Source organism: Cornus florida, unplaced genomic scaffold (assembly GCF_030987335.1).
Source record: "Cornus florida cultivar Cherokee Brave unplaced genomic scaffold, ASM3098733v1 CherokeeBrave_3.0.0_Hap2_Chr05, whole genome shotgun sequence".
NCBI lineage: Eukaryota > Viridiplantae > Streptophyta > Magnoliopsida > Cornales > Cornaceae > Cornus > Cornus florida.
In genome coordinates, this window is record NW_026775575.1 from 14,876,968 (window position 1) to 15,021,146 (window position 144,179).

Genomic DNA, 144,179 nt, shown 5'->3' on the forward strand with positions numbered 1-144,179 from the left:
CACTTTTCTTTCGGTGGGGATTTGAGATTTTCATCTCAAATTGAGGTAGGGGTTGTTATAGTTTATATTCTTGCTATATTACATGCTATGGATGCTTATATAACTCAATTGCATGCTCGGATATCAAATCTAGAATTTTTAACTATTTAATTTCTTTATGAGATTTGATTTTCCTGGTGGATTATAGCATGTTTTGAACTTGTGGCATGACATTATATTACACCATGATATGTTGAGTGACATATATTAAATTTAGAGCATTTGGATAAGCAACGAAGATTTTATTTAATATTTATCTTGAATAAAAGATTAATTCATATGGCCTTAACTAGCTTGAAATCAACATGTGTTAGTATATTATATTAGGCCTTAGCATGCTCTTCAACATAGGTGAATTTGAGAGTAATCGGAGACGTTTTGAAATCGAGTAATATTTAATTAATTAATTTATTCCGAGTGCACTATTCACTCCATTGGATTTCCAACTTGATATTCTTGATGTGCATGCCATGTACTTTCACATATATTTAATCTAGAATATTTGATTAGGTTTTGAAATCCTTTGTTTAATTAATTTCTTTGTTTGAGATTTAATCCTCATGATGATATACAACTTGGAATTAAAGTGTGGCATGCTAGTAATTTAGGCCTTAGTATACTTGTTAACATATATTAAATTGGAATCATTTGAATAAGAATTGTAAATTTTATTTAATATTTTTCTTTTGTGAAAGTTTAATTCACATGGTTGTAACTTGAATGAAATAAACTTGTGATGTAATATTATAATAGGCCTTGGCATGTTCCCTAACATATGTTAATTTGAGAACATTTGGATGAGTTTGAAAATGTAGAGATTTTAATTAAAAGGATTAATTAAAATCTATCTAATGGTTCCCTTGGCTTAATTAAGTTTTTAACTTGATATTTGTAATGACCATGACTTGTTTACTAGCATATATTAATTTGGGATTATTTGAAGTTGTTTTGGAACTTTAGAATTTAAATTAGCATGATTTAATTAAAATTCTACTTTATTGTTCCAACAACCTAATTGAGTTTTAGAATGGATATAGGTGATGACCATGTGATGTCCTTTAATGTGTATTAATTTGAGGTTATTTGGAATTGAATTGGAATCTTGAGAATTTAATTGTGTTTATTTGATTAAATTCTATCTAATTGCTCCACGGAATTTAATTGTGTTTTGGAAGTTGTTTCTATGTTTAAATCATGGACTGGGAGTTGTTGTATATCCACTTGGTTATATTTGAGTAATTGATAATATTGTTGTTATATTTAAATTCATGAGCTTATGTTTTCAATATTGAAAGATATTGTTATAGCGTGTAACGAATCGGACACTGAAGATTCGACATTTATCATGCCGTAGTGGTTGATTGTGGACTTAGAGCATGTATTGTATGTGTTTCCAAATTTGGTTGTGCATGGTAGATAGCTGATTATCTTATATATAAATGTTGATATATACGTTGTTGCACAACTTGTTGATTTTAGAAACTTGGGGACATCGTTGTTTAACTACGGCTAGGACATGGTTCTAGTATGGGGGATTGTCCCTCTACAGTCTAGTTCGCACATAGGGAGGTTACCCATGGGCTAGTAACCCTAAAGTAACTTTGGTGTCGGTTTTATCCGGCATGATGTCCGAGTATCCACTTTGTTTGATTTCGTGTTTCATTTCAAGTTGATAACTAGATGATATCATAACTTGTTGTTCCTTATATGATTTCCCATTTTGAGTTTCAAGATGTTTACTTTAATAGGGCATTTTGGAGTTTTCCTTGCATAATATGAATTTAGGGCATTCTGGGATTTTTCTTCGGGAAATAAATTCCGGTCTTTACATAGTGACTTAGAAAATGTGATTTTAGGGGGGGGGGGGGTTTCTTCTTCGTGTTTTTCCAGAAAATGTTGTCTTGGTGCCGGAAATCTATCGCAAAATTCAGCTTTTTGTTTTTCATTTAGCAGCTTTTTGAGTCATCTTGTTCAAATTTCTTAGAGGGGCAATTTGGAAATTTTACAGTGAGTTTTTTCCTTTTCCGTTCGCAATGTCGGGTAGAAAACTCGATTTTAGGGGGGGTTTCTATTTCGTGTTTTTCCAGAGAAACTTGTTTCGTCCTCCGTTTCAAGCCTCAGTTCTGGAGACTCATTTCTTTTTCTTGCTGTCAACTTGTGCATGCCATTGGGCGCCGGCATGGGCGCCAGTGGGCTCGTGCATGGGCGCCGTGTGTGTCATGGCCTTCGTAGGGCCGTCACGACGTCTTAACTTCAATCCCTCATTTCTCCCTCGCTCGGACTCCAAATCGAGTGAACTTTTTTTTGAACTTGACTAATTTTTTGCTGTCTTTCCAACAGTGTGCTCGGTTGCACCCTGATATTCCTGGATAATTACCAGTTTACCCTTTTAGCCTTAAGTGCTCTTTTTTCTTCGTTATGCCGTTTCGCCTTCGTCCTTACTCCGAATCATGCGATTCTTGAGTCCACATTGACTAGTTTTTCGTTGTCTTTCCAGCGGTGTGCTCGGTGGCACCCGATTCCATAGTTTTTAGAAATGACTATTTTGCCCCTAGGGGCTTATTTGTCATATTTTCGATCTTTTGCTTTCGAGACAGTTCTCATTGAGTTCCACGACCTCATGGAGGATCACTTTGAATTCTTAGAGTCTTGTTTTTTGTTTTTGCTTTCGGATCTGGATCCGTTATCGGGTCAATCTTTGATTCATCACAGGACACCCTGGCCTAAAAACCAGGGTCACCACACTTGTTTATGAGATGGAATCATGTAAAATGATGTAATTATCTCATGTGAATTAATGTAAATTGATGTATACCGATGCACGATGATGTTTATAATTCATGTTCATGAGTTGCATCAGGGCTAGGATGGTCAAAACGACTAATTTCGATCACGTGGAAGTAAACCATTCGGGAATAAAGGTGTTCGACCGATCACATAAGAGGGTGCGATCGATCGACAAAGCGCCAATTTGGGTAGAAGTTGGGTGCGATCGATCGCATGTTAGGATGTGATTGATCAACAGAGAGCCATTTTGGGTTGAAGTTGAATACGATCGATCGCATGTAGATCGATTGTTCTTTTGTATGGCTTGTTCAAACGAAGTCGGACCTCAATGCATTTCCTCCATTGACGTTATTAGTAATTAAAGAGCCATACTAAACCTACAAATTGATATTATGATGAATAATGACCATGGTACCCTTAGATGTCCTCGGGTTCGAGTAAGGACCCGATTAGTGATTTGGACCTCCGGATTTGGGTTTTACCATTGTAAAAGGGTTTGAGCATGTTTAATGGGCTAGCTAGGTGAAGGACAAGTTAAAAATGTTACTTCTGTAGTTAAGAGGTTACATTTCTCTTGTTGTGCCCATCCTGTAAATTGCTTTTGATGGAACAAGCTAATTAGGTTGAATGTGCATGCTAATTAATCCTTCTTGTCTGCCAGTTAGAGGATTAAATAATCTCTCTTTTTTAAATAAAAAAATTTGAGTTCCAGATAGGGTATATGGAATATCTTTGGTTGAACTCACAGGTTGCGTTGTATGAGTGAATTGGAATGTATGGTTTATATGGGGGTGGTTCTCTAAATGCTTCAAGATTTTTACCCCAAGGGGCTTTATGTGTGCGGCTATTTCTTGCAAAATCTGTGTGTCATTAGACAAGTGAATATTTTTCTAAAAATATGGTAGTTCCTACTCTCCATTTATTTGTCACTAGTAAACTGTTTTTGAATAATTTATTTGATCAACTTTTTAACGTCCAAAAATTATAAAAAAAATTCAGTTTTATAATTTCTTGTACCTACTTTGTGATGACCCAAATTTTAGGATTTTAATTTAATTTATTTTATGATTTATAATTATCAAGATTGGATTTTTGTTTTAAGAGAGAAGAAAGTGAATTTGGTGATATGATGATGGGTCCCACTTGAATGGTATTTAAGGAGTTAGAATTTGGTTTGTTACATATATATATATATATATATATATATATATATATTGTGTGTATGTTGTTAGGTGATGTGGAGTGAAGATGAGAAAAGAAAAAGAGAAATTAATGGAAGGAAAGTGTTCCAGCCGAAAGTGGGTTTTGATGTGGAGTGTTTGTCTGATGGAAATGAAGGAGAGAGAAAGTGATGAGTTAGAATTGTTGACTGTGGTTGCATTTATATATATATATATGCTGAAGAGAAAGAAAGAAAGATTGATAGAATAATGTAGGCTGCCGAAAAAGAAAAGAGAAAAGGGAAATTGTAATGTAATGGGCGGGACTCACTTAGAGATTTTGTGGCCAAAAAGCTTTTGGCCTTAAATTGTGCATGTGGGATATTTAGATAGAGAAAGATATGGTTTGGTTTGTGTGTGTAAAAAAAAAAGAAAAAAAAAAAAATCTGAAGATAAAGAAGAAAAGGAAAAGGTAAGGAGTACGAAGAGATAAGGTAAAAATGTGGTGGGACCCATTAGGTGACATTTGGAGTAAAGTGTTTGGTTTTGTCTAATGGAGGGGTGATGGGTGAGCAGTTGTATTATGTCGGTAGAAGCCATTATAAATTAAAGGTGTTGTGCACTAAGTGAATACAAAGAACAGAAAGAAAAATTTAGAGGAATACAGAAAGAGATAGAGAGTTTGAGAACACAGAGAGAGTTTGAGAAAAGAGAGGAGCCGAGAGTTTACAGAGGAGGCCGGGAGCTTGAAGCTTTGATGATCTAGTGAGGAAAATTCTTTTTCAAGGTAGGGGTTTCTAAGCTACAATTTCTTTGCCCTTTGTGAATTTTCATTATATAAATTGTTGATTTGTTCACTAAATTATGAATATTATTATGGTTATTTGAAATCTATGAGTAAAGGAAGCATGATGAGGTTTTTTTTTTTATGTGTTGTATGTGATAAGTTGTATGTTTAAATGAATTGTGATGACGTATAAATGTTTTGTTGAATTATCTTTATGCTCCATTTATTTATAAAGTTATATTTGATAAAAATGAGAACATGACTTGGTATGAGAATTTATTATAAACTTGCGAGCATGATGTTAATGAAATGCGTATTATTATATATTCACATTGGATAACATATGACATTTCATGCATTTATCATTGGGCATGAAATGAAATATATACATATATATATATATATATATATATATTATTAAGCAATGGAAAATGATTTTGGGAAATGATTTTGAAATTAAATGATTTTGTGAAAAACCCGGACACCAACGGGGTACCGAGGGTCCGTGGGGTTAATGTAGCCCAGAGGGAACTAGGGAGATCGCCTTAGCGTGGTTGAGCTATCTAGGCCCCAAATGAAGCCGCGGGGGTTCCAAGGGTCAATGATAGTAGCCAATCCTTCTCTCGTGTCGCTGGGGGCTACCGAGGGACGGGTTACATTAACGGTTTGAAAAGTGAGGAAATGGAAGAGAGTTTGAAAATGGGGAGTAACATTGCATGACATTACATCTCATTGCATAGCATGGTTTATTACGACTTATCCGTGGTTGTTATAATTTCATTACTAAGTTCTCCCTGGCATGGCATGACCTCGTTTCCCTTGTTCCTACTCATTGTTTGGATTTACGGGGTCATAAGAGGTGTGTATTAGGCGCTTCTTACTGAGCTTTATGCTTACTCCATTATTTTAATATTTTTTTTTAGGAAACGGAAAGGAAGTGGTGGACAACACTCCTCCACAAATTTTGATAGGTTAGTGGACTGTTTTGACATATTTTGTAGCTATAATATTATTATTATTTTAAACCCTAGGATGACATGTATATTATGGATTGACATAGAAAAAGACGATAGTGTCCTTAGTTAACCTCGGATTCGGGTAAGGACCCGATTAGCGATTTGGACCCTCAGGTCCGGGTCGTTACATACTTTCTAACTTGAAATTTATTACTACTCTACATTTTCAAAAAGACCAAAGTTACTTTAAATGCCTAATTTCAGCATACTTGGACAAGCAATATTTATTTAATATATTGATTTAATTGGAAAGTATTCCATTTCTAAGAATGACACTCTCTTGTGAAGTGCCCTAGTTTCATAGGAATTTTAGTTCGTGTCATTTTTGACACTGTCAATTCGGTAGTCTGACCCTTTTTTTCCCGGGACCGTCGAGCAAGAAAAAGGTAGCCCAAGTCCCATAAGAAATGTCCATTACATTCCAGTACCATTACTTATCCAACCCAAACTTCCTTAGATATGAACTGGGGGGTTGCATACCCAAGTATTGTTCAGCAACATATATTTGTGTGTATCAGTTTAGAACTATTAGTTTTATGAAAAATATATATATATAGAATATTTGGTTAGTTATTCCTCAAAACAAATTAAAATAAATTTTAAATAATAATAATAATAATAGTTCTATACTTCTATTATGCTCTCTTCAAAAGATGGCTGCTTCCAAGTCCACCTTCGGAAACTTTCATGATAGCATATGAATTAGGAAAAAAAAAAAAAAAAAAAAAACCAAAGCATCCGCAACATAATCCAGCATACAATACATTCATTATCATCTACTAGTAGTAGAAAAATGTTTTCAAGCAAGTCTACCAAAGGTATGATATGAAACTAGTAAACATACTACAGCAGCTAGGGCTTAGCCAGAAACACAACCCTCTCGTGCTGGAGGGGTGTTCCAACTAAAAGCTAATTCCCATAAGGGCATACCTCCAGCAAAAGCCAAAGATGATATTCTCATTATGAACAGCAAGACAAGTCAACATCGTCTACCCCTTCTAAATATATCAACATAGGTTACTGAAGCTAAAAACCAGCAAAAAGTATTTATATACTACATATATGTACAACACCTCCTTTAGATCCTTTCCTATTTCTTCACTCCACAGTGTCCATCACCACGCCCTTCTCTTCATACTTCACTGCCACCAAGTACCTTATGCTAACCTATTTAATCAACAAGAAAAGAAAGTAATAATATTAATGTTAAAGAGTTTTGAAATTTGATAGTGTCAGATTCAGACTAAATCCGACTGTATTTATGTGAGTGGGATGAGGACACATTTTCCTTAATGTAATGATCAAGAAAGTTCAATGTCAACTGAAATAATGCATGGAAAATCCACAACATTAATAGTTGTACATATCTGTTTTGGATCATAGACACCATACTCGTACTCTAGAATGCTGTCTTTAACGTCTGACGGGACTAAATGATCACACGGTGTTGGTGACCGCGCCACGATAGCTGATTAAGTGGCGCCACCTTTGTAACATAAGCACAACTGGCCGGTGCTTACCTGGCGTGCCCACGGTGGATTAGGTATTCTTGAGCTACCGATCCAATAACTGAACTCACTGGCTGAGGAAGGGGTCGCTACCCTTCCTCTATTATGGACGCGCCCCGCTCCAGTTGGATGGGCTCCTCCCCCCCCCCCCCCCTCCTGGCTCGCTCGAGGGTGCTCTCTGAAAGAGCGACCTCGACTGACCTGTTTAACGCATTTCCACTCCAGTCGGTGGACTGATCTCTTGTATGCTTGACATATGTGAAACGCTCCTCCCCAGTGGAGTCGTACTTCCCCGGAACTAGGATTATCTATCCTGATGCTTTTGTCAAGGCCCATAACGCGCTGTCAAACAGAATGGAGCAGCTTGAGGGCACCCAGAGGGAGGTAGTGACCTTGTTGTGAGAGATTGCTGACCGAGGAGTACTTTGGCGAGGTATAAGTCCAAACAATAACCTCTTTGATGAGCTCACTAGGGAGCAAGCAATCCCGGGCAATCCGGCGCGATAGATGTTTTCGTCATCAGCCGAGGCAAGGCGAGCCATTAGTCAACACAGGCGATCTCGAGATACACTGCCGCGAGCTCACTAAACCCTTTTCAGTACTCCTCTCACGGCACCCGCACGGCTGAGTATGCCAAGTACCAGTCGGAGGGAGGCTCATCATAGAGACACGGGCTCAGAGGGGTTTGGATATCAACAAGACCTTGCACAGTGATCACCGTATGTGACTATGGCGGACCTATAAACGCTGCTGCAAAACGAAAAGAATATGCTCATGCAGGAAGTAGCCCCCGAACCGCCCTACGCACAATCCATCGCGCTCCCTTACCCTCCGGGGTATCTGACCCCTAAGTTCAGCAAGTTTGATGGAAAGAAAGGGAACCCACGAGAGCATGTGGTGCGGTTTATTAAGGCCTTGGGGCCCTTCGTAAATGATCATACTCTGCGACTTAGAGAGTTTTCAAACACACTTACGGATAGAGCCTATAAATGGTATGTGAATTTAGAATCCGGGTCGCTCACTACTTGGAACCAATTAGCCACGATCCTCCAATTGAAGTTCTTTCCGGCAGAAGAAAGGGTGACTACCCTCTCCTTGACTAAAGAGACTCAAGGCCCTGGGGAGGACTTACTTACCTATGTCCATAGGTTTCATAACCGAGCTATGGAATGTTACGAAACTCATAAAGAAGAGGCGCTGGTTAAGGTTTCATAGGTAAGATTTGCAGGGGTCTTACCGAATTCATCTCATTAACCTCAAGCTCCTCACTTTCGCCGACCTGATAGAGGCATCTCGGAATTTGGCAAGTAACCTCGCTATTTATACACAAGCCGCCACACAAGGAGAGTACCGACGTAGACCTCAAGTTTCAGCTGCGGATGAGCCTCCTAGTAAGAGGGGCACGAGGCCAGCCCATGCTTCCGGCCCGAAGAATCTGAACGAGGCCCCTCTGCCGTTTAGATGCACTCCGGAAGAAGTGGAGACCATTCTTAAGAAATGGATTCAACATGGAGACATCAGGCTGCCCGAGGTGCCCGCGAGCCCACCCCAGAGGAGATAGCTAATCCAAAGTATTGCTTATATCATCGGCATACTCGCCACCCTACCTATAACTGTTGGGCATTGCGAAATACTTTCCACAGGCGGATTGCTAGTGGCGAGCTTATTCTTCCCCCCAGGGATGTGAGGGAGGAGTCTTTCCCCACGCATGATCGAGGTGTGGCGATAATGGTATCTAGAATGGCAATTGGTAATGAAGGGGTCGAGAAGGATGCTAACCAGGTCACGCTGGTGGAAGAACATAACCTCGATGCATTTCATTTGTTTAGAACAGCCCTTGTCAAGAATATTCTCCAAAAGATGGATTTTTCTCCTTTTGCTTAGAAGGAAGTAGCAAAATTTCTGTGGCTAGTGGCGAAGGAGGGTGTCAAAGAGGTGGCATCGATTGCATCACCCCCTATATCACAAAGGTCAGCTGGGTCAGCTATAGTCTTTACAGAGGAAGACAAATATGTCCCTACTCCGCACAACAAGCCATTGTATGTCACAGCTTCGCTCAATGGGGTCGAGCTTAAGCAGGCATTTCTGGATAACGGTTCATCCCTCAATATCATACCCCTGGAAGTCTTTCACCGCAGCGGTCTCCAGGATGAGAAACTTTTCCGAAGGCTAGCTGAGATTGCCGGGTTTGGAAGTGATATCCGGAGAACTGAGGGGTACGTGACGGCCGAGCTGGCATTAGAAAGTTTAAAACTTCAGTGAAGTTTCACGTCATTGATTCAGATACCTCTTACCATTTGCTCATAGGTCAAGGTTGGATGCACAAATTCGGGATTGTCCCGTCCTCGTATCACCAATGCATGCAAGGGTTTTAGAACGGGAAACAAGTAATGGTCCGTTGCTCCAATCTACCATTTGCTAAAAGGGAGTCTCATATGGTGGAGGCTAGATTCTTTAACGAGTTAGAAGATACAGAGGAACCCCAGCCGTTAAAGGCCTTTCCTCTACCAAAATGGGAGGAGATTGACCAAGAAGGGGAGGAGAAAATGCCAAGAGTGGTCGCTAACCAAAAAAGGCCAGCTGTCTACAAAAAGATTCGTTTGTTCGACGGAAGAATAGCATACCGCCTATGACGGTGTTGGGGGGCACGATCTTGGGTGAGATCTCGCCCCCGAGTGGAATCATGTCAAACAGAATCTCCTAACTCCGAGGAGTAAGCTTAAATGGAGTTAGGCAAATCCGCTCGGCTCAGTCAAGAAGAAATGGAGGAAGTCAACCTAGCCAATGACGGCCATTCCCAGGTAGTCTATGTGTATAAGAAGTTGGAAGGAAATGAGAAAGTGGCACTGATAGCCCTGCTCAAAGAATTCGAAGATGTCTTTGCCTGGACATACGAAGAAATGCCTGGACTAGATCCTCAGGTAGTGGCTTACCATCTTAATGTGCAACCGGATGCATGCCCGGTTAAGCAAGCGCAAAGGAGTTTTCGGCCAGAGCTCGAATTGCAAATAAAGGAGGAGGTACAGAAGATCTTGCGAGCTAGCTTTATCAAACCAATTCAACATCCTACGTGGTTGGCGAATATAGTTCCAGTGAAGAAGAAGAATGGAAAAATCAGAGTTTGTGTTGATTTTAGAGATCTGAACAAAGCATGTCCTAAAGATGATTTCCCGCTGCCTATAATTGACAACTTGGTAGACTCAACCTCGGGGCATGAAATGTTCTCATTCATGGATGGGTACAGCAGATACAATCAAATGAGAATGGCGCAGTATGATGTAGAGAAAATAGCATTCCGCACCCCCATGGGGAATTTCTATTTCACAGTCATGCCCTTCGGCTTGAAGAATGCAGGGGCCACTTACCAGCGGGCCATGACGGCTATTTTTCATGACATGTTGTACAGGCAAATGGAGGACTATGTGGATGATCTGGTGGTGAAATCCCAAGTTCGGGGTGAACATTTGGCTGATCTAAGAAATGTTTTTGAAAGATGTCGAAAGTACAAGCTAAGGATGAATCCGCTAAAATGCACCTTTAGGGTCGAGGCTGGCTATTTCTTAGGCTTTATAGTGCATCGTCAAGGTGTTGACATCGAGCAAAGCAAGGCCTGAGCTATCATAGAGATGCCCCCACCACAATCCCTCAAGCAATTGAAGAGCTTAGTAGGACGGGTCTCGTATTTACGACGCTTCATACTGGCGCTCGTCGAGGTGACACATGCTTTTGGTGCTCTGATGAAAGAAAAATTCGAGTTCAGATGGAGTGAGGAACACTAACAAGCTCTTAACCATCTCAGGAGACTGCTCTCCTCGCCAACCACCATGATAGCCCCTCAGATAGGGATTCCCCTTAGACTTTATATTACCTCGACAGAGTGCTTCATTGGGGCGCTCCTCACCCAGGAAAAAGATGGCCAAGAGCGCCCCGTGTATTACATCAGTTGAGTTATGTAGGGTGCCAAGGCACGCTATTCTCCAATAGAGCACCATTGCCTATCCCTCGCATTTGCATCCAAGAAATTCCGCTAATATTTCTTAGCCCATACCATTCATCTCATCACCAAATGTGACCCGTTAAGGTACCTGTTCTCACGACCAATCATTTCAGTACGAGTGGCGCAATGGCTTTTGATGTTGGCCGAGTTCGATATCCAATGCCTAGCACCTCGTGCCATTCTAAGTCAGGCCATGGCAGATCTGATAGCCCAATTTCCTTCTGGAAATTTCGAGCTGGTGCACGATGACCTTCCCCTCGACGAGTTCGAGTCAATTTGTTGTGCAGATGAAAACATGATTTGGACTTTGTCATTTGATGGGTCATCGAATATTACAGGAGGCGGCGCAGGAGTAGTATTGACCCCTGAGGAGGGGAAAGCCCGAAATCTTTCATACAAGCTCACTTTCGGATGTTCCAATAACACAGTAGAGTATGAAGCTCTGGTGCTGGGTCTTCTGGCAGCCCGAGAAGCTAAAATCAAATGGTTGCACGTGCAAGGAGATTCAAACTTGGTGGTAAAACAAATGGATGGCTCTTACGCTATCAAGGAGCCTGTTTTAGTGGCATATAGAACCATTATCCAGAAGCTCAGTAATCATTTTAGTGAACTCCGAATAACCCACGCGCCGAGGACTGCTAATCGGCATCTGGACGCCCTGGCCACTTTGGCATCAAAAGTTGAGATTACAGGAGAATCAGTAAACATCTGCATTCACAAGAAGAATGAGTCATGTCTATATGACACACAACTTACAGACTCTGAGGATAAGGATTGGCGAGACCCTTACGAGTCACAGCTGAAGGGTGGCGTGGGTGAGATCCGTTTGATAGAACTTAAAAATTTTACAGTGTATCTGGGAATATTATACTTCAAAGCACCTGGCAGGACTCTAACAAGGTGCGTTGGAAGACAGGAGGCCAGTAAAGTATAAAGCAAAATTCACGAACACACATGTGGCGACAATTCATTAAGCTTGTACCGGAGAATACAAAGGCAGGGATATTATTAGCCGTCGATGGCAAAGGAGGCAGTGGCCATTTAGAAAGCATGCCCCAATTGCTGAGCGCTGTTCTAGGAGAACCGATTTGTGGACAATGTCGAGGAAGATTGGAGACACAACTATGTGGAGTATCTCGAAAATCGGTCACCCTCGCAGGACCCTGAAGAAGCTGCTCTACTCAGGAGGGAGGCAAGCCGATTCTTTATATGTAGTGGCAAGCTAATGAGGCGAGGCTTTGATGGCAAGGCTAAGCGATGCATCAATTTGGCCGAAGCTCGGGAAGTTCTGAAGCAGGCTCACGATGATGAACACCAAGGGTGAAGAAATTGTACAATCGTATTATACAATTGAGTTATTATTGGCCCACGATGCAAGCTGACAACAAAGATTAAGCCCGAAAGTGTCGAGAATGCCAACTCCACAATAATGCCATCCACACGTTAGCCGTGGAGCTGCACCCCATGGACGCGCCTTGGCCATTCCACACCTGGGCTTTGGATTTGATAGGTCCGATTTCACCCAAGTCCAAAAAAATGAAATGGATATTAGTAGCGATAGAGGTTTACACTAAGTGGGTCGAGGATAGCCCTATCAACAACAACCCAGAAAGTAGTGGCAAACTTCATCAAAGAAAATATTATATGCCATTTCGGTGTACCTCGGGTCATTGTATCAGACAATGGAACACCCTTCATCAACAGTAGGGTCCGTGCGTTTCTTCAAAGATACCAGGTGGCTCACCGTAAATCAACGCCCTACTATCTGAAAGGCAATGGGCAAGCAGAGGCCACCAATAAAATACTGATTCAAATCTTGAGTAGAACATTGAAGGAGTAGCATGACAAGTGGGTCGAGCAGTTGCCACTCGTACTTCGGGCATACCGTACCACCAAAAGAGGAGCTACTGACGCCACGCCCTTCTCCTTGGTGTATAGTACAGAAGTGGTACTCCCAGTTGAAATAGTGGTTCCTTCTGGAAGTCTAGCCGAGGGGAGCCAGCTATAATTCAACCACCGGATCGGGGAGCTCGAGGGGCTTCAGGAGCAGAGGAACCAAGCGAAGAGCAAAATGGTGGTTTACCAGAGGAGGGTGGCTCAGGCTTACAACGCCACCATTCGGCCTCGAGCGTTTGAAGAAGGCGACCTGGTTTTGAAGTTCGCGACGCATGTGATATGGAACTTGTCTACACCAAAGTTTACCCCAAAGTGGGAGGGTCCCTACGAGGTAAGGGCTGCCAGCTCGAGTGGGTATTACGATATTGGAAGAATTGGAAGCAAAAAGATACTGGGCACGTTCAATGCCAAGTAGTTGAAGAAATATTATTCTTAATTTGAAAGCCTTATTCGAGGTCTTGTGACTGTAATGTAAGAATTCATGTAAGATGTTAAGAAAAACTCGAGGGGCTCTGCGCCTCCCTCTCATTTTCTAATACCTGGCATGTATTTTTTGTCTTTACTTCCTGAATCAAAAAAAAAAAAAAATTCCTGGTTAACCCCATCTCTGGTAGAGGTCATGCAAAGAAAAAAAAAAAAAAAACACTCTGATCATTTGTAAGAACCTTTAGTCTACCTTGACTCTGGAAGAGGTCACTTATAGTAACCATGGTATCACCTGGCCTCGGATAAAAAACCATTTATGATTTCTGGTTCATCTAACAACATGTAAAGGTCACCTGTAATAATTTCTATAACATTGCTAAAAAAAGAGGAAAAATGGACAACGATAAAAAGAGAAGCTGTTCCATTAATAAAAGACTAATATATTTTCAAAGTCTACAAATTGCATAAATTTGCCCCCCCCAGTACAAGGCATTACAACATCAGGGTAAATCGCCTAAAACTAAAACAGCAGGCCAAGTTGAGATGACCTGCGCTCGATCTCATTCTTTAAGGAAGTGATATGTTGTTCTCTTGAGTCCACCTACTCCTGCAGCTCGGCCAAACAGATGTTTTCATTGTAAAGCACTCCTTCCTCTTCAATGACATGGTCACGAAGGTCTTTGATTTCTTCTACCATCCTCTTGTGTTCCCCGAAAGCCTTAATTCGCAAAAGGATGTCAGGGGCCCAGCCTACGTTGATCTGCGCTCGGCCCAAATTGGTGAGGAGACGATTGAGGGAATTAAAATCTTTCTTGACCAAGGTACGATCTCGAGCTTCTCGAAGGCCGATCACCAACTCGCATGTAGTTTTATACACAAAGTCCAGGAACAAAGGCAGCATCCCTTCAAGATCCCCAAAGGTCTTGGGGTATTTAGCTTGAACCTCGTCCAAAATCTTAGCCTCGGTGGCGGAGACAGTGATTCCACCCCATAGCATGGGTGAGGGGTCACCCGTCCCTTGATCTAGCTCTGTAAGATTCTCGGTCTGACCTCTTGTTGGTAAGTTAACCTCTCTCTTGGTTGTATCCTCATTGGATGCCGGCCGAATCGAACCGTTACCCTCAGCTTGGTTGATGTCATGCCTTGAATTGTTCGATTCTGAAGTTTCACCATGAGATGAATTGCCACTAGTATTTGAGCTCTCCATTTCATCCAAATCGTCATCCTCAGGAACTGGAAGAGGTCAGATGGCGGATTCTACCATCTGCTGTAACTCGGCAATAGGTTCTCGAGATAGCACATGAACAACCGCGACCTGTGAACTGGTATCCATGTCCTCGCCCCTGCGATCAGGGAAATGACCCTCTGAACCAGCAGCAGCCTCAGCTGCATCAGACGTTGGTAAAAAAAAAAAAAAAAAAAAAAAAAAAAAAAAAAAAAAAAAGGGGGGGGGGGGGGGGGAGAGGAAAGGATAGTACATCCATGGGATGGCGAACGACTTGGGCTTCGCTCGATGTTAAAGATTCCCATAACAGGATCTGTTGAGGTATTAACCTCCCCTGTCTCCTCGTCCGACCTACCCAAGCCGCGCGCTAGAAGGATCAACTCTTTGCCCACCCAGTGCTGCAAGGGAGGAGGAGGGTTCAAGTCAGAGGACAGTATTTCCCTATCCACGCGCTCAGGGTCCTCGAGAACGCTTGCCAAAGTGTGAAGAGGATCAGAGGGAATAGCTAAACTGGTATCCGCCTTGAGAGCACGAAGAGCACCGCTAGTGGGCACAGTCGTTGCAGGAGTTCTTTTTGGGCGGCTAGTACGAGACCTTGTTCTTATAGAAACCCCAGCTCGGGCTGGCGAATGAGGGACCTCAGAGGAAATAGGATCCTTTGTAGTAGCGGGAGCCTTTGGAACATCCTAATATATAAAAAAATGAACTAGTCAGCATGAAGTCGATAAGAAAGCAGAGGTAGAATATGTTTTTTTACCTTAGCTCGCTTCGAAGAAGCGACTGTAGGTATGAAGGTACAAACGTCTTGATCAGCCTTATGTTTGTCCCGGCGCGCCTTAGTAGCACGGAGGGCTATCACGGGCGCGGTTGCAGTTGGTAAGAGTAGAGGAAGTAAACCCGTGGTACTGCAAGGTTTACCCTTCGCGGATATAGATGTATTCTTGAAAGTGCGAAATGAGGCATCACCTTTTAGCAGGGCTCGAGCAGGGACAGGGATAGGAGTGCTACTTATAAACTTCTTAAAAGAGAGAATTATCTCTTTCCAATATGCCCTTGTCTTTACAGCCGATCTCCCAACCCTGAGAGTGGAGGGCACATGAAGAATTTGGTGATCCCCGAGGAGATCTGCCTCTTCAGAATCGAGGAAGCGTGAAAAGCCTAGAGCATAGGTGCTGTGATCCTGTCACGCCCCATAGCCATAATCCCTCAGAAGCCCCTGATCTAACCCGAATTGTCGAGCCACCCTGTGAGGGTTGTAAACCTTACCTACGCCCGAATGAGGGGGAAGAAGCACGGGAAGATAGCAAGGCAGGGTCATGGCTATGATGGTTAAGGCTAGAGTATGCCTCAAAGACTTGCCTGAAATTACCATGCTGTCCCCCGACGCGCAACACTCAACACGAGGTCCATGGGTGTATGGGCGAGCTACGAAGCAACTCTCCCTGTCAATAAACTCGGATAATTTCTTTTTCGTGCCAAGTTTGTGCCACTGAAAAGACCCCTTCAAGCCACTGTCACGAGGCAGCGTGATTGGACGAGGGCCGTAATTTGGAAAATGCTCATACAAGAACATCTGAAGAAAAATTGCATTGATGGGAGAAACCATGGTTATGCGACCAACGGAGCGCTCCATATGGGCATGCGCCAAGTCGAGCTCATGGTAAAGAGTACCCAAGAACAGAGCGGCTAAAGGCAGGCTTTTACCATAAGATAGCCTGACGGCCAAGGGAATAAGGTCAGGACAAGGCCCGTCATCAGGAGGCCCCGGGAAAACAAACCTGGATAGCCACGACAAGATATAAGCGGCAAGGCAAGCTGAGTCCTTGCACTTCAGGCCACTAAAAGATTCCTCCCCTTTTTGACCTTGGGGGGGGGGGGGGGGGGGAAGTCTCGAAAATAATAGCGTAAGAACGATACAAACGTGCACTTCTTGCCCATCTCCAGGAATTCCTCAAGAAGTCCAGTATCTTGATAGCGCGAGGCTATCTTTCCTGCCGAGGTGACACCTTTGCGAAGCTTGGAGGCAAGCTTGACCTCGTCTTCAGGGATGGACTAAGAGCTGGGGTCATGTTCACCAAAAACATTCAAGCACATAAGCTGCACCAATTCTTCCAAAGTAGGGGTAAATTCTCCCCAAGAAATGATAAAGGTATGGGTATCTCGGCTTCACCGAGACAATAGGAGGGCGAGATCATGGACATCCCGAGGTATGGTTAACTCTTGGGTGTTTCGGACAGCGTCCGTAATTTTTGAAGCCTACAAAATCCCTGAGAACTCAACGCCAGATAGAATTACGTCTGTCTATAACTCCCACCTTAGTCCATGACCGGTCTGACTCGTAAAGGCAACGCTGGAGTGAGGAAAGTCAACGCGCTCTACCCTGAATCGTAAAACTGAGTTAGGCTAAATGGGCGCCCCTGTAAGCGCGTAAGGCTCTCCCTTGAACAAGAGTGTGCTTTCCTGGGCCTCATCTACCTCACTTAATGCATCGCTATTGACCCAGAAGGTATCGCTCGGGCCAAAGTATGGGGCCACTCGCTATTCATTCAAAGAAGGGACATCAGGGACATTATCATGAACTGCCATTGTCTTTTGCTTTGAACAAGAAGCCTTTTTGCGAGGGGCGAGTAAGGATGAGTGTTGTTGGTGCCTTTTTTTTTTTTTTTTAAAAAAAAAAATGCTATAAATATGGAGGCTCGGCATCCCAAGTATTGCGCCTCCAGCTAATGAAAGGACGCGACTCAAGACCCGAAGCGTCTTAGTCTGACACACCAATAAAGAGGCGACACGTGGATTGAGAAGCCAAAGCGACACGACCCCTAAAGTGATATGACTGTTTGATACTTAAATGACATAACCCTTCGGTGGAAATAATGACAAAATTAAATTTAGTGGTTTGCTCGAGCGCCCCTCCTAACGACCTCGAGCAGGGGGGTAAAATGTTGATGACCGCGCCACGATAGATGATTAAGTGGCGCCACCTCTATAACATAGGCACAACTGGCCAGTGCTTACCTGGCGTGCCCACGGTGGATTAGGTATTCTCGAGCTACCTATCCAATAACTGAACTTACTAGCCGAAAAAGGGGTCGCTACCCTTCCTTTACTGTGGATGCGCCCCGCTCCAGTCGGATGGGCTCCTTACCCCCCTGGCTCGCTCGAGGGTGCTCTCTGAAAGAGTGACCTCGACTGACCTGTTTTACGCGTTTCCCTTCTCGGCAAAGAAGACCTTGGGATAAAGTTGGGATAAGACCCTGCGAGGTCATGAAGGCAGGACCTTGAAAGGAACCTATTCTCCCCCCCCCCCCCCCCCCCCCCGTGAAGCACGGGAATCTGAGGATATGTAGATAGGTGGTTGAGATCCAAGGGCTCGCCTCAGCCCGAGGCCAACACAAGGGGGAAAGGATACTCGGTACCTAAGCTCGAGAAAGGAAAGATAAGGAATGCATTAATTGCGAAAGACGTTTGATAAGACCCGTATTAATTAGGGAGTGCCGTTACCTCTTTTCACGGGGGGGCAAAGCGTCGCGGCCCTTCCATCAATGTCTCATCCGTCTGAAGAAGAGTTCCTCAAACCTTTGGGTAAGAGTGGACTCAGCCAAAGGACTAAAAGACATTGACCGAGGAGGTAAACACTATAAAAAGGGGTGTTAATCAAGGGTGTTAAGGAGCCTTTAAGACAACAACCACCGCATTAATAGCTATCCTCTGATAAGCTCGAGCTCACATGGTACCGAGGTCAGCCTTCCATTTCTTAATCTCCATACCTAGAAAATCCATTGTGTTGCTTGGATCTCCACTTGGATACTGATCTCAGATTTCTTGGCTTACGTGGAGTGATTTCCTCATCTTACTCATGAACCATCATCAACACATGGCACCTTGATGTTGTCTTTCCAGATAAAGTGTTCTGATTCATCCGTTTTTTTCTCCCCAACCCCTTCACTCCCATCTTCTTCTCTTCCAACCATTTCGTGTCCTGGTTCAATGAATTGGATTTTGAGGTTAAAATTATAAGAACAGACTACATCTTCAGATTTGGAAAAAATAAAAAATAAAAAAAATAAAATAAAATAAAATAAAAACACCAACCAATTCACATATATACCTCAGGTGGGCTCCTGAACTCTATAACTTGCTGCCCCAAAGAAGCAACAGCCAAAAGCAAGAACCCCTCTGGCCTGTTGACTCCAGTAAAGCTGTATCTAGCAACCTCTGCTGCAGCATCCGAGCAAACGATAGCCTTGTGAAACTATAACAAAAAAATGTGCAATATTAGCAAGCATAATCACCCAAACTGGAAAATTTTAGTTTTTGCAATATGTTATCATATATCCAGGAACAGGAAGGGAACATATGGCGGGCAGAAAACCTTTATGCAAATGTCTTAACAAATTTGAACTCTGAGTACCTAAACAACAATAAGAGAAGAAATTATGGGGTAAGAGAGCTAAATAAATAAGAACCACATGCTGCTGCATACCACACCATAGGAGGGCTTTGTTTGGTAACTTCTTGATTTCATCATAGGAAGGGCAAGCACTTGGTTCGACTGCATAAACTTTGTCAACCGACACTCCATAGCCCTAAAATATAGCATTCGACAATGAGAAGATATTCCCTAACAACATGTGAAAATAATTCAACCATATATATGCATGCATACAACGTAGGGAGACAAGTCTTACAAACTTTGACTGGTTCATATGTTTTCTCCAAATAGTTCAGGATCATCTTGTAATCTTTAGAATTCTTCTCAAGAGCAGAAACCGAGCAGCCCAATTTCTGGTATCGATTATAAAGAGGGTCATCAATGGTAGGACATGTCATGTCTCCTATAAGATCGATGAGAAGCCACTGTTATGTCTCGGATAGTCTCTAGTGCAGTCGCAGCCTACAGACGAACCAAAATTCAATGTTACATTCGTTATGAAGCATCCTATGTATGAAGAGTGAAAAAGGATCTTACATTGTCTGCAATATCTTGATAGTCACGGAAAATGAAAGGCCTAGCTAGTAGAGTGCACGAGTGTAAACCATCTCTGGCTGTAATCTGTCCTCACAGCCCTAGCCTTGACCCTCGTCACTTTAAAAATTTCACTCTCTCAACAAATTCAAGCAGAATATCCGCACCTGAACATGTGGGTAGTGATCTCATTAGTCTCATGTTTTGATTCATTCAAAAACCAGTGCATGAAAGAGAGATTGGAGATCTTACTGATCGGTTGATCAACTATACATCAACCTTCGCAATAGCACGAATCATTGTAAAATAGGGCTATTGGTCGGGTAAGTCGAACCACAGGGACTGCGCTAGTCTTACAGCAACCTTAGTGTCTAGAATCTTTCTAGAATGATGAAGGGTTTATAAAGGTTTTGTTATTTGTCACTTAAGCTAAGAATATTGAAATTGCATAAATTAGAAACTTGCAAGAATTAAAAAGAAACGAAATACAAATAGAGAAAAACTAGGGAAATGAATCCGCTCCAACCCTATACAAATTCTAGATTGAGATTAAATTGGGAAAATCAACATAAATGATGGTCATGACACATAACAACCCTTGGTTGCTATACTATCCTCAAGAGGTTCATTAAATCAAAAACAAGAATAATCCATCAAAGATTCACATGCTTGAACTACCTAAACTAGGGTGTAGTCTTCAACATGCTCCCTAAGCCAAAGATTATCAAGCCCTTAATTAAATGATGAGAGCACACAAAGTTAAGAATCAAGTATAAACCATCAAAGGGCATCCTAAGCAATGATTTATCAAAGTTCTCAAACTCCATGCCATTAAAACCATTCTATGATCTAACTTCCATTGTCACTATGGAAATGCAAGCAATATGATTAGGAAGAGAAACCATCTAAGACAAGATGAATAGCTCAAAATAATCATGTATAGACATTAGAATTCATTACAACACATATGATGCTCTAGATCATAAAATCACCAACAATAATACATTGAAATCCCAAAAGTAAAATCTACACTAGAACATGCTTACAAGGGAGGGGCTTCATCACCTCCCTAGAGAAGATTTAGTTACCCATAGGAGCAATGGAAGAAGGAAGAAGCTTGAAGACCTCCTCCATTTTCGTGCTCCCTTCTTCAAGCTTGAAGAACTCTATCTCCTTGCTCTCTTCTCTCTCTTCTAATCTTGTAGAATATGGGATAATGATATGTGTGGCCTTCCTTGCCTTATCTACCACCAAAAGGTCACCAACCAACATCTCCAACCACTTCATTAAAGAGGAAAGCAAAGTGAAGAAACCAAGGTGCAAGTGGGCTGAAATGAGCCATTTCCGAAGGGCATTCTGCCCAAAATTCGAGCACTCTAAGCAAGGCCTCGAGCACTCGAATTTAGTGTAAAAATGCCCATGCTTCACTTGCTCCGCCCAGACCTACTTTGGTTAAACAGCCATAACTTTGTACTCCGAACTCCGAATGATGAACCGTTTGAAGATTTAGAAAGCTAATTCAGAGCTATAAATATTTCATGTTTTGGTGGAGATCCAATTCTCAAGGATGGTTGGTCGAAAATGAAGATCAAGGTAGAATTTCATTGCTGCCAGGCAGTTCTGCGCGCCTCTGGTAACAAGGCCATAACTCTCTGCTCCGAGCTCCGAATGACAAACCGTTTGAAGATTTGGAAAGCTGATTCAGAGCTATAAATCTTTCATGTTATGAGGGAAGTCCAGTTCTCGATTTTGGAAGGTCAAAATGGCGAGGAAAGCCCAGGTTCTACTGCTGCCAGAATTCAGCATTGGCACCTTTTGTTGCTCAAGATTCCACAAGGCCTTATTCTTGTTCCATTTTGGCCAATGAACCTGAAAATGCATAAAAACATAGAAATGAAGATAATCTACATAAATTAACATACAACGGACTTTACTAATGCAATTTAGGGCGCTTGAATATATAATATTTGGCGCTTATCACACCCCCGAACTTACATTTTGCTAGTCCCTTAGCAAAACTACAATGAAAAATTTAATGAAAAGACAACCATGGGCTTGCTACTGCAAAAATATCATCCATGGTAAAATAAGATATATACATTGCTCAAAAATAACTTGAAATAGAAAAAGAGCTGGAGATGGGGTCATTGGTAAGACTACCTTGCATATATGAAGCATTGATACAAAAAATGGCTAAATACATTTCCACATACATGCATCAACATCAAAGTCTATATAAATAACTCAATTATCATCTCTTGAATGGAAATCAACTCTAGCTTCAGTGAAAGTGAATTGGATTCTCAACATGCAGCTTTTACTTTCTTTTCCAATTCCAAAGCACAAGTTTTCAAATAATTGAATTCCCCTTTAAATGAGGTTCCTAAGGCATGATTTTATTTACAAGACAACTTTTATTGCTTGTTGACAATTTATTGTAACTCATAAGCGAAACATAGAATGGTTGTGCAATGCTGAAGTCCCTTAAGCTTTCTAACCAACTTATGTAGCAAGCGTTAGGCCAACAACTCCCAAACCAGATGGCTTTAGGGTGTTAAGTGTAGAGACACTCCAAAAGGCTTAATAGCTCAAGTTGGAAAGGCTACGAACTCTAGCAAACCATGTTTATTACCAGTTTATTTTTTGAATGACCGTACAATGTTTAAGTCCCTTAAGCTTTCTAACCAACCCTTGTAGCAAGCGTTAGGCCAACAACTCCCAAACCAGACGGCTTTAGGGTGCTAAGTGTAGAGACACTCCTAGGGCTTAATAGCTCGAGTTGGAAAGGCTACGAACGTCAACTGGTCATTATTTTCTTTCCTTCTCAGTTTTTTTTTTTTTTTTTTTTTTTTTTTTTTGTTAGATTCATGCCAAAAGTATTCATCCATTAGGTTCATCAAATCAGATTAACTAGGCCAAGATCAAGGTCAATCAAGTTGCATGCCTCACAGTTAAGTTTCCAATGTGCATCTGTGCATTGTGAAGCTTAAAAGAGTGTCAAATCCGGCGAGAATCTAATTGAGACATTTATATAGACTAATTTGAATCTACATGATCATTTCAACTCAAATTTTTCTTTATTTTCAAAAATGTCACAATTGCTTCTATACACAAGGTCTTAAACATATGCTTCATCTCCAACAGGTTTCAAATTACAATATCATTGCTTAGCAAAAATGCAAAACCAAAAATGCATAAATGCACCCCCAAACTTGAATGTCACATTGTCCTCAATGTGAGAAGACAAGTAAATGAAAATAAGAACAGAGAGGGTTAAAGAACAATAATACCAAGTGGAGTGAGGAAGGCAAAGGTTTCCATCTATGTGAATGTGCAAGTGTTTCCCCCAAACTTGGACATGAAGACCTAGCAAAACACAACTAATATACAAATGTAAAAGCATAGGCTCTTAAGGAAAATCAAAACAGAATTAAAAACACTAACCTGAATTGTAGTGCAAGATAAAAATCCAAACAAAACATAAATGCAGACATTAGCCACAAGTGTAAAATGGATAGCAAAAGAATGCCAAAAGTGTGCCATTTTTTTTTTGAATGGCATGCATGAGGGTGTTGTGGAGGAATTGAGGATGGGGTTGATTGAGTGCGAAGGGTGGTGGGTGGTTAGGGAGTGAAGGTGCCGATAGAGAGATGGTGGCATGTATGGTGGGGTGAGGTGAGGAAGTTTGGTGAGGTTGGTTGGATGGTTGGGAAAAAAAAGGATGCCGAGAGGGGCATGCATGGGGGTTGCATGGTGTTGGTGTGTGTAGATGCCGAGAGAAAGAAGGCTTGTGTGAGGGTTGGTTGGTGAATGAGAGAGGGGTGAAGTTTGGGGTGGTGGTCGGTTTGGTTGGTGTGTGCATGGTGTTGATGTGAATGGTTGGGATTGTGTTGGGAGGGTGGCCGTGGAAGGCATGCATGGTTGAGGATGATGAGGGGTTAGTGTTGTGTGAGGTGGTTTAGGAAGGTTGGCATGCATGTTTGGATGGTGCCGATGGTGGTTGGTTTCATAGTTGGATGCCTTGGGTGAGAAAGAGATTTCGAGCACTCCAAATGGGATTTCGAGTGCTCGATTTGAAGACAGAGAGTTCGGTATGTTGGGTTACAGTGGGATAGCAGCTACGAGCACTCGAAGCTTGGCCTTCGAGTGCTCGAACTGGAGACAGTGGTTGCGGGATGTTGGGCTGAAAATTTAGAGCACTCTAAATGGAAGCTAGAGTGCTCTAAATGAAGGCAGTGAGCGTGGGATTGATGGTTCACATTTAGAGTGCTCCAAATAGGAGCTAGAGTGCTCTAAATGAAGGCAGTAGCTTGGGATGAGATTGGTTCACATTTAGAGCACTCTAAAATGGAATTAGAGTGCTCTAAATACAAGCAGCAGCCTCGGAATGATGGTGGAGAAGTTTGGAGCAATCCAAATGGAAGCTAGAGCGCTCCAAACTTGGGCAGTGAGCATGCAAAATTGGTGTGGTAATTTGGAGCAATCTGAATGGGATTTGGAGGGCACGAAATTGGCTCAGTAGGCTAGGGGGTGAGCTCGGCTGTGAGGACTGAAACAAGGAGTGAAAGGGAAAACATGCAAGACAGTGAGCACCATGGAAGTTGAATTTGTTGCAATGGAATATGGAATGTGAGCAACATGGAAATGGAAGCTGTTCAAAATGGAGTCCATGCATGGAAATTCCATGCATTTGCATTTGCAATCTCATTCCATGGGAGACAGTGAGCACTATTGCATGCACTTTCATGCCATTTGATGCATTTGCAACATCATTCCAGGAATTTTGCAAGTTGGCGACTTGGAAACAAAAAAATTTTGCATGTCATTCCCATGGAATGGAAGAATTTCTGAAAATTTTCAAATTGTCTCATAATGCTTGAATGAACTGAAGAAAATTTTCAAATTGCATCATCTTTGGAAAATTTCCAGACTTTGAATGAATTTGAAAATTTTGGAATTTTTGAATATCTCTTCAATGCAACATCACACAATTCATGGAAAATTTTTAAAACTTAGCACTTTATCTCTAAAGCATGGAAAAAATTTTAAAATTTGCAAATTCAGTCCATTCCACTGCATGGATGGAAAATTTTTGGAAAAATTGTCGAATTGCTCAACATTTCTAATGCCTAGATGAAAAATTTTCAAACTTTGCATTTCATCTCCAATGCATGGAAAATTTTGGGGAACCATGATCCAACAATGCGTTGAAAATGAGAGGTTGTGCACATGAGTTGCATGCCAAAGATCCTATGAACTTGCTCGAAAGCGATGGAAATTTCCGGGAATGAAAATTAGAGCTGAGAAGGTCTAAGAGGCCAGTCTAAAATTGCGGAACGCAACTGAAGATCATTTCAGAAAAATCAAATTTTTGGCTTTTCTAAACCATTTCCCAGAAAATTTCAAGGCACGAGCAATTTGAGAAGGTAGGGAAGCTTGGAACATCGAAAGAATTTCTTCCCTTGCTTTGCTAAATTTAATGTCGATAGCTAGACGAACCAGGATCAGGATCCATTGGAGAGATGGATCCTTAACGCTCCGTATGCAACTTGCCTCCTTCATATGGTCTCAAACTTAGATCAATGAATGGTGAGGGATATTGATCCTTCCAAAGAGAAACAAGTTTGGCCTTAGAGGATTTGAGCATCGCTTTTAATCTCACTTCTTTTATTTTCAGATTTAAGCAAAGGTGTTGCTTGTTCGAGATTATGGAGGCTCGTTGAATGTCATTGTTTTGACTAACAATGGTAGGATCATGACCTTCCATATTTGCAATCTCCAAGTCATATACCTCATTGTACTCAAATGGTTTGTTCACAGGTTGAGTATCATGGACAATGATTCTAGATTGGGCTGGAATGATTGGAAGAATTTTCAGCAACTTGTCAACATTCTCCTTACCTTTGTCCGGTGGTTCACCCTCAAAATGTTGAGGTAACTCCGGTGAAGAAATGGAAGGAGATGGACAATCCCACGATAGAGATGGATTTGGTGCTTCCCATAAAGGAGAGGAAAATGGTGATGGAATATCAAGCAAGGAGTTGACTTCCCGAATGGATTTGTCCACACCAAAATCCTCAAAATCAAAAGGGACCAAGCAAGCATGTAGGGGATCCTCCGTTAAAGGAGGTGGGATTGGATTTTGAATGTGTTCATCAGCAATAGTGATTTCAAAACACTCATTGTCATCTGAAGGAAGTTGCACAGCATTGAAGATATTGAGCTTAACATTCATATTCCCAAAAGAGATATCCATCAATCCAGATCTACAGTTAATGGAAGCATTAGCTGTAGCTAGAAAAGGACGTCCGAGAATTATGGGAATGTGTTTTCTTGGATCATGGACTGGTTCCGTATCAAGAACCACGAAGTCTACCGGGAAGTAGAATTTGTCCACTTTTATGATCACATCTTCAATAATTCCCCGTGGTTGCTTAATAGATCGATCAGCAAATTGCAACACTATCGGAGTTGGCTTTAGATCTCCCAAACCAAGTTGTAGGTAAACCGAATATGGAATCAAATTCACACTAGCTCCTAAGTCAAGGAGGGCCCTCTCGATTTTGTTGTCACCAATGACACAAGAGATTGTGGGGGCACCCGGATCCTTATACTTCGGAGGAGTGCTGTGCTGAATGATCGCACTAACATTTTCGGTTAACCTCACTTTCTTTGGTAAATGACTTCTGGAAGTGCGCTTTTGAGTGCACAAATCCTTAAGGAATTTTGCATAGGGAGGAATTTGCTTGATAGCATCCAAGAGAGGAAGATTGATCTTTACTTGCCTAAAGACCTCCCACATGTCTTGAATTTTGCAATTCTTATTCCCAAAATGTGTCGACTCTTGAAGACGTTGAGGGAACGGAGCTTTTGGCTCATAAGTAGTTTCCACATTTGGGGTGACATGCGTGGGACTTCCGTGAATGGTATTTGGACAAGAAGAACTTAGATTTGGACTTGAAGAGCTTGAATTTGGATTTTTCAACGGAGGGTTTTTCTCACTTGCGTCTCCATCAACCTTGTTGTCAACCACTCTACCACTCCGAAGGGTGGTGATAGCTTGAACTTGTTCATGAGTCGGCCCACTCGGAGGAGGGGTTTCATCAATCACATGCATTCCTCTAGGATTTTCAAATGGTTGAGCGGGAAGCTTAACCTTGTCTTTTTGAAGAAGTTGGTTCACTTGGTTAGCTATTTGTCCCATTTGATTTTCGAGCCTAGCTATGGATTGAGTATGGGAGTGAACCATTTGGAGAGTAGGTTGCAAGGATGTCAAGAGATGCTTGTTGGAATCTATGATTTACTTGTTTAATGATTCCATCATTTGCACATTTAATGATTCCATCATTTGCTTGTTTGCAGCCACTATCTCATCAATTGGATTCACAGGAGGTTGAGTGGAGACATTTGGATTGTATGGAGGTTGGTAGCTTGAAGAGGCTTGGAAAGGCCTACCTTGATATTGAGAAGAGGGCTGATTTTGAGGCCCTTGATTTTGAAGTTGGGAATTTTGTGGGGCTTGTTGCCTCCACGAAAAATTCGGATGGTCTCGCCAACCCGGATTGTAGGTGTTTGAATATGGATTGTTCCCGGGCCGTGAGAACATGGCATTAGCTTGCTCTTGGTTGGGATTGGGAAATTGCTCCGGTGTGGGGCAATCTTCCGAGAGATGAAATGGACTATTACATGAGGCACAAACCGAACTTGCCGAATTTTGAGACAATGAAGGAGGAAGATGTGGTGCCATCAATTGGTAGAATTTATGAGCTATGGCATCCACTTGAGATGATTCCTCCCTTATTGATTTTTGTTGACAAGGATTGGTGTTCTTTGGAGTGGTTGAGGTCGGAGCCCTACGAGAATTGTGTTGAAGTGAATTTTCACTCAAATTCTCAAGTAAGGTCCAAGCCTCATCCGTATTCTTGGACATGAACATCCCACCACAAGAAGAGTCAACCATAAATCTATGGGTGTCGGTCAAACCGACATAGAAAGCTTGCACTAATTGCCATTTTGGGATCAAATGATGAGGACATTTTCGAAGAAGATCTTGTAGCCTTTCCCAAGTCTCGTGGAGTTGTTCTCCATCAACTTGAGAAAAGCTTAGAATGGAACGCCTCATTTGGTTGGTTTTACTCACCGGATAGTACTTCTTAAGAAATTCTTGTTGCAATTGAGCCCAAGAAGTAATAGAGTTGGGAGCGAGGGAGTTCAACCAATATTTTGCCCTATCCTTTAGGGAGAATGGGAAAAGATGGAGATGAAGTGCATTGTCCGGAAAACCTCTCAACCGGATGGTCGAACAGATTTCAAGGAACTCATCAAGGTGCTTATATGGATCTTCATTATCAAAGCCATGAAATGATGGAAGCATTTGAATGGTACTAGACTTGATCTCATATTGAGCTGCATCGATGTTTGGCATCACTATACAAGAAGGAGAAGCATAGGTGGTAGGAATGAAATGATCTCTAAGAGTCATTGGTTCTACATTAGGAATTTCAGCCCTTTCATTCCCCGGATTTCCTACGTTATCCCCCATTATATTGAATTCAGTTTCAAGGTCCCTTGTAAGAGTGGGTTCCCTAAGGTTCCGTCTAAGAGTTCTTTCAAGAGAGTTAATATCAATGGGAGAATCGATTGTGGGTAAGGAAAGTGACCTACGACCGAACATCAACAACAAAGCATATACTCAACAAAGCAATTCATCAACCACAACTCCACATACGATGTTCCCTTTCTCCTCAATTATCAAGACAGAAAATGTAAATGGCCACGACAAGGACCGATGCTTGAACACAAAATATAAACAAGTTAAGAGCCTCGACAAGGGCTTCACAACTAAATTAAACACATACACAATATTCACAATGCGAAACTAGAAGTCAAGAGACTTACCTGGGGTCCTCTAGACTTACAATTTGCTAGCAATCCCACGGCGAGCTCCGAGTCCCTAGAATCTTACAACACAAAGATGATCAAAACATGCAAGGAATATTCACAAGACACAATATTCACAATCAAACTAAAATTAACCCTAAACTTTGGTTGCTAAACCGTTTGCAGTCCCCGGCAACGGCACCAAAAATTGATCGGTTGATCAACTATACATCAACCTTCGCAATAGCACGAATCATTGTAAAATAGGGCTATTGGTCGGGTAAGTCGAACCACAGGGACTGCGCTAGTCTTACAGCAACCTTAGTGTCTAGAATCTTTCTAGAATGATGAAGGGTTTATAAAGGTTTTGTTATTTGTCACTTAAGCTAAGAATATTGAAATTGCATAAATTAGAAACTTGCAAGAATTAAAAAGAAACGAAATACAAATAGAGAAAAACTAGGGAAATGAATCCGCTCCAACCCTATACAAATTCTAGATTGAGATTAAATTGGGAAAATCAACATAAATGATGGTCATGACACATAACAACCCTTGGTTGCTATACTATCCTCAAGAGGTTCATTAAATCAAAAACAAGAATAATCCATCAAAGATTCACATGCTTGAACTACCTAAACTAGGGTGTAGTCTTCAACATGCTCCCTAAGCCAAAGATTATCAAGCCCTTAATTAAATGATGAGAGCACACAAAGTTAAGAATCAAGTATAAACCATCAAAGGGCATCCTAAGCAATGATTTATCAAAGTTCTCAAACTCCATGCCATTAAAACCATTCTATGATCTAACTTCCATTGTCACTATGGAAATGCAAGCAATATGATTAGGAAGAGAAACCATCTAAGACAAGATGAATAGCTCAAAATAATCATGTATAGACATTAGAATTCATTACAACACATATGATGCTCTAGATCATAAAATCACCAACAATAATACATTGAAATCCCAAAAGTAAAATCTACACTAGAACATGCTTACAAGGGAGGGGCTTCATCACCTCCCTAGAGAAGATTTAGTTACCCATAGGAGCAATGGAAGAAGGAAGAAGCTTGAAGACCTCCTCCATTTTCGTGCTCCCTTCTTCAAGCTTGAAGAACTCTATCTCCTTGCTCTCTTCTCTCTCTTCTAATCTTGTAGAATATGGGATAATGATATGTGTGGCCTTCCTTGCCTTATCTACCACCAAAAGGTCACCAACCAACATCTCCAACCACTTCATTAAAGAGGAAAGCAAAGTGAAGAAACCAAGGTGCAAGTGGGCTGAAATGAGCCATTTCCGAAGGGCATTCTGCCCAAAATTCGAGCACTCTAAGCAAGGCCTCGAGCACTCGAATTTAGTGTAAAAATGCCCATGCTTCACTTGCTCCGCCCAGACCTACTTTGGTTAAACAGCCATAACTTTGCACTCCGAACTCCGAATGATGAACCATTTGAAGATTTAGAAAGCTAATTCAGAGCTCTAAATATTTCATGTTTTGGTGGAGATCCAATTCTTAAGGATGGTTGGTCGAAAATGAAGATCAAGGCAGAATTTCATTGCTGCCAGGCAGTTCTGCGCGCCTCTGGTAACAAGGCCATAACTCTCTGCTCCGAGCTCCGAATGACAAACCGTTTGAAGATTTGGAAAGCTGATTCAGATCTATAAATCTTTCATGTTATGAGGGAAGTCCAGTTCTCGAGTTTGGAAGGTCAAAATGGCGAGGAAAGCCCAGGTTCTACTGCTGCCAGAATTCAGCATTGGCACCTTTTGTTGCTCAAGATTCCACAAGGCCTTATTCTTGTTCCATTTTGGCCAATGAACCTGAAAATGCATAAAAACATAGAAATGAAGATAATCTACATAAATTAACATACAACGGACTTTACTAATGCAATTTAGGGCGCTTGAATATATAATATTCGGCGCTTATCACTTATATCTTTTCAAAGGAATACGGGAGAGCATCCCATTGGAAGGTCGGGGGCGTCCAACCCCATATCTATCAGAGCATACCTAAAAGTCCAAAGAACAAACATATATTTATCATTCTTGAAGGAATAGGAGGAGAGTGGAATATCCATTTTGGAAAATTGGAATGACCTGTAGATCTGTCGACTGCACAAGACCTGTTGGGATTTATATGCCCTGGCATAGCAAATTCCTATTTGGATTATAGTGACATATGTTCCTGAAGTTTCTGAAATATTTATGCTTTATACAATTAGTGAATTCAATGTATTATATTTCGATTCATTATAGAATTGATAGTGTCCACTTGATTACAAGAGATATTTATATATGTATGTGATGGCGATCAATATATGAATATAAATAGTAATCATAAATTGTTCATAGTCGGTAATTATGGATGAACTCATAATTAATTAAGACTTGAACTGGATCCACGTTAGGCTGAGATATATTGCGAGAGCCGTTGTATGCAATTACTCCCTATCTCCGTTATGGCATTTGACTCTTAAGCATGAGAGAAGTATAGACTCTTTTATTAATTAGTAATTACTTTGATTTGTTCGGCAGAATCTTCGGAATCCTTAGACCGACACTTTCGGTAATTATGTAATTAATAGTTAGAGGGTTATATTTTCAATATTTGCATCACTGCTACTTGTATTTATTTTGTATTGATTATGGTTGATCACAAAGTAAATTCGAAGGCCTTCGTGTGTTTTTAGACAAAATGATTTATTGTATATTTATTTATTTAAATTATTTTTATCAAACAAATGTTTTATTGTGATTGAGCTAAAAATAATTAATGGTACCAAAATAAATATATTAATTAAGTAGTCGGATTAATGGCTTTATTTATCCGATAACTAATTATGCATAGAGGGGTCAAATTCTAATATTGACTTAGAAGGTTATTTATTATTTAATTGGAGTTCAATTAATTTCTTTTAGTGGAGTAGAAATTAATTTATGAATTATTTGAATTGGGTCCATAGACCGGGTCAATTATTAATTCATTGTAGCCAATAAAATAATAAGCCCAAAGGATTCTCACTTATAGCCCAACTTGATATTTGAATTCTATTAGATTTAAGACATGTGAATTAGAGATTGAGAAGGATTTATTATTTCCTTTTCTTTATCTTTATGTTGCCTATATATATACATGGTTTATGTATATTTTAGGAGGTGATTTTTTGGAAGAAGGAAAAGGAATATATTTTCTCTCTCTAGAAATTAGGGTTAGCGTTCTCATCTAATGGAGGATTTTTTGCATAAAAGTTGTCTCTATGTGATGAATCAAGATTTGTGAATGAAAATCCCTCGAAAAGTTTTTAAAACTAACATGTTTCCCAACAGTGGTATCAGAGCATGGTTTGATTCATTACTAGAGATCATATTTTTATCAAAATTCATCATTCATGGATCCAATTTTGATATGCATATATTTATTTATTGATGTATGTTGATGTATGAATTAATATATTGATATATATTGGTACATGATGATGTATGTATAATTGTGAATGGATGATGATGTATGGTTGGGCCATGGATGAAGCTTATAGATTAATTGAATGTAATTTTATCTTTGAATGAATGTAATTAAGGCTTTGATTTAGCCGTTTGAAAGTTCAATGATGTAATTTTATTTTTTCCATTGTATTTCAAATTGTAAATTTATTTAAAGCCATGTAATCTTCATCAAAGGATGCTATGAAGCTTCAAGAAGGTCTGAAAGGGTTAAATTTTGCTTTAATAATTTTTTGGAATTTTTCTGAATTTTTCAAAATTTTTCTGGAATTTTTTGAGGCTCAATTTAATTTTCTGGAAATTTTTATTAATTTTTTGGAATTATTCGGCGATTTTCCGGCGACCGGAGTACTGCCGGCAGTAAGGGACAGCGCCGGAAGGTGGACGGATGATCCGGTGTGGCGCGGTCTACATGCACGCGCACCAGCTGCTGTCGGATCAAGATCAGAGGGGAAATTATCAAGTGTAGCGCACCTAATGGTGCGCATCATGCACATTCATTAACATCAGCGTGTGAGGACCACGCGCTAATCATTCCAGCCCCAAAAAAAGCGTGCAACACGCTGCCTCAAAGCACACGCACATGAGCGTGCGTCAGAACGCGTGGAAGTGCATCAGAACGCATGGAAGCGCGTGGGAGCGCGTCAGAGCGTGTGCTTGGCGCGTAGGTCTGTTGATTTGCTACTTTGGGTGCTGTTTTGCTTCACTAAGCGCGTACCAGCCTCCTGCGGATGTTTGCAAGCTGTTGGAAGACCCTTGTGCAATTATTAGAGCAATTAAATGTTAAAAGCTGATTCCATTGGCCATTTAATTTGTTTTTTGTCTATTATTTATTTATTTATGTGATGTATGAAATGTATGGAATAAATAATTGTTGATTAATTATTGTTCATACATTGGATCCATGATATTTAATTAAATTACTTGATTTATATTAATTAAATTATGAAAATTAATTGGTTTTGATTATTAATTAATTAGAGGGCACTTATTGGGAAACGAAAAATTATTTTTTGTAAATTATTTTTAAAGTGTGCCTCAAATTAAATATTAGTGAATCATTTAAAGTCCAAATATTTTCTAAATTTAATTGGATTAAAATTAAGACGTTTTGCGTGCATCATATCATGTAAATGAATAAATTAAAAACCCTAATTATAAATAATTAAAAATTGAGTGGGAGCGAGAATTTTTATACATTACCCCATGGCCTTCGTTATTAAAACCATTGTAATTAGATCTTCAAAAATAAGGCCCCACGCATGATTTAAAGAGTCTTAATATTACAAGAATGGTTGTCTCATGAAAATAAAAATATGAAATGTTCATTGTAATTAGATCTTTAAAAATAAGGTTTTACGCATGATTTAAAGAGTCTAGATTATAATGACAAGTTATTTAATGTTTTATTTTTCATTAGAGCATTAATAACGTTATACACTCAATCTAAAATCAATAGTGTTAGCTCTCCAACAGAGTGGTTTACACTCGGTGATTTTAGAAAGACTAAACATAATCGGGAATCATTTCATATAGATAGACAAGGCATTGTCTTAAGAGATATGGAGATGATGTGATTTGCCCGCGAATAGCAATAATGAACTTCGCCAACCGAATAAGTTATTGGCGTATTGGTTATCCGATTTTTCATGCAATGGTTAAAGGACCCACATATTATTATTTTAATGGAAGTGCTCACCTAATAGCAAATGAATCTTAACAATGGTAATAATGAACTCCTTCAACAGGATAAGTTATTGATGTATTGATTGTGTGATTTATTATGCTATGGAGTTGAGGGACCTGCATTAATTAAAAGGGATTGTTCACCAATAGTGATAATGAAATCTTATTTTATTGAGATTTATTATACTATGTGGATGACGAACTCATTTTAATTTGAAGTATGCATGATAGTATTAATAATTCACCTTGCATATTGTATGAATGCATATATATTCAGATTAATTATGTCTAATCCATTTTATCTGCTTGCTAGCATATTCAATGTATGTGGACCTCATTTATAATGACTGGAAAAGGAACTTAGATATTTTATTCACAACGTAAGGGTACAAAATGTATTTACTACTCCTATACTTAATCCTTTTACTTTGAGATACCGAATTTGACATTAATGCTTTTAATAAATTAGATAGGGCAAATGATATGACTTGGTGCAATATTCTAGAGTTTATCTCGAATATGCTCCAAAGCTAACATTTGTATTATTTTATTTTCTTCAAGCATCATGTTAAATGTCAATGAGATGTTTTTGTGAGATTAGATAAAGTATATGCTTGAGTACTGTGTCAAATTTAAATACCATCAAGATAGCCTGAGGAACTCCAGTGTGACATTGGATTTTGAAAAATGATTGTTTATTATTTAAAAATTTAACTGGAGGTCAATAAGGCTGACTTAGGTGGAAAGTTTCAAGTTGACATGATTATTGCCTTGTTACCAAACTCGTTTGACTCTTTTAGAATGAACTAAATAAGGAACCAGTTTGAGTTCACATTCGTTGATATCCTTATAGAATTGGTAACATATGAAGGGATAATCAGAAGTATGGGCGTTCCTATCAATCTAACCTAGTTTACATCATCTTCTTCTAGGCCTAAGTGGAAGGGCAAAGGAAAGAGGAAGGAAAATAGAAGGATTAGGCTAGCACAAAACATGGGTATTCAAAAGGTTAAAGGGAATAAGGCAGTGTATGTTGAGGGCGAAAGAAACTGTTTCTTTTCCCGCTAACTAAGACACTGAAGGACGAACTATTTAAGCAATGACGTGGCATAGGAAAATGTATATTTAATCATTAAGCCATGTTATATGGTTGTGTTTATTAATTCCTGATTGATAGATTCTGGAGCCACTAAACATGTTTGCGATTCGTTGTAAGGATTTCAAGAATCCAGAAGCCTCGATGATATGGATATATATTTGTACTTGACCTGATACCAAGGTTGTAGTTAAGTCAATGGGAGTATTACATCTGAAATTAGAGAGTATGAGGATATTAGTATTAAAGAACTATTTTTATGCACAGAAGTTAGACGCAATCTAATTCTTGTTTTACTTATGGTTTATAAAAACTGTATTGTTATTTTGAAAAACTAGTTTTATAAAATTGAATAGATGTGCGATTGCTTCTGGTGCATTGAAAGATGGTTAATATACTATAATCACAAACTCTTAATATTTGCAAGATGTAGAAACTAATGTTGCATTTTTTGGATTGAATGTTAAGAGAAGATTTGTTATTCTTGATTCATTATATTTTTAGTGTCTATTTTTGGGTTATAATCAGTCAAAATAAGATTCAAAGTTTGGTCAAAGAAGGTTTATAACCTTGTGAGGCAGAGGAGCCTAAACCAAACTTGTGAATCCTATTTTGAAGGATAGATAACTCTAAGGATTTAATCAGCCAAATGAAATAGACATAAAGGACAATTGGAGTCGGTACACACAGACACGTGTGGTCTTATGAACATCCAAGCAAGATTACTCACGTTTTGGATAAATTTATCTGATGCGACACAAGTCTTAAATTTTTGGTATATTCTGAAATTGTCAAGACTGATGTGGAGCACAGATTAGGTAAACTTATCAAAACACTTTGATCTGATTGTGGATATGAGTATTTCTTGGGATAGTGCAAAGATTATATGGTCAATGAGGGTATTGTTGTGACGGCCCAAGTTTTGTAAACCCGGTGCGTCAGTGATGACCAAAAGATGACCCGATAACGGATCCGAAATGCGAAAGCGAAAGGTGAAACAACGGTCTCTAGAGATACAATGCGTCTCTAAGACACCAATGTGACCCTCAATGAGGTTATGGAACTCAAAGGAAAACAAATGCGGAAGTGTCATTTCAAAACAGACAAAAAGGAACCTAGGGGCAAAATGGTCATTTTATAAAAGTGGATTCAAGTGTTATCGAGCACACCGTTGGGAAGACAATGAAAAGTTAAACATAATGGACTCAAGAATTTCATTATTCGGAGTCCGGACGAAGGAGAAAGGTCAAAAACAAAAATGATGTCGTGGTAGCCCGACGAGGACAGCCCACTACTGTTGCAACTGAGAGTAAAAACGGGCATCTAAACGGACTTTTCTGGAAAAACTCAAAGAAGAAACCCCCCCTAAAATCGAGTTTCCTACCCCAATTAAGAATGGAAACAAAAAAAATACATTGAAAAATACCCAGAATACCCCCAAGAAAATTTGTTCAAGGGGGTAAAAATTTCTCCGAGCTGCTGCCCAAGGAAAGGAAATAGGGCTTCAGGAGGTTTTTAAATTGCCTAAATTGAAAATGCAATCTTAAAATACACCCACAAGACCCCCAGAAGTTTCGGATCGGTCATCATACTTTTCAAAAAAAAGTCGATGAATAGTACCAAGTACATTTGCACTAAAAATCTGCAAAACCTGGCAGCAAAGATTTTTTGGACAAATATGGATTTTTGAGGGTCAAGATGGCATTTTCTGGAGAAACACAAAGAAGAAACCCCCCTCAAATTTGAGTTTTCTATGTGAATCATGAGGAAAAATGAAAAAAATACATTGTGAAATACCTGAAATGCCCCTGGAACAGAATAGTGTAAAACTCCCTAAAAATGCTACTTAGAGTTTTTGTTTCATCAAGGATGGTGTTGTTTGCCAAAGTGAGTATGCAAGTGCATGCAATATGATAAAATAGATGTACCAACATGGCCTAAAGCCTCTTTACATTCCATTAACAAGTTTTAGCATACAAAGCCTCCATAGTTAATAAAAATACATTTTCAAGCAAAATATGGCACCAATTGAATACAAGTGCAAATATAAACTTGCTTGGCCCTTGGCCTCATGTCCTACATGTCAAATGCATTAAAAGGAGTGTACTTATGTACACTTTACATACGTAGAGTCAAAGAATACAAGTTTGATACATAATGCTACCAGACGATCCAAGGCAATGAAATCTTCTAGTCTTAAGTCCTATACCTGAAATATGCCCAAGTATCGTAGGGGTGAGTAACATAAAGCTACTTGTAGGAGATGAGCATGCGTCGACCTAGCATTTTACAATTTTATCACCTTAAGGTGAAACATATCAAAGGGGTTCATGTCACCTAACGTCTATGTCAAAATGAGACTTAGGAAGTATCATAAGCTACCTTAAAACATTTCTAGCATAATCACATTGTTCATACAATTCAAATAACATGGAAACATGTTATACAAAGCAACAAGATATAGATTCTCAGAGTCTTCAACTTGAAGTCCAAGATACGAAAACAACAAGAGTGGGTCATGCCACCTAACGTCTATGTTCAAAGTGAATTTATAGGATCATTCCTAAACTACATTTGAACATCAAAACACAAATTATGATATCGATGCAATTTAACCAACATTAGAACTTCCAATACAACGCTTAAAGCATGATTTCTCAAATTTAACATCTTGCAACTTAAAATGGGAAATCAAACAAAGAACAACAAGTTACGATATCATCTAGTTATCAACTTGAAATGAAATACGAAATCAAACAAAGTGGATACTCGGACGTCACGTCGGATCAGACCGACAACATAGTTACTTTTGCGTTACTAGCCCATGGGTAACCTCCCTATGTGCGCACTAGACTGTATAGAGGGACAATCCCCCGTACTAGAACCAAGTCCTAGCTGTAGCCAAACAACGACATCTCCAAGTTTCCAAAATCAACAAATTATGCAACAACGTATATATATATCAACATGTATATACAAGATATCAACTATTTACCAAGCACAATCCAATTTTGGAAACTTATACAATACATGCTCAAAGTCTACAACTACTATGTCATAAAAGATGTCAAATACAAAGTGTGCAATTTCTTACACATAGCAACAATATATTCAATAAGGAAAAACATATTCTCATGAATATAAAAGTAACAACTATGTTATCCAATGCTCAAAAGTAATCAAGTGAATATACACCAAATCCAAATCCATGATTTAAATATAAAAACAACTTCCAAAATGCAATTAAATCCATGGAGTAATAAAATAGAATTTAATTAAACATAAATAGTTAAATTTTCTAAATCCCAAGTTAATCCCAAATAACCTCAATTTAATATATTTTGAAGGACTTGTCATGGTCATCACATATATATCATAAAATGACAAGTTAAGTGACTAAAACACTTAAAACAAAATTAATCAAGCTAATTAATTAATTTCCTCTAGATTTTTAAATAATTCCAAATGCCCTCAATTTAATCTATGTTAGAGAACATGCCAAGGCCTATCCAAATATCACATTACATCATGATTTCATGTTTGCCGTCACCATGTGAATTAAACTTTCACAAAAGATAAATATTAAATAAATTTTGTAATTCTTATCCAAATGCCCCAAATTTAATATATGATAATCAACATACTAAAACTTAATTTCCTAGCATGCCACAATTTAATTCCATGTTATACACAAAGCCATATGAATTAAATCTCAAATATATAAATTAATTAAATTAAATTCTAAATCTTAAACAAAACATGCTCACAAATTGTATATGCTCATATAACAATCAATACAACATAAATATAATCCTAAGACACCCCCTACCTCAATTTGAGATAAAAATATCAAAAGTCATCAAAACGAAACGGCTCTGAATCCGACAAAACTCCTAGGTTTTGTCGGGGACAACACGATCTATATGAATCTCCAAGAAGCCCCATGAAAATCCAAACTTGGCCTAAATCCCACACTCAAAATTTAGTGAGAAATGGTTTCTAATAACGAGGAATGGTAGAGCACGACGAGGCGAGCAACAAATGCAAAGGCCGAAGGATTTTCACTTAGGAAAAGTAAGTTAAAGGAGGAGAGAGAAGATGGCAGCTCCATGGGCATCCATGGCTGTCTTTGGTCGTGCAAGGAGAGGAGGAAGAAGAAGAAAATCAGATTTTTCTTCTTTAAGGCACCTATTTATAGTAAATCACAAAAAGTGTTCCAAAAGGGCCCCCGTCGAGTCCGGAAAAGTGGATTTTGAGCAAACGAGCTCAAATGGAAAAACTCCATGAACGAAAAAGATTCAAAATGAGAAAATATGAACAACAGAAGAAACGGCGTCAAAAACCAAGTCCCAAGCAGAAAGTTAGGCCCCGAACAAGTTCGGCGGCAACTAGGTCCAAAAACTCTGAAACTGGAGAAAAATGACCAGAACGGAATTCTATGAATTTACAAGTCCACAAAAAGTGAAAATGAATCCCATATGAGAATCTAGGCTCCAGACGAGACATTTTGCAATAACTTTGGTTAATTGCACAATGGCCCCTACAAAAAGGGTTAACTGCGAAACTGCCCCAGAATAAAAATATCTTCCACAAAATATTTTCTTAGATGCCCCTGAAATAAAATATCTTCAAAAGATATTTATGAAAAGTACCCCAAAAAATGAAATTAATTCTAAAGATTTATGCATCCATACCCCTATGGGCACTGGAAGCAACCAGAGTACTTTCTTGCAAAAGTAAAGATACGTATTTCGTGGAAACCACTCACGATAAGGATACATGAAGTCAAAAACCAACTTCGAGCACAAGAAGTGAGGTTGTGCCAAAAACTGACAAACGGAGATCAGACGAAATAGGGAAAATGACAGAATAGGAAAAAGACGAAATAGAACATAGTGTCCAAAAACGAAAAGTGCGAAAATGACTCGGTCCTCAAAGGAAGTTGTCAATTCACATGAAAGAGTCTCAGAAACCAATTCTGAGCACTCGAGATGACACTAAGCGACGAAAAACCATCCACAGAAAAGAAAAGACAACGGAAAAAATTTATCCGCAAAATTTGAGGAAAAAGGGAAAGGAAGAAAATGACTGGGTCATTACAGTTGTGTACTAGTTTTCCGTAATTGACGCTAAATGCATTTAGGTGACAAAAAGGAATAACAGAATTCCACTTAACATGGTTAGATCTATGATCAGTTATGCCACATTATCTCTTTCATTTAAAAGTTTAGCGTTAATGACGTCAATGCGCATTATGAACTGCATTCCATCTTAGTCTGTCTCAAGGATATCGTTGAGCTGTGTTTTTTTTTTTTTTACTAAATCTTAGTTTGAATCAAATCTTAGTTTGAATCACATGCATATATGGGGTAGTCTTGCACATGTGCGCTTGATATAAATAAGTAAGTTAGAAGCAGATCATATGCATGATTGATTTGATAGCTACTCTAAAGGCATTAGGATGGATTATTTTATGATCTCAATGATAAAAGTTGATTTTTTACACTCACTGTTTATCTATAGGATGATCATATTATGAATTATATACTTAGTAACATAATGTGTGAGAATATGGTATTAGTACCAGTTTGTACCACAAGATGAACACACTTATTATAGAAATTAAGAGTTATAGATGAATTCCCTATTGATGCATCAGCATCATATAGTACATAGATTCCTGCATCGGTACATTGATGTAGTGGGAGAATAATCATCCAATCTGACAGAATCATGTTTTTAGGTAAGACCTTTACGGATATCCCTGTTAAACATGAGTTGGACCCAGTAAGCTACACGGAAGCGTGAACCGATATGGATATAGATCATTTTAGCAAGTTGCTATGAAATCAAAGTTGGAATCTATGTATTCTAATAAAATCTGGGATCTTGTAGAACTTTCTAGTAGGGTGATACCTATAGAAGGCAAGTTAATCTACAAAAGGATACCAGAAGATTTCTTATTGAATAAATTATGAGTGTACAAGGGAATGTCATTATTTTTCTAATTCTATATATATTGATGACATCCTACTCATTTAGAATGATGTGGAAGTTTTATCATCAGTAAAGAGGTAGTTGTTCAATTATTTTAAAATGAAGGATTTTCAAGATGTAAGCTATATTCCTAGGATCAAGCTTTTGCAAGATCAGGTTAAAAGGAAAATAGGCTTATCTTAATAATCCTACATTGATAAAGTTTTGACCAGGTTTGGTATGTATAACTCAAAGAATGAGTTCTTGCTTTATTGATATGGATTGCTCTCTCTAGTAAGTAGTTTTCCAAGACTAGCAGAGGAGATTGAGTAAATGAGACTGGAACTATATGCTTTGACATATGGGAGTCTCATATATACCATGGTCTATACCAAACATGACATCCGCTACATTGTAGGGATAGTCAGAAGATATCAGTCCAATCCTGGACTTGATAACTGGTCTGTTGTGAAAAATATCATTAAGTACCTTAGGAAAACCAATGATCTCATACTCATTTATGGATGTGATGATGTGGTTCCAGTTAGGTATGATAGTTTTGTTTTCAAATCAAAAGTTGATACTGTGAGGTTCATAACTTAGTGTATGTTCACTCAATGGAAGGGAAATCAGTTAGTAGATTGTTAATCAGATTTCAACTGCTGACTCAAACCTGTAGGGGGAGTATATTGCAGCCTTAAAGGCAGCAAAGGAAGTCTTTTAGTTTGATCTCACTGATTTAGAGGTTGTGGAGCATACTAGCCTGCCTATCGAGCTATATTGCGACAATAGTGCAGAAGTAGTCCAAACCAATGATCCAAGGTTCCATAGAGGAACAAGGTACACTAAGAGGAAAGTATCATGTCCTACATGATATTGTCCGCAAGAAGATATGCTCATGGCTAGAACATTGCATTGGAACACAACTTTGTTGATCCATTAATAAAGGTATTATCGGTCAATAGTTTTGATCATCGCCTAGATAACATTGGAGTTAGATGCAATTTGAATTGGCTATGAGGGAAAGTGGGAGCTGTTGGGATTTATATGCCCTGGCATAGCAAATTCCTATTTGGATTATAGTGACATATGTTCCTGACGTTTCTGAAATATTTATGCTTTATACAATTAGTGAATTCAATATATTATGTTTCGATTCATTATAGAATTGATAGTGTCCACTTGATTACAAGAGATATTTATAGATGTATGTGATGGCAATCAATACATGAATATAAATAGTAATCATAAATTGTTCATAGTCAGTAATTATGGATGAACTCATAATTAATTAAGACTTGAACTGGATCCACGTTAGGTTGAGATATATTGCGAGAGCCGTCGTATGCAATTACTCCCTATCTCCGTCATGGAATTTAACTCTTAAGCATGAGAGAAATATAGACTTTTTTATTAATTAGTAATTACTTTGATTTGTTTGGCGGAATCTTCGGAATCCTTAGACCGACACTTTGGGTAATTATATAATTAATAGTTAGAGGGTTATATTTTCAATATTTGCATCATTGCTACTTGTATTTATTTTGTATTGATTATGGTTGATCACAAAGTAAATTCGAAGGCCTTCGTGTGTTTTTAGACAAAATGATTTATTATATATTTATTTATTTAAATTATTATTTTTGTCAAATAAATGTTTTATTGTGATCGAGCCAGAAATAATTAATGGTACCAAAATAAATATATTGATTAAGTAGTCGGATTAATGACTTTATTTATCCGATAACTAATTATGCATAGAGGGGTCAAAGTGTAATATTGACTTAGAAGGTTATTTATTATTTAATTGGAGTTCAATTAATTTCTTTTAGTGGAGTAGAAATTAATTTATGAATTAATTGAATTGGGTCCATGGACCAGGCCAATTATTAATTCATTATAGCCAATAAAATAATAAGCCTAAAGGATTCTCACTCATAGTCCAACTTGATATTAGAATCCTATTAGATTTGAGACATGTGAATTAGAGATTGAGAATGATTTATTGTTTTCTTTTCTTTATCTTTATGTTGTCTATATATATACATGGTCTATGTATATTTTAGGGGGTGATTTTTTTGAAGAAGGAAAGGAATATATTTTCTCTCTCTAGAAAATTAGGGTTAGTGTTCTCATCAAATGGAGGCTCCCACAAGCCTATTTTTCCAAGGTCGTTCATGTAGGCTTATGAGTGATTCCTAAAGGTGAAACAATTAGCAAGAAGATGGTGATCCAAGGAGAAGGCATTTTGCTAAGGGATTTACAATAAGTGAAAACATTCACTTTAGAGGAAAGATTTAAAGGTTTAGTTAGACCTTTGATGTAAGTATTCAATCTGTTAATTGAATGATACTTTATATTTTATTTTTTGCATAAAACTTGTCTCTATGTGATGAATCAAGATCTGTGAATGAAAATCCCTCGAAAAGTTTTTAAAATAACACGTTTCCCAACAAGACCTTCATAAAAATTTTAACCAACGGCTCCAATTTGCAATGGGCTGCTGCAGCTCCAAGCTTCCGAAGACTGATCCCCCATGTCGAACATCAACTCCATCATCCTACATTTTAGAAGATCTCTCTAGAATAAGCATCACTCCATACCAAAAAGACTACAATGAGGTACAAGGTCTTCGATTGCACTTCTGGATTTTCTTCTCTCTCCCCCATGGCTCGAACTCGTTTCCAGTTAGCTCCTTAAACAGCCTAGAAAACTCCTCCACAGCGCTGTCCACGATACCCCATTCCTCAAGCCTTTCCTCTGCTCTGGCATCATTGCCAACTTGTCCTTTTTTGTAGTACATGTACAAGCCACTCTCGGGTACCGTAATCAGTTGCACGACACAATAACTGCACAAATAAACTCAGATACCAATTATTATGAAAAATAATAATATAATAATAATAAATAAAATAGAGAATTCAGAAACTGGAAGAACCAAGAGAAAAGTTTGTGCGCTACTCGTTAACTCTGCGTGCTCGGTCACAAACTGAAAAGGCACAGTTGAACAAAATCCCATCTTTTTCCATGATTTTTCCACCTTGATCTTCCAACTTAGTGTCCTTGTGGACAACTCTCTTTCCGTACAAATTGATCTGCACAACACACAAGTCACCATGGAAAGTTAAATTTAGTAGCAAACAAGAAATTAATTTATATAGGACTCTCTTAGTAAGGATACTGTACTTCTGCTGAAATGGATTCAATTGCCTCTTCGCTAGAAATTCCTTTTCCATATACTAAAAGGTCATTGACAAAATCATAAGCGTTGAGAGGCTGAGCTTCCTGTTTCTTGATGCTATCAATCAACCATGCTTCCCTTACCATCGGTATGCCTCTCTCTTTAATGGAAGTTTCAATGTCAGAGAAATGCGAACAAGATTCATACCATTTGCAATGATAAACTAAAGAAAAATACAGTGTTAACCACTAAGAAATATATATATCAGTGGTTCCTCCAAAAAACACATTTCACTAAACAATTAACTTCAGATCAATCCAACAACGAATTGAACAAGTGACCGACTAAATGACCACAAAAATAGTCCTACCAAGTGAGACTAGTTGTGATGTTTTCGATTTTCGCCATTTTTTATATTTTATTTTTCTTATTTTTTTGGAATTTTTGTCGCTGCAAGGGCAATTTCGTCTTTTCACATTTTTCGTACCGGACACCGTGGGGTGTGCCGGGTGTGTCAGTGAGTTGGTTGGGACATTTCATTGAGTTCTGAACTCTTTGAAATGCAAGGGTGATCATTTCTACATTTTTTCGCTTTTCGGGTCGGACAGTCCTATGTGGGACCCACTGCCGGGATTGTTGCATACGGGTATTTTGATTGGGTTCATTTGCATCATATTTATTTTTAATTATTGTGTTTTAAGTGATTATAAATTAAATATATATTTATGAGTGTATGTGGTGAGAATTAAAAAAGAAAAGAAAAAGAGAAAATAAAATAAAATAGGTGGGACCCACCATTATCTCACAAAAAGGATGAAAGACCACATTTTGGTCTCATTTTCTCAATTCTCTCTCTCACTCCTGAAACCTTCTCTCTCACCCTCTCAAAGTTTCAGTTTCTTTTTCTTTTTGCTTTTAAACTTCAAGCTTAGATTTCTCCTTCAATACTTGGTGTTTTTTAGTGTCGTTTGCGGCAAATTGAAGCTCACGACGAGATCTACGAGTTGATCAGAGCCAATCTTCATTTGGCCACCATTTGGGAAATCTCTAATCCTAGGGTTTGAGGTGAAAATTGGGACTTTTGGCTTAAATTGAGGTAGGGGTCTCTAATTCGCATTTTTCTTGTTCCTTTGTGAGTCAATTTCTATTAATTGTTGTTAGCATGATTAATTGATGATATTAGTATGATTAATTGATGTTAGTAGCGTGATTAATTGATGTATTAGCATGATTAATTGATGTTAATTACCCTAAAATGATTTTATGGTAGTATATAAAGTTCATGATTATGTGTAAACATTGATTTGTATGAAAAATATGTCTAAGTATTGATTTCCTATATTTATTGTGTTGTTAAATTGCTAGAAGTGATGTATGCAAACATGTATGATCATCCTTGAAATTATGATAAAGAATGTTTTATTGTATTGTATGAAAATCTTGTATTTGTTGATTTACTTAGAAAGTATGCATAATGTGTTAATTTTTCTATGCCTATGATGCTTAATAATTTGTTAGAAATTTTATATGGAAGCATGTTAATTGTGTGATAATAATTGTCTCCATTTTCATAGTATTAAAAAGACTTGTGATATGCATACAAGCATTGGGCATGAAAGAAAAGGGAAAGTGTTTAGAAATGAAATTGAAAAGGGGATTTTGGGGAGAAATTTGAGAAAATGGTTTTGAGAAAACTCAGTCGCCGCGGAGTCACCAAAGGGCCGGTGTGTTAATATAGCCTAGAGGGAACTAGGGAGATTACCCTAGCGTGGTTGAGCTATCTGGGCCCCAAATAACGCTGCGGAGGTACCAAAGGTCAGGGACAGTAGCCAATCATTCTCCGTGTCGCTGCGGAGTTACCAAAGGGCGTGTTATATTAACAGTTTGTGAAATGATGGAAGTTTTCTGAAAAATGGGGAGTGACATGCATGACATTGCATTCATGGCACGGCATTCTTTTGTTTTGGATTTGAAAATGTATATTGTATTTTTTCTCAGCTTTATATAACCCCATTCCCTATTGTCCTATTCATTGTTTGGATTCACGGGGCCACAAGAGATGAGTCTTAGGCACTATCTACTAAGCAATTTGCTCACCCCGTTACATTTAACATTTTTCAGGACACGGATGGCAAGTGGCAGACGACGCTCCTCTACAGGGTTCGATGGGTTAGTAGACCATTTTGACATACTTTGTAATTATAATCTTATTTTATTATTATTAATTTATTTATTTATTATTACTTATTTTTTTATAAACCCGAAATGACATGTATACTATGTATTGACGTAGGAAATAGTGGTGTTGTTCCTGGTTGACCTCGGGTTCAGTTAAGGACTCGGCTAACGGTTCGGACCTACGGGTTCGAGTCGTTACAAAGATGGTGTCAGAGCAATGATTTGAATACCATTAGGACGATGGGTAGAGGCCTACCTAGGATTGCATGGGAAGTTGAATTGCATGATTATGTGCTACGTGTTAAAGTGTGTAAATGTTTGTGAAGTATGCTTACTTACTTACTTACTTACTTGTTTATTTACTTACGTGATCACATGCTTATATGTTATATGTGTGTATCACTGACTTACATGATTCATGAGTAGATGTTATGTTTTCAGTGTGTAATTGTTTAGCAGGCACGTTTTTATGTTGTATTAGTTCTACGAGTTGTCACCTACGATAGAGAAAGGTATCGGCGTTGTGAGCATGGGTGATGTGAATAGCACGATCTTTTGAGTCCGTTTTGATCTGGACGAATTCTTCCATTAGGAGTCTTTACCCAAAAGACTGGTAACGGTGGAAGGATTTGATCTTAGGTGTCTTCCGGGACAGAAGTTCTCATTTTCTTGCACGGGCGAGAGTTTGTGTTGTGTTTTTTTCGGTATAGTGAGTGGACTCTTGGGATGATGGTTTAGTAGGGTATGGTGTGTGAGTCATGGGACACTTTCATATAAACAAAGTTGATTAGATGTCACAAGACGTGAGGTGGTATATAGTCTATGACTTGTGAGGTTCAGGTGTTGTGCGGGTTGAGCAAGGTTTGTATTTGGGTTTTTATTTAGAAGTTCACTGAAAGGTTGTGAATTTGTCTCTCAGATAGCCGTTTTGGGAGTAAGAGTAGAGGTTGACATGGAATTAGTGACGAGATGAGTACGTTGCATTTCTGTTTTGACTTCTAGTGAGGAATGCAGAAGCTTAGTGTGGTGTTATTTGGTGACCATAGAGTGTTGGTCACAGATTGTGTTGAGCCAGGATGAGGAGTGACCTCTTTGGCTTGGTGGCCTGTTCTATTTGATTTCTGTATTTTGTAACCCTGTGGGCAGGTATGCGTGAGCATATGCAGGTGGCACCAGAAGGCTATCACACTGGGCAAGTTGCGGGCACACAACTCAGATGAAATCAATGTGGACATTCCATTGTGTTGGATGGTAGTCACGGCGATTGGTTAGGAGATGATAGTGTTAGAGGCGTAGGAGTTATATACCCTTTTGTTTAGTCGGATAGTTTAGTTGTAGGTATGACTTGAGTGCCCAGTTAGATACCAATGAGAGACCACTGTTTTGTAGTTGTCGTAGAGTGTAGTCTGTGTGGTTGACCATTTGGCGTGGTGTTTGTTATCCCTCTTAGGGATTGTTCCTGTAACGTTGCCGCATAGGATTTTTATTTTCTTGTAGCGGGTGTTGACTGATAAGCGCCGAATATTGTATATTCAAGCGCCCTAAATTGCATTAGTAAAGTCCATTGTATGTTAATTTATGTAGATTATCTTCATTTCTATGTTTTTATGCATTTTCAGGTTCATTGGCCAAAATGGAACAAGAATAAGGCCTTGTGGAATCTTGAGCAACAAAAGGTGCCAATGCTGAATTCTGGCAGCAGTAGAACCTGGGCTTTGCTCGCCATTTTGACCTTCCAAAATCGAGAACTGGACTTCCCTCATAACATAAAAGATTTAGAGCTCTGAATTGGCTTTCTAAATCTTCAAACGGTTTGTCATTCGGAGCTCGGAGCAGAGAGTTATGGCCTTGTTACCAGAGGTGCGCAGAACTGCCTGGCAGCAATGAAATTCTGCCTTGATCTTCATTTTCGACCAACCATCCTTGAGAATTGGATCTCCACTAAAACATGAAATATTTAGAGCTCTGAATTAGCTTTCTAAATCTTCAAACGGTTCATCATTCAGAGTTCGGAGCGCAAAGTTATGGCTGTTTAACCGAAGTAGGTCTGGGCGGAGCAAGGCAAGAATGGAGCATTCTGCTCCAATTTCGAGTGCTCGAGCCCTTATTTCGAGTGCTCGAACTTAGGGCAGAATTGCATCCGGAAATGGCCCATTTTCAGCCACTTGCATCTTGGGTTCCTCAATTCTAATTTCCCTCTTTAATGGTTGGTTGGAGATGTTGGTTGGTGGGGGTTTCTAGAGCCTTATCTCTAGAAGATAAGAGAGGGAAGCCACACAATATGATTGAGATTCATTTTACAAGATTAGAGGAGAGAGAAGAGAGCAAGAAGGGTGTGTTCTTGAAGCCAAAGGAAGGGAGCTCGAAAATGGCTTATTCTTCCAAGCTTCCTTCTTCTATTTTTGTATCCATGGATAACTAAACCTCCATCTAGGGAGGTGATGAAGCTCTCTCTTGTAAGCATGCTTTAATTTCATCTAATTTGGGGAATGATTCATGTACATGGTAGTTTCATGATTTAGAGCACTTACACTTGTTGTAATGGATTTCAATGCCTATAAATGATCATGTTGAGTTCATTATCTTGTCTTAGATTTTATCCTCTCATGATTATATAACTTGCATCTTCATAGTGAGAATGGAAATGAAATTGTGAAATGGGTTTAAAGGCATGTTGTATGAGAAATTTGTTAATCCATAGCTTAAGACTTCCTTTTGATGGATTAATCTTGTATCTTGACTTCATGTGCTATTACCATAGTGATTGAGGGGTTTGATGGTCCCTAGCTTAGTGAGCATGTTATGGCTACACCCTAATCTAGGTAGTTCTAGCATGTGGCTCTTTGAGGGATTATACTTAAATCTTGATCCTATGATTTTCTTAAGGATAATGTAGCAATCTAGTATTACTACATATCATTGCCATGTAGTGAAATTGTTTCCCAAGTTAATAGAAATTTAGTATGTTTATAGGATTGGTGGTGAATTCACTTCCCTAGACCTCCTTTTCTAGACTTCTTCTTCTTAAATTCCTTGCATTTATTTCTTTAAGCACATTTCAATTCTAGTGACTAAGTGACAAACCAACAAAACTCTATATACCCCCTCATCATTCTAAAAGTAATCTAGACTCTTAGGTTGCCATAGACTAGCGCAGTCCCAGTGGTTCGACTTACCCAACCAATAGCCCTAGTTTACAATGATTCGTGCTATTGCGAAGGTTGATGTATAATTGACCAACCGATCAATTTTTGGCGCCGTTGCCGGGGACTGCAAACGGTTTAGCGACCAAGGTTCTAGGGTTAAATTTAGTTTGATTGTGAATACTGTGTTTTGTGAATATTTCTTGTGTGGTTTAACCTTTTTTGTGTTGTAAGTGAGATTCTAGGAACTCGAAGCTCGCCGTGGGAATGCTAGCAAATTGTAAGTCTAGAGGACCCCAGGTAAGTCTCGTGACTTCTAGTTTCGAATTGTGAATATCGTGCATGTGTTAAGCTTAGAAGTAATTAAATTGCAAGCCCTTGTCGAGGCTATTTCAATTGTTTTAAATTTCGTATTCAAGCATTGGTCCTTGTCGTGGCCATTTACATTTTTTGTCTTGATAATTGAGGAGAATGGGAACATTGTATGTGGAGGTTATGGTGATGAAGTGTTGTGTTGATTGCTTTGTGTGTTGTTGAATTACTCCTCGATGGAGAATAGTTATCTTCCAACTCAATTCTACACACCACATGAGTTTTGTGCATTTTGCTCTAGTCATACACATCATACAAGAGAATGTCTTCCAACGAGACAATTCTCGGACTTCTATCTAGAGCAACCAAATGAAAATTTCTTTGAACCGGGTAGTGATCCATACTTCAATGGTTATAACTCGGGTTGGGGAGACCAACAAAACTTCTTGTGGCATGACATAGGAAATTCAACCCCACAATCTCATATGCAACCTTTTCAACCCAATGATCATCCTTTCCCGCCCTCTTCTCCTTTTCCACCGTCTCCATTGGATGAGCTAATTGTTGCTAACAAACAAATGATGGAGTCTATGCACACGCAAATGATGGACTCCAACAATCAACTATTGGCTTCCCTTGCTAGCATGCAATCCACAGTAGAGTCTATCAATCAAGTGGTACCATATCACCAGTCCCAAGTTAGTACAATGATAGATGACCAAATATCTCAAATTCAACAAAGGATTAATGCTAAAAATCATGAAGAGGAGGAAACATTTTCATTTGAATTTATGGCCAATCCAAAAGAAAATTCTATGAATGATGAGATTACTCCTAGTAACTTTCATCATGAGAATGATCAAGTGGTTGTTACATGTGAAAATGATGAAATGGTGGTTAAAGATCAAAGTGTTGCCACACATCAAAATGAAGCAATTGTGGTTCAAAATGGGAAAAATAATGATGTAGAGATTGTCTACCCTACTCCAAAACAGCCCCTACATAATCCTTTGCTTGATGCACCTCCTTTAATGGAGTATCCTCTAAAAGCTTGTTTGGCTCATTTCAATTGTGAGGATTTTAATGTTGACAATTCCATTTCAGAGGTGAATTCTTTGCTTAATATTCATCCACATATTCATTCTTTTCCTTTGTCAACATCAAATGTATCTCTTTCTTGGGAGCTTGCATCTCATCCCATTCCCTCACTTGAGTTATCTCAAACTGTTGAGCCCGAACCACCGGATAAGTGTGGGGAGGATGTTGAAAGTTTGAAGTACAATTCTCCGGGCATTCCCATGCTAAATATGATTTTTTAAAACCCTTTGCTAGGTGTTCCCTCACTTGATCCATCTTCCCATAATCCAAATCAGCCCCATAGTCCAAAGTTCTTCATTGAGAAAGAAGAGTGGGTTGAGGTCTTTCCGTTACCTCTTTTCCACTTTTGTCTTCAAAGTCTTCCTCCTCCACTTTTAAAAGAATTATCCTATTTGGGGACCTATGACTCTCTAGAGAGACATGGTATAGGGTAAGGAGGACTAACCTGATCTCGGTGCGTCTAGCTATCGACGTTAAATTTAGCACCCTTGGGGAGCAATTCTTTCGACTTCAATGCCTCCCTAATGATCAATTGCCTGAGCCATGAAATTTTATAGGAAATGGTTAAGAAATGCCAAAATTTAACTTTCTCTGGAACTATCTTAAGTTGTGTTCCACATTTTTAGACTGACTTCTTAGACCTTCTCCACTCTTGTTTTCATTCCCGGAAGTTTCTGGCTCTATCAGGCAATTTTCTCGGACTTTCGACATGGCACTCACATGCATAGCCTCTCATCTTCAATGCATTGTTGGATCATGGTTTCTCAAAATCATCCATGCGTTGGAAAGGTGCTACATTTTGAAAAACTTTCCAAATTGTCCATGCATTAGAAAGAAGTTGAAAAGTTTTCAAAATTTTCCATCCATGCATTACATTGGAATGAAAGTGCAAAGTTTAAATTTTTCCATGCATTGAATTAAAATGGAGTTGCAAAGTTTAAACAAAAAAAATATTTCCATGCATTTGAGATGATTGCAAAGTTTGAAAAAAAAAAAAAAAAAAAAAAAAAACTGCAAAGTTTAAAAACAAAATTTTCAAAATTTTCCATGGAATGGAATGAAGTTCATTGGAGGAAAATTGCACAATCTGAAAAATTTTCAAAATTTTCCTTGCATTGCAATGAAGTGTAGAGTTTGACAATTATCCATCCATGCATTGGATTGTATTAATTTGCAATGTTTCATTATTTTCCATGCATGCAAGGTGAAAATAATCCATCCATGCCTTGATTTGGAAGCATGTTGCAAGGTTTTATCAATTCTTCAGCTCTCAGTTGATCATGTGTACATTCACAATGCATAAGAATGAGGCACCTAATGGAATGACATGCAAAGTTCATCTCTCAACCTCACTGCATAATGTTACAATGCATGCAAAAGTTCATCTCTCAACCTCAATGCTACTGCCTTCATTTCGAGCACTCTATTTCCTCTTTGGAGTGCTCGAAAGCTCTATGAAGCTTGCACAAAACCATTCCGAGGCTACTGCTTGTATTTCGAGCGCTCTAAGTCCATTTTCGAGTGCTCGAAATGTAAGCCTCTTCATTTTCCCGAGCTTACTGATCCAATTTCGAGCACTCGAATTGGCATTTCGAGTGCTCGACATCCCTCCACATCTTGCCAATCTCTCTGCCCCAAGCTCGAGCACTCTAGCTCCCATTTGGAGTGCTCGAGCCTAGCCAACATGCCCACCATGCAACAAACCAAGCAACCTTCCCATCATCAACCAACCTCTTCACCCCATCCTCTCCACCAACCTCCAACCAACCCACAACCCCTTCACCTCACCATCTCTCCCATTCTCGGCAACCCAGCAACCACCACCCCTCAACCTTAAACCTTCTCTCTCTCTCAAACCAAGTTTCCACCATGCAGCTTCCCTCCCTCACTCACTGCATGTCCTTCGAGCACTCGAAGCACCCATTTCGAGTGCTCGAAGTGTGAACCAACTTCTCTTCCTCCCTCACCCGAGCCCTCATCTTTCACAACTCACCTCACCAAACCATCACCCTTACCACCTCTCTGCATCAACCATCTTCCCCATCTCCCTCACCTGCAAACCACCAACTCAACCTCAACCCCACACACCACCCTCCTCCCTCTCTGCAACTCCTCAACCAACCCACATTAACCCACACCCATGCATGCACAACCATGCATGCACAACCTTCATCTCAAACGCATCAACCTCACCTCATCATTCTCAACCCGCATCTCACCTCCCAAACCAACCACCATCCCTCTCGGCCTCACACCATTCAACCACCATCAACCTCACTTCACCACCCTCATCTCATCCCACCATGCATGCAACCCATAACTCAACCAACACCATTCCCTCAACCTCATGCCTGCCCAAAACCATCTCTCTCTCTCGGCACTTTCATGCAACTTGCATGCACCTCACAACCAACTCCAACTTCACAACCCAACCACCCTCAACCTCACCACCCCATGCAAACCCACTTTCACCTCCTCCACCTTTTTCCCCACTCTCCTCTAACCCAAGCACCATCATCAACCTCCCACCCATCCCCACCATTTATCCCACGCACACAGGGCCTTTGGTTCTCCATTGTTGGGTAAGTGTCTAACCCTCTTTTTCTTTTAATTTTTGATCAATGGAGGATGGGATTGCTTGTGGGAAGGATTTGTGATTGTTTGGGAGTTGTGTATTGCATTTGCAAGGCCAAATTTTTGGATTTTCTCATCTCTAATCAACCTTTGGCCCTCTTCCTTTTTGTCTTGCACACCACGTGTTTGACGAATTGCCTAAGCCAACTTTATCTCTCTAAATGCACGGCTTTTGGCATTGTTTTGTTTTCCATTTTACACTTATGACTCATGTGTGCCAATTTGTATTTTGTATGGATTTTTACCTTGCAATCACATTCGTCTTAGTGTTTTCATTTCTGTTTCGATTTTTTTTCTTAAGAGACCTATGCTTTCACCTGTGTACATTAGTTCTGTCTTGATAGGTCTTCATGTCCAAGTTTGGGGGACGCCGTTGCGCACTCACATGGCTGAACATCTACGTCGTCGTCACTCCACTTGGTATTATTGTTCTTTTACCCTCTTTGCGCTTATTTTGATTTACTTGTCTTCTCACATTGAGGACAATGTGACATTCAAGTTTGGGGGTGCATTTATGTATTTTTGGTTTTACACTTTTGCTAAGCAATGATAATGGAATTTGAAACCTGTTGGAGATGAAAGCATATGTTTAAAACTTTGTGTATAGAAGCAGCTGATATTTTTGAAAATAAAGAAAATTTGAGTTGAAATGATCATGTAGATTCAAATTAGTCTGTATAAATGTCTCAATTAAATTCTCGCTGGATTTGACACTCTTTTAAACTTCACAATGCACAGATGCACATTGGAAACTTAACTGTGAGGCATGCAACTTGATTGACCTTGACCTTGCCCTAGTTAATCTGATTTGATGAACCTAATGGATGAATATCTTTGGCATGATTTAAGTTGTCTAAAAAAAAAAAAAAAAAAAAACTGAAAAGGAAAGAAAATAATGACCAGTTGACGTTCGTAGCCTTTCCAACTCGAGCTATTAAGCCCTAGGAGTGTCTCTACACTTAACACCCTAAAGCCATCTGGTTTGGGAGTTGTTGGCCTAACGCTTGCTACAAGGGTTGGTTAGAAAGCTTAAGGGACTTAAACATTGCACGGTCATTCAAAAAATAAACTGGTAATAAACATGGTTCGTTGGAGTTCGTAGCCTTTCCAACTCGAGCTATTAAGCCCTAGGAGTGTCTCTACACTTAACACCCTAAAGCCATCTGGTTTGGGAGTTGTTGGCCTAACGCTTGCTACAGGGGTTGGTTAGAAAGCTTAAGGGACTTCAGCATTGCACAACCATTCTATGTTTCGCTTATGAGTTACAATAAATTGTCAATAAGCAACAAAAGTTGTCTTGTAAATAAAATCATGCCTTAGGGACCTCATTTAAAGGGGAATTCAATGATTTGAAAACTTGTGCTTTGGAATTGGAAAAGAAAGTAAAAGCCGCATGTTGAGAATCCAATTCACTTTCACTGAAGCTAGAGTTGATTTCCATTCAAGAGATGATAATTGAGTTATTTATATAGACTTTGATGTTGATGCATGTATGTGGAAATGTATTTAGCCAATTTTTGTATCAATGCTTCATATATGCAAGGTAGTCTTCCCAATGACCCCATCTCCAGCTCTTTTTCTATTTCAAGTTATTTTTGAGCAATGTATATATCTTATTTTACCATGGATGATATTTTTGTAGTAGCAAGCCCATGGTTGTCTTTTCATTAAGTTTTTCATTGTAGTTTTGCTAAGGGACTAGCAAAATGTAAGTTTGGGGGTGTGATAAGCGCCGAATATTGTATATTCAAGCGCCCTAAATTGCATTAGTAAAGTCCGTTGTATGTTAATTTATGTAGATTATCTTCATTTCTATGTTTTTATGCATTTTCAGGTTCATTGGCCAAAATGGAACAAGAATAAGGCCTTGTGGAATCTTGAGCAACAAAAGGTGCCAATGCTGAATTCTGGCAGCAGTAGAACCTGGGCTTTGCTCACCATTTTGACCTTCCAAAATCGAGAACTGGACTTCCCTCATAACATAAAAGATTTAGAGCTCTGAATTAGCTTTCTAAATCTTCAAACGGTTTGTCATTCGGAGCTCGGAGCAGAGAGTTATGGCCTTGTTACCAGAGGTGCGCAGAACTGCCTGGCAGCAATGAAATTCTGCCTTGATCTTCATTTTCGACCAACCATCCTTGAGAATTGGATCTCCACTAAAACATGAAATATTTAGAGCTCTGAATTAGCTTTCTAAATCTTCAAACGGTTCATCATTCGGAGTTCGGAGCGCAAAGTTATGGCTGTTTAACCGAAGTAGGTCTGGGCGGAGCAAGGCAAGAATGGAGCATTCTGCTCCAATTTCGAGTGCTCGAGCCCTTATTTCGAGTGCTCGAACTTAGGGCAGAATTGCATCCGGAAATGGCCCATTTTCAGCCACTTGCATCTTGGGTTCCTCAATTCTAATTTCCCTCTTTAATGGTTGGTTGGAGATGTTGGTTGGTGGGGGTTTCTAGAGCCTTATCTCTAGAAGATAAGAGAGGGAAGCCACACAATATGATTGAGATTCATTTTACAAGATTAGAGGAGAGAGAAGAGAGCAAGAAGGGTGTGTTCTTGAAGCCAAAGGAAGGGAGCTCGAAAATGGCTTATTCTTCCAAGCTTCCTTCTTCCATTTTTGTATCCATGGATAACTAAACCTCCATCTAGGGAGGTGATGAAGCTCTCTCTTGTAAGCATGCTTTAATTTCATCTAATTTGGGGAATGATTCATGTACATGGTAGTTTCATGATTTAGAGCACTTACACTTGTTGTAATGGATTTCAATGCCTATAAATGATCATGTTGAGTTCATTATCTTGTCTTATATTTTATCCTCTCATGATTATATAACTTGCATCTTCATAGTGAGAATGGAAATGAAATTGTGAAATGGGTTTAAAGGCATGTTGTATGAGAAATTTGTTAATCCATAGCTTAAGACTTCCTTTTGATGGATTAATCTTGTATCTTGACTTCATGTGCTATTACCATAGTGATTGAGGGGTTTGATGGTCCCTAGCTTAGTGAGCATGTTATGGCTACACCCTAATCTAGGTAGTTCTAGCATGTGGCTCTTTGAGGGATTATACTTAAATCTTGATCCTATGATTTTCTTAAGGATAATGTAGCAATCTAGTATTACTACATATCATTGCCATGTAGTGAAATTGTTTCCCAAGTTAATAGAAATTTAGTATGTTTATAGGATTGGTGGTGAATTCACTTCCCTAGACCTCCTTTTCTAGACTTCTTCTTCTTAAATTCCTTGCATTTATTTCTTTAAGCACATTTCAATTCTAGTGACTAAGTGACAAACCAACAAAACTCTATATACCCCCTCATCATTCTAAAAGTAATCTAGACTCTTAGGTTGCCATAGACTAGCGCAGTCCCAGTGGTTCGACTTACCCGACCAATAGCCCTATTTTACAATGATTCGTGCTATTGCGAAGGTTGATGTATAATTGACCAACCGATCATTGACTATGGTGTCGGGTATCATGAGTGATGTGTTTTTTCATGTCGAGTTAACGTCACTTTTGAATGAGCGGTTGGTAATGGAAGCTTATTGTTTCCGGGGGATTGGAGTTGTGTAGTTATTTTGGGAAGGATGATCATAGAGGTGTTGGAACTCGAGGTTCTTGTATTGAAGAGTAATTCAGGAGACAGCTGAGTGTTGAGCATTTTGGGTTTTATGCTCATATTTTTGTTTTGAGGATTTGTCGGCATGGCATTGCCGTATGGATGTTCTTTTCAAGTGGTGAATAGTGGTCATTGTGGGAAGTACTAAGAGTGGTGCTCATTTTATTGTTGTGATGGTGTTATCTTAAGGATATTGAAAGAAGAATCACTTGGTAATGGTTAGATGGTCTGATGGGATGATAGGTCTGAACCGTTGTCTTAAATGAATAGTAGTGAAGGTGCTATGGTGTGATGATTTGTGTTGAGGAGTAGAACGGTTTAAGGTGTGATTTGAATGTGACGTAGAGATTGTGAGTTGTTGGTTGTATGTTGTCAAGTAGGTGATGGGATTGTTCGCCAATTGAGGCAATTGTGATCAGCTTAGTCTTTAGAGCCAGTGAGAGTGGTGTTGCCAAGTAGGCATCATTTTTCTTTTAAAGAGTCAGTGGGTTGTTGTGACAAAGGTCACGGGTTTAGTGTGCACAGTGTTTGAGGCAGTGCTGCCTCCAAAGGGTAGAGGTAGAACGGGTGATCATGTGCCATTGTATTTTATAGAGTTTTACATTGGAAGATTATTTGGTAGAGGAACGTAGTGTCCAACGTACAATGATTGGTCCTAGTGTTAGTACGTGTGGGCGTTCGTGCCCTTATCTGATTGGTTTCGGTTAGCATAGTGTTGCGGAGAAGTGTGTGTGAGGGTTCTGTAATTATTGTGTAGGACGCCCATTAGTGGCGAGGTCGCTTAGGTTGATGTTCGTGGTCTCGTATGTGTTTCTAGTTGGTTTTTTTCCTTGAGCGTAGGAAACTCATTCCATCTCAGATGAGATTGGGTGTCCATGGTTGAACGATTGGTGAATAGCGTGTGATAGGGTGTCGAGTGCATTTGGGTTCGAGTTGTCAGTCTTTGTGAGAGTAGAGTTTGTTATCTTTTCCGTTATTCTAATCATGGCAAGGACGTCGTTTGTCGTGAGTCTTGTTCTCCGTTTAGGAGTTATGCGCGTCTGTGGGTGGATGGACCTATATGAGGTTTGTTATGTTGTTAAAGTTCACCGATAAGGTTTGGTTGTATAGGTCGACTCACTTCCACGGGGGGAGGTGGAGTCTTGGGTTTTGTAGTGCTTGTTCTGAGAATGGTTTTGACTAGTGGAATGAGAGGCATGGGTTGCCAAATAGGGATTTTGTTTTCTGTGTATGATACTATCGGTGATGGCTAAAGATGTGTCGTGAACGGCAATTGAGGATGATTAGGTGATGTGATGTGAGTCATGTGTTCGGGTGTTTTTATTGATGTCTGAATTAAGCAGTATCTTGAGGACAAGTGTTGGTATCGTTTGAGTGTTAAACAGCTAGAGAGAGAGAATGTGTGGTTTCACTGAGGAATAATAAGAGTGATTGACTTTAGTTTTGAGGTTTCAGGTATAAGACAGGTGTATTATGTGTTCTAAAAAGATAAGAATTGAATCAAATAATGCTGTGAAGTCGTTTATCTGGTGTGGGTGTTATGAGGAAATTAGAGACTTTTTGTACGGGTTGATGATTGTGACGTTTGGTGTTGTGTTGCTTTTTAGCTTGTTATGATTATGTGATTAAGGCATGGTTGGGATTCTGAGAATAGGTATATGACTATATGGTTGTTGAGGTTACGTAGAGGGATGGATTGTTGGTGAGTGGATCTCATTGTTATTTTGCGGACTGTGTGGGTTTGTGTTTAAGGTTTAAACCTGAGGACAGGAACGATGTCTATGCTGAGATTGGAACGATGATGAGAATGGCCTGGCCAACCATTTCTCCTGAGTCAGTTTATCTTTAGCACGATGTCGGGTCAAAGGTCCACAATTATTTTAGTTTGTCAGAAATAGTGAGAGCACGGAATTACGGATTGTGTCAGTGTGATAGTGTAAATTCAGGTGGTTTGTTTCGGTGACAAGGTGTGTTATGTGAGACCAAGTGTCCAATCCGTTTGATTACTAAGGATTTTGTTTCGAGGATTTGTGTCAAAGGTACAAGATAGTGCGCTTTACTAATTGGGTGACAAATGTTTATGTAGTCGTTAGGAGAATTATTGTTTAGTCATCTTGAGGTCGATAAGTATAGTGATTGTCATATAGTGCAATTAGTAATTATTGGTATGGTTATGTGGTGGTGTAGTTACGTACTAGATAGCAAGTGTTTGGTCTGTCAGGGACGTGTAAATTTGAGTTTGAGATTGATTGAGAAATAGACGGGATTTCTTGTTTGGGGTTTAGTGTGTCCCTTAGAGGATGAGTTGGGTTGGACGTGGTCATGTCCGGTGGTCTGGCGACTATTCATTTCTCGGGCTTTGGAACCTTTCGTGACTGTGTAGAGTAGATTGAAGTCCGTTTTGAGCCAGGCATAAGGTTTAGTTGGTTTTGTGTTGTGATGAGGTGAGATATAGGTACCCACATCGGGTTTTGGTGGCAGTGGCATGTGATTGCCTGGTCACATCCGGTATCTAAGGCAATAATGTTGGTGGGTATGAGTCTTAGGGTTTTGTGAGGTTTCTCGGGGAGGTGTCTGGCTGTGAGCCTTCTTCTTTAAGAAGGGTAGATTTCGAGGATGAAATCTCTTTAAGGAGGGTAGATTGTGATGTTTCCAATTTTCGCCATTTTTTTTTATATTTTATTTTTCTTATTCTTTTGGATTTTTATCGCTACAAGGGCAATTTCGTCTTTTTACATTTTTTGTACCAGACACTGTGGGGTGTACCGGGTGTGTCGGTGAGCTGGTTAGGACATTTCATTGAGTTCCGGACTCTTTGAAATTGAAATGTAAGGGTGATTATTTCTGCATTTTTCTGCTTTTTGGGCCGGACGATCCCGTGTGGGACCCGCTACCAGGATTGTTGTATACGGGTATTTTGATTGGGTCCATTTGCATCATATTTATTTTTAATTATTGTGTTTAAAGTGATTGTAAATTAAATGTATATTTATGAGTGTATAGGGTGAGAATTAAAAAAGAAAAGAAAAAGGGAAAATAAATTAAAAAAAATAGGTGGGACCCACCATTATCTCTCAAAAAGGATTAGAGACCACATTTTAGTCTCATTTTCTCAATTCTCTCTCTCCCTCCCGAAACCTTCTCTCTCACCCTCTCAAAGTTTCTTTTTCTTTTTCTTTTTGCTTTTAAACTTCAAGCTTAGGTTTCTCCTTCAATACTTGGTGTTTTTTAGTGCCATTTGCGGCAAATTGAAGCCCACAACGAGATCTTCGAGTTGATCGGAGCCAATCTTCATTTGGCAACCATTTGGGGAATCTCTAATCCTAGGGTTTGAGGTGAAAATTGGGGCTTTTGGCTTAAATTGAGGTAAGGGTCTCTAATTCGTTTTTTTCTTGTTCCTTTGTGAGTCAATTTCTGTTAATTGTTATTAGTATGATTAATTGACGTTATTAGCATAATTAATTGATGTTAATTACCATAAAATGATTTTATGGTGGTATATAAAGTTCATGATTATGTGTAAATATTGATTTGTATGAAAACCATGTCTAAGTATTGATTTCCTATATTTATTGTGTTGTTAAATTGCTAGAAGTGATGTATGCAAACATGTATGATCATCCTTGAAATTATGATAAAGAATATTTTATTGTATTATATGAAAATCTTGTATTTGTTGATTTACTTGGAAAGTATGCATAATGTGTTAATTTTCTATGCCTATGATGCTTAATAATTTTTTAAAAATTTTATATGGAAGCATGTTAATTGTGTGATAATAATTCTCTCCATTTTCATAGTATTAAAAAGACATGTGATATGCATACAAACATTGGGCATGAAAGAAAAGGGAAAGTATTTTGAAATGAAATTAAAAAGGGGATTTTGGGGAGAAATTTGAGAAAATGATTTTGAGAAAACCCGGTCGCCGCGGAGTCACCAAAGGGCTGGTGTGTTAATATAGCCTAGAGGGAATTAGGAAGATTGCCCTACCGTGGTTGAGCAATCTAGGCCCCAAATGATGCTGCGGAAGTACCAAAGGTCAGGGATAGTAGCCAATCCTTCTCTCGTGTCGCTGCGGAGTCACCAAAGGGCGGGTTATATTAACAGTTTGTGAAATGATGGAAGTTTTCTGAAAAATAGAGAGTGACATGCATGACATTGCATTCATGGCACTGTATTTTTTTGTTTTGGATTTGAAAATGTGTATTGTATTTTTTCCCGGCTTTGTATGACCCCGTTCCCTATTATCCTATTCATTGTTTGGATTCACGGGGCTACAAGAGGTGAGTCTTAGGCACTACCTACTGAGCAATTTGCTCACCCCATTACATTTAACATTTTTCAGGACACGGATGGCAAGTGGCGGACGACGCTCCTCCACAGGGTTCAATGGGTTAGTAGACCGTTTTGACATACTTTGTAACTATAATCTTATTTTATTATCATTATTAATTTATTTATTTATTATTACTTTTTTTTTTATAAACCCGAAATGACACACATACTATGTATTGATGTAGGAAAGAATGGTGTTGTTCCTAGTTGACTTTGGGTTCGGTTAAGAACCCGGCTAACGGTTCGGACCTATGAGTTCGAGTCGTTACACTAGTTTTGAAGAATCAGGTTTCCTGAATATGAACATGCGCGCATTCCTCTACTTAATTATATCTCACCCACCTTTTTTATTTGACAAACAATTACTACCACTGGGGCAAAATAAACATCCCTTTGAATATTCCAACATTCTGAGCTTGATGCATCTATCCGTTAATTATAAGATTAACCAATAGAAACAAAATTTACATTGTAAGTATTACAATTTATAGACAATTTTCTGTAACTCTCTACAATACTTTTTGACTTTCCAATTTCATAGGTACATTCATAATGCATATATTTCATTTTTTTTTATGAATATATAAAGAGCATTATATATGTATATTTTCTTCAAGAATGTCATTTTGGCGACCGTCCATCAAACATTCAAACCCCCTGTTCACCTATCTAGTTTATTTGAGACGTTAGCAATGTCTGGATTGTCTATATCCTGTATATGTGTCCATATGCATGGTTCAGCCATAGGGGTTTGTACGGTAGGATGTGCAAGTACAAATAAATCCTCGTGCACATATTTATTCCAGATTTCACACACACACACACACACACACGGACTATTGGCTTTCTAGTACTAACATTGCGTCTGCAATCTTGTTTGAGCCACCACGTTCTCGCTCCGCAGGAGATACAACTACGCAAGTTGCACCTGCATCGATCATCAAACCCAAGCTTATAAAATCAGTTAACTAAAATACAAAAACCTCTTCAACTTTAATCAACCTAAGGAATTACCAATTGCTGAATTTGCAACTTTTCCGCCATGTTTCTCAATTTTGGACTTCCAATCTTGCTGCATAGAACATCAGATGAATATAAATTAAACAAGGCTCGAAAATTAATGAATGTCATTCCAGCATGACTGAAACTGTTTGATGGTAACAAAACCGTGTCATACATGTGTTCTTGAAAGGCGACCCGATAGAACAATTGTCATTCCTGCAAATGGTTTGTAGGGGGGGCATAAGCCCCTTTGTGGGCGATGCTTCAGTTCTTCGTGGCTCTTTAGCAACTACACGAAAGCCCGTAAAAAAATGACAATAATGTTAATTAATACAGATACCAGCAAAAGGTTTTAATGTTTACAAATATATAAAATTCATACGGTTCAATTGTACAGGACACAAAATGAACAGAGAATATTACATCGAAAACAGCAGATTTTGGAACGGAATCGGGTAGTTTGACCCTTTCATTTTTACTTGGAGGATCCCTCATGGAGAAGATGCAAGTAGACCACTCACTCTATGCTCCTTTGCATGAATACCTAGTGCCATCACAATCCAAAGTGCCACCGCAAACCGGACAGTTGTCTAGCGGCCCATACAACAGCATGTCCAGACTGTAAAAGCATAATATTCAATGTGCATTGTAAATCATGAAGCCCATGCAATCATGTATTAAAAAATAAATAAAAAGGAAATGTAGTCCCTAAATTTTTAGGTCATTGTTCCCAAAAAAAAAAATGCACAATTGCATGGTGCTCAAAGTATATATGTGCATTCAAGTTTTAAATGTACTATAAGTTAACAGAAACAAATCAAAATGGGGGAGCACACTTTTTTCCGATGCTCATGAACTTCACTGCTTCAAATATAGAACTTTAAATGGTGAATTCCACCACTTTGGTGAAATTCTCCACTCAAGTAGTGAAATTTACCGCAGAGTATCCCGAGAAAAGTAGTACCGTGCAGTGATTTTCAAACCACCCAAACATCTTTAAGATGCTAGACATGCATGATATATTTACATACAAGTACTTGCTTATATTTGTTTTTTTTTTCCATATATTTGTTTTTCTTGACACAATGATTATTAATACTATCTTTGCTCAGTAGCAGTTCAGTTTACACCAATAGTCCCCCAATTATCTATCAAATGTATCTGATCTAATGTATGTTCTCTGTGCTTTCATTCTCTTTGATAGTTGCACCAATGGTCGTGTATTGCCTTTATGGTTGCAGTACCATAGATGGCTATATAAATTAACTCAAACATGGGATCTATGACTAATGTACACACATCAATAATTTTATATTTTTATTTTTTTCTTGAGATACATATCACAAATATTTAAAATATATGAATCCCTTTTTAATCTGTCACACTACAAATTTTATGGATTGAAAAAATACTTTCACACACTAGAATATCGTGAAATTTCATTTGAGTTCTAACGTGTATCCTCATCCTGAGTGAACACCGGGGACCCTAACCCTCCCAATGGACCCAAGTTGTAGCGGTTCAAGATTACGGGCCACTTAAACTCAAAGTACATAGATCAAATGGTGAACACTTCAAAATCATGTAAAAAAAACTGATATATTTGCTGCACAGTGATTTTCATGTCAAAATGCCCATATGTTGAAACAGCAAGCAAGACATACATGATCATACATTTTAATTAATGCAAGTACTTGGTTATACATGATAGGGCTATGCAACTAATTAAGCTAGCCACTCTCGTCTCAATTAATATAGTGGGATTAACTTACCATCTACGGACAACAGCAGCATCGGATCCAGAACTATCCTGTCGGTTGGCTTCCAGAATCTGGCGCATCTGTTGGATTGAGAGGAGTTCTCTTGCAGCTTTACAGAACTTATCGAACTCCGGATCAGCAATGTCAGTTGATGATTTTCCATCACAACCATGACTACCATTGTCGCTTTCGGCCTTTGATTTCTTGGGCGACTGCCCGGCTAATTCATGTACCTTGCTCTCAGCTGCCTTCTGCTTCCTTGTCACCATTCTTTCCTCATCCCTCATCAGCAGATGAGTGAGCATGTGACCTTGTTTCATGAACCTCCACATTTTACAGTACCAACACACTAGGGACCGAAATTCTGTCCGGCGCAACAGGACATATGCCCTAGCCCGTGAATAAATTAGAAAAGTAAAAATATATGAGGTAAAAAATTAAAAAGAAAAACTTTTGTATACACACATATATATATATATATATATATATATATATATATATATATATGTTGGGATTTGTATGCCCTAACATAGCGAATTCCTATTTAGATTTAAGAAACATATGTTCCTGACAATCTAAAATATTTATGATTTATATAATTGGTGAATTTAATATATTATGTTTCGATAGTGTCCACTTGATTATAAGACATATTTATATATGTATGCGATGGCGATCAATACATGAATATAAATAGTAATCATAAATTGTTCATAGTCGGTAATTATGGATGGACTCATAATTAATTAAGACTTGAACTGGATCCGCGCTAGGTTGAGATATATTGCGAGACCCGTCGTATGCAATTGCTCCCTATCACTGTAATGGTATTTTACTCTTAAGCATGAGAGAAGTATAGACTCTTTTATTAATTAGTAATTATTTTGATTTGTTCGGCGAAATCTTCGGAATCCTTAGACCGGCACTTTGGGTAATTATGTAATTAATAGTTAGAGGGTAATATTCTCAATATTTGTATTAATGCTACTTGTATTTATTTTGTTTTGATTATGGTTGATTACAAATTAAATTCGAAGGCCTTCGTATGTTTTTAAACAAAATGATTTATTATATATTTATTTATTCAAATTATTATTTTTGTCAAACAAATGTTTTATTGTAATTGAGCCAGAAATAATCAAAGGTACCAAAATAAATATATTAATTAAGTAGTCGGATTGATGGCTTTATTTATCCTATAATTAATTATGCATAGAGGGGTCAAAGTGCAACATTGACTTAGAGGTTATTTATTATTTAATTGGAGTTCAATTAATTTCTTTTACTGGTGTAGAAATTAATTTATAAATTAATTGAATTGGGTCCATGGACCGAGCCAATTATTAATTCATTGTTACCAATAAAATAATAAGCCCAAAAGATTCTTACTCATAGCCCAACTTGATATTGAATCCTATTAGATTTGAGACATGAGAATTAGAGATTGAGAAGGATTTATTGTTTCATTTTCCTTATCTTTATGTTACCTATATATATAGATGGTCTATGTATATTTTAGGGGAGATTTTTGGTAGAAGGAAAAATGAATATATATTTTATTTCTTTAGAAAATTAGGGTTCAGGTTCTTATCTAATTTAGGCTACCACAAGCCTAGTTTTCTAAGGTCATTCATGAAGGCTTATGAGTGATTTCTAAAAGTAAAACTATTACCAAAAAGATGGAGATCAATAGAGATGGCATCTAGCAAAGGGATCTACAATAAGTGAGAACATTCACTTTAGAGGAGAGATCTAAGGTTTACTTAAACCTTTGATGTAAGTATTCAATTTATTAATTGAATGATACATCATATTTTATTTTTATATAAAACTTGTCTCTATGTGATGAATCAACATCTGTGAATGAAAATCACTCGAAAAGTTTTTAAAACTACCACGTTTCCCAATAGTGGTATCAGAGCATGGTTTGATTCATTACTAGAGATCATGATTTTATGAAAATCATCATTCATGGATCCAAAATTATATTCATATATATTTTTATTGATATATGTTGATATATATTGATACATGATGATATATATATAATTGTGAATAAATGATGATGTATGGTTCCTCGATGATACGGATATATATTTATACTTAACTTGATGTCAAGGTTGTAGCTAAGTTAGTGGGAGTATTACATCTAAAATTAAAGAGTATGAGGATATTAGTATTAGAGAACTATCTTTATTCGCAGATATTAGACGCAATCTAATTCTTGTTTCACTTTTAGTTCATAAAAGCTGTATTGTTATTTTATAAAATTGGTTTTATAAAATTGAATAGATGTGCGATTACTTTTAGTGCATTGAAAGATGGTTGATATACTATAACCACAAGCTCTTAATATTTGCAGGATGTAAAAACTAATGTTGCATCTTCTAGATTGAATGTTAAGAGAAAATTTGTTATTCCTGACTCATTGTATTTTTAGTGTCTATTTTTGGGTTGTAATCAGTCAAAATGAGATTCAAAGATTGGTCAAAGAAGGTTTATAACCTAGTGAGGCAGGGGAGCCTAAACCAAACTTGTGAATCCTGTTTTGAAGGATAGATAACCCTAAGGGTTTAATCAGCCAATGAAATAGACATAAAGAACAATTGGGGTCGATACACACTGACACGTGTGGTCTTATGAACATCCAAGCAAGATTACTCATGTTTTGGATAAATTTATCTGATGCAACACAAGTCTTAAACTTTTGGTATATTCTGAAAGTGTCAAGGCTGATGTGGAGCACATATTAGATAAACTTATCAAAACACTTCGATCTGATCGTGGATATGAGTATTTTTTAGGATAGTGCAAAGACTATATGGTTAATGAGGGTGTTGTGTACCAGTTTTTCGCAATTGACGCTCAATGAATTGAGGTGTCAAAAAGGAATAATAGAATTCTGCTTAACATGGTTAGATCTTTGATCAGGTATGCTACATTATCTATTTCATTTTAGAGTTTAGCCTTAATAATATTGATGCACATTATGAATTGCATTTCATCTTAGTCTGTCTCAGGGATATCTTTTGAGCTGTGTTTTTGACTAAATCTTAGTTTGAATCATATGCACATATGGGGTAGTCTTGCACATGTGCGCTTGATATGGACAAGTAAGTTGGAAGCAGATCATATGCATGATAGATTTGATAGCTACTCTAAAGGCACTAGGATGGATTATTTTATGATCTCAATGGTAAAAGTTGATTGTTTACACTCACTGTTTATCTATAGGAGGATTATATTATGAATCACATACCTAGTAGCATAATGTTAGAGAATATGGTACGAGTACCAAATGTACCACATATGAACACACTTATTATAGAGATTAAGAATTATATATGAATTCCCTATTGATGCGTCAGCATCATCTAGTACACAACATCGGTACATTGTTGTAGTGGGAGGATTATCATCCAATCTGACAGAATCAAGTTTTTAGGTGAGACTTTTACGGACATCGTTGTTAAACATAAGTTAGACCCGGCTACAGGGAAGCGTGAACCGATATGGATATAGATCGTTTTGGCAAGTTGCTATGAAATCAGAGTTGGAATCTAAGTATTCTAATAAAATCTAGGATCTTGTAGAACTTTCTAATAGGGTGATACCTATGGAAGACAAGTTAATCTACAAAAGGATACCAGAAGATTTCTTAGTGAATAAATCATGAGTGTACAAGAGAATGTCATTATTTTTCTAACTCTCTATATATTGATGACATCCTATTCATTTAGAATATTATGGAAAGTTTTGTCATCAGTAAAAAGGTAGTTGTTCAATTATTTTGAAATGAAGGATTTTCAAGATGTAAGCTATATTCCTAAGATCAAGCTTTTGCAAGATCAGGTTAAAAGAAAAATAAGCTTATCTTAATAATCCTATATTGATAAAGTTTTGACCAGATTTGGTATGCAAAACTCAAAGAATGAGTTCTTGCGTTATTGCTATGGATTGCTCTCTCTAGTAAATAGTTTCCAAGACTAGCAGAGGAGATTGAGCAAATGAGACTGGAACTATATGCTTTGGCATATGGGAGTCTCATATATGCTATGGTCTATACCAAAAAGGACATCCACTACATGGTAGGGATAGTCAGTAGATATCAGTCTGAACTCAGACTTGATAACTGGTCTATTGTGAAAAATATCATAAAGTACCTTATGAGTACCAATGATCTCATACTCATTTATAGATGTGAAGATATGGTTCCAGTCAAGTTTATTGATTGATTTTAAATCAGATGTAGATACTATGAGGTTCATGACTTAGTGTATGTTCACTTAATGGAAGGGAAATCAGTTGGTAGATTATTAAGTAGATTTCAACTGCTGACTCAAACCTAAAAGTGGAGTACGTTGTAGCCTGAAAGGCAGCAAAGGAAGCCTTTTGGTTTGATCTCACTGATTTAGAGGTTGTAGAGAATACTAGCCTACCCATCAAGCTATATTGCGACAATAGTGCAGAAGTAGTCCAAACCAATGACCCAAGGTTCCATAGAGGAACAAGGTACATATAACGACTTGAATCCGTGGATCCGGACCTTTTCCTGGGTCCTTACTCGAACTCGAGGTCATCAACGTCAAACCTAACATTTTAAATGTCAAAACATGGTCTTAAAGGTCAACACTAGGCTCTTACAAGGTATCTAAATGAATCCCAAGGGTCAAGAGTGGATTACAAAGGGAGAAGGAACAAAGAAGGCCAAACAGGTACACTTCGGTCGACCGAAGTGGAGTTTCGGTCGGCCGAAATAGACCTCTAAGAAGCGGTCGACCAATATTCTGCTTCGGTCAACCGAAGCTGAGATGCAGAGAGCAAGAGGTTGGTTCAGTTGACCGAACCCTATTTCGGTCGACCAAAACAGGAGATCCCAAAAGCTGCAAGAGAATCGGTCGACCGATGCACCATTTCGGTCGACCGAAATGGCTCTGCCGAGCCTCAAACCTGCTACTGAGAAGCTGCACTTGTGGGACTGAAGAGAAAACTGAAATGGGGCTTTGCAATGGTTCATACTCGAACTAAATCATTAAAATGAGACATTCTACTATCATGAACATGAGTACTATCATACAATCATCTTACAAGATCATTTATTACAATTATATGACATTAAACATAATGCTTACATTAGTTCCATTTACATCAAACAAAAGCTAAGTGTCATACTTGAGCTACAAGGCCATGAATAATAACATTTGTTACATTTCCAAAACAATAGACATACAAAAGAATGGCCTAAGTACAAAATAGTAAAATGGTCTTCTAACAACTTTCAAGCTTGCGGTGGATTATCATCCGCCAATTCCTTTCCATGACCTGAAAAATGATAAGTATAGTGGGGTGAGCAAAAGCTCAGTAAGTGGCACTTAAGACACGCTTCTTGTGTCCCCGTGAATCCAACCAAAGAATAGAACAATAGGATTCGGGGTCATGTTAAGTTAGATATACACATCATAATAACAAATTCAATATAACCAATGCAATGCAATGAATGCAATGCATGCCAATGTCACTCCCCATTTCCTTCCAAAACCATCACTTTCAAACGGTTAATATAACCCGCCCTTTGGTGACCCTGCAGTGACATAAGAGAAGGATTGGTTAGTGTCCCTGACCCTTGGTACCCCCGCGGTGTCATTTTGGGCCCAGCTAGCTCAACTACGTTAGGGCAATCTCCCTATTTCCTTCTAGGCTATATTAACCTTCCGGCCCTTTGGTACCCCCGCAGCGACCGGGTTTTCATAAAACCAATTAATCAAAAACTGTTTCCCAAAATCCCCCTTTTTATCAATTAAAAACAATTCCCTTCATGCAAGCCCAATGTTATGCATATGAGTCTCATGCTTTCATTTCAACAATACTAAGAGATTTCTCACAACACAATTAAACATGTTCTCATACATTATTTATAGCATGTTAACAACATAGTAGACTTAGGAACTCACATACAAGCATGCTCATCATACAACTTAAATTAATGCACATCCTCATACATTCATGCATGTTCAATCAAGTCAAAATAACTATAATGACTACAATTAAGCATGCTAGTACACAAATCAAGCAAATTAACTCACTAAAGCGCAAGACTTTGTGGATTAAGGACCCCTACCTCTAAATTGAGCAAAACCCTTGAAATGGGTCTCCAAATTCAAAGTCCTTAAGGAGGCCCAAAGCTGAAATTGGTGGTACTCATGCGTAGAGCTCGTTGTGCTCTCCGTTTTGCCTCAAACAGTACTAAAAAATTCCAAGTATTGAAGATGGAATCTTGATTCAAAGTTTGTTGCAAAATAAAAAGAAAATGAAGAAGAAAATGAGGAGGAAAGAAAAACCAACGGGGAGAGAGAAAATGAGAAGCAAGAGTGCTCTCTAGACCACTAAATGGTTAGTGGTGGGGCCCACAAATTTTCTTTTCTTTTCTCTTTTTCTTTATTTGCAATTCTACACTACATAATACACCACCACACAATTACTACATAGCTCACATAATTTAAAATGTATTAAATGCAAATGGACCCAACCAGAATTCCGTACGCAAAACGTGAAAAGACAAAAATACCCTTGCATCAACAAAATTCTAGAAAAAATGAAAAATGCTGAAAATTGGAAACATCACAGTACACTGAGAGGAAGTATCATGTCCTATATGATATTGTCCAGCAATAAAATGTACTCGTGGCTAGAACATTGCATTGGAACACAACTTTGTTGATCCATTAACAAAGGTGTTATTGGTCTATAGTTTTGATCGTCGCCTGGATAACATGGGAGTTAGATACAATTCGAATTGGCTATGAGGGCAAGTGGGAGCTGTTGGGATTTGTATGCCCTGGCATAGCGAATTCCTATTTGGATTTAAGAAACATATGTTCTTGACAATCTAAAATATTTATGATTTACATAATTGGTGAATTTAATGTATTATGTTTCAATAGTATCCACTTGATTACAAAAGAGATTTATATATGTATGTGATGGCGATCAATACATGAATATAAATAGTAATCATAAATTGTTTATAGTCGGTAATTATAAATGGACTCATAATTAATTAAGACTTGAACTGGATCCGCGCTAGGTTGAGATATATTGCGAGAGCCGTCGTATGCAATTGCTCCCTATCACTGTCATGTCATTTGACTCTTAAGCATGAGAGAAGTATAAACTCTTTTATTAATTAGTAATTACTTTGATTTATTCGGTGGAATCTTCGGAATCCTTAGATCTGTACTTTGGGTAATTATGTAATTAATAGTTAGAGGGTTATATTCTCAATATTTGCATCAATGCTACTCGTATTTATTTTGTATTGATGATGGTTGATCACAAATTAAATTCGAAGGCCTTCGTGTGTTTTTAGACAAAATGACGTATTATATATATATTTATTTAAATTATTATTTTTGTCAAACAAATATTTTATTGTAATCGAGCCAGAAATAATCAAAGGTACCAAAATAAATATATTAATTAAGTAGTTGGATTGATGGCTTTATTTATCTGATAATTAATTATGCATAGAAGGGTCAAAGTGGAGTAGAAATTAATTTATGAATTAATTGAATTGGGTCCATGGACCAGGCCAATTATTAATTCATTGTAACCAATAAAATAATAAGCCTAAGGATTCTCACTCATAGCCCAACTTGATATTGGAATCCTATTAGATTTGAGATATGAGAATTAGAGATTGAGAAGGATTTATTGTTTCCTTTTCCTTAACTTTATGTTGCCTATATATATAGATGGTCTATGTATATTTTAGGGGAGATTTTTGGTAGAAGGAAAAAGGATTATATATTTTCTCTAATTAGAAAATTAGGATTAATGTTCTCATCTAATGGAGGCTCCCACAAGCCTAATTTTCTAAGGTCATTCATGGAGGCTTATGGGTGATTCCTAAAGGTAAAACTAATACCAAGAAGATGGAGATTCATGGAGTTGGCATCTAGCAAAGGGATTTACAATAAGTTAGAACATTCATTTTAGAAGAGAGATTTAAGGTTTACTCAAACCTTTGATGTAAGTATTCAATTTATTAATTGAATGATACATCATATTTTATTTTTGCATAAAAGTCTCTATGTGATGAATCAAGATATGTGAATGAAAAGCCCTCGAAAAGTTTTTAAAACTAGCACGTTTCCCAACAATATACGGGACCAAATCAAAACTAGACTAACTTCTTGCTTTTTTTTTCTCTCTCTCTACAATCTCTCTCTACACAAACATTTTCCTAACCTACAACTTCTTATATATCACAACATTTATAGAACAGATGGTATGTTCTAGAACAGATGGTATGCCCGCAACTTCTTGTATGTGCTAAATGCAACATACCATCTGCATCTACAACATACCATCTTGTATCCCAACTTTCATCTTACCAATATCCTACTTATTGTACAAATTGTATATCACAACATTTTCCTACCTTATATCCCAACTTTCCCTTTATCAACATCCTAACTTTTTCCTTACCAACATCACACTATTCATCTCTTTATCTTATTTGGGATGTACGTTAGAAAATTATTGGGATACTAGTAAAGAGAAAGTTGGGATTTATATTAAGAAAATGTTGTGATGCAAGATCAATGTCCCAACATTTTTCTAACATGTATCCGAACTAAGATAAAGAGATTGTTGGGATGTTGCTAAGGAAAAGGTTGGGATGTTGTTAAAAAGAACGTTAGGATGCATAGTGAATATTGGTACAAACTCATATATATATCCATACGTGTTTATGTATATATATGTGTGTGTGTGTGTATGTATAAAAGGTTTTGTCATGCTCAGATAAAGTTATCAAATTTCAGAACCGTGGAGATTATCTTCCCACCATTCAATTGCAAAACCATAGTTATCTAGCTATCCAATTTGAGAACCATGGAGATCTTCTTCCCACTAATCAATAGCAAAACCAGAGATATAATACTAACAATAAATTATTCAAACACATATACCCTGAATCAATCGACACCAAACCAGATATTTTGATAAGATAATGTTAAGAATTTAGGGTTTTGAGAAGGAAGGGAAAAAAAAAAAAAAGAAAAAAAAAAAGGCATCGTCTGCTAAAATTCGGTATTTTGTATAAAGTACTGTATTTGCAGTATGCAGTAACAAATTTTAACCCATCCCCACTTATGCGACGTGGAGCGTACTAGGACCATACATCACTCACCGACTAGGATATATGTCCTGTTGCGCAGGAGAGGATTTTTATCCACACACTAGTCTTAGTATGTATCTCACACAAATCATACATTTTTAATTCCAAATATGCAAATAAATAAATAAAATCAATGCAGAAAACTAATAAATTAAGCACTTGAAAAGTATCACATTGTTCAACCAAAAGTTACCTTACCAAAAAAATTTGAAATAGTACTAATTCTAAGGAAATTAACAAAATTGTCAATGAGATTGAGAGCGCCCTAACATAAGATAGGTTGAACCAGATGACTTAACATATATTTGAAAAGTTAGAACTGGATTTCCAGATTATAAAATTACAGAAAACAAAAATATTCTGAAATTATATACATATATATATATATATATATTAGATTTATACCTAATTTAAAGTAAGAGCTATAATACCAAAGTGAAATAATATATATACATTTAGGCAATTTTTCAAACAATTAAACAGCACACAAATATACTAAAAGGAATAGGAACCAAACATATTTTTGAAAAGTTAGAACTGGATTTTCAAATTATAAAACTACAAAAAACGAAAATATTTTAAAATTATATAGATATATATTAGCTTTATATCTAATTTAAAGTAAGAGCTATAATACCAAAGTGAAATAATATATATACATTTAGTCAAATTTTCAAGCACTTAAAACAGCACACAAATATACTAAAAGAAACAGGAACCACCAGGCTGTGAAAACACACACAGGAATCATACTAAGCTAAAGAATCCACAATTTCAAGTGATATCCCTCCACTCAGCTAAGTTTTTTTAATCCCCCACATATATATGTGTGTGTGTGTATATGTATATATAAGTAAACCTCGCACAGACCAAAGTCAGTTACCAACTGTTGCCACAATGGGACATTGAGAGGTAAAAGGGATGAGATGCAGGGGTGGCTCAATGTTATTTGAGGCCTTAGGCCAAAAAAATAAAATGGTCTTTTAATTAAATCTACCCATATATTTATGTCAGTATTATGCTAATTATTTATTTTGTGATTTTTAAACCTATAACTAAATTTTTTCCAAACTCTAATTCCTTTGTTAATTAATTGGCCATGTGCTTTCTAATAGTCACATCTAACAATATAAATAAAAATTATAAACAAAACATATAATTTTATGATAACAAAAATTAATAAAACTATAAACTAATTTAAGTTATAGAATAATAGAAACTGATTTCGAATAATTTGGTATAATACTCCAATAAATTCTTCAATTGAATATAAGTGTATTCAAAATCTTATTACAGAGTGAGATTGTAAATTGTAATAGTGGAGAAGATGAAAAAAAAAAAAATTATAGTGAGAGAGGAGAAAAAATATATAAGGAGTAACAAAAAAAAAAAAAGTTAATAAGAGTCTTAGAAAAATATATAAAGTTTCACCAATTTTCACTTAAATATATATTTAATATTTAGTGTGTGTATATATGCTAATGTAATGAGGGTGAGAGAGAGCAAAAAAAAAAAAATTTATAATAATACAAGGATAGAAATATTTTGGGCACACTTTGTAATTGTTGAGGTTTAATAATATAAGAAAATAAAATATTTAGGTAAGTTATAATATATAAAGAAAAAAATTTTGGGGGCCCCTAAAAAAAATTATAAAGAATACAAATCTTTTAGGTCAACTGTCAAATTTCTCTATACATGTGATGATTCCAATTTTTTGCATTTTTCATTTTTTCAAAAAATGTATCGTTGTAAGGGCATTTTCGTCTTTTGTCGTTTTGCGTACTGGACACTACAGAGTGTGCCGGTTGTGTCCGAGAGTTGTTTGGGGCATTTCATTGAGTACGGGACACTTTGAAATGTAAGGGTGATCATTTTGGCATTTTTCTATTTTTCGGACCGGACGGTCCCGTGTGGGACCCGCTTCTGGAATTGTTGTACCCGAGGATCTTAGTTGGATCCATTTGCATCATATTTATTTTATTTAATGTGTTTTAAGTGTTTATGAATTAAATGTGCATATATGTATGTGTGTGGTGTAAAATGGAAATGAAAATAAAAGAAAAAGAAAATAACTTTTAGGTGGGAGCCACCATTATCAAATTTAAGGCAAGGAGACCACTTTTGGTCCCATATTTCTCTCACTCTCCCGCAGCTCTCTCTTTCCCTCTTAGTCTTCACTTTTTTCTTTTTTCTTTTTTTTTTACAAGTTTCAATCCTAGATTTCTCCCTCATTTCTTGGAGTTTTTAAAAGCCATTTGCGGCAAATTAAAGCTCACGACGAGATCTACGAGTTGATCGGAGTCAATCCCAATTTGACCATCATTTGAGGGATCTCTAAATCCTAGGGTTTGAGGAAAATTTGGGAATTTTCTTAATTTGAGGTAGGGGTCTCTAATTCATGTTTTTCTTGTTCCCTTGTGAATTATTCCTTAATATTTGTTGTAAAGCATGTTTAATTTAAGTTAATTGACTTAAGAATGATGTAAATGTTGTACATAAAGTCTATGATCATATGTGTTAATTGAATTATATGAAAAATATGCCTATGTGTTAATTTCCATGCCTAAGTGTGTGTGTGTGTGCGCTTTTTCTTTCTTTTCTTTTTTTTTTTTTTTTTTTTTAATCTTCCTAGAGATGGATATGTGGAAGCATGTTAAATTATGTGGTAGAAATATTTAATTTGAGTTAATTGCTTTAGAAATGATATTAATGTTGTAGATGAAAAATACGATTATGTGTAGTACTTAAATTATATGGAAAGCATGCCTAAATATTAATTTTCATGCCCGTGGTGTTTATTATTTTGCTAGAAATTTGTTATGTGAAAGCATGTTAAATTGTGTAGTAGAAATTCATTTATTTTCATAGTAATGTCAAAGTATGTGACATGCATTCATAACATTGGGCATGGAAAAAGGGCAAAATGATTTGAAGTGAATGAAAAAGTGTGATACCCCTCGGATCCGAGACACGGGTTGATCAGACTCAAGCCCAAACCTGAGGGAATATCAAACAATTAAAGTATTTTAAAACGAACACAGAATATAAAAATGAAATAAGAAATACAATAAAGCTGAAAGGAATATCAAATATAAAATCCTCCAAACGATAATGAATTATGTTAATCTAATTCTCCAAAATCTCCAAGAGTACAACTTGGGAATCCATCTAGTGGACCCCTAAATAAAAATCCCAACTGAACTGAATAATAGAAAAATAAAACTAAACTAGAACTTCGAGAGAAGTCCTACGTAAGCGGATGAATAAGAGGCTGTCCTCGACAAGCACGTTCAAGCTCTAATGCTGGAACCGTCCTGTACCTGAAAAGAATAAAAGAGTGGGTCAGGCCCATGAACAAGTTCTAATCTACTACAATCCATACAAAGATACACTCAAGATACCTCACAATAGCTATCTAGTCCATAAGTATATATATATTCACACTAAGGGACATTCACTCGAGTACAGTAGGGGTCTTAACCTGAATAGATGGCAACATGCGAAAACGTACCCAAAGGTGGGCTTGAGTACCTAGACCTAACAGGGTACACTTCAACCTACCATAACCAGCTACGTATCCATTGCATATACGCACCCTAACTAACAAGCCTAAGACTCAAGCTCATCTCGTGGTTCCATAACCATATATCTAAAGTCCGTCCAAAACCAGAGTATGTCATTCAATTGTTCATTGACTTGACATACAATTCATAATCCAGTCAGTCACTCAACTTATTCAGTTGATATGACTTAACTATAACTAACTAATCCAGGAAGTCATTCAACTTAGTCAACTGATCTGACTTAAACACAAACAGGATTCAATATTTTACAATCCATTCCTTTAATCCGGTAGGTTAGGTCTTAGCGTTTTGAGCCAAACCATCCCTAGTATGCCACCATCCCATACCGGTGTATACAATCCTCCATATCTAAGTAAATTGCAACACATAACTAGTAGTTTAGCAATTTACAGTCCAAAACCATCATCCAAATAATTGCAGAAGAGTATTTACTATTTCAGCAACTATAATCCAAGCATTAATCCATGTAATTGCAGCAAAGGTTTAATATTTTGACAATTAGCATCCAGAGCATCCATAGATCAAGACTAATAAATAAATGACCCTATCATGCATTTGAAATAAGATTTATAATCATATTATACTCCGTTAAATTGCTAAAATTTAAGCTAAGCAAATTTCATTCCTTATAACAATTAACAGCATGCAAAGTTGTATACTTTCCTACTGTTTCATCCTTTAACATAGTGACATAAGCTATGCAAAAATAGGTTTAATTAACACTTTAATCTTGAATTAAGAACTCCAGTATACTCACAACATAGTTCAGAAGAAGTTAAACCATCCGTCATCCAAACAGTATTCAAAAACAACCCTGTACGCACCAAAATAGGAGAGCCTGCTCCCAAAACTTGATAACAGGCTCTTTTAGAGCATGGAGCCGGCAATGAGGACCCTAGAGCCCGCTCTAAACTCCCTAGAGCTGGCTCCAAAGATGAAGGAGCAAGCTCCCTCCCCCATGGAGCTGGCTCCCTCCTCTATGGAGCCAGCTCTCTCCCTTTCTGAGAGCCGTCTACTATTTCCGACTGTCGCCTTTGACTCCGGCCACTTCCAGCCTTTCCGTTTAGTTTTAAAACTATTCCTAAGAGTCTTATTAAAACCCAATAGCATCCCAAAGATTTGTTTATAGCAGTTGAAATCAATTACAGAGATTAAAATTTCCACAAACTTAACATGCTTTCAAAAACAACACTGAAACCAGACATGCACGAACTGTAACAGAATAGATTTCAACACATATAGATCATCAATATAGTATATAATATACATAAAAATCTCAGTTAATGATCAATTAAACCCTAGAGACTATCTAGTTGCACAAAACACGAGCCAACGGGAAAGAGGAAGAAAAGAACTTGCCTTTGCAGTTTTTGATTCAAAACTTTGTCGCCGTCTTCCAAAGCTTTTTGGCGACGTCCGTCTACCGTCAACTGCACCTCCTACTGCTCATCCTTCCCTCCTAGGTCCGACCCTTAAACCACAGCCGAAACCTTCACCCAGGTTGCTCTGTTTCCCTCACAACCTCTCTCTATTTCTCTCTATTTCTCATTTTACAAAATTAAGTTTAAGTTTTCTAAAACCCTAAACCACAGTAATGTTATATTTATAGTCTTAGAATAATAAACCCTAATCCGTGTATAATTAGAGAACCTAACTAAAATTCTAGTCGGCCCATCCGTGTATTCTAAAAGAAAAGAAACCCTAACTTTTAACATCAAAACTGTTACTAGTTTAATCCAATATCACACGTGAGAAATTCAAATAAAAATAATACAATGAAACCAATTTCAAATTAAAAAGTAAAACATTTAATTCATTTAGCAAAAATAAAATAAAGAATACAATTAATTCCATTTAATTCAAATAAGTCCATTAAATCAAATAATCCAAATAATTCAAATAAATTCAAATAAATCAAATTAGAACAATTAATGCAAATAACCAAGCAACAAAAACAATTAAATAATTAAAAATGTAATCAAAAACTTAAGTAAAAATGCCAGGACTATCCTTTTAAAATTAGAGGTATTACATTCTTCCCCCCTAACAAAAGGAATTTCATCCTTGGAATTCGCTCTTACCTTCTTCTAATATTTTAGGAAACTGCGAGCGAATCACATCCTCCCGTTCCCAAGTTGACTCAGCCTCATTGTGATGACTCCACTGAACACGCACCAAAGGGATAACCTTATTACGAAGGATTTGATCTCGTCGGTCGACAGTACGACACGGTGGCTCCAAATAAGTTGCATCTGGCTGTAACTCAATCTCCCCAACATCGATATGCTGATACCGATCCTCATCTCGCAGAAATTTCCACAACATGGAAACATGAAACACGTTGTGTACGCGATCCAAATTATCCGGAAGTGCCAACCGATAAGCGACAGCTCCAACGCGATCCGTAATCATGAATAGACCAACAAATCCCGGAGATAACTTCCCTTTCTTCCCAAAGCGCATTACACCCTGCATAGGAGACACTTTGAGTAAAACCTGATCCCCAACCTAAAACTCCAAAGCACGTGTGCGACGATCGGCATAACTCTTCTGCCAACTTTGCGCTGTGCGCATGTGATCCCTAATAAGAGCAATATTCTCAGAAGTATCCTTAATGAACTCAGGACCCAAGAATCTGCTCTCCCCAACCTCCATTTAACAAACAGGCGATCGACACAGTTGGCTGTATAATGCTCAAATAGTGCCATCCCAATAGTCTTGTGGAAACTATTGTTATATGCAAACTCCATAAGCGGAAAATGATCCTCCCAGTGGCCCTTGAAATCAAGAACACACGACCGAAGCATATCCTCCATGATCTGATTAACCCTCTCAGTCTGTCCATCAGTCTGAGGATGATAAGCAGTGCTAAGATGCAACTTTGTACCCAAAGCCTATTGAAAACTCTTCTAAAATCCTGACACAAAGCTCAAATCCCTGTCCGATATAATAGACAACAGAATTCCATGCAGCTTTACAATCTCTGTAATGTAAAGTCTCGCCAACTGCTCCGAAGTGAAGTCAGTGCGAATAGGCAAGAAATGAGCTAATTTCGTCAATCTGTCCACGATGACCCAAATGGAATTGTGATCCTTGAAGGAATTAGGCAATCCCTTCACAAAATCCATAGAAATGCTCTCCCATTTCCACTCCGATATCGGCAGTGGCTGTAGAGCTCCTGGCAGCCATTGATGGTCAATCTTGACCATCTGATAAGTACTACATCGAGAGACAAAAATAGCAATGTCTTTCTTCATACATGTCCACCAAAACTGCCGCTTTATATCCTGATACATCTTATCTCCTCCCGAATGAACAGAGAACTCAGAGTAGTGAGTCTCTATCATCACATCCTTCCTCAAATCATCAGCAGAAGGTACCACCAACCGTCCCTTGTACCTCAAACCTCCATCAGCCCTAACATAGTAAAATGGGACCTCACCGGAAGCTATCTCTACAACTTTGTCAATGCACTGCTGATCCGTGAGTTGTGCCTTTAAAACCTTGTGAATGATAGAAGGTGTAACTACCATGCAAGCCATGAAAGCATCCAATAACTTATCCACTGTCCTCAAAGCGTTCCACGCAGTAGTGAACAGAGCAGAAAGACTACCAACCGGTCGGCGACTGAGTGCATCCGCCACCACATTCGCTTTCCCTAGATGGTACTGTATAAAGAAGTGATAGTCTTTCACAAACTCTAACCATCTACACTATCTCATATTCAGCTCCCGCTGAGTGAACAAATATTGCAAACTCTTGTGATCACTAATAATTTGAAGGACTCACCCAATAGATAATGCCTCCAAATACGTAAGGCAAAGACTACAGCTGCCAACTCCAAATCATGTGTTGGGTAATTAAGCTCATGAGGCTTAAACTTCCGAGATCCATACGAAATCGGTCGTTCCTCCTGCATCAAAACATAACTAAGACCCTGCAAAGAAGCATCTGTGTAGACAAGATACTCTATCCCGCTCTGTGGGGTAGACAGAACCGGTGCAGAAGTCAACTTAGTCTTCAGCTCATCAAAAGCTTTCTGATAATGTTCATCCCACACAAATCGTACACCCTTTTTAGTTAAATGAGTAAGTGGTCCTGCTATCTTTGAAAACCCCTGGATGAACCTCCTGTAATACCCTACCAATCTGAGGAAACTCAGAATCTCGTTAGGTGAAGTAGGCTGTCCCCACTCAACCACTATTGAAACCTTGGCTGGATCTACCATTATTCCTCTTTCTGACACTACATGACCCAGAAACTTCACTTCCCGCTGCCAAAATTCACACTTCTTGAACTTGGCATATAACTGGTGCTCACAAAGCATCTGCAACACAATCCAAATTTGTTTAGCATGATCGTCCTCAGACCTAGAATAAATCAAAATGTCATCAATGAAAATAATGACGAACTAATCCAAATAAGCCCTGAAGACTCTGTTCATTAAATCCATAAAGACTGCTGGTGCATTAGTCAACCCAAATGGCATAATACGAAACTCATAAGATCCATATCTAGTGAGAAACGCTATCCTCGGAACATCCTACTCCCGAACCCGAAGTTGATGATATTCTGACCGCAGATCAATCTTAGAGAAATACATAGCTCCCTTTAACTAATCAAAAAGATCATTAATTCTGGGTAAAGGGTACTTGTTACGAATAGTAACCTTGTTTAACTCCCTGTAATTTATACACAGGCGAAGTGAACCATCGTTCTTCTTTACAAACAAAACTGGTACTCCCTAGGGTGAAGTACTCCTGCGAATAAAACCCTAGCTGAGTAATTGCTGAATCTGATCCCTCAGCTCTCGCATCTCCACTGGTGCCATCCTATACGGTGCCCTAGCAATAGGCTTAGTGCCTGGAGCTAAGTCAATTACAAAATCGATCCCTTGACTAGGTGGCAACCCTAGAATCTCCTGAAATACATCCAGAAAATCCTATACAATTGGTATGCTATCCAATGATACAGTAATCCCCTCCTCCGTTTCCTCCTCCATATGGAACAAATAAGTGCTAGTGATCCCGTTAGAATGCGGCATAGCGACGACGTACATATCCTGTCCAGGTACAGTGAAAATAACAAACCTATCATAACAATCCACTTGGGCATGGTAATGCGATAACCAATCCAGCCCAAGTATCACATCATAAGTGTGCATGTCCAGGACCAAAAGATTAGCTAGAAATCTGAGTCTACTAATATCTAGTGTCACAGGCCCATCACTCTCATGAAGAATGGATGTATTGCCTAACGGTATAGAAATACCCTGAGGTCTACTGCATACCCGTGTCGTCATCCCAAATAAAGCAACAAAAGATCTAGCTACAAATGAGTGTGTAGCACCCGTATCAAATAATACATGACCTTTTGAACCATGAATAAGAAACATACCCTCAATAACATAAGGTGCCTAAATATCCTACGGCACAGGGTTGAAAACCCTGCCGTAATGCAACTGCTACGGTGCCTGTCCTTGAGGCTGTGGGGGCGCTGGTAAAGCCGGATATGTCTGTCCCTGAATCCGTGGAACCTGTGGAGTGGGTAAAGGCACTGGCGCCCTCTACCCCTGCTGCACATGCTGTCCCTGTCCCTGTCTTGCTTTAGGACACTGCCTGGAAGTATGACCATACTCTCCATAAGTATAGCAACTATCCTGGAAAGTACCAAATGGCCTCCTCTGTGGGTTAGCCTGTGGCTGACCCTGTCCTACCTATGGTCCCCCATTCTGCTGTTGCTGAATAGGTGCCCCATCCCTGTGAGCATCTAAACCACCCTTGTGCTTCTTCCAAGGCTGATGTCCCTAAAATTTGCCCTTGTCATTCTGTCGGTGTCCATTCCCATTCCCTTTCTCAACTGATTGATTTGTAAAGTCTCTGTCACCCCGCTTCTCACCCTTGGCCTGCCTGAAGTCCACAGTCAACTAATACTGCTGTAAGTAATGTCTACCACCTGAGCATAAGCAGTATAGGCTGGACTACCTTTAATAGCTCTCTTGATAGACCACATCAGTCCCTTAACGAAACTGTTGTGCTTCTTCTCCTCTGTATCCACCTCCTCTGGTGAAAAAAGAGATAAACGCGTGAACTGCTGCTCATACTTTGCCACTATCATATTCCCCTACTGCAGATTAAGAAACTCAGTCTTTATAGCTGCCTTGATTGCGTAAGGGAAGTACTTCTCATCAAAGAGAGTACTGAACTGATCATAAGTTAATGCCATCCTCTCCTCTGTGGTGGTAACTGACTCCCACCACTATAGTGCATCTCCAATTAGCTTGAAGGTAGCAATTATCTATTTCTAAACCTCCGTGCACTGAACCGGATGAAGATATCGCACAATATCCTTCTTCCACTGATGAGCTGCTCTAACATCGGTGGAGCCTATGAACTCAGGTGGACTCCCCTTTGTGAAAGAACTCCTAGCCTTCTCCCAAGTATCGGTCTGAACAACCGATGCTGGTAACGGTGCCGGCTGTACCTGAGGCTAATTCCGAAGTGCAGCTGTTACCCTTGCTTCTATAGCCCGAGCAATGAGGTCGTTGATGTGAGGAGGATACTTTGGATCTCCTCCTTAATCCCGAGTCTGCTGAACTTCATCCTGCCTCTCTTGAAACTGACCATCATCATACTGAAACCCAGGCATTTGCTGTTCTTCCTCCATTTGCTGACGCCGCAGGCGTTCCTACTGCCTACGTGCCGCCCTCTTCTGGCGAATGTTCATGTACTGTCCTCCCCTAGTGTTAACCATGCTGTTAACATAGAAAGATAGACATTAGTACGAGTTTAAACGAACCATAAAGCAATAAAATGAATCCTCAACTTAAGCTTTAATAAAGAGAAAACGTGAAAGTCTTAAAACGAAACATCCTAGAGACACTTGAACCCAGAGTGCTCTTAGACCAACTGTGATACCCCTCGGATCCGAGACACGGGTTGATCAGGCCCAGGCCCAAACCCCAGGGAATATCAAACAATTAAAGTGTTTTAAAATGAACACAGAATATAAAAATGAAATAAGAAATAGAATAAAGCTGAAAGGAATATCAAATATAAAATCCTCCAAACGATAATGAATAATTTTAATCCAATTCTCCAAAATCTCCAAGAGTACAACTTGAGAATCCATCTAGTGAACCCCTAAATAAAAATCCCAACTGAACTGAATAACAGAAAAATAAAACTAAACTAGAACATCGAGAGAAGTCCTACGTAAGTAGATGAATAAGAGACTGTCCTCGAGAAGCACGATCAAGCTCTAATGTTGGAACCGTCCTGTACTTGAAAAAAATAAAAGAGTGGGTCAGGCTTACGAACAAGTTCAAATCTACTGCAATCCATACAATGACCCGATACGCAGATACACCCTAAATACCTCACAATAGCTATCTAATCCATAAGTATATATATATCAACGCTAAGGGACATTTACTGGACTACAGTAGGGGTCTCAACCTGAATAGATGGCAACATACGAAAACGCACCCAAAGGTGGGCATGAGTACCTAGACCTAACAGGGTACATCTCAACCTACTATAGCCAGCTACGCATCTACTGCATATACGTACCCTAACCAACAAACCTGAGACTCAAGCACATCTCGTGGTACCATAACCATATATCTAAAGTCCGTCCAAAACCAAAGTATGTCATTCAATTGTTCATTGACCTGACATACAATTCACAATCCAGTCAGTCAGTCAACTTATTCAGTTGATATGACTTAACTATAACTAGCTAATCTAAGAAGTCATTCAACTTAGTCAGCTGATCTGACTTAAACACAAATAGGATTCAATATTTTACAATCCATTCCTTTAATCCGATAGGTTAGGTCTTAGCGTTTTGAGCCAAACCATCCCTAGTATGCCACCGTCCCATACCGGTGCATACAATCCTCCATATCCATGTAAATTACAACACATAACTAGTAGTTTAGCAATTTACAGTACAAAACCATCATCCAAATAATTGCAGAAGAGTATTTAATATTTCAGCCACTAGAATCCAAGCGTTAATCCATGTAATTGCAGAAAAGGTTTAATATTTCGACAATTAACATCCAGAGCATGCATAGATCAAGACTAATACATAAATGACCCTATCATACATTTGAAATAAGATTTATAATCATATTATACTCCATTAAATTGCTAAAATTTAAGCTAAACAAATTTCATTCCTTACAACAATTAACAGCATGCAAAGTTATATACTTTCCTACCGTTCCATCCTTTAACATAGTGACATAAGCTATGCAAACAGAGGTTTAATTGACACTTTAATCTTGAATTAAGAACTCCAGTATACTCAAAACACAGTTCAGAAGAAGTTAAACCATCCGTCATCCAAACAGTATTAAAAAACAACCCTGTACGCACCAAAATAGAAGAGTCTGCTCTCAAAACTTGAGAGCAGGCTCTTTTAGAGCATGGAGCCGGTTCTGAGGACCTTAGAGCTGGCTCTAGACTCCTGAGAGCCGGCTCTGAAGATGAGGGAGCAGGCTCCCTCCTCCATGGAGCCAGCTCACTCCCTCTCTGAGAGCCGTCTGCTACTTTCGACTGTCGTCTTCGACTCTGGCCACTTCCAGCCTTTCTGTTTAGTTTTAAAACTATTCCTAAGAGTCTTATTAATACCCAGTAGCATCCCAATGGTTTGTTTATAGTAGTTGAAATGAATTACAGAGATTAAAATTTCTACAGACTTAAAATGCTTTCAGAAACAACATTGAAACCAGACATGCACGAACTGTAATAGAATAGATTTCAACACATACAGATCATCAATATAGTATATAATATAAATGAAAATCTTAGTTAATGATCAATTAAACCCTAGAGACTCTCTAGGTACACAGAACACGAGCCAACAGGAAAGAGGAAGAAAAGAACTTGCCTTTGCAGTTTTAGATTCCAAACTTTGTCGTCATCTTCCTAAGCTTTTCGGCGACGTCCGTTTACCGTCAACTCTACTTCCTACTACTCAGCCTTCCCTTCTCCTAGGTCCGACCCTTAAACCACAGCCGAAACCTTCTCCCAGGTTGTTCTGTTTCCCTCACAACCTCTCTCTGTTTCTCTCTATTTCTCGTTTTACAGAATTACATTTAAGTTTTCTAAAACCCTAAACCACAGTAATGTTATATTTATAGGCTCAGAACAATAAACCCTAATCCGTGTATAATTAGAGAACCTAACTAAAATTCTAGTTGGCCCATCCGTGTATTCTAAAAGAAAAGAAATCCTAACTTTTAACATCAAAACTGTTACTAGTTTAATCCAATTACACACGTGAGAAATTCAAATAAAAATAATACAATGAAACCAATTTCAAATTAAAAAGTAAAACATTTAATTCATTTAGCGAAAATAACATACAGAATACAATTAATTCCATTTAATTCAAATAAGTCCATTAAATCAAATAATCCAAATAATTCAAATAAATTCAAATAAATCAAATTAGAACAATTAATGCAAATAACCAAGCAACAAAAATAATTAAATAATTTAAAATGCAACCAAAAACTTAAGTAAAAATACCAGGACTATCCTTTTAAAATTAGGGGTATTACATTCTTCCCCCCTAACAAAAGGAATTTCGTCCTCTGAATTCGCTCTTACCTTCTTCTAATATTTCAGGAAACTGCGAGCAAATCACATTCTCCCATTCCCAAGTAGACTCAGCCTCATTGTGATGACTCCACTGAACACGCACCAAAGGGATAACCTTATAACGAAGGATTTGATCCCGTCGGTCGACAATATGACACGGTGGCTCCAAATAAGTTGCATCTGGCTGCAACTCAATCTCCCCAACATCGATATGCTGATACCGATCCTTATCTCATAGAAATTTCCACAACATGGAAACATGAAACACGTTGTATACGTGATCCAAATTATCCGGGAGTGCCAACCGATAAGCGATAGCTCCAACGCGATCTGTAATCATGAATGGACTAACAAATCGCGGAGACAACTTCCCTTTCTTCCCAAAGCGCATTACACCCTTCATAGGAGACACTTTGAGTAGAACCTAATCCCCAACCTGAAACTCTAAAGCACGTGTGCGACGATCGGCATAACTCTTTTGCCGACTCTGCGCAGTGCGCCTGCGATCCCTAATAAGAGCAATCTTCTCAGAAGTATCCTTAATGAACTCAGGACCCAAGAATTTGCTTCTCCCCAACGTCCATTCAATAAACAGGCGATCGACACATTGGTTTTCCTCCTGGTGCGTAGGAAGTTCATTAATCTCAAGTGAGATTGGGTGTCCATGATTGGACAATTGGTGAGTAGCGTGTGATAGGGTGTCGAGTGCATTTAGGGATGGCAATTTCCTCCATCCCGCTGGGTTTCCACCCCGCTCCGCTCCTAATGGGGCGGATTTGGTAGCTCCATAAATGAGTTTGGGACGGATATGGTAAAAGAATTAAAAACCCGAAGCGGGTTTGGGGCGGGGGCGGATTTAGTGATGCCCCCACCCCACCCCCGCCCCGCCCCCGCCCCGACCCCGATTATATATATATATATATATATATATATATATATATATATAAAGTATATATTTAATTTAAGTGTCCATTAATATATTTTGACTAAATATTCGCTAGAATTACTACTTACTAAAATTCTACAATTGTGCACGTGATTCAATCTTCAAAGATTACAGATCTTAGTATTCTATCCCAAGTCTAGGAATTAATTCAACAGTTTCAACTTTACCGCAATTAAACGGAGTATGCAGGGCGGAGTTGGTATTTTGTCTACCAGAGTATAGGTGGGAATGGTATACCAATTGTAAACCCGTCTTGGAGTTGGAGCGGAGTTGGTATAATGAATTTTTTAATGGGGCAGAGTAGGGTTTAGCCAACTCCATCCCAACTCCGCCCCATTGCCATCCCTAAGTGCATTCGGGTACGAGTTGTCAGTCTCTTGTAAGAGCGGGGTTGTTACCCTTTCCGTTAGTTCTAGTCCAGGCAAGGGCGTCATTTATCGTAAGTCTTGTTCTCCCTTTAGGAGTTGTGCGCGTCCGTAGGTGGATGGACTTGTGTATGGGTTGTTATGCTGTTTGGGTTTATTAGTAAAGGTTTGGTTAAATGGGTCGACTCACTCCCACGGAGGGAGGTGTAGTCTTTGGGTTTTTGTGGCGCTTGTTTTGGGGGTGGTCTTGATCGATGTAATGTGAGGCACGAGTTGCCGAATAGGAATTGTGTTTCCGGTGTTTGGTACAACCGGTGATGGCTAGGGATGTGCCGTGAATTGTAAGTTTGAGGATGGTTAGGTAATATGATGTGAATCAAGTCTCGGGTGTTTCTATAGATGTTTGATTTGACCAGTATCTTGAGGACAAGTGTTAGTATTGTTTTGGTGTTATGTAGCTAGAAAGTGATCATGGGGTTTCATTGAAGAATAATAGGAATGGTTGACTGTGGTTTTGAGGTTTCAGGCATGAGACGGTCGTATTGAGTGTTCTGGAGAGGTACGAATTGAACCAAATGATGACATAGAGTCGTTTACCTAGTATAGGTGTTTGAGGAGATTAGAGATCTTTTATGCTGGTTGATAATTGTGACGTTTAGTGCCGTATTGTTTCCAGCTTGTTAGGAGTTGTGTGATTAATGTGCGATTGGGATTTTTAGAGCTGGTATGTGATTATATAGTTGTCAAAGTTATGTAAAGTGACAAATTGATTAGGGAGAGGATCTCGTAGTTATTTTGTGGACTGTATGGGGTTGTATATGAGGTTAAACCTGAGGACAGGAACGATGTCTGTGTTGAGATCGGATCGATGATGAGAATGGCTTGGCCAACCATTTATCCTGAGTCAATCCATCTTTAGCACGATGTCGGGTCAAAGGTCCATGATTATTTTAGGTTGTCAGGAGCAGTGAGAGCATAGCATTGTATGTTGTGTCAGTGTGACAGTGTGGACTTTGATGGTTTGTCTTGGGTGACGAGGTACGTTAGGTGGGACCAAGTGTCCGATAATAGGTTATACGATGATTGAATATTGAAGATCTTGTTTTGAGGATTAGTGTCCTGGGTATAGGATAGTGCACTTTACTGATCTAGTGACAAATGTTTATGCAGTTGTTGGAAGAATTGTTGTTTGGTCATCTTGAGGTTGATAAGTATAGTGATCGTCGTATAGTGCGATTAGTAGTCGTTGGTACGGTTATGTGATGGTGTAGTTCCGTGTTGGATAGCGAGTACTTAGTTTGACAAAGATGTATAGAATTGGGATTTGGTGTGTCCTTAGAACAATAAGTTGTGGTTGGATGTTGTCTTAAATTGGTGGTTTGGTGATCGTTTTTCTTTCTGACTTTAGAGCCTTTCATGGCAGTGTAGAGTGGACCAATATCTGTTATGAGTCAGGCGTATGGTCTAGTTGGTCTTGTGTTATGATGATGTGAGAGATGGGTAACCATATTGGGTTTTAATAGCAGTGGTATGTGATGGTCTGGTGATGTCGGGTGTCAAAGGCAACAGAGTTGTTGAATTCTTAGCTTTGTAGTTTGGTGAGGTGTTTCTTAGGGAAAGTATGTAGCTGTGGACCTTCTTCATAAGGAGGGTAGATTTCGAGGACGAAATCTCTTTAAGGAGGGTAGATTGTGATGTTTCCAATTTTTGGCATTTTTCATTTTTTCAAAAAATGTATCGTTGTAAGGATATTTTCGTCTTTTGTCGTTTTGTGTACCAGATACTGCGGAGTGTGTCGGTTGTGTCCGAGAGTTATTTGGGGTATTTCATTGAGTACGAGACTCTTTGAAATGCAAGGGTGATCATTTTATCATTTTTCTATTTTTTGGGCCGGACGGTCCCATGTGGGACCCACTACTGGAGTTGTTGCATCCGAGGATCTTAGTTGCATCCATTTGCATCATATTTATTTTATTTAATAAGTTTTAAGTGTTTATGAATTAAATGTATATATATGTATGTGTGTGGTGTAAAATGGAAATGAAAATAAAAGAAAAAGAAAATAATTTTTTAAGTTTTTTTGTAAAAATTGAGCAAAAGGGCATTTTGGGTATTTCACATCAAAATTAAAATTTTCTTTTGACATGGTCAGCTAGAAAACATGATTTTGAAGGGAGGTTCTTCTTTGTGTTTTTCCAAAAAAAATTATTTAAGGGTCCAAAATAGTACACTGTTTTCAAAAATCTGTCAAAACATTATTCTGAGCTGCTGTCAGCCGTGCCACGTGCATAGCACACGCGCGCATCCTTGCGCGTGCACGCGGCACACTTCACAGTGCACACATGGGGGCTGCCTTGGTGCCCATTGGCCGCGTCGACTCCCAATTTTTGTTTTGCTCTTTCTCCTCCGTCCGAACTCCAAATTAAGTGATTTTTGAGTCTATCTTTATTAATTTTTCATTATCTATCCAATAGTGTGTTTGGTGGCACTTGCATCTTTTTGTAAAATTACCAATTTGCCTTTAGGGCTAAACTTGTCCCTTTTTTAAAAAACTTCGCTCCCGCACTTTATCTCTTTGAGTCCCGTGACTTCATGGGAAGTTATGCTCATGTCTTAGAGATGACGTACATCTCTAGAGACTTTGTTCCCGTGTGAAAAGATGATTTTGCCCTTGGGACCATACTTGGTCTATTTTTTCAACTTTTGTTTCCGTTCTTGTTCTTTTCGAGTTCCATGACCTCATGGAAGGTCACTTTAGTGTCTTAGGGATATTGTATATCTCGAGAGACCTTGATTATGTTTTCGTTTTCGCATTCAGGATCCGTTATCGGGTCAAACTTTAGTTCATCATAAGACGCACTGGCTTGAAAAACCAGGGCCGTCACAATTCTTAGAAGTCACAAAGAGTACAAAGTTTTACCAAGTATACCTGGGTGAACAACATTTGCCATTGGTTGGACCTGTTCCTCTTCCGTAGAATTCACCATGGCTTTTTCTCCAATATTCTTCTAAGGCTTTTTTGTAAAATCCCACCAGTCAGGATAGCCAATAATCTCACAACATTGTTGTTTCGAATGGCGCGATTCACCACAATGAGTACATACTTGCCCTCCAGATTTTCCAATAGCCTGATTACTGCAATATTTCAAAGGGCCGGATGGTGTTCCTTGTCGAGTTTGGTTGGCTATCATCGCCGAGCTCTCAAAGATTGGATGAGATCTTCCTATCATCTACTTTTGCTGATACTCTCTCTGCATATATGCATACGCACTCTCGAGGTCAAGCTTTAGATTTTTTCACAAGATTTCTCCACGAACCTATTCAAATTCAAAGTTAAGTTCACTTAGAAAAATTTAAAGTCGAAGCCTTGCCATGGTCGAGTAAAATTGAACCACTCCTTCAACTGTTCTTGCTTATGACAGTCCTGTGATCAATCTCCTGAAAAATAGCAACAAGTTCATTATATGTCGGCAGAGGGTGGCCATTTTGTTTGTAGAAAAAGACCTCTGATTTAATTCAAAAATACACGTTTCATTCGATCCGTCATAGAAGGTTCTAGACACCACCTCCCATATCTCCTTAACCGTGGGAAGATAAATAAATCGCTACATCAATGACAGGCTCATCGAGTCAATGAGCCAACTCTTGACTCGATGATTTTCGGTTATCCATGCCTCCAATTTCGGATCTCCAGGTGCGGGTTTTGTTGCTTCTCCAGTGAGATACCCAGTCTTGTTACGAGTGCCAATCCGCATCTCCATGAGTTGAGACCATAATGAGCAATTAGTCTCATATATTATCATTCCAGTAGAATTGTTTTGGTAGACTATGATCTGCGGTGCCGGAGTCGAGGTTGGTATGGTAGTTGCGCCTGAAGTAATCGCCATTTAGACTAACAACAAGAATAAAATTCGAAATAAAATATTCGGAATACAGAACACGAAGAAAAGAAGAAAAAAAATTCTTAGACTGTCTCTGATACCATGTTAAAAATATAAAAGAGAGAAACTGTATATTGTATTAATATATGAGATATGAGATACACAGGGGTTTATACATATGACGAGATATGTGGAGAGTAAGAAACCTAAACCCTATATAGTAAACCTATATATGGTTAGAATATATTACACAATATAGTAGTAATATATTCTATGGACGGTAAACCTATACATAGTTACAATATATTACACAATATAGTGATAAAATATTCTATGGTCAACTATCCTAATTATAACAATTTACAAAAATATATTAGGAAATACAGCTCATGCAGACAGTTCAAAAATATGACTTGTTGGTATTATTAAAGAGAAGTGATATTCGTACTTCACTTTTCTCCGTATATACTCCACTTACCTTTTTCTTTTAAAAGAAATGACAAGAAGGCCTATAGACTCATTAATGCATTATCCTTTATTTTATACTGCTATAAGTACCCTTTATACAACTTAAATATATACATTTTTTTACCTTCTTTACTTCCTTTACTATTTTTTATTTATTTATTTTTGCGGATGTCCTCTCAAAGGAGATAATTTTATTTTTGACAATTTATTCAATAGTGCCTTTTTTTGTCCTATCAAAATAAATCATTTTTCTAACTAAGTTAATTTTTTTTCAAGTATTCTTTTTTCAGCCCTGTCAAAAGAGTTGATTTTTTTTTTTTGATAATTTTTAATGAGTCTTGTCAAAATATATAATTTTTTTTTTTCGGTCTCATCAAAAGAGATTTTATTCAGAGATATTTTTTTGAATCCTCCTTTTGTTCCGTACAACATTTTTTTTTGGGGATCTTGACAAAAGATATAATTTGTTCAAAAGATACTTAAAACATTATATATATTTTTGTTATGGCTTATTGGTCATTTAATGAAAAACGATTTGATTTAAGCGATATAATTTTTTTAATAAATAGAAAAAACGAAAGAGCGGGTGATGGTTGGGTCCATTTGTACAGTGGGTGGTAAAATGGACAATCACCGCAAACCGAACATTTCATTTGAAAGAACATATTGGTCTAAAGGGGCTTGATGTATAACCGAAGTCTACTTTCAAGACCCTCTTTGAGGAGGCTTGCAGAAACTAAATTCTACCCAATTCTCAAATATTTCCAACAATCTGAAAAATCATTTTACACCGGAACTCTCTGCCATGCTCAGGCCGTCGCCATCAATACCGAAACAACGAGGCAAAGGTGTGATGCCGGTGATTTTCGCGATGCACACAACGTGTTTGATGGTATTCCCCAACAAGGCCTTCCTGATGACTATCGCTTGCTTTTTCAGTTCTCTCGTAATAATCTCAATTCTGAAGTTCTAAAATTCTTTGTGCATATTCACCGGTTGGGTTTATTGATTGATAGTTATGGCCTATCTTGTGTTTTGAAGGCCTGTGGATGCTTATTTGATCAAATTGTAGGCAAACAAGTACATTGTCATTGTATTAAATCTGGGTTTGTAGGATGTGTTAGTGTCGGCACTTCTCTTGTTAACTTGTATATGAAAACTGAGAATGCGGTTGATGGGAGCAGAGTATTCAATGAGATGCCAGAGAAAAATGTGGTGTCTTGGACTTCATTGCTTTCAGGTTACACACACAATGGGTTGGTTGACAAGGCAGGGGAACTTTTCTTCCAAATGCAACTTGAAGGAATAGAGCCAAACCCATTTACTTTTGCAACTGTTCTTGGAGCTTTTGCAGATGATGGAGCAGTTGAGAAGGGAATTCAAGTGCATACCATGGTTATTAAAAAAGGTTTCGATTCAACTACGATTGTGGGTAATTCTTTGCTTAATATGTATTGGAAATTGGGGATGGTTAGAGATGCTATGGCTGTATTTGACATTATGGAGAATAGGAATGCGGTTTCTTGGAATGGCATGATTGCAGGTTTTGAGAGGAATGGGTTTGATTTGGAAGCTCTTGAGCTGTTTTACAGGATGAGACTTGCAGGTGAAAAGCTGACGCAAATGATTTTTGCGACAGCTATTAAGTTATGTGGTAAACTGAAAGAATTGTGTTTTGCCAGACAGCTCCATTGCCGAGTTCTGAAGAGCGGGATTGGTTCTGAACTCAATATCAGAACTGCACTTATGGTTTCTTACTCTAAGTGCCGCCAACTGGATGATGCCTTCAGATTGTTCTCAACAATGCAAGGGGCTCAAAGTGTGATTTCATGGACGGCAATGATCAGTGGGCATTTGCAGAATGGTTTAATAGAGCGAGCAGTGGATCTTTTTTGCCATATGAGGAGGGAGGGTGTCAGACCAAACCATTTCACCTATTCAACCATCCTTATGGCTCACCCTACTGTCTCCCTCTTCCAAATACATGCACAAGTCATCAAAAGTAATTACACAAGCTTACCTTCGGTAGGGACTGCACTTTTAGATGCTTACATCAAGATGGGAAATACCAATGAAGCTGCTAAAATTTTTGAATTAATTAAAGAGAAGGATATTGTGGCATGGTCTGCGATGCTAGCTGGGTATGCCCAAATAGGAGAAACTGAGGGAGCTGTGGAAGTTTTCCTCCAGTTGGCAAGGGAGGGGGTTATGCCAAATGAGTTTACCTTCTGTAGTGTCATTAATGCATGTGCTACTCCTACAGCAGCGGTGGAGCAAGGGAAGCAGTTTCATGCAAGCTCAATCAAATCAGGATATAATAATGCTCTATGTGTAAGTAGTGCTCTTGTTACGATGTATGCAAAGAGAGGGAATATTGAAAGTGCAAACGAAGTTTTCAAGAGGCAACAAGAGAGGGACTTAGTTTCATGGAACTCAATGATCTCAGGATATGCACAACATGGTTATGGAAAGAAGGCTCTTCAGGTATTTGAGGAAATGCGAAGAAATAACTTGGAAATGGATAATATTACATTCATTGGTGTGATTTCTGCCTGTACTCATGCAGGGCTAGTGGATGAAGGTCGAAGATACTTTGACATGATGGTCAAAGATCTTCACATCAAACCAACAATGGAAATCTATTCTTGCATGGTTGATCTGTATGGCCGAGCTGGAATGCTTGAGAAAGCCATGGATCTCATAAATGCGATGCCATTCCCAGCAGGTGCAACTGTATGGCGTACTCTTTTGGCAGCTTGCCGTGTTCACCTAAATGTAGAGCTAGGAAAACATGCTGCAGAAAAGCTTATCTCAATTCAGCCACAAGATTCAGCTGCATATGTCCTGCTATCAAATATATATGCAGCATCAGGAAATTGGCAAGAAAGAACTGAAGTGCGAAAGTTAATGGACAAGAGAGAAGTGAAAAAAGAAGTTGGTTATAGTTGGATTGAGGTGAAGAACAAGACCTATTCATTCATGGCTGGTGATATTTCACATCCCTTGTCAGGTCGTATTTATTCAAAACTTGAAGAGTTAAGTATACCATTGAAGAATGCAGGATATCGCCCAGATACAAATTATGTGCTTCATGATGTTGAAGATGAACACAAAGAAGTAATTCTTTTTAAACACAGTGAGAGGCTGGCCATTGCCTTTGGGTTAATTGCCACACCTCCTGGCACCCCAATTCAAATTGTGAAGAATCTTAGAGTTTGTGGTGACTGTCATACCGTGATTAAGTTGATATCAGCGATAGAGGGGAGAGAGATTATTGTTCGGGATTCAAACCGGTTTCATCACTTTAAAGGAGGTTTATGCTCTTGTGGGGACTATTGGTAACTCGTAAATGGATCAGTGAGGAGTGGGCTGTATTGAGAAGTTATAGAAGTTGTCTCAATATAACATGCCTGAGTCAAAGGCTACACATGGCTTTATGAGCTGAAAAAACTTTATATGATGGAGGACACTCCACCATGAAGAGTATAATTGTTTGCAATCTGTATGTTCCCTCATTCCATGGATGAACTAAGGCTCACCAAGCAATAATGTATGTACTAAATTTTGAAGTATAGGGACAATATTAAATCAGTAGAGAGTTGGAAAGGATTCATTTAGACAATTCAATCTGTTAAGAAAATTTTTTTTGGCTGTTCAAGCTGATGGAACCTGCTGTGACATTTGGTCACCCAGTGGCATTGGGATACGTTCTTCTCCAAACTGCTCCCAAAACATTGGCCCGAGAAGTATGTGACTATTATCTTTGTGTATTCAAGAGTAACCCTAACATTATTCTTTTCTCACTTGTCTTATCTATTGATTTCCATTAAGTAGATGTTTTAATCTTGAAAATGAACTTGGATATTTATACATTATGAACTCTGTAAAGTACTAATATGAAACTGATACAATACGCTTCCGCTCTATGTTTCTTGTTTGACCTATTTCTTATGATGGGTTCAGTATTTTTGAGGGTTGTTATCAAGAGTTATTTGGCATTTTGGTTTCATTGTCACTTAATATTTCAATGTAGATAAGAACATCCACTTTTACAGTAAATGCGATCCAAATAGGGTATAACAATACCAAGGGTTATTTCTAGCATCATTACAATGGTTTAAATTGTATCACAAGAAGTCATTGCTGTGGTGGAATGCAACAGTATTTGGGTAATAGCTCAATTCATAATTGGAATTAATTATTGATGCTGATAGTTTTTTCTTTTTGTCATTTTCTTTTTTGGTGAATTTTATGACACCTAAAGACGTGATAGTATTTATATTGAATTTTGGTGTCCAAGTACATGCAAGTACAAGTCATCTTTTTATTTGTACCTCTTCATTACTTTTATGATTATGATCATAACTATAACTGAGAAAATATAAAATGTAACCAAATACGTTGAAAAATACTTGTTAATGATGCAACTGATCCTTCTTAAATGCTTTAGAGAAGCCTCTCTCACTTTGAATTTTTTTTTGCCCGAGTCAAATTGTGGTCACAGGAGATTCGATTATTGGGAGGGTGTCCTCAAGTGGATCTTGTCATGGCAACTACGTGCATAAAATCTCAAATATTCATTTAATTATTGTTTTGTATTGTTGAAATACAATATTGGTTGTTTTCTTGGTTTTGGACGGTTAGGGTTTGAAGAAAGAAGAGACAAAATGAAAAACAGTATGTAAAGAGGTGTTGTAAAATGTTTTTGACATCTCTACACTCTCAATTTTATTTCTATTTTTTTTTCCCCTAAGCCAGCTTCTGTTCAACAAAGAAAGAAACAAATACAACTTATAAGAGGGCATACCCTCCAGGACCCAAATAACTTAAAGAAAAACCACCATCAAAACCCTGTTAACACCTGGGAAACAAAGAACAAAGGGAATAACAATTTATAGATAAACCAGTACCCCAGCAAAAAAAAAATTAGTGACTCTTCATTGTATTGACATGAAACAGCCCAAGGATCTTCCAGCTACAGCCCCACAAAACCGATGACCACCACCTTCCAGTAGCACAATTACGAAAGAGATGCTTATCAAGCCGCCTCTGTAATTTGCCCATAAGTGAGAGTGAATGCAAATAACCTCGAATACCAATACTGCACAGCAATTACACACCACAAATAGCATACATCAAGCTCAATCATAAACACATTATTACTCCTTGCACTCCTTAAGATCATATAAGCTTATTCCCAGAGTATCAGAGGCATCACAAATAATAGATTTTGCCAACTGTGAAGCATTTTGTGAAATTCCATTACGTAAACTTTCATTTCTATTCCTACAAATTCTCCAGATTGCAACTGTGAATAAAGTGCTAGTCATTTTTTTTCTTCTTTACCCTGCCCCTAGCCATGAACCATTGAACGATTTGATCATCAGTCTCAAAATGGCTCCATTGCCATTTGAAGAAATCCGACATCCTTAACCAAACTCGTTGAGCATATGAGCACTTTACAAATAAGTGGTCCATAAATTCACCATCATGTATGCAGTTAAAACACACAGGTCCCAGTAAAGTCATACCTTTTCTTGGAAGATTAGTCAAGGAAGGGAGCTTTTTTCGAATCATTAAACAGCTAATAAAACTTGCAGCAGGTCTACATCTTTTCCATACCAATTGATACCAATCCTTCTTTGAAAAATGGAGTCTGCAGCAGTTCCAGTCTCCATAAACCCTTAAAAGAATGAGTACCTTTTTTTTTTTTCATCTTCCAAAAGATCAAATCTGGACCATGGTGAATCACAGTAGAAGTAATCTGATCCCATATGTGCTCTGCTGCTGGATCTAGAAAGTTTGGTTGCATCTACCATTTTGAAATTTGAGTGATACTGCAAATATCTGCATCCTCAGGGAGATCAAATTGTCTAACTATGCTAGCCCAAATGTTTGAATTAAAGAGGAACCTTTCCACCAAGGACCCATTAGTGTTTGCAATTAGAACCTGTCTAACTTCAGTCAAACTCTTTCAAAGTCTTGAATAATGATTCGTTGGAATACAACACCAACAGATGGCCTTTTTAGATTCAGTGCTTTAATCGAAGCTATCCACAATCTATCTTTATTCTATAAAAAATCCCAAAGTAAGGTGCATTTTGCAGCATTATCTATATCTGCAACCCTCCTTATCCCAAATCCCCCTTTAGCTCTAGGTCTGGTGACATGAGTCCATTTCATCAAATGAAGTTTTCTAGCATCATCTTTGTTGCCCCATATTATTCAACCATTTCATTTTACCGGAGCTACTGTTTTTAATAATCCACTCTTCTAGCAAGAGAGAGTTTTAAAGAACACCGGCTATTCAACTCAGCTGCAATTTTATCAATTGCAATCCCCATTTGTTAACACGATCTGTCATAGATAATCCCAAGTCTGAAATGCTTTCAAGTGGAGCCAACGTGGTCGGCCTTGAATGTAGCTCATGGCTGGGATACATTTGGGCCACCATTTTTTAAAAAAAATTTATTTTTTATTTTACCATTTCAGTTGTGGAATGGTAGGCCTAAGAAGCATTTTTCTTCGTGAAAATACTGTAATAATGTTACAGATCTTTTTGTATAAACCGATACAGAACATTGATTTTGATTAGTGTTTCAGATTGCTTTTGTGTATCCAATACTAACATTAGGTCTAGATAGGCAATCAATGATGATGGTTTAGGTAATTGGGCGAGTACCCATTCTTATATTCAAATTATAATATTTCTTTCTTGTCCTCCTAATTGAACTGGAGAAATAAACTTGACTTTTATCCAAATTCACTGCAAGCCCAGATAAATTTCCAGGGCTACTGTCTTGCTATGGCTAATAGATACTTATCACAGGCTAGCTGATGACGGATTGAGAAGCTCATGTCCATTACTCTCCCAGATTTGAAGGCTCGGCAAAACACGTTCATGTTACTTGTCCTGGTCTTCTTTCAGAATATTTTTACAGCTGCAGATTTTTCTGAAGTCCTCAAATTTTCTTCTTCATTTTGATTTCTCATTGAGCTTGCACAGGTGCATCTAGAAGACAATCCCTCACAACATGACTGAGTTTGACTTTAAAATTTTGGCTTGCGAGACACAACTTTTCGAGTTTGGAAATTTCCGTGTATGTGAGTGAAACTACACCCTGGGATGCTTGGTTATTTAATTTAGTAATTTCTTCGCTCTGCTCCTACAGTCCTACGCAAGAATGGATGGTGGTTGAAATAATCCTATTATGCTAGTAAAGGCTGTAACCTAGTGGTATTTTCTTTACCTCCTAAAGTAAGAGGTGAGGGTTCGAATTCTCACAAGAATAAATGTATGTGTTTCTTGCCAAGGAAATATATATAACCTAGCATAATTATTATGTTTTTATGATTTTATTTTTTTTCAATTGTCAGGTTCCTAAAACTAAAAATAGATGACTCATTTTTTCACTTTTCTCTTCTATTCTTACCCTTTTTTTTTTTTTTTTTTTTTTTTTTTTTTTCTGCCAAATGAATGTCTTTCTTCGACCCCTCTTTCTTTTTTCCTACCAAACGGAGCATTAATCAAAGTATTATCTCTTCAGGTTGAAAGTTGAAAGTTTACGAGTGCCGGATAGGTTAATCAAGTGTGTGTGATTTATTGATTTTATTTAAGAGAAAATGAAAAAAATGCAAGAACATGTCCATATGTCCAAATACCAATTCGCATGTTTCATTTTAATGTTATGCTGCAAGAAAAGAACATGGCATTATTTGATAAAAAATGAAATTAAATACTGAACAATTTTAGAAGGTGGATTTTTAAACGTTTGAAATTTTAAAGGGTAAGTGCAAAAAAATCCCTAAATTATTGGGTTTTTGCAACTAACTCCCCTAAACTAAAGATTGCTCTCCTAAACTATTGATTTGCTGTAATTAAGGACAAACCCATCACAAAAGACTATTTTACCCTCTGTTATTAAATTTTTCATTTCTTATTAAATTTTTTTTATATTATATTTTTCTCTTATTTAAATATTAATTATACCATTTACCTTAATTTTATAATCAGTCTCAATTGATTATAAAAATGGAAAAAATAAATAAATTTGTAGCTATCATTTTCTAAAATGATTAATTTATTATAATAAAACTTATTATAGCTTTTAAAAAAAATTAGTATAAAAAATATCTTCTTTTTCAAACAATATTCATGAAAAATTAATAAATTACGTAAATAAAAAAAATATCTTCTTTTTAATACAATATATTCATGAAAATTAAGAAATTACTTAAATTGTTTCAAAATTTTCTATTTAAGATTTTTATTTAAATAATTAATTTTAAAAATTAAAGGCAAACTTATGCAAATTTAATGGAAAATATTTTATCAAATTAGTATGAATTTTTTTCATAATTTATTTTAACAAGAAAAATGTATCAAGTGTGATTCAATAAGAAAAGGTATTATGGTGATTTAATAAAAAATAAATAAGACAATGAGGCATTTTGGAACTAAATGTGATAGTTTAGGGGGTTTTATGCACAATACATAGTTTATGGGGGTTATTTGCAAATTTAGACATAGTTGAGGAGTTTTTTTTGCACTTTACCCAATATTAAATGATAATTACAAAAGAAATCATTTTTAAATTTTAAGTGTTCACAATAATACATGTTAAGTGGTATTTATTTTTTCAAATGATATTCAAATTGCTAAATTAATTAATTTTTTTTTAGTATTATTATTAAATGCACTTAATAATTAAATACATATTCGGTTCAAATTAAGCGCTAAATTAAATTAATTAGTTATCAAATGACTTAAACTCAATGTTCCTTTTCCTCTATTATATTACATCATGTAACATTATAGGTATACCTGCTGCTTATATGTTTTGGTGTATTAGTCATTCTGTTTTGCTTATACGTTTTCAATATACCATCTTTTCTGTATTTAATTTTTAACTCAAAATTCCCCCCAAAACCGAAATTAAAGGTTGGAGCCAAAACGAATCTAATATATATATACAGATATATGCCTCTGATAACACATGTTGCTCTGCTCTGATCTATAAACCAAAAACGAAGACGCGAAGCCTTTGCTCTGTAAACCAACACATAAAATCGAAGCCTTTGCTCTGTAAATCAACACATAAAGATGAAGATTTATGAAGAGAAGGTCAAGGATTTAGGCACATAAAGATTTTAAAAACGTATGGACCCTATTCAGAACCTCGGTTGGGAAAAATCGCAATACATTCCAGCGATAAACTGAACTTCCGATCATCCCTGAAGCTGCGATCATCCATTCCAGCAAGAAGGTGAAGGATTCCGGCAAGAAGGTGAATGTCCGATCATCTATTCCGGTGATCAGCTGAAGCTCCGATCAACTACTTCGGCGAGAAGCTCTAATCATTATAAGTATTAGGTTGTTATTTTGAATTTTTTGTAACTTTATTCATAATGATATATGAAATCCAGTGGTGATTATTAGTAATCCAAAAATCTGAAGGCTGGGTTATTAGTCCTAATGAGCAAGAATTCTTCTTATTTTCAGGCAACCCGAGAATTGGGAAGCTTGTTGTTGTGCATATTTAAAGTTCCTATTTATCTTTTTTAGCCTTTTTCTCTTTTTCTGAATGAACCCTATTAGTCATCACTGAACAAGGAAATTTTGATATTGTATATGCATATACCAGATTTTGAAGCTTATTCTTCTGCCTATTATATGTCCATATTTATCTGTTTTAACCTTTGTGAAATAACTTTATTTGTGAATGAGTTATATTAGTGATCAGTTATAATAAAAGTTTACGATTGTATATGCATACCATTTTGAAGCTTGTTCTTGTGCCAATGTTATGTCCATATTCATCTATTTTAGCCTTGTTCAATCCTAAATTTTATTACTTTTCAGTCTGAATAAAATTGTAGAATAGTATTTGTATATCCCAAATATTAAAAGATGTGATGTTGTATTTATGAAAGTGTTGACATATGTTATAGAAAAGTTGTGTTGTGAAGGTCAAGATATGCCACATGTTATAAAACGGTTGCATTAATGGTAATGCATTATAGTAATGTAGAAGTCAATTATATGTGCATATGTTAGGTTTGCCACCAATTGTGTTCATATATAGTGTACAGTTGCCGTATTTGAGATGTATTTGATCTGTTAACATATGGCACATGTTAGGAAATGGTAGCATGAATGGTAAAGTATTGTAGTAGTGTAGAAGTAAATTTTATGTGGATATGTTAGGTGAAAAATGTGATATTGTATTTATAAAACTGTCAGGCATATATTATAAAAAAGTTGTGTTGTAAAGGTAAAATTATGTTTGCCAGAAATTGTTTGCATATCTATGTTAGATGTATTTGTTATGGCAACAGATGTCATATGTTATGAAAAAGTTACATTAATGGTAATTCATTATAGTAGTGTAAAAGTAAATTTTTAATGGATATGTTAGGTCAAATATGTGATGCTGTATTTATGAACTTGTTGACATATATTATACAAAAGTTGTGGTGAGAAAGTCAAATTATGTTTGACACCAATTGTTTTGACATATAATGTACCGTTGAAGTTTGTAATATAAATTTGATCTGTTAACATATAGTGTGACGGCCCTGGTTTTTCAAGCCAGTGCGTCCTGTGATGAACCGTAGTTTGATCTGATAACGGATCCGAAATGCGGACGCGAAAACAGAAAACAAGAGTCTAAGAAGTCAAAGTGACCTTCCATGAGGTCGTGGAACTCAATGAGAACTGATGCGGAAGCAAAAGACCAAAAATATGACAAATAAGCCCCTAGGGGCAAAATAGTCATTTCTGAAAACTGTGGACTCGGGTGCCACCGAGCATACCACTGGAAGGACAACGAAAAACTAATCAACATGGACTCAAGAATCACTTGATTCGGAGTCCGGATAAAGAAGATATGAAACTCCAAAGTTTTATAAAATCAAACTTTTGGGTTTGAAATCAATGCAGCAAGGGTACTTTACAAGGGGTAAAATGATCTTTTCAGATATAATTTGATGCAACCGTGCATACCGTTATATAGACCAGCAAAAATAATAAACTTGACTTAAAAATCACTTAATTTGGAGTCCGAATGATGAAAATATGAAGCCTCAAAGTTTCAAAAAAATCAACTTATTTTCTGGGTAAGAAATCTGGGCAGGAATAGTGTTTTTACAGCAAGCAACATTTGATTTTTTTCTCGGAACTGAGACTAAAAACGGACCCTTAAACGAGTTTTTCTGGAAAAACACGAATAAGAAGCCCCCCTTAAAATCACATTTTCTACCCAGCATCGAGGAAGGAATGGAGAAAAACACTCTGTAAGATCCTTGAAATGCCCCTAGATCAGCCTAGGTCAAGAGGGACCCAAAAAGCTGCTACATGAAATTGCTTCAGGATAAGTCCACAACTGAGAGCAAAAACGAGCTATCAAATGAACTTTTTTTGGAAAAACACGAAAAAGAAACCTCTCCTGAAATCGAGTTTTTTACGTGACTCGTGAAAGAATTAAAAAAAAAAAACTCAATGTAGAATGCCCAAAATGCCTCTCCATGAAATCTGGTCATGAGGGTCATAAAGCTGCTAAATGTAAAACTGGAAGCTGAACTTTGCAATGGATTTCCGGTATCAAAACAACATTTTCTGGAAAAATACGAAGAATAAACCTCTCCTAAAATCACATTTTCTAAGCGACCATGTTGAAAGAAGAAAATAAAACTGATGTGAAAATTCTAGAAAGCCCCTAGATCAGATTATGCAACAAAGTTTCAAAATGAGTCCATAGGAGGCTCATTTCACCAAAAAAGAAGGTTTGTCCGGAAACAACCATGCACGCAAACGTAGCTTACCTATTAGGATATGCTACAATGGTCCATGGCTTACAAATACCACCGATGCAAAATCCGACCCCCCAACGGGCAAAACGGCAAAAAATGAACAAGAAAAGGGAAATTTGAAAACCAAAATTAACAAATGATTTCAAATTACCGTTTAGACCTTGGCCACACTTCAAACATGATTTATAAGACCTTATGAAAGAATAAAAATGGAATTCCTACACCCGATGCAAGCATAGTGAAGCAATGACTCGACATTTTTCAATATATTCATAATATTTCATGAAGTTAAAAGTTACATAGGATACAAATTAGATGTCATTGGCGGCCTCATGTCAAATACATTATAAAGAGTGTACTTATGTATACATTATAAAAATAGAATCAAATTTACACATTTTGACATATAAAGCTATAAATGGCATTTCAAGCCAACATTTACAAGAAATGAGAACTTCAAGTCTACAAATCATCCAAGCATGATGTGAATCCCGAATCTTGATCCCGGTACCTGGAAAATGTCCCCACTACGTGGGTGAGTAACATAAAGCTACTCGTAGGAGATGAGTATGCATCAACCTAGTATTTTACAATTCTATCACCTTAAGGTGAAACATGTCAAAGGGGCTCATGCCACCTAACGTCTATGTCAAGTGAGACTCAGGGATTATCCTAAGCTACTCATGCAATTTAAAGTGAATAACGGCACACAAGGATACATGCTCAAGTATACTAAGCATTGTTAAAACATGCTACACAACATACAAGCATACATTTCCAAGTATACTAAACCATATTAAGACAAGTCATGCAATGTCTAAGCATATGTACACAAGTATACATTTTATATGAAAATCTCGTAAATCAAGTATACGAACACAAGTATAATAAGCTAAAAGAGATACGCCTAAAACAAGTATACACGGCACAAGCATACTAAATGAAATTTAAACTCATGGAGCAAGTATACAAGTTCAAGTATACTAAATAGGATTCAAATATCCAAAGCAAGTATCAATTCTCAAGCTACAAGTAATCCATGATTAACAACTTGAAATTGACTGCGAAATCAAATAGTGGAAAGACTAGGACATGCGGTCGCTAGACCAAGCAAGTGTTTCCGGGCAATTACGACCCACAAGGTACAACCTAGTGCGCACTTATGACTTAGAAGACTCTTGTCTCCGTACTAGAGCCAAACCCTAGCCATCACGTGAAATATGTCCTTACAAGCTTTCCAAAATCAATAAGTTCAAAACTTATGCTAAAATCAATAAGTTAGACCAAACTTATATCAAAATCAATAATGCATAAAACCATCTTCCATGCACAAATAAGGTTGAATCCACACAAACCATGTCTAATGATTCAAGTCTAAATAGCATATGACATGTCAAGTCTCCAATATGTAATTATACACAATTGGGTTTCTTTTTCGTGTTTTTCCAGAAAAATTCATTTGATAGCTCGTTTTTGCTCTTAGTTGTGGACTAATCCTGAAGCAATTTCATGTAGCACCTTTTTGGGTCCCTCTTGACCTAGGCTGATCTATGGGCATTTTAGGGATCTTACAGCGTGTTTTTCTCCGTTCCTTTCACGCTGGCAGGTAGAAAATGTGATTTTAAGGGGGGTTTCTTCTTCGTGTTTTTCTAGAAAAACTCGTTTAAGGGTCCGTTTTCAGCCTCAGTTCTGAGAAAAAAATCAAATGTTGCTTGCTGTAAAAACACTATTCCTGCCCAGATTTCTTACCTGGAAAATAAGTTGACTTTTTTGAAACTTTGAGGTTCATATCTTCATCATTTGGACTCCAAATTAAGTGATTTTCGAGTTTAAGTTTATTAGTTTTTGCTGGTCTATATAACGGTATGCACGGTTGCATCAAATTATATCTGAAAAGACCATTTTACCCCTTGTAAAGTACCCTTGCCGCATTGATTTCAAACCCAAAAGTTTGATTTTATGAAACTTTGGAGTTTCATATCTTCTTCATCCAGACTTCGAATCAAGTGATTCTTGAGTCCATCTTGATTAGTTTTTCGTTGTCCTTCCAGCGGTGTGCTCGGTGGCACCCGAGTCCGCAGTTTTCAGAAATGACTATTTTGCCCCTAGGGGGCTTATTTGTCATATTTTTGGTCTTTTGCTTCCGCATCAGTTCTCATTGAGTTCCACGACCTCATGGAAGGTCACTTTGACTTCTTAGAGTTTTGTTTTCTATTTTCGCTTCCGCATTTTGGATCCGTTATCGGATCAAACTACGGTTCATCACAGGATGCACTGGCTTGAAAAACCAGGGCCGTCATAGGTGGTATCAGAGCTCCTAGGTTTGAAAACCTTAGGATGACGGGTTTTTGGGTGCATATCATGCTTGTGTTGCCATGCTCTATGTGTTTAGTTCCTTCTTGATAACTTATTTACGTGCTTATGTAGACGTATGTTTAGAAGTTTACCTTAACTATCACAGCATGATACATAAGCTTGTTTACCTTAGTACATCATATATACTTGTAGATCTCAGCATGTTGTATGTGCTTGTCTGCCTTAGCATACGGTATATATTTGTCGGCTTCAGTACATTGTATATGCTTGTTTGTTTTAGTATATTGACTTATGCTTGTCTACTTTAGCGTATTGCATACACTTGTTATTCTTAGTATGATAGTATGATACATACATTGACATGCCTTATATGACCTTACTACTTGTGTGAGTATGTAGTCTATTGCTATGTTACATGTCAACTGCTTACTTTTATGTCTTGTTTAGGCATTGTGGGTTGTTCCAGCTTGGTTGGTTGAGATTGATGCTAGGGCATCATCTTTTGGGGTTTCGTAGAAACATTGATGTGGTGACGTCATTGGGGTCTTGTTTCTAACGTTATGGGATGACGAGTCGGATTGACTCGAGTCCTTCCTTGGGGATTGGAAGTTTTGTCTTTGTAGGCCTTAACCGCAAGGTTCCCGTGCCCTTTCTTCTTAGAGTGGTGGTTTTATCTTGTGTGGCGTTAGGATTCCACCTTGTGTTTGAGCCAGTCTTGGGAAAGACTTGTAGACTCTTTGTTTAGGGAACCCTAGTGTTCATTCTTGGAGATGATTCACTTTTTTGCTGTGAGGGATTGGACTCATTTGGGTTTTTGGGATTCACTTTAGTGAGTTTGTTCTTCTAAGAGGCATTTCATCCCTTCTTGCTTGTGATTTTGCGGGATTGTTATTTGCATAGTCATTCCTACATGTTTATATGCCTTGTTGTTTTGAGCATGCCTTAGAAACATGTTAGGGGATGTGACTATTTGATGGCTATGTGCTGGTATAGATGGTGTGTTTTCCATTTACTATATCTGTTTGTCATGTTAGCGTCATAGGTGATGTGTAGTATGTCTCTGATGCTTTACCCCTATGTGATAGATAGCATATTTGATTACCCTTGTACACTATGTGTTTAGTTGTTTTGTGCATAGAATTTTAGTTATGTTTAGTATACTTGTACTTAGTATGCTTGCACATTATTTATTTCATTCCGTTTGGGTTTAGTATACTTGAGCCTGTATACTTGTCTAGCATGGATTTAGTACTGCTTAGTATACTTGCGAATGCATACTTGTACATATATATATATAGTATTTTCATTTCGATATTTCTTAGTATACTTGTGAATGTATACTTGCATATGTATATATATGTTTCATAACTAATTGCTTTATTAGTTTATTCTTTTTTATCATTCTGCACTATATTTGGGGTTATATGACCTTGGTTGTTGGGATTGTGTGTGTGAGCTTGATCCGATGTCTTGATTCCTAGGCGTAGCCTTATAGTAGGTCAGTTTTATGATGACGTGGAAGATTTTGGGTGCATTGTTTTGTTGGGAGTTGTTGTGACTAGGGCGATGATGATGTTGTTTGATTTGTAAAGTCCGATCCATTGGCTTGAAGGCATAAACTTGTCAGGCTTTGGATTCGTGACTGGTGTGGTTAACAACAGTGTTTTGAGACTAGTGGTTGTCAGTTTTTCCAGTATTGAGGATTTAAGGCCTTAAGCGTAGCAGTGCCTATGACATTGTTGTCAGAGTTTTGGATTGGCCAGAATGGTCCGGCCGGACATTTTGGACCATATCGTAACTCTCACAGAATGCCTGGTTTCCATGATGCTTTTGGTAATGATCATTTTGACGGGTAAGCTTGTTGGCGGCAGGTGATGAATTAGGGCTTTATACTGTCATGCTACCGTACAAGTTGTGTGTGGACGAGTGCCTTTTGCCGTCGATGCTATCTTGCATTACCTAGCTAGTAATGTGAGTGTAGGAGGGCATTTGACACTGTGGATGCTACCATACCTTGGGTACATTGTGGGCGGGTTCTAGTCAGTATTCGTGATGCCATGTTGCTTCTGGTTGTGTTCCTTGTTTCGATGTGTAGTTGCGTTGATCTCTTTGGGGTGGTTGACATTGGGTTAGTATGTCAATTTGTTGGAGAGGTGTCTCACGGTTCATGGTTTCGTGTCCTTTCGTTGATCTTGAGACCTTTGGAGTTGTCCTTGGGTACTTTATGATCTATTCCTTGGTGTGACCTTGTGTACGATCCTTGTTCGGTTCTTCTGGGAATGTTCCTGATCTCGGGGATGAAATCTCTTTAAGGAGGGTAGGTTGTAATGACCTGGTCATTTCCTTCCTTTCCTTTTTCCTCAGAATTTTACGGATAAAATTTTTTCGTTGAAATTTCTTTTCTGAGTTCAGTTTCTCGTCGCTTAGTGTCGTCTCAAGTGCTCGGAAATGGTTTATGAGACTCTTTTCTTTGGATTGACAACTTCCTTTAAGGACCGAGTCATTTCTACATTTTTCATTTTTCGACACTATTCACTTTCGTCTTTTTCCCTATTTCGTCCTTTTCCCTATTTTGTCTTTTCCCTGTTTGTCACCTTGTTGGCGTAACCTCACTCTTTGTGTTCGGAGTTGATTTTTGACTTCACGTATCTTCATTATAAGTGGTTTCCATGAAATACATATCTTTACTTTTACAAGAAAGTACTCTAGTTGCTTCCGGTGTCCATAGGGGCATGAATGCAAAGTTTTTCAGAATCTTTTTCTTTTCTTGGGGTGTTTTTTGTAAATATCTTTTGAAGATATTTTATTTCAGGGGTTTTTAAGAAAATATTTTTGGAAGATATTTTCATTCTGGGGCATTAGTGCAATTAACCCTTTTTGGAGGGGCCATTTTGTAATTAATGAAAGTTATTGTAAAATGCTTCGTCTGGAGCCTGGATCCTCGTACGGGATTCATTTCACTTTTTGTCGACTCGTAAATTCTTGGAATTTCCTTCTGGTCATTTTTCTTCAATTTCAAGGTTTCTGGCCCTAGTTGGCTCCGAACTTGTTTGGGGCATTTCTCTCTGCTCGGGACTCAATTTTTGACACCGTTTCTTTTGTTGTTCATATTTTCTCATTTTGAATCTTTTTCATTCACGGAGTTTTACCGTTTGAGCGTATCTGCTCAAATTTTACTTTTTCGGACTTGGCGGGACCCGTTCGGGGCACTTTTTGAGATTTTCTATAAATAGGGGGACTTAAAAATAAAAAGTCATCTTCTCCCCTCTCCATGCACGACCAGAACCTGCTATGGCAGCCCAAGGGGGCTGTCACCCTTCTTCTTTCATTTAAACCTTCTTCCCTTTATTAAAAAGTCGAAGTGCCTTCGCGTTTTGTGTTTGTCTTGACTACGCGCATCTTTCCCCCTTATTAGAACCAGTTTTTGGCCAAATTTTGAGTTTGGGTTTGAAGTCAAGTTGTGATTTTGATGGGGCTTCTTAAGGGTTCATGTAGATCGTGTTGTCCCCGACAAAACCCCGCGGTATCGTCAGATTCGGAACACTTTTTTTTTCGGTGGGCTTTTGAGATTTTCATCTCAAATCGAGGTAGGGGATGTTTTAGGGTTATATTAATGTTGTATTGATTATTATATGAGCATATACAACTTGTGAGTATGCCTTGTTCAAGTTATAGAATTTAATTTAATTATTTTCTTTGTTTAAGATTTAATTCTCATGATGCTAGGCAACTTAGAATTAAATTGTGGCATGCTAGAAATTGAGGCCTTAGTATGGTGGTTGATATATATTAAATTGGGGTTATTTGAATAAGAATTGCAAATTTTATTTAATATTTATCTTTTGTGAAAGTTTAATTCACCTAGTTGTATCAAGCATGGAATCAACTTGTAATGTGATATTAAAGTAGGCCTTGGTGAGTTCTTTAACATATATTAAATTGAGGACATTTAGATATATTTGAAAATCTAGAGAAAATTAACTAATTAGCTTAATTAATTTTATTTTTAAGTGTTGTAGTCACTTAAATTGATTTTGGGTATAATATATGTGAAGACTATGCTATGTTCCTTAACATATTTTAATTTGAGTTTATTTGGGATTAATATGAAATCTAGAGACTTTTCATGTTAGGTTGAAAATCCCTTTTAATGTAGTGAAATTAATTACCTTGTGAGCATATTACTAATTGGATGTAGAATTAGTACTTAGGGCCTCTTAAAATGGTAATTGGACTTAGCATGGTATAGAATATCATTGACTTGTAAAACTTGTTTAAATATATCTTGTATAGGTATATAGCTTGTTAGAGTATTACAATTGTTTACCTTGAAAGCTTGTTACTAAATTGAAGCTTATTTAGTACTTATGGCTTAGGATAGTAATGTGACTCAATTGTTGTAAAATATTTTTACTTTGTGTATAATTGCATATTGGAGACTTGACATGTCATATGCAAATTAGACTTGAATCATTGGCCATGGTTTGTGTGGATTCAACCTTATTTGTGCATGGAAGATGGTTTTATGCATTATTGATTTTTATATAAGTTTGGTCTAACTTATTGATTTTAGTATAAGTTTTGAACTTATTGATTTTGGGAAGCTTGTAAAGACATATTTCACTTGATGGCTAGGGTTTGGCTCTAGTACGGAGACAAGAGTCTTCTAAGTCATAAGTGCGAACTAGGTAGTACCTTGTGGGTCGTAATTGCCTGGAATAACTTATGCATGTGCGCACTAGGTAGTACCTTGTGGGTCGTAATTGCCCGGAAACACTTGCTTGGTCTAGCGACCGCATGTCCTAGTCTTTCCACTATTTGATTTCGCATTCAATTTCAAGTTGTTAATCATGGATTACTTGTAACTTGAGAATTGATACTTACTTTGGATATTTGAATCCTATTTAATATACTTGAACTTGTATACTTGCTCCGTGAGTTTAAATTTCATTTAGTATGCTTGTGCCGTGTATACTTGTTTTTGGCGTATCTCTTTTAGCTTAGTATACTTGTGTTCGTATATTTGATTTACGAGATTTCCATATAAAATGTATACTTGTGTACATATGTTTAGACATTGCATGACTTGTCTTAATATGGTTTAGTATACCTGGAAATGTATGCTTGTATGTTGTGTAGCATGTTTTAACAATGCTTAGTATACTTGAGCATGTATCCTTGTGTGCCGTTGTTCACTTTAAATTGCATGAGCAGCTTAGGATGATCCCTGAGTCTCACTTGACATAGACGTTAGGTGGCATGAGCCCCTTTGACATGTTTCACCTTAAGGTGATAGAATTGTAAAATGCTAGGTTGATGCATGCTCATCTCCTACGAGTAGCTTTATGTCACTCACCCACGTAGTGGGGACATTTTCCAGGTACCGGGATCAAGATTCGTGATTCACTTCATGCTTGGATGATTTGTAGACTTGAAGTTCTCATTTCTTGTAAATGTTGGCTTGAAATGCCATTTACAGCTTTATATGTCAAAATGTGTCAAAATGTGTAAATTTGATTCTATTTTTGTAATGTGTACATAAGTACACTCTTTATAATGTATTTGATATGAGGCCGCCAATGACATCTAATTTGTATCCTATGTAACTTTTAGCTTCATGAAATATTATGAAAATATTGAAAAATGCTAAGTCGTTGCTTCACTATGCTTGCATCGGGTGTGTGAATTCCATTTTTATTCTTTCATAGGGTCTTATAAATCATGTTTGAAGTGTGGCCAAGGGCTAAAGGGTAATTTGAAATCATTTGTTAATTTTGGTTTTCAAATTTCCCTTTTCTAGTTTATTTTTGCCTTTTTGCTCGTTGGGGGGTCGAATTTTACATCGGTGGTATTTATAAGCCATGGACCATTGTAGCACATCCTAATAGGTAAGTTACGTTTGCGTGCATGGTTGTTTTCGGGCAAACCTTCTTCTTTGGTGAAATGAGCCTCTTATGGACTCATTTTGAAACTTTGTTGCATAATCTGATCTAGGGGCTTTCTAGACTTTTCACATTAGTTTTATTTTCTTCTTTCGACATGGTCACTTAGAAAATATGATTTTACAAACTTCAGCTTCCAGTTTTACATTTAGCAGCTTTATGACCCTCATGACCAGATTTCATGGAGAGGCATTTTGGGTATTCTACATTGAGTTGTTTTTGAATTCTCTCGCAAGTCATGTAGAAAACTCGATTTCGGGAGGGGTTTCTTTTTTGTGTTTTTCCAAAAAAATTCATTTGATAGCTCATTTTTGCTCTCAGTTGTGGACTGATCCTGAAGCAATTTCATGTAGCAGTTTTTTGGGTACCTCTTGACCTAGGCTGATCTAGGGGCATTTTAGGGATTTTATAGCATGTTTTTCTCTGTTCCTTCCTCGATGCCGGGTAGAAAATGTGATTTTAAGGGGGGTTTCTTCTTCGTGTTTTTCCAGAAAAACTCGTTTAAGGGTCCGTTTTTAGCCTCAGTTCCGAGAAAAAAATTAAATGTTGCTTGCTGTAAAAACACTATTCCTGCCCAGATTTCTTATCCGGAAAATAAGTTGATTTTTTTGAAACTTTGAGGCTTCATATCTTCATCATTCGGACTCCAAATTAAGTGATTTTTAAGTCTAAGTTTATTAGTTTTTGCTGGTCTATATAACTGTATGCACGGTTGCATCAAATTAGATCTGAAAAGACCATTTTACCCCTTGTAAAGTACCCTTGCCGCATTGATTTCAAACCCAAAAGTTTGATTTTATGAAACTTTGGAGTTTCATATCTTCTTCATCCGGACTCCGAATCAAGTGATTCTTGAGTCCATCTTGATTAGTTTTTCGTTGTCCTTCCAGCGGTGTGCTCAGTGGCACCCGAGTCTGTAGTTTTCAGAAATGACTATTTTGCCCCTGGGGGCTTATTTGTCATATTTTTGGTCTTTTGCTTCCGCATTAGTTCTCATTGAGTTCCACGACCTCATGGAAAGTCACTTTGACTTCTTAGAGTCTTGTTTTCTGTATTCGCTTCCGCATTTCGGATCCGTTATCGGATCAAACTACAGTTCATCACAGGACGCACTGGCATGAAAAACCTGGGCCGTCACATATAACACATGTTAGAAAATGGTTGCATGAATGGTAAAGCATCATAGTAGTGTAGAAGTAAATTTTATGTGAGTGTGTTAGCTGAAAGATGTGATGTTCTATTTGTAAAACTGTTGGCATATTTTATAAAAAAGTTGTGATGTAAAGGTCAAATTTTGTTTGCCACCAATTGTTTGCATATCTAATTTAAGCTTAAATTATGTTAGATGTATTTGTTATGGCAACATATCCCACATGTTAGAAAAAATTTCCATTAATGGTAATCCATCATAGTAGTGTAGAAGTAAATTTTGAATGGATTTGTTAGGTCAAATATGCGATGTTGTATCTCTGAACCTGTTGACTTATGTTATATAAAAGTTATGGTGAGAAAGGCAAATTATGTTTAACACCATTTGTTTTGACATCTAATGTACAATTGAAGTTTGTTATATGAATTTGATCTATTAACATATGGTACATGTTAGAAATGGTTGCATGAATGGTAAAGCATCATAGTAGTGTAGAAGTAAATTTTATGTAAATGTGTTAGCTGAAAGACGTGATATTCTATTTATGAAACTGTTGGCATATGTTATAAAAAAGTTGTGCTATGAAGGTCAAATTATGTTTGCCACCAATTGTTTGCATATCTAATTTAAGCTTGAATTATGTTAGATGTATTTGTTATGGCAACATATGCCACATGTTAAATAAAATTTGCATTAATGGTAATTCATTATAGTAGTGTAGAAGTAAATTTTGAATGGATATGTTTAGGTTAAATATGTGATGTTGTATTTCTGAACTTGTTGACATATGTTATATACAAGTTGTGGTAAGAAAGTCAAATTATGTTTGACACCATTTGTTTTGACATCTAATGTACAGTTGAAGTTTGTTATATGAATTTGATTTGTTAACACATAGTATATGTTAGAAAATGGTTGCATGAATGGTAAAGCATCATAGTAGTGTAGAAGTAAACTTTATGTGAATGTGTTAGCTAAAAGATGTGATGTTCTATTTGTGAAAGTGTTGGCATATGTTAAAAAAAAGTTGTGCTGTGAAGGTCAAATTATGTTTGCCACCAATTGTTTACGTTTGTTGTATACACTTGAATTATGTTACATTTATTTCTTATGGCAATATACGCCACATGTACAAATTTCTTGGCTGGATGTTAATGCATTATAGTAGTGTACAACTAAATTTTATGTGGATTTGTTATGTTAAATATGTGATGTTGTACTTATGAAACTGGTGACATATATTTTACAAAGGTTGTGCGGTGAATGTAAAATAATATTTGCAATTAGTTGTTTGCATATCTAGTGTACACTTGAATGGTGTTAGATTTATTTGTTATGGCAACATATGTCAGATGTTAGAAATTTATTGTTTCAATGTTAATGTATTATACTATTGTAGAATTAAATTTTCAATGGATATGTTAAGTGAAAGATGTGATGCTGTATTTATGTATTTTACAGTAGTGTACAATTATAGTATATTGCATGTATTTGTTATGTCACATGTTAGAAAATCGATGCATGAATGGTAGTGCATGATATTAGTGTAGTAGTAAATTTGATGTGGATATGTTAGGTGAAAGATGTGATGCTATATTTATGAAACTGTTAACATATGTCATATAAATGTTGTGTTGTTAAGATATACTTTTTGTCACGTTTTTGTAGGTCTGCTATTATAGTTATAGTTATTGAAGAGGCAATTATTAACATTGAAGAGACAAATAGCGATTCAGTTTGCGAAATGCCTGAAGTAGAATGGATACACCGCGTTGATATGCAGTTTGATTCCAAAGAAGCGGCGTATGATTTTTACAATGAATATGGTGGCAGAGTGGGTTTTAGTATTCGGAGAGAGTACAAAAACAACAGTCGGAAGGATGGAAAAGTAACATCTAGAAATTTTGTGTGTTGCAAGGAGGGAAAAAGTGGTGAGGACAAGAGGGACCGGAAAACAAAGAATTGAAGGGCTGAAACATGCACCGATTGTCGTGCACGCATGCTTATTACCTATAATGTGGAATTTGGTAAGTACATTGTCAAAGATTTTAAAGATACTCACAACCATCCCCTCATCAATGAGGATTGTGCCCACATGAAGTCAGTGCAAAATAAAGTCAGTGCAAGCTATTGATGTGGAGTTGGCGTAAAGCCTTTAAGTTAAGTTTGAGGCAAGCTGGTGGTAGAGAAAGTATTGGCTTCATGAAGGTTGATGTACAAAATTATATTCGGACGAGAAGACATAACGACCTTGAACTTGGTGATGCAAATTGGCTGATGAATTATTTCCAGACACAGTGTTTAGAAGATCCATCATTCTTCTATGCCGTGCAATTGGACAGCAGTACAATGATAACAAATATATTTTGGGCCGATTTAAAAATGATATCAAATTATGGGCATTTTGGAGATGTGCTGACATTTGATACGACGTACAAACTTGTTCATGGGAATTAGCCTTTTGCAGTTTTTCTCAGTTTGAACCATCATCGGGAGATAGTTGTGTTTGGAGCAGCTTTCATGTATGATGAGACAATCGATTCTTTTGGTTGGTTATTCAATACATTCTTGAATGCCATGTCCCATAAAGCACCAAGGATGATCTTAATTGACCAAGACGCTGCAATGGCAAAGGCATTAGTCCAGGTTATGCCCGATACAAAACACCTTCTATGTACATGGTACCTAATGCAAAATACACAAAAGCATCTTGGGAATTTGTCTGTTGGTGGGAAAGGCATAAAAAGTGTGATATCAAAATTAATGTACAAGATTGAGGGTGAGGAAGAATTCTTGCTGGAATGGGCATGGATGGAAAAGGAATTTGCTGTAGAGAATAACAAGTGGTTGGCCAACTTATTTGGTTTGAAACACGTATGGGCCACGGCATCCGTTAAACATGTGTGGTCGACTGGTATGCGTACTACATAGCTTAGTGAGAGCTTTAATGCTCGCTTAAAAGAGTACTTAGCGAGATAATATACACTGCCAGAGTTTTTCAAGCATTTTGAAACGCTTTTGTTCGACAAGCGATACAAGGAGTATGCAGCTGAGTATGACTTGCTACATAAGATGCCCAGGCTGAAAGCAAGGTCTCCTATTTTAGATCAAGTCGGATGTCTGTACACTACTAACATCTTTGACCTTTTTCAGGAATAGTTAATAGTAGCTGGCATGAGTGAAAATGTCCGGAAGTGCAACGACCTTGGTAACAGGGTTTTTTCATATGAAGTTGTGGTTTATAATGATAACTTCCATCGGCTCGTCACAAGGACACATGACGACTTATTATCATGTTCATGTGGAAAATTTGAAATAGAGGGTATCATGTGCAGCCACACTCTGAAAGTCCTTAAAGATGTGACGTATGCCAATGAAATACCCAGCCACTATATTTTAAAAAGGTGGACCAGAAATGGCAAGGACGACAGGGTGGAAGACATACTTGGCAATGATGTTATTACAGATCTTAGATTGGAAATTAGGCGACGACACGGGATCCTTTGTTGTTATCTAACTGAAATTTCTGCCATTGTATCAGTGAGCGAGGAGGGATTCAACAATGTTTTGGTGAAGGTGAAAAGTTTGAAGAAGATTGCTCAAGGAGCACAACCTAATCCCAGGCCTGCATGTAACCAAACCGTACGATCCAATGCCATGGGAAACAACTTTATAAACATCGAGCTGAATATTCATGCGCAAACCATAGAAGGATTGACTCTAAAAGGGATTGCCACGAAAGATACATTGAAAGGAAGAAGATGTAGGCTTATACCTGCTTTGCAAAGAGACACTGCGAAGAAGAGAAAGGCCATTGTGCCAGGTCGCAGTCGTACTACGACAACCCTTACGTATATTTTAAACAATGTGAGTCTTGTTTTGTGTTATATATATCCCCTACCCGATCTATAGTCTAACGTACTAATTAAGTGATGATTTTTGGTGAAGGTTGCTGAAATACCAGTAGAGTTTTTCTGCTCCGATGAATGTTATATGCCAACATATTCAACACAGGGCGACGAATGGGATAACAGTCCGGCTACTTATTTTGGTCAGCCCATGACTCCATTAAATAACCAGGTATGTGATGTCATCTAAATTAATTAAAGTCATTAAATTATTTAAGAATCGAAATTTAACGAGCTATTTTTGTATGCATGTGATATAAAAAGGGAGTTGATGTAGATGTTGTACGTAGCACAAATTTCTCGCCAATAATTCTATATTGGAGCAACAAGGGTTCCAGGAATTACCATGATATGGTAGAAGGGTACAAAAAGTGTACTTCATCGCAATTTCTTTGTTATTGCTATGGTTGCACTTCCTTTATTTTGCTGAGTGCTCAAGATATTGTAGGGGTGTCACTGTACATAATATCTTCTACTCTAGTACATTTGTTATGTTAAAAATATTGTATTTAAGTCAGAACTACACTTCCCTTTTTATATTGAACACTTTATATTTGATCATTTATTCCTTGCCTTCATTGCAATTGAATGGTTTGTTTAGAACATTAAAGACACTACTTATTATTTTCAACCTACGCGATGCCTCAAATCTATATTTAGGGCATTTGTATCTCCATAGCAGTCGTCCCATCCCATTTTTAAATTGACAGCCCTTCAAAGTATAAGCAATGGCTGGCCGTCGGTTTTACCTTGTAGTGAAGGGCCAGAATATTGGTATATACACGAAGTTGGCAAAAGCAAAGGCACAGACACGAGGGTATGCTGATGTAAGGTATTATCTATACAAAACTCATGCAGAAGCTATTCAAGCCCTAGGTAGATGGAATGCCCACTTCCATGGTGAACTGTTAAACATGGATATTGGTGCAGTAGAAAATGATATTGAAGTTGTGGAAGGCGGTCCACCTCCACATCCGCTTGATCTAGACAGTGAGCGACAACATTGTATTAGGTATAATGAGTTAACAAATGCTAGGGGTGTAATTGTGGCAGAGTGCAAAAGACAAGGTCTGTCAATTCCAAGACCTCGTTCACTTGAAATGAAGCTCTCTAGTACATCAAATATAGAATCCGTGATTGGTCAAATCAAACGTGAGATCCGGCAACTATATGTGAGATGGCGTAAGTTCCAGAAAGTGAAACATGCTAAAGCAATATACGAAGATCTGGCAGAACAGTTGGCCACCATCTTCAATGACCCAGACCTAAAATAAGATTCAGAATGTCTGATTTTTTAGACCCAGCAGATGATGACTTTGTAATTCCACCTCTAAGACATGGTAGAAAGAAATAATGTGAGTGGATGTAACAAATATAATATGTGGAGTTGTACCTTTATTGTAATAGTTATTATCCAATTAAATTAGTGGGAATAACATCAGAATGATTTCATATATTTTATCGTAATTAATTTATATGTACTGTAGGAATGATTTCGTAACAAAAGTCAAAACAAAAATGAACTTTAAAAGATAATTTTATTTGATAATGTACACGAGTACAGTTGGACAACATAAATGAACTTTAAAAAAACATATTAATGATTGAGACGTGGGAACTTCCATCTTACCCTTCTAATGTAAGTAAGTGTAACAAATGTTATTTATGGAGTGGTACCTTTATTGTAATACTTATATTCTTTCTTTTTGGTTGTTTTGGATAGGGGTATGCCCCTATGAGGTTTTTGTACATTCTTGTTTATATTTATGAAAATTTTCCTCCATTTAGGGAAAAAAAAAATTATATTCTAATTAAATTACAAGGAATAACATCGAAACGATTTCATATGTGTTGTCGTAATTAATTTATATGTAATGTAGGAATTATTTAGTAACAGAAGTCAAAATAAAAATTACCGTTGAGATAAAAAAATTATTTTATAATGTACACGTGTACATCTAGACAACATAAATGAACTTTAAAAAAACGTTTTAATGATCCAGACGTGGGAACTTCCACCTTACCTTTCTTACCGTTGTTATATTGACACATTTTGACTATTTAACTGCCCTAGGCAAAGTATAAATGGTTAATTCATGTGTCTATTTATATCGCCATATCCAGTCGGTGTATGTATTTGAAAGCCATGGATTTTGTTCTACAGACTGCGATTGAAGATATGGTTAGACGAGTTAAGGCTATAGCTTTTATAAACAGTGCGGAGAAGCATGCATGGTGAGTTATGTTTATATTTTACAATTTACATGCATTATCGAGTTATGGGTCTTCAATACTGAAGTGAGGAATATGGGTGTTGTTCGTATTTAAAATGCAGGAAAACGACAAAACTGGGCACTGGACGATGGACGACGGGTCTACATCGATACGATGCAACAATTGATTTACTTGCACGTAATGGACCAGATGAAAGTATCCCAACAAGACGTATGTACCTGGAACAATGTTTTCAATCTAGGGATTATGTTGCAAAGTTCATTAGGGGAGTGGTTTGTTTAGTAAGATCATGTGTACTCTTTTACGCATTACACTTTATTTATTTGTAAGGTCTAATATGCAAAAAAATTTAAACAGGTTGATTGGATTGTTTACAATGAAAAAATAGGGTTGACTTTCCTCTGTAGAAATGGTTACCCGGCCCTCTATCCTATGTGTATTGCATTATTGTTTTCCAGTGAAGCATACAAAGAAGCGGGGATTAATTTGTTAACGTTGTTGAGGATAAATTCAATACTAAGCCCTTCTATCAAGTCTACCTGTAGAAAGATGTTAAAATTATTCAGAGGACTTTTTCCGGCAATTGGTCATTCTTTACGCATGTTCCAAAATGTTGTCCCGAAGGCAACCATATTGATTGGCATTGCTGGATCATAAACGAGGATATCATCAATTGTAATCGTTGTTGGTGTGATTTAAATATCATGGTTTTGCAAGGTCGTCTTTCACCACATCACATAGAAGGATTATTTAGGTAGTTCTGCATTTTTATTGGGTTTGTGTGTGGACTTTCGGCACATCACAATGGACTTTATTCATTAATATTTGTAATTCTTGTAATGACCCGGTCATTTTTCTTCCTTTTCTTTTTTTCTCAGATTTTAACGGATATTTTTTTTCGATGTCTTTTCCTTTTTAGGTTCGGTTTTTCATCACTTGATGTTGTCTCGAGTGCTCTAGAATGATTTTCGAGACTCTTTTCCTTGGATTGACAACTTCCTTTGGAGATTGTGTCATTTCCATATTTTATTTTTCCGAACACTATTCGCATTTTGTCTTTTTCTCGTTTATCCTTTTTCCTTGCACAACCTCACTTTTTGTGCTCGGATTTGATTATGATTTTGCATGCATTCATAATATTTGATTTCCATGATAGTGGTATTTTTACTTTTCTAGAAAAGCATGTTGATTGCTTACTTCTTTCATAAAGGGGCATTAATACATACTTTAGTGTAATTATTCTTAACTTGTGGGGTTTTAGTGTAATTAAATCAAGTAATTATTTTTCATCTTGGGGACCATTTTGCAATTAAATTTGGAAGATATTTTTAAAAAGGACCTTTTTGTAATTTTTGAAAAGTGTGACAAGTGTCACACTCTCATTGGTCCACTTGTTGACATTTGTGTGGAAACACTTTAATGCATTGGATAATGACATTTGGAGGGTGAGGATTCACCCACTTGTTGGTCTAGGATTGGTGCACTTGTTAGCTTGGATGGTTGACAAGTGTAGGTGTGGGATTAAGCCTAGGAAGGAGCCATGGATTGATGACAAGTGTAGGTTCATAATTTAGTCTTGCAAATATCTTTGGGCCACTTTGGGATTATGGTTTTAAAGGAGAGTTTTTGTGCAATTGACCATAGATGTGTGTGTTGACCATAGTGTAAGAGCACATAGTGAGTGGAGGATTTCTATTTCCTCCACTCACACTTAACCACATTATTTCATTCTCTTCCTTACAAGAAAACCCTAGCCTCCATGGATGGAGCTTGAAGCCTTAGGCATTGACCTTGATCTTTGAGGCCCTTCCACTTACTTTAGACCATAAAGCTTAGAATATTTTTTGTTCCCCTCATCCTCCTCTTCAAAACTCTTGAAGGATCTAGCCTAACTCCTAGTTTTGCTTTGGTATCTAGAGATTCAATTCTCTAGTGAGGTATTCATTATTGAGTATTTTACATGCATGGAAGAGAAGGACTTGTATTTTGCCCTTAAACTGTTTTAACTTGAAATTAATCTTGTCAAATTAAATATAGAATATGAAAATATAGTCAATTATTTTTCATTTAGTTTTGGTTTCATGTAATTTGGACTTAAAATGAATTAGTTATGAATTTTTGAAGTTGCAAGCTAGTTGCTGGAAATTTGAAGCTTTTCTTTTTCGGTCCAGAAATGAATTTTTATATGGAGTTGTGATACTTCAATTACCTTAAAATTTTTACTAGAACTTTCCCCATGGGTTTTACACTACTTAGAATTTTTTAACGATTTTAGAGCATTTGTAAAATTTTTTAAAAATCTGAAACTATCTGCTGTCCATGTTTTTATTGCAGTTGGAAAATAAATTTTTAGATGATTTATTTCACTAACCTTTTGACATTGGATCATGGCTTAAATTTTTAATTTTACACTCTCATATGTTTACTTCCAAAATAAATTAGGTTTGCCCAATTTGGATGTCAAATGAATTTTTCATGAATTTTCAAAGTTGGAAGCTACAGGCTGAAAATGTGTTTTCTGGGCAGAATTTGTTTCAAAGTTGTGGGGCAAAACTATTTCAATTGGGAAAATATTTTGTTAAACTAAATTGATATTATCAAATCACATTGTTTAAACTTCCATTGGGCTTTGGATTCATTCAATTTGGGTTAGAATTGAATTTTTTATGAATTTTACAAGTTAAGGTAGCAAGTTGAAAAATCTGTTTTGCGGACCGAAAATTTGGGGCAATTTCATTTCGGTGGTAATTGGGATTTTCATTCCAATTGAGGTAGGGAATGTTTTAGGATTATTTGTGTGTTGTATTGTGTATTTGCCATGATTATATAACATATATGTATGCCTTGTATCAAATCTAGAAAGTTAGTAATTTTTATTTCTTTGTATAAGATTTAAAATTTATGATGATGTATAATTCTGATTTGAATTGTAACATGCTAGGAAATTATGCTTAGATATATTGGTTAACATATATTAAATTTGGATCATTTGATTAAGAATTACAACTTTTATTTAATATTTATCTTTAGTGAAAGTTTAATTCACATGGTTGTATCAAGCATTAAATCAAGTTATAATGTGGTATTTAAATAGGCCTTGGCATGTTCTCTAACATAAATTAAATTGAGGGCATTTGAAATTGTTTAAAAATCTAGAGGAAATTAATTAATTAGCTTGATTAATTTTGTTTTAAGTGTTTTAATCACTTAACTTGTCATTTGATGTTATATATATGATGACCATGACATGTCTTTCAATATATATTAAATTGAGGTTATTTGGATTAACTTGGAATTTAGAGAATTTAACTATTTATGTTTAATTAAATTCTATTTTATTACTCCATGAATTTAATTGCATTTTGGAAGTTGTTTCTATATTTAAATCATGGATTTGGATTTGATGTATGTTCACTTGATTACTTTTAAGCATTGGATAACATAGTTGTTACTTTTATATTCATGGGAATATGTTTTTCCTTATTGAATATGTTGTTGCTATGTGTAAGGAATTACACACTTTGTATTTGACATCTTACATGACATAGTAGTTGTGAATTTTGAGCATGTATTGTATAAGTTTCCAAAATTTGGATTGTACTTGGTAAATAGTTGATATCTTGTATATACTTGTTGATATATATACGTTGTTGCACAATTTGTTGATTTTGGAAACTTGGAGATGTCGTTGTTTGGCTACGGCTAGGACTTGGTTCTAGTACGCGGGATTGTCCCTCTATACAGTCTAGTGCGCACATATGGAGGTTACCCATGGGTTAGTAACCCTAAAGTAACTATGTTGTCAGTCTGATCCGGCGTGACGTCCGAGTATCCACTTTGTTTGATTTCGTATTTCATTTCAAGTTGATAACTAGATGATATCGTAACTTGTTGTTCCTTGTTTGATTTCCTATTTTGAGCTTAAGATGTAGCCTTGTGATAGCGTGCTTCATGCGTTGTATTGGAAGTTCCATTATTGGTTAAATTACATCGATATCATAATTTGTATTTTGATGTTCAAATGTAGTTTAGGAATGACCTTATAGATTCATTTTGAACATAGACGTTAGGTGGCATGACCCACACTTGTTGTTTTCGTATTTTGGATTTCAAGTTGAAGACTTTGAGAATCTATAACTTGTTGCCTTGTATAACATGTTTCCATGTTGTTTGAATTGCATGAACAATGTGATTATGATAGAAATGATCTAGGTAGCTTAGGATGCTCTTTGGGTTTCATCTTGACATAGACGTTAGGTGGCATGAGCCCCTTTAACATGTTTAACCATAAGGTGATAAAATTGTAAAATGCTAGGTCGATGCATGCTCATCTCCTACGAGTAGCTTTATGTTACTCACTCTTATGATACTGGGGCATATTTCAGGTACAGGCTCAGGATTTGAAGATTCCATTGCTCCTTGGATGGCTTACAGTTTCTAAGTTTCTATTTTATACAAGTGTTAGCATAAGATGCCTCTTTGTAGCCTTATTTGTTTAAACTTGTATTTGTTAATTCGTATATGTAAAGTGTACGTAAGTGCACTCTTTTCAATGTATTTAACATGTATGAGATAAGGCCGGAGGCCAATGACATGTATCTCATTTTCTATGCACTTTTGTTTTCAAAGTTTATTATGAAAATATTGAAAAATGTTAAGTCATTGCTTCATAACTTTCGCATCGGGTGTTGGAATTTCATATCTTTTCTGCCTGGACTCAGAATCAGACGATTCTTGAGTTTCATATCTTCCAATGGTGTGCATGGTGGCCACCCTTTTCAGTGAGAAATGACCATTTTGCCCTTAGTTCATCTCTTTTCGGGTTAGGCATTCTTGTTTCATTTGCTTGGCTCATTTGAGTTTCGTGGCTTCATGGAGAGTCATTTTGGGGCCTTAGGGATGACGTATATCTCTTGAGGTCATTTGGCTTCTTTCGTTTCCGCATTTCGGGTCCATTATCGGGTCAACTTTCGGTTCATCACTAATGTACCGGGTTGAGAAATCCGAGTCGTTACAATTCTTATTTAATTTGTGTATGGATATTTGGGTAGTTTTTATTAATTTTATTTTTTTAAAAATATATTTAGGTAGTACTGTTTTCATTCTATAAATTTTTATTTTTTACTTATGTGAATTGTTTACATCCTTTCTTCCTTTTTTTCAGCGGTCCCATTACCCCTTAAGGTATGAATTCACACTAACCTTTGTGTATGGATATTTGGGTAGTTTTTATTATTATTATTATTTTTTAAAATATATTTGGGTAGTACGGTTTTCATTCTATAAATTTTTATTTTTTACTTATATGAATTGTTCACATCCTTTCTTCTTTTTTTTCAGCGGTCCCATTACCCTTTAAGGTATGAATTCAAACTAACCTTTTATAAATATATTCTTTATATATATATACACATATACATATATGCTTTAAATGTAAATTTTTCCTTGTAGAGGATCCATTCCCACATCACATACCATATATCAGAACTTTATTTATGTTTTAAACATGTGTGACAACTACATAACATAACATAACATGTGTCAAAAGCAGATAGCTAATGGATAACCTATTTCCTGTGTTTCAAAGAAAACAATCAGCATTCTACAGGGATATTTCAATTGAAACATCGTCGCCATATCTGAATCGCTGCCGAGCACCATTCTGTCGAGTGTGTGAGGGATAGAAGCATATACGTTCATGGTAAAAGGATGTGGAATGGCACAAATGAATGGCAATCCACACAAATCTTCTAAAAATTTCAGGTAACCATAATTTTTTGGGTTCACATTTATGATTTCACTAGTATGCCGACCATAGTGAACAATAATGGAAACCATGCCATGAATGCAGTCTGAAAAGAAAGTGCACAAAGCTGACTAGTTCGGTGCTCAGACTGACAAGTATAAATTATATACACACAGTTAAGATAAAAAAATAAAATAAAATAAAATAAAACTATAGTTAAGATAGGAAAACTCACCAACTTCTCGGGTTGCAATTTTATGCCTTGGAATATTTCTCGGGTTGCAAGAAGCTGCCTTGGATATATTCAGTAAACTGAATAGTAATAAGTAGTTAGCCACAATTAACTTTTCATTTATACCCAACAACTTCATTAAGTATACTTGTTTTACACAAATATCTTAGTTATTAATGCAATGCAGCTGCATCTCTTTTTTGCCGAACAAGTAATTGAATGCAGCATTTCTACTCTGTTTTGACGAACAAGTAATTGATTACAGATGCATCTCTCTGTTTGCCACACAAACCTCCCTGATGCATCTCTAAATGCATTTATGTATGGTCAGATATGGTAGTTACATTTCCACCCTATAAAACCTAACTATCCACACTTTGTCTAACCACAAGCACAACCAAGATGGAAAGGAAACCTAACCTATCTCCTCCACCACCAGTCCCCCATCCTCAAACATGCATAGATGAGACTGATGAGTTAGATATGAACTATCCTAACTTTCCGAATACCGTGATGGGTAAGCTGACCCATGTCATCAAGAAGATGCAGAGGATGGAGAAAGAACTGCACTGGGTGGAAAGTCGCTTAGTGGACCTAGAAACCGAGCACGACTATGCCGTCATGAACGAGCTCCTTCCTCTATCTCCCATATCCTCTCCAAATGAAGGTTAGAACCCAGACAATGCGTAGAAGGGAGCCAGCAGTTCAAGTCTTTTGTTATGTCATATATAGATCCATGTATTTTGCAAATCTTTTATAGTTCCTATAAGGAACTTACTTTCATGCGTATTGCATGAAATATGAAATGTGAAATATGTACTTTTGGTATTACATATTGTTTTATGTATTACATATAGGTATCTGTTACAAGTAACTAAGATAAAAAAAAAATATCATACTATTATACTAACTAACATCACAAATATATTTCATATAATATAGGAACAAATTAATAACATAAGATTTATATTACATTTTTACACTATTTTTTATTTGAATAAAGATAATGATTTATAATATTATTTAGTATGAACTTAGGATTATGAAATATAGTGATATTATTTTATTTTGAAAAAAATTTATCGTACATAATAAGATGAAAATAATTTAGAATTCGAATTCGGGTTGCTACCACTCAAATCCAAATACACACACTTATTTCCCAATTCCTACCCTGATCTTTTTTCTATTAGGTGGTATCCTTGTGACATAGGTCTTCAATGGTTGAATCCAGCAACAATAGAATACGTCGTAGGGGTGAAGTGGCACATCCAAAATGTTTCTGTGGAAAATTGAGTCTCTTGCATGTTTCGCAGACAAAAGAAAATCCAGGGAGGCGATTCTTTAATTGTGCAGCAAGACGTTGTTCTTTTTTTGTGTGGGTGGATTCACCAGCACCTGTTCAAAACCCAGTTGGTCGTGCAACTACTTCTCCTCCTTCTCCAGACGCCGATCTTCTTAATCTATATTTGTCAATTGCAAAAGTTTTCTTTATCTTCTTTGTTGCAGCAATGGTCTTCCTTGAATTGGCCATTTTTTTACTTCTCCTCACCTTGCTGCATAAATGAAATCTGATTTGGACTACTACTTTTGTACTGGGGTGATATGTTATGTAATTACATAAATGAAACCTCAGATCGCATTACATTGGCGATTATCTTTCTGTATGTTTTTTTTTCTTATTTACATCATACTGTATTAGTAATTAACATCACAAATATTTTTCATCTATTGTATGAACATATTTATAAGAGAACATTTATATATATAATATTATAACAGAACAGTCATATAAATAATTCAATGTATTAATCTGATTAATTTAATTGTCATACAAACAAATGTTTTATAGTGTCAACTGTTACTTGGATATACCATCACAAACACGTTTTTTATCTGATTTGGCATACATCATATTGTATTAGTAACATGCCAAACAAATATTTTTCATCTATTGTATGAACATATTTATAACAGAACATTTACATATATAATATTATAACATAACAGTCATATAAATAATTCAATGCATTAATCTGATTAATTTAATTTTCATACAAATAAATGTTTTATAATCTCACTATATGTCAACTGTTACTTAGATATACTATCACAAACACGTTTTTTATCTGATTTGGCATACATCATACTGTATTAGTAACATGCCTCACTAATATTTTTCATCTATTGTATGAACATATTTATAACAGAACATTTATATATATAATATTATAACATACTAGTCATATAAATAATTCAATGCATTAATTTGATTAATTTAATTTTCATATAAACAAATGTTTTATAATTTCACTATATGTCAACTGTTACTTGGATATAGCATCACAAATGATGAGCGCTGAAAAGTGCGCATTTAAACCCCTTAAGCTTAGGTATTTTAGGACCTTTATTTATCTTCTTTTCCCGCTTTAGATTGATTTCGTGTTATTTCTATTTTCAGGTACTTATCCCCAAAATAAGCTAACTCAGCCAAATAAGAGCAGAAATGAAGCAATTCTAGGATGAATCAAAGAAAGGAGCAAAGTAGAGTAAAAGGAAGCAAATGGTGGAATTTCAGCAACTTCAATCGATCCAACCTTCATCGATCTTAGCACTTCAAGATGGATCTGAGCCATGTTTGTCTGTATTCAAAGATCTCAAAGTTTGATCGATCCAACTTGATTCTCTGATCGATTGAACCATCTTGTCCTTATCTAAATAATTGATCTTATCCAGACTGTACCACCCTACCAACCACTTTTGTCCTTTTCCCAAAAATATCTTCAAACTATCTTATATTCGGTTTTATCCAAAAAGGCGTTGCCATAGAGGATCGATCCAAGATGAAGTTCGATAGGTCTCAGCCATGTATTATCGATCTCACCACAAGTTCGATCGATCGAACTTCCTAAATCTCGAGAAAATCCAAATTCCAGCTCATTAAAAGTTGTCTCATATCCAATCATTGAAGGAATATTTGGTGTACGAGCCCAGCTCATTTGGGGTGATTTTTGACCTACCTATATAAGGAATATGAGCCACTTTTTGAGAGAGCTTTTACATACTTAGACTAAAATACTTAGTGAGGAAGAAATGAAGGGAGGAGATTAGAGGCACAAGCTTGGAGATCTTCCATCAACCAAGAAGAGGAGCAATTTCTACCATGGAGTTAGCCCTTGAGGGTTGGGAGACACCATCCATGAGTGGCTAGACATCCTCTTGGGGCTAGAGTTAGCCCTAAGCATGTTTTCTACATCTTGATTTGTGTATTTTTGAGGGGATTTGTATTGTGATACATATTTTGACACTTTTATACATATAGATCTTGTTTATTCAATGATTTGTATGGTTTAATGCTTCTAATTGAACATTTCATTCTATCCATATGTCTATATATGCTAGATAGATGTTCATGTGTTTGTCTCTATTTCTTGTGCTATTGATGCATGTCTATGTGTATTAATGCTATAGATCTAGAGATCGTCAAGACATAGTGCTTAATGGAATGTTCTTGTGGTTAATTTGATGGTTCATACTCATTTCTTGATGGATTGTACCTCTCCCTTAGTTTAATTAGTTTAATTTCATGTCATTAGCTTAATTGTAGTGTAGTTGTAGTTTAGATGTTAAATGGGAGGACAATCCATACTTGTTGTTTGATGTTCCATACTTATGAATGCAAGTGGCATATTTATCTAATTTGGTGTTATGTTTGGATTGTGAGCTTAGAGAGGAATTAATGGCTTAGTTTGATATATTGTGCTATTCATTGTGTTGTCTAGACAATATATGCTTAATTGGTCATCCATGCTTGTTGAAACAACCACACACATACCATTATTACAATACATGTTTTCCCCCTCATTATTTATTCATTAAGGGTGTAGAAAAGTTATGCTTAGTGGTGATTTCTAAACCCCATGATTTCTCTCTCGCTTGTTTTACCTCTATTTGCATTATTGTTTACTTTAGTTTAATTGCATCTTAGTATAATTCAACCACCAACCAATCTTTTGATCACTCGACCTACTAACCTTCTACAACCTAACACGACCCCGCAATCCCTTGGGACGATCCCTACTTGCCCTAACTATGTTTTTAGTGAAATGTAGTAGTGGCAAATTATAAATGTAGAACTTGGCCACACTCATCTTAGTCCACTTGCACACAAATTTGGTTGCATCGCGACGAGCACACCAAGTTTTTGGCGCTATTGCCGGGGATTAATTGATTGGCAACATCGCATTTGTGGAATCAATTAGGAATTAGTACTCTTTTGATCATGTCTTTACTTTATTTTTATTTTTATTTTGGTTACTTATTGTGTTGGTTCTTGTTTGACTAGGAGCATTGGGCTAGAAGGTGAGCAAAGGAGTATACAAGCAAAGGAGTTAAGCAAAGCAAGGAAAAAGGCTAAAATCATAAAAAAAAAATTGCTAAGCTAAAAGCTAAAAAGAAATTTTTTTGGAGTTGAAGTGCTAAAGGACCTTTGTGAGATCTTTCTAACTCAATCTCTAGTTAAATCATCAGCCCGCGTGGAGGCAATTTACTTTTTTTTTGCATGATTGTTCAAGCATGGGAGTATGGGACCATTGTATGTGGAGGAAGTTTGTTGATTGTTGATTTGTTGTGAAGGTGAAGTGTTTGTCATTATTGCTTGTTTGTGTTGCATTGTGCATGCATGGTCGTAGGTCATTAAATCCTACTCTTGTCCCTCCTAATTTGCATCTTGAATCGGTTATCCTACGGGAAGAGGTAGTTCTCATCACTCCATTTTTGCCAATGGAAGATTTGAATGACGACCATGTGGAGGACCTTGGTCACATAGACCAACAAGGTATCCTCCACCCCAATGTGCATCATGATAACATGCAAGTACCATTAGGCATGCCGAGGCCATTCATTCACCCACCACAACAACAAGGCCAAGTTCTATTGGGAATGCCAAGGCTAATCTATGCTCCACCACCTCTTATCATTCAAGGCAATCAAGGTGCCCATGTTGCACCTCCAATTGTTAATCCTCCCCTTGCTTTAAGAGATCACTATATGCCTATTGAATACATGCACCCACGTGCATTCAATTGCCACCATTTAGAGCACAGCACTATGAAATCAAACCACAAACCATTCAAATGCTTCCTAACTATCATGGACTTCCAAGTGAAGAACCTTACAAGCATTTGGATGAGTTTCTTGAAGTATGTTCCACTGTGAGATACATGGATATGCCGGAAGAGGTTTTAAGGCTTAAACTTTTTCCATTTACCCTAAAAGACAAGGCAAAATATTGGTTTAACAATCTTAGGCCTTTTTTAATAACTTCTTGGGCAGAAATACAACAAGAGTTCTTGAAAAAGTACTATCCGGTTTCTAAGACCAATGCCATACGAATCTCAATTCGAGAGTTTTCACATGGGGATGGGGAAACGTTCCATGAGGCGTGGGTCCATGGGTGGCTCTTACATTGATAGGCATGAGGATAATGTGTGGTATCTTTATGAGAGCATGAGTGAGAATTCTTTGCATCAAACTTTATCTTCTAAGAATGGTAGGAATTCAAGTGGAAGGAAGAGTGTTGTCTTACATCAAGTCGACCATTCCAATGAAATAGCTACCGAGATGAAATCATTATCTCAAAGGTTTGATCAATTCTTGATCAACCAAAACTCAGCAAATCAAGTATCTTCCATCCCTACCCATTCTCATCATGCATCTAATGAGACATGTATGACTTGTTCAAGTGTTTTACATTCTACTTCCAATTGTCCCCATGGACATGTGCAAAATGAGCATCATGAACAAGTTAATGCAACATTTGTTAATCAAGGGAACAATCCTTATGGCAATCACTATAATCTAAGTTGGAGGAATCACTCGAACTTTTTTAGGAAAAACCACGGGGAAGGCTCAAACCCTCCCCAAGGCGGTTTCTAAGGGAAATACATTCCACCTCCAATGCAAAGCCAAGGTTCCCAAGGATTTAGATCATTTCAATCACAAGGAAACCAATTCTCTAATTCTCATTTCCCTAATCAACCATCTTATTCTCAAGGAAATTCTAGGAGTCTTGCTTTTGAAGAGAAAGTTTTGACCGCTTTAGGCACTTTAGAGGCTAACACTCAATTGCTTCATTCTTAATCCATTACAAAGCTAGAAACACAAGTAGGGCAAATAGCTAGCACTTTAAATGCTAGAGAGAAAGGGAAAATGCCTTTGAATGCCCAACCAAAGCAACAATGTGTTGTGGAGACTCATTCCTCATCGGAAGGTCACACAATAGAGCATGTCAATACGGTGACAACTTTGAGAAGTGGGAAGATTGTGGACAACCAAGTGGGTATGTCCAATAAAGAGAGTGAACTGGTGCAACCCAAAGTTGACACCCGTCCCGTTTCACATCCTATTCTTTCTTCATTGCATATGTATGATTTTTCAAATGAGAATGTGTTGAAAAGTGATTTTGAATAGAAAGATTTGCGACATAATTTCAAAACTTCTTGTGTTGAAGAGACTTCAAAGAAAATTTTTTGAACCAAAAGCTCCATTTCCAGATGCCTTAAAATGATCCAATTCAAATGACAAGCAAAAGGCTAAAACTAATGAAATTATGGATGTGTTTAGGCAAGTGAAAGTGAATCTTTCGCTTTTGGATGCAATCAAGCAAATTTTGGCTTATGCCAAGTTCTTAAAAGACGTATGCACCCAAAAGAGGAAGAACAAAAACCAAACACCTAGGAAAGTGGTCTTAACCGAGCAAGTAAGCTCAATTTTGTAGCATAACACTCTTCCAAAGTTTAAGGACCCCGGTTCACCTACTACTTCATGCATCACTAGTGATCATATCATTAATCAGGCTCTTCTAGACTTAGGAGCAAGTGTTAACCTTCTTCCCTACTCGGTGTATGTCAAATTAGGCTTAGGAGACTTGAAACAGACGTCGGTGGTTTTGCAACTTGCCGACCGATCCATTAAGAAGCCTAGGGGTATCATTGAGGATATACTAATTAAAATTGATAAGTTTTTCTTCCCCGTTGATTTTGTTGTCATTGACACGGAACCGGTCCCAAATCCTAGGAGCCAAATTCCCGTTATCCTTGGCCGTCCTTTCTTGGCAACCACGAATGCCAACATTAATTATAGGACGGGGATAATGAAGATCTCATTTGGCCACATGAAGGTGAAGTTGAATATTTTTAATCTAAACCCCAATTCATTTGACAAGCATGAAGAAGTTAATGTTGTGGAGAAATGGCATAACCATGAATGTGAAGGAATTGAGTTTTTGTGTGAAACCAAAGTTTCAAAAAGTCCATCTTCAACCTTAAAACCAAAGAACGTTGTTGAACCATTTGTTGGGTGGAGCTCAAGACATCCATCACCCCATTAAGGAGGGGATGCACTACAAGATGTTTGATCCGGGCTAAAAGAGCCCAACGTCTTGTTAGAGATGTTAAAGACTAGCAAGGCATTTCGTAAGGTGTCAAAACCCTATTCCTCCCTCATTTCTATCTTTAATTTCATTTCTTATAAAGTCTAGATATTGGCTTTAGGTTCATATGCACTGCTAGGAATTGTGATTAGGATTGCATGCACTTTCATGTTGAAATTGAGAATTTTATTCAAGTTCGATCAATCTCCAATGAGGTTCAATTGATTGAATTCCATATCTGCATTGTAACAACCCGGTCATTTGCCTTTCTTTCCTTTTTCTTGAAATTTTACGAATGAATTTTTTTCGTTTAATTTTCTTTTCTGAGCTCTGTTTCGTGTCGCTTAGGGTCATCTCGAGTGCTTAGAATTGGATTCTGAGACTCTTTCATGTGAATTGACAACTTCTTTTGAGGATCGAGTCATTTTCGCATTTTTCGTTTTTCGGACACTATACGCTATTTCGTCTTTTCCCTATTCTGTCATTTTCCCTATTTCGTCTTATCTCCGTTTGTTAGTTTTTGGCACAACCTCACTTCTCATGCTCGGAGTTGGTTTTTGACTTCATGTGCCTTCATCTTGAGTGGTTTCCTCGAAATACGTATCTTTACTTTTGTAAGAAAGTACTCTGGTTGCTCCCGGTGCCCACAAGGGCATGGATGCACAATTCTTTAAAATCTTTTTCATTTAATGGGGTGTTTTTTGTAAATATCTTTTAAAGATATTTTATTTCAGGGGCATCGAAGAAAATATCTTTTGGAAGATATTTTCATTCTGGGGCAATTTCGCAGTTAACCCTTTTTGTAGGGGCCATTGTGCAATTAACAAAAGTTATTGCAAAAATGTCTCGTCTGGAGCCTGGATCCTCGTACGGGATTCATTTTCACTTTTTGTTAACTCGTAAATTCATAGAATTTCCTTCTGGTCATTTTTCTCCAGTTTCAGAGTTTTTGGACCTAGTTGCCGCTGAATTGTTCGGGGCATAACTTTCTGCTCGGGACTCAGTTTTCAACGCCATTTCTTCCGTTGTTCATATTTTCTCATTTTGAATCTTTTTTTTTCATGGAGTTTTGCCGTTTGAGCGTGTTTTCTCAAAATCCACTTTTCCGGACCCGGCGGGGCCCTTTCGGGACAGTTTTTGAGACTTACTATAAATAGGATGCCCTAAAGTGAAAAATCAGATTTTGGTCATCTTCCCCACCTCTCTTGGCTGGATCTCCTAGCAGCCATGGCTGCCACTTTCTCTCTCCTCCTTTGGTCCACTTTTCCTTGGTAGAAATCCTTCGGCCTTAGCATTTATTTCTTCCCTCGACGGGCTCTACCTTTTGCCCTATTAGAATCCATTTTCGACGATTTTTTAAGTTCGGGTTTGGAGTCAAGTTGAGATTTTCATGGGGCTTCTTGCGGATTCTTATTCACGGTGTTGTCACCGACAAAACCTCTCGGTATCGTCGAATTCGGAGCACTTTTATTTTGGTGAGCCTTTGGGATTTTCATCTCAAATTGAGGTAAGGGATGTTCTAGGTTTAAATTCTTGTTATATAGCATGCTTGTGATGCTTATACTACTTGTTTGCATGATTAAATATAAAATTTAGAGATTTTATTATTTATTTTTCTTATACGGGATCTAATTTTCCTGGTTGCTCATGACTTGGTTTAAACATGTAGCATAATTTTATATTGCCCCTCGATATGCTCATTGTCGTGTATTAAAATTCGAACATTTGAATAAGTATTAAAGATTTTATTTAATATTTATCTTAGGTGAAAGATTAATTCACATGGCCTTAACTAGTTTGAAATCAATATGTGTTAGCATATTAAATTAGGCTTTAGCATGCTCTCCAACATAGTTGAATTTTTAAAAATTAGTAATTATTAATTAATTTAATTAATTAAGTTGCCCCGAGTGCACTATTCACTCTATTTGAATTCTGACTTGATATTCTTGATTTACATGCCATATAGCTTCACATATATTTGATTTATAATATTCGGTTAGGTTTTGAAACCTTTTATTTAATTAAATTCCATGTATAAGATTTAATCCTCATGGCGATATACAACTTGGAATTGTATTGTGGCATGCTAGAAAATTAAGTTTTGGTATGGTTGTTCACATTTATTAAATTGGGATTTATTGCATGAGAATTGCAACTTTTGTTTTATATTTAACTTTAGTGAAAGTTTAATTCTCATGGTCGTAAATTGAATGAAATAAACTTATAATGTGATATTACATTAGTTCTTGGCATGTTTTCCAACATAGGTTAATTTGAGAGCATTTGGTTAAGGTTGAAAATCTAAAATTAATTAAAATCTATTTTGTGGTCCCATTAGCTTAATTAAGGTTTTAACTTGATGTTTGTATTGGCCATGACTTGTTTACTAGTATATATTAATTTGGGACTATTTGAAATTGTTTTAGAACATTGGGATTTAGTATGATTTAATTAAAGTTCTACTTTGTTGTTCTAACAACCTAATTGAGTTTTAGAATGGATATAGGTGATGACCTTGCCATGCCCTTTAACATGTATTAAATTGAGGTTAATTGAAATTGAATCGGAAATCTAGAGAATTTAATTGTGTTTATCTATTTAAATTCTATCAATTTGCTCCATGATCTAGTTGTGTTTTAGAAGTGGTTTCTATATTCAAATCATGGACTTAGACTTGTTGTATATTCATTTGGTTATGTTTTGAACATTGGATAACATAGTTGCTATGTTTGTATTCATGAGAATATGTTTTCCTTATTGAATATAAAGTTGCCTTGTGTAATGATTTGCACACTTCGTGTTTAACATCTTTCATGCATAGCGTGTAATGAATCGCACACTGAAGATTCGACATTCATCATATCATATTAGTTGTGGATTTAGAGCATGTATTGTATAGGTTTCTAAATTTGGTTGTGCTTAGTAGATAGTTGATTATCTTGCATATTCCTGTTGATATATACGTTGTTGCACAACTTGTTAATTTTGGAAACTTGGGAATGTCGTTGTTTGACTATGGCTAGGACGTGATTTTAGTACAGGGTATAGTCCCTCTATATATAGTCTAGTGCGCACATAGGGAGGTTACCCATGGGCTAGTAACCCTAAAGTAACTATGTTGTCGGTCTGATCCGGCGTGACGTCCGAGTATCCACTTTGTTTGATTTCGCATTTCATTTTCAAGTTGATAACTAGATGATGTTGTCACTTGTTGTTTCTTATTTTTCGTTCCATTTTAAGTTACATGATGTTAACTTTGCGAAATTGTGCTTTATGTGTTGTATTGGAAGTTCCAATGTTGGTTAAATTACATCGATATTGAAAATTGTGTCTTGACGTTCTAACAAAGCTTAGGATTGATCCTATTAATTCATTTATAACTTAGACGTTAGGTGGCATGACCCACTTCTGTTGTTTTCGTGCTTTAGATTTCAAGCTGATAGCTTTAAGAAATTGTATTTTGTTGCCTTGTATAATATGCTTTTATGTGGTTAGATTGCATTGAAGTTGTAAATCGCGTTTTGATTGTTCAGCATGGCCTAGGATAATTCCTTAGACTTATTTAGAACATAGACGTTAGGTGACATGAGCACTTTAGTTGTTTCTGTATTCGAGATTGCAAGTTAATACCTTTAAGAACCTATATCTTGTTGTTTTGTATACTGTGCTTCCATATTGTTTAAATGGCATAGATGATGTGATTTATGCTAGAAACACTCTAAGGTAGCTTAAGATGCTCCCTGAGTCTCATTTCGATATAGACGTTAGGTGGCATGAACCCCTTTAACATGTTTCACCTTAAGGTGATAAATTTGTAAAATGCTAGGTCGATGCATGCTCATCTCCTACTAGTAGCTTTATGTTACTCACCCCTACGATACTGAGGCATATTTCAGGTACGAAGACTTGGTTCGTGACGCCTAGCATTCCTTGGATGTTGTGTAACTTTCAAGTTTCCATTTCATGCAAATGTTAGCATGAAATGTCATTTTGTAGACTTATATGTCAAAATATGTATATTTAATTCCATGTATGTAATGTGTACTTAAGTACACTCCTTTCAATGTATTTGATATGTATGAGATGAGGCCGGAGGCCAATGAACATTATAGTGTATCCTATTTACTTTTTAACTTCATCAAATATTGTGAAAATCTTGAAAAATCGCAAGTCATTGCTTCACTATGGTTGCATCGGGTGTGGGAATTCCATTCTCATTCTTTCATAGGGTCTCATAAATCATGTTTGAAGTGTGGCCAAGGGCCAAATGGTCATTTGATCCCGTTTTGTATTTTTGGATTCATAATTTTCATTATAAGTTCCATTTTTGCCTTTTTGCTCGTTGGGGGGTCGGATTTTGTATCGGTAGTATTTTTAAGTTATCGACCATTGTAGCACGTCCAAATAAGTAAGTTACGTTTGCGTGCATGGTTGTTTCCAGGCAAAACCTAATCGTTTGTATTTTGAGCCTCTTGTGAATTCATTTCGCATTTTTTTTGCATATTTTGATCTAGGGGCATTATAGACTTTTCACGGTGGTTTTATTTTCTTCTTTCAACATGGTTGAATAGAAAATATGATTTTAGGGGGGGGTTTCTTTTTCGTGTTTTTCCAGAAAATATCGTCTTGATATCGGAAATCGCTTACGAAATTCAGCTCTCAGTTTTTCAATTTAGCAGCTTTTTGGACCTCCATGACCAGATTTCATGGAGGGGCATTTCGGGCATTCTACATTGCGTTTTTTTTTTTTAATTCTCTTGCGTGTCATGTAGAACGCTCAATTTTGAGGGTGGTTTCTTCTTTGTGTTTTTGCAAAACAATTCATCTAGGCCTCCAAAATCAGCCTCTGTTCTGATTTTTTCTGAAAAAAACAACCTCACAGCAGCTTTATGGGCTGCTGCCAGCCATGGTGCACCCAGCGCGCACGCGGCGTGCATGGGCGTGTGCATGGGCGTGCGCATGGGGCTGTCATGGCCCCTCGTCGGGCCGCCGCGACGTCAATTATTCTTTTGGGCTTTTCTCCTTCGTCCGGACTCCGATTCAAGTGAATTTTTTTTTTTAACTTGATTAATTTTTCGTCGTCTATCCAACGGTGTGCTCAGCTACACCTGGATATTTCTGAATAATTACCAGTTTTCCCTTAAAGCTTTAAGTATCCGTTTTTCGTCGTCATGCCATTTCTCCTTCGTCCGGACTCCGAATCATACGATTCTTGAGTCCATCTTGATTAGTTTTTTGTTATCCTTCCAACGGTGTGCTCGGTGGCACCTGAATCTATGATTTTCAGAAATGACTGTTTTGCCCTGGGGGCTTATTTGTCATGTTTTCGATCTTTTGCTTCTGCATCAGTTCTTGTTAAGTTCCACGACCTCATGGAAGGTCACTTTGACTTCTTAGAGTCTTGTTTTCTGTTTTCGCTTCCGCATTCGGATCCATTATCGGGTCAATCTTTGGTTCATCACAGGACACGCTGGCCTAAAAAACTAGGGTTGTCACATGCATTCAATCACCTCTCTGTCCAATCGTTCAAATACATTCCTAGATCGATCTTTAGTTCTTCGATCGATCCAACTTCATCTTGGATTGATCTACAGCCTCAACACTTAGAAAAATTTTGGACCTGCATCCAACCTGCATATTTCAGCTCTCTGTCCCATCGTTCGAACTCATTCCTAGATCGATCTAAATTTCTTCGATCGATCCAACTTCACCTTGGATCGATCTGCTGTGTCCAACACTTAGAAAAAATTTTAACCCAAGAACCTGCATATTTTTGCTCTCTGTCAGATCGATCGAACATTTGTTTCGATCTCAAATTCTGGAATTTGCCATTTTGACTTTGTTTTGATTTTCATTATTTTATTAAAAAAAATCCAAAAATATATTTTTTTATTATTTATTTATTTTTATTTTTAATTTTTAGTTTTTAATTAAAAAACCAAAATGAAAGAAAAATTCCAAAAATTCAAAGGAGAGATCGATCTCAGTTCGATTGATCTGATACTTCAATTCGATCGATCGAATTGGTTCAGGAGTGTTTTTAAAAATAGATCTAGGGTTATTAGATCGATTCCCAAAGATCGATCCAACAACCCTCGCTCCTCCCTAACCACTACACACTTTATCTTTTTCATCTCCGGCGAGACTCCGGTGATGTCCATTTCATCGCGAATCTCTCTCTCTTCTTGGATCTGCATCTCCATCTCCCTCTCATCTTCTCTCTCATTTTGAGGTAAGATTCGAACCCCATCTTTTGATTTCAAGCTCTACTTCATCAATCCATGTGCTAAATGTCAGATCTAAGGTGTTTTAAAGATGCTTTGTTGCCATTGTTAACGATTTGAAGCTTTGTATATATGTGTATATATGTTTGATATTTTTCTTGATTTTGATTCGATTTTGGGGGTCACGGACCAAATCAAGTGACCATTTTTGATGATTTGTTGAGTAGAGGGGCCCACAAACCCATTTGTGAGGCCCCCGTGCCATCCATGTCATAGATCTATGACTGTCCACATTCTTTACTCATTCGATTGGATTTTTCTTCGATCGATCTGAGTGAGATCGATCTCACTCATTTTCGATCGATCGGAGTCAGATCGATCTCATATTTTTGTGATCGATTGAACTTCACAGATTTGCTTCATGCACTTCATATGTCATCTCTTGTGTGCCATGCTATCTTATACATGCCCAATGCCTATGTTTTCCACACTGGACGCATCTCATACTTGTAATGACCCGGTCATTTGCCTTCCTTTCCTTTTTCCTAAAATTTTACGAATAAATTTTTTCCGTTTAATTTTCCTTTCTGAGCTCTGTTTCTTGTCACTTAGTGTCATCTCGAGTGCTCGGAATTGGTTCCTGAGACTCTTTTCCGTGGATTGACAACTTCCTTTGAGGGCCGAGTCATTTTCACATTTTTCATTTTTCGACAATATGTGCCTTTCGTCCTTTTCCCTGTTTCGTCTTTTTCCCTATTCTGTCTTTTCCCCGTCTGTCACATTATTGGCACAACCTCACTTCTCATGCTCGGAGTTGGTTTTTGACTTCACGTGCCTTCATCTTGAGTGGTTTCCTCGAAATACGTATCTTTACTTTTGAAAGAAAGTATTCTCGTTACTCCCGGTGCCCATAGGGGCATGGATGCACAATTCTTCATAATCTTTTTCAATTCTTGGGGTATTTTTCATAAATATCTTTTAAAGATATTTTATTTCAGGTGTATCAAAGAAAATATCTTTTGGAAGATATTTTCATTCTGGGGTAGTTTCGTAGTTAACCCTTGATCGGTTGTCAATTATACATCAACCTTTGCAATAGCACAAATCATTGTAAAATAGGGCTATTGGTCGGGTAGGTCGAACCACTGGGATTGCTAGTTTATGGCAACCAAGGTTTTCTAAAATCATTTTTTGTTTAATGAAAGGTGTATAGAGTTTTGTTGGTTTGTCACTTGATACTTGGAATTAAATTGTGCATAAACAACAATTGTAAGGAAATTAAAGAGATGAAGATATTGTAGAGACGACTAGGGAAGTGAATCCACCACCTACAATATAAATATGCTAGAATATGATTCATTTGGAAAAAACAACATAAATAAGTGGCCATGATATGTAGTTACACATGGTTGCTACATTATCTTCAAGAATTTCATGAAATCAATGGGCAAGAATAATCTATCAAAGATTTACATACTTAACTACCAAAACTAAGGTGCAGTTTTATACATGCTCACTACGCTAGAGATTATCAAGCCTTCAATCACATGATAAGAGCACATGGAGCCAAAAATCAAGAATAAACCATCAAAGGGAAAACCTAAGCCATGGCCTATCAAATTTCTCAACAACATGCCATTAAAACCATTCCACAATCTCATCTTCATTGTCACCATGTAAATGCAAGCCATACAACCATGAGAACATACATTCTATAACAAGATAGTAGATTTAACATGATCATTTATATCAATTTCAGTTCATTACATCAAGTGCAAGTTCTAGATTATGGAACAACCACAAAAATACATTATTTTCCCCAAAATAGAATCAAAACTAGAACATACTTACAATGAAGAGCTTTATCACCTCCCTAGATAGGGAGTTAGTTACCCATGGATGTAAGGAATGAAGGAGAAGAAGAGGCCTCACCCTCTATTTTCGCACCTAGGGGCCCCTTAACAGACACACCCTCAAGAACCCTCCTTTCTCTCTCTAAAACCTTACAAAAATAAGAGATATATCCATTCTTACAACCATACATGCCTTATTATATCCACTTTATCCTTCCATCTATCCCCAATTTCGTGGCTCAAAAATCCCTAGAAGGATGTTTAGCCATTCATTTAGTCAAAGGGGACAAATTTGAGCAAAATCATGGAGTGGGTGAGCAGAGATCTGCAAATCGGCGGGTACCTGCAGGCGCATGAGCTTGCTGCCCATTTTGGCGGGTGCCCGAGGGTTTCTCGCAGGCGCCCGTAGATGTTTCTCAACTCTGCGGACCTTCGGTAAAAAGGCCATAACTCCCTGCTCTAAACTCCAAATAACAAACCGTTTGATGATTTGGAAAGATAACTCAAAGCTCTAAGTATGTTATGTTTTATTGAAAGTCCAATTCTCAAGTTTGGTGGGTCAAAAATGAAGAGAAAAGTCAAACTTCACTGTTGCTAGGCTGTTCTGCGCACCTTTGGTAAAATGTCCATAACTCCTTGCTCCGAACTCCAAATGAAGAACCGTTTGGTGATTTGGAAAGCTAATTCAATGCTTTAAGTATTATATGTTTTAAGGGAAGTCCAGTTCTCAAGTTTGTTGGGTCAAAACTGACGAGAAAGTTGAACTCCACTACTACTAAGCTGTAAACTTTAGCATTGCACACTTTGATATTCAAGAACTTATCAAAACATCATTTTTATTCCTTTTGGGGAACAAACTTGAAAATATATATAAAAAAAAACATGCAAATGAAGATAATCTATATAAAATAATCAAATAATGGACTTAACTAATGCAAATAAGGGCGCTTGAATATGCAATATTCGGCGCTTATCACACCCCCAAACTTACATTTTGCTAGTCCCTTAGCAAAACTAGAATGAAAACACTTAATGAAATGACAACAAATCTCCTCTTTTGTGAGAACGACGGTTGCATTTAGCATATGCAACAAGCCTTTTAAACCCCTAGGCGTTCCTAGAGGACGAGTGAAGTCTCGTGAGGGTTTAACAGGAATGTTACCCACAAACATCAAACATGGTGCATGAAGATGCACAAAGCTCATTTGCAAACTAGGAACATAGAGAACATTGGAGATGGAATCATTATGAAGACTACCTTGTGTATATGAAGCATTGATAGAACAAAATGGCTAATCATCTTTTAACTCTCAAATATTAACATCATAGTCTATATAAATACTTCAATTGTCATATCTATAATAGAAATCATCTCTAGCTTCATTCAAACTGAACCGGATTCCCAATATGTAGTTTTTACCCTCTTGTTCCAATTTCAAGAACACAAGTTTCCAATTCATTGAATTACCTTTTAAATGAGGTCTCTAAGGCATGATTTTATTCAAAACACAACTTTTGTTGCTCTTTTTTTTTTTTTTTTCAAAAAAAAAAAAAACATATTATGGTCGTGCAATGCCGAAGTCCCTTAAGTTTTGTAACCGACCCCTGTACTAAGTGTTAGGCCAGCAACTCCCAAACCGGATGGATTTAGGGTGCTAAGTGTAAAGACACTCCTAGGGCTTAATAACTCGAGTCAGCAAGGTTATGAACTCCAACGAACCATATTTATTTATTTTTATTTCGTGAATGACCGTGCAATGCCTAAGTCCCTTAAGTTTTCTAACTAACCCATGTAGCAAGTGTTAGGCCAACAACTCCCAAACTAGATGGCTTTAGGGTGCTAAGTGTAAAGACACTCCTAAGGCTTAATAACTCGAGTTAGCAAGGCTACGAACTTAAACTAGTCATTATCATTATTCAACTTCATTTTTTTTTTTTTTTTTTTTTTTTTTTTTTTTTTTTTTTTTTTTCAACATGCCAAAGGTATCCATTCATTAGGGTCATCAATTCAATTCAACTAAGTCATGGTCAAGGTACACCGGGTTGCATGCCTCACAATTAAGTTTCCGGTGTGCATATGTGAAGTGTGAAGCATAGAAGAGAGTGATACTCGAAGATAATCTAATTGAAGCATTTATACAAACCATTTTGAATCCACATATTCATTTCAAATTTTCCTCATTTCATAACTATCATTTACCTCTATACACAAAGTATTCAATACATGCTTCAATCTCCAACAAGTTCCAAGACTACAAAATCATTGCTTCCATTTTTTTTAAAATTTTCAGTTTTATACCAATCTATTTGAATAAAATAGCAAATGCAAACACTCTACAATACACAATACCCACAAACTTGAATGGCACATTGTCCTCAATGTGTGAAGACAACAATGTATAAATAAATAGCATAAGGGGTAAAAGGAACAATAATACCAAGTGAGTGAGGCAACTCTGGCATTGGAGCCGTATGCAATCCCATGAAGAGATGCCAAAATGATCTTCCCCCAAACTTGGACATGAAGACCTGTCAAAACACAACTAAAATACACATGTAAAATCATAGGTCTCTTAAGAAAAACCAAAACAGAAATAATAACACTAACATGAAGTTTATTGAAAGATAAAAATCCAAACAGAATACAAATCTGTACACATTAGCCACAAGTTTAAAACGGATAACAAAATAATGCCAAAAGTGGTGCCATTTAGGGAGATGAAGTTGGGTCAGGATTTTTGTTGAGCAGGTGGTGTGCAAGACAAAAAGGAAGAGGGCCAAAGGTTGATTAGAAACTTGAAAACTCAAAAATTTTGGCCCTGCAATTGCAATACACAACCCCAAACAAATACTACACCTCCGGATAATCAATCATATCCTCCATTGATCAAAAATCGAGAGAAAGAGAGAGAAAAACTTACCCTAAAGTGAAGAACAAAAAGCCCCCCTGTTGGTGCAATGGGATGATGAGGGTGATGGAGATGGAAGGATGATGGATTAACTAAGGTGGATGAGATGAAAGAGGAGGAGATGGAAGGGGGAGATGGAAGTTTGAAAGGT

At 37.3% G+C, this 144,179-nt stretch overlaps 2 protein-coding genes across 2 annotated transcripts; one reads left to right on the forward strand and one right to left on the reverse strand.

Moving 5' to 3' along the window:
- Positions 1-6,887: 6,887 nt before the first annotated feature.
- Positions 6,888-91,148, reverse strand: LOC132309043 (protein ADP-ribosyltransferase PARP3). Its single transcript, XM_059807396.1, is given in 27 exon segments — positions 6,888-6,956; positions 7,139-7,218; positions 18,704-18,772; positions 18,775-18,820; positions 18,950-19,094; positions 19,171-19,252; positions 19,325-19,427; positions 19,534-19,683; positions 19,685-19,735; positions 19,811-19,852; positions 19,854-19,927; positions 19,930-19,974; positions 26,269-26,282; positions 29,178-29,182; positions 30,648-30,705; positions 30,793-30,818; positions 43,414-43,487; positions 43,490-43,803; positions 43,916-44,049; positions 44,141-44,293; positions 62,318-62,391; positions 62,478-62,535; positions 62,641-62,754; positions 62,889-63,084; positions 64,238-64,503; positions 64,505-64,549; positions 91,023-91,148. Coding segments are annotated over 27 exon segments (2,613 nt in total).
- A 1,260-nt stretch (positions 91,149-92,408) lies between these two features.
- LOC132306139 (pentatricopeptide repeat-containing protein At2g27610) lies at positions 92,409-96,203 on the forward strand. Its single transcript, XM_059803391.1, has one exon. It carries the CDS (start codon positions 92,952-92,954, stop codon positions 95,607-95,609), a length of 2,658 nt encoding a protein of 885 aa, XP_059659374.1. The 5' UTR covers positions 92,409-92,951; the 3' UTR covers positions 95,610-96,203.
- Positions 96,204-144,179: the final 47,976 nt, after the last annotated feature.

Excerpts from the sequence above, each read along its gene's own strand:
- LOC132306139 (XM_059803391.1), top strand. The coding sequence starts at position 92,952 with ATGTATAACCGAAGTCTACTTTCAAGACCCTCTTTGAGGAGGCTTGCA.